Source organism: Salmo trutta, chromosome 4 (assembly GCF_901001165.1).
Source record: "Salmo trutta chromosome 4, fSalTru1.1, whole genome shotgun sequence".
In the NCBI taxonomy this organism is placed as follows: Eukaryota; Metazoa; Chordata; class Actinopteri; order Salmoniformes; family Salmonidae; genus Salmo; species Salmo trutta.
Genome location: NC_042960.1, coordinates 25764220 through 25908398, shown reverse-complemented (window position 1 = coordinate 25908398; position 144179 = coordinate 25764220). Strand labels below are relative to the sequence as shown.

The 144179-nt window shown below is 43.6% G+C and overlaps 1 protein-coding gene across 3 annotated transcripts; it reads left to right on the top strand.

Moving 5' to 3' along the window:
* The first annotated feature begins 71356 nt into the window (after window positions 1-71356).
* LOC115192158 (serine/threonine-protein kinase TAO2) lies at window positions 71357-126052 on the top strand. 3 transcript variants are annotated; one of them, XM_029750355.1, is made up of 20 exons: window positions 71357-71522; window positions 87138-87278; window positions 87420-87491; window positions 87711-87812; window positions 87893-87938; window positions 88072-88168; window positions 89770-89883; window positions 90053-90144; window positions 90612-90705; window positions 90966-91047; window positions 91145-91312; window positions 93091-93297; window positions 93706-93834; window positions 94239-94475; window positions 102065-102193; window positions 103504-103707; window positions 120301-120540; window positions 121528-121749; window positions 122113-122295; window positions 122482-126052. In XM_029750355.1, exons 2-20 carry the CDS (start codon window positions 87147-87149, stop codon window positions 123388-123390), a joined length of 3459 nt encoding a protein of 1152 aa, XP_029606215.1. In that variant the 5' UTR covers window positions 71357-71522; window positions 87138-87146; the 3' UTR covers window positions 123391-126052. The 3 variants fall into 3 exon arrangements, with proteins under 3 accessions (XP_029606215.1, XP_029606216.1, XP_029606214.1); XM_029750356.1 differs by having other exon boundaries at window positions 71357-71862; window positions 121528-121740; XM_029750354.1 differs by having other exon boundaries at window positions 71357-71862.
* Window positions 126053-144179: the final 18127 nt, after the last annotated feature.

Here is a 144179-nt window from a genome sequence, read left to right as displayed (position 1 = left end):
TTTTGACTGGTACTGTATATACAGCTAAACCTACAGGCTAGTTAGAGAAACAATTCACCCAATAGTGACTGGAACTACAGCTAATTAACATGCCAATTCACCAGTTCCATAGGCTAGTTAACAACAGCATATGAACCTGGGACAGATGAGGGGAGGTTAGGAGGTGAGGCAGGGAGGTGTTTCCTTTTCAATAGAGGTCCAGGTTACTATAGTGACAGCAGGTGAACATACACTGATGAGATGGAGCATGACATGAGGGGCACTGCATGAGAAACCTTGTGTTATCATTAGTGCTCGGTCCGTAGTGGACAAGGTGAGGAATGGTGAAGAAACACACGTGCACACACACATACACACGTACACACAGACACACCGGTAGGGCAATGTGGAATTGTGGAGAGGTAATGTTTTAATGTGATATTACATAACGAATGGGTCTCTCTCTTCTCTCTATCCCCCCCCTCTCTCGCTCCCCTGCATGGCCCCACTCTTCCCGTCCTCCTGTCTTTCATTTCACTAAAACACTTTTTTCAATTAGAGAGGAGTGAGATGAATATGACTGTGTTTCACGCCCCCTCACTCCCTCACTCCGTCTCTCCGTCTCTCTCTATCCCTCCTTCTCTCGCCCTCTCCAAGTTTCAGGCTTATCCAATGGGCGAGAGGGGAGAGTAGAGTGGAAACGAGAGAGAGTGTGAGGAGGGGGAGAGGAGAGCTAGAGGCAGAACGATTATTTGCTGAGCTGCACAAAATGGGGAGAAAAGACTGCAGACGATTAATGCACCCTGTTCTCTCTCCTCTCTCTCGCGCTCTCCTCTCTCTCGCGCTCTCACTCTTCCCCTCTCTCTCCCCCTCTCTCACCCATCTCTCTCTCCCTCTTTACTCTCCTCTCCTCTCTCTCCCCCCTCCCTCCCCCTTCTCTCTCTGTTCTCTCTACCTCTCTCGCGCTCTCACTCTTCCCCTCCCTCACCCATCTCTCTCCCTCTTCCTCTTCACTCTCCTCTCCCTCCCCTCTCCCTCCCTCCCTCCCCTCTCTCTCTCTGTTCTTCTCTCCCTCTCTCGTTCTCAGTGCAAAGCTAATGTGCCATGTAGTCGATTGAGTACATTCTGATTATACTGTATTAACCCTTACTGCGGTGACGCAATGTAATTGATTACACTGGATTAATTTAGCATGTGGCTTCATTCCTCCTTTGGTGCAGCCATTGGAGTGTGTGTGTGTGTGTGTGTGTGTGTGTGTGTGTCGCTATACAGCACCTTCACATACAAGCACAGGGTCTCTTTACGGCAAAGTCTTAATATAGTTGATACACTGCTGTTATAGTATGTAAGCAGAGCCCTATTCATATCGTCGGTGTGTTTGCAGAGTCAGTATGTGTGTGTATATTGTAGTAGGCTTTGCAGTGCCCTTGTACAACGAGGGGTGCATCTCAATAGTCTCCCTTCCTTCCTTCGTCTGCACTGATCTGTAACGAGAGGATGAAGGGAAGCACACTAGTAAAGCCTACAGGGGGACTGGATTTCACTATTCCTGCACTTACAGATCAGAGGGGATGAAGGAAAGAAGATGAAGAATGGAGACGCGCGAAGGAGATGAGAAAAGGAGACGAGAGAAGGAGAAGACGAGAGAAAACGAGAGAAGGAAGCAAATTACTTTGAGTTGCAGAAATTTGTCTAGGCATTATCCCACTATATGTGCCCTTTATTGAAAAGTGATATACTACAGAGAGTATGGAGTGATATTAGTCTGGATGGAGCGAGGGATTCAGAGGAGGGAGTTAATAACACACGTGGAGGGTTAACACACCACTACGTGGATCTGTATCCGCACACACACACACACACTCACTCACGCACGCACGCACGCACACACAGTCGTAGAGCTGCACTGCGAGCGGGGACCGGGTCCATGCTGGAAAAGTGAATGATCTTTTGCTGCAGTGAAAACAAGAATGAGGCTCCCTCTCTCTCTCGCTCTCTCTCTCTCACTATATCCCTCTCTCCACTCTCTCTCTTTCTGAATGGCCCTGTCAATCTACTGCCGTCACATTTTGTCCTTTACCTACTCAAAGTAATCCATCCACTTCAGCTCTGCTCTCTTCTCTCCTACTCTTCTTCCCCTCTCCCTCTTTCTCTCCTCCTTCCTTCCCTCCCCTGGCTCACTCGTGTTCCGCATAAAATAATCGGATTTCGCCGGGCGAATCAGAACCTGTCCTCTTAACCGTCCTCTGCTTTCCTTCCTTCCCTCGCTTTCTCTTTTTACCGTTCCTTTATGTTCCTGCCCTTCCCATGCTCTCTCTCTCGCTCTCTCTCATCCTCCCTCCCTCTCTATCGTTTCATTTCTATTTCCGCTATCTCAGTAAAGGTACTGCACTCAACAAATGTACTACCTCCATCCCTCTCTCTTTCACATAGCCCTATCTCTCCTTTCCTCCTCTCCCCTCTGTATGTCCTTCTCCTCTATCCCTGCCTCTCTCTCTCTCTCTCTCTCTCTGTTCTTTTGGCTATTCACTTCCGCAGGACCATTACTTTGCTGCTGGTGCTATTTGAAACCCCCCTCCTCTCCTCTCTCCATCTCTGAGTTGAAAGCACCCCCTCCCTGAAAGGAAGGAGGGAACCACAGTCAGAGAGAGAGAGAGAGACAGACAGAGGGAGAAAGAGGGGAGCGGGGCTACAAACCTCCAATTAGTCAATTAAAATGGTATAGGACAGACATGTTTTGTATTGGGGAAGGGGTTTTCATATCTGCCATAATAAAATAAAAAAATAGGAATTTGAAGGAAACATGATATGGAGAGATTGATTTTTAAAAAACGATGGCATTTCATTTGCTGTATAAAACACGTCACCAATGGTCAGCACACAGAATCTCTGAATAAATAACTGCATAGTAGGATTATTGGAGTGGGAGAAGAGGATTGAAATGTGACCTGAATTGTCCTATAGCCCTGCACGGGAATGCTGTAGCTGCCGTGGTTGTCTGTTTCATCACAATGGACAGCGGGCATACCGCGCGTCAGTGAAAACACGTGACACCTTCGGCTATTTCCGGACAGGGCCGAAGAAAAAAAGTAGCGCGAGTAAAGGAATCCCGAGGGCGAGATTTGCATTGATTTCTGTTTCTGCTGGGACGTTACTGAAATGACGGAGTACATTCCAGATAATATACCATGCCTTTAATGTGTCTGTTTTGAAATGTCTCCAAAAACTAGTAGGCTATTAATACAAACACATTTAAATACGAAAAAGGTCAAACCTAATAGCTAATTACTACATCAGAAAGCGTTTATCAATGTAAACACTAATGTTATGGATCATGGGTCTCCGACAAGTGGATCGCGAGCTACCAGTTGTTTGCAGCCCACCTATGAGTAGCTCACCAAACAATTCTGAAAGTACATGGAATTTTCACGTTACACTGCAAGAGCTCAGCTACTATTTAATCAACGCAACATTGACATTATCCCACTCTGGTTAGCCACTATTAGCTTAAAAAGCCAAACCTAACACAATATCTGACTATTAATTTCCAGCAATATTGCCCATCTGTCTGTGTGGTGCGCACGTTGGTCTATCACTCCGTGTGTGGACAGTTGACGTGATAACCATCTTGTGGGTTGACAGACATACTTTCCCCAAAACCTTCTCAATTAAATATTAACACCAAAGTATGCTTACCTGGCAGAAGTATATCATGAGTGAGTATATCATTTGTATCAATTATTATTTGCAAACTTTGCCATGAAATGAGCAGCAGCATTACAAAACCATCAGTAGACCGGCACATTAGACAACGCATTCCTCACTCTCTAGATGTGCAATTAAAGGGCCAGATGCGCAATTAAATGATAATTACACTCCAAAATCTAAATGCGTTAGTTTTCTTCCAGACCCCCCTAAAAAGGTATTCTGATGTGATTTAACCATTGACATTGACTCAGAACATCACATTTTGTTGTTTCTCTATGAACAATTGTAATTTTGAGAGTGAAAAACAAATCTAAAACCAGGAAAAATACAACTGAGAAAACATAATTTGGAAAAATATAAAACATAATTTTGAGGAAAAAAACAGATTTTACAGCGCCCCCTTAGAGTTGTTTATTAACTATTATTTTACCAGGTATAGTGACAGAAAACAGTGCAGTGCACTACTTTCTTTTGTACACTAAAAACCCGGGGAAGATTTGCAGGGGAGAGGAGAAGAGAAGAATGTGCCTATTTGAAAGCTAGGGAAAAAAATGTGTAGCTCGAGACATGTTTCATTCAAGTAGCTCTCATGCTGGAAAAGATTGGAGACCCCTGTTATACAGTGCATTCCGAAAATATTCAGACGCCTTGACTTTTTCCACATTTTTATACATTACAACCTTATTCTAAAAATGTGTAAATTACTTTTTCCTCATCAATCTACACATAATACCACATAATGACAAACCAAACAGTTTTTTATAAATTTTGACAAATATATATATTAAAAAAATGGAAAAAAGTATTCAGACCCTTTACTCAGTACTTTGTTGAAGTACCTTTGGCAGCGATTACAACCTAGAGTCTTGTTGGGTATGACGATACAAGCTTGGCACGCCTGTATTTGGGGAGTTTTTCCCATTCTTCTCTGCAAGTCATCTCTAGCTCAGTCAGGTTGGATGGGTAGCTTTGCTACCCAGCTATTTTCAGGTCTCTCCAGAGATGTTCGATCGGGTTCAAGTCCGGGCTCTGGCTGGGCCACTCAAGGACATTCAGAGACTTGTCCCGAAGTCACTCCTACATTGTCTTGGCTGTGTGCTTAGGGTCGTTGTCCTGTTGGAAGGTGAACCTTCACCCCAGTCTGAGGTCCTGAGTGCTCTGGAGCAGGTTTTCATCAAGGGTCTCTACCATAAAAGTCTGATTGGTGGAGTGTTGCAGAGATGGTTGGTCTTCTGGAAGGTTCTCCCATCTCCACAGCGGAACTCTAGAGCTCTGTCAGAGTGACCATCGGGTTCTTGGTCACATCCCTGACCAAGGCCCTTCTCCCCCGATTGCTCAGTTTGGCCGGGCGGCCAGCTCTAATAAGAATCTTGGTGGTTCCCAATTTCTTCCATTTAAGAATGATGGAAGCCACTGTGTTCTTTGGGGCCCTTCAATGCTGCAGACACAATCCTGTCTCGGATTCCTTTGACCTCAAGGCTTGGTTTTTGCTCTGACATGCACTTTCACCTGAGGGACCTTATATAGACGTGTGTGCCTTTCCAAATCATGTCCAATCAATTGAATTTACCACAGGTGGACTCCAATCAAGTTGTAGAAACATCTCAAGGATGATCAATGGAAACAGGACGCACCTGAGCTCCATTTCGAGTCTCATACCAAAGGGTCTGAATTCTTATTTACATAAGGTATTTCTGTTTTTGCTTTGTCATTATGGGATATTGTGTGTAGATAATTAATTTAATTCATTTTAGAATAAGGCTGTAACGTAACAAAATGTGGAAAAAGTAAAGTGGTCTGAATACTTTCCGAATGCACTGTAAATGATATCAACAAATTAATAAACTCAACAAATAAGCTTGACCAAATACTTCATCATAGCCTTGTCACCATTGTGTTTGAAAAGGAAACTCCAGTATGCTGGGATTCTTCTATGTTCCACATTCTAGTAGATCATACAAACCAATGCTGCCGTCAACAGACTCTTCTCAGAGTTCACCAACATGCAGTTCACCATATTACCAACTATGTTACCAACATATATACCATTTTCTCTCTTGAAACAAATCCATAATCTATAAACCCTCATCATGTTGCCATAATTATTGAAATTATAACATGTTAATAATAAAGGGGCAATCTGCAGTTCGAAAAAGAACAACATGCCAATGTTTCGGTAAACAGCCAAAGGATGGTTTTAACCATGTTTTGAGGCTATACAGTGGTTTTTGTTACAATTACAATTTACAAACAAAGGAGTAAAACATGCTAATATTTTGGGTTCTGATGGACTAGGACAGTTGAACTAAGCTGATGAGGAATTTATAAGTTATATTCTTCAAGAATCAATGGGTATCGAATTAATTCAAAAATATGGATGTAGCACCTGTAGATTGCCCCTTTAAATAGATTAAAAAACACAATGTTGTGGTCAATAGACCCTTCTCAGAGCATACCATATTACAGCAATCAAACATGTCGCCATAACAACTTAAATCATAACATGTTCATATCAACGTGAATATTGAGATTATGATCATATCAAGAGGCAAATATGTCATTAACTAATAGTAGATGTGGGACATGGTTTCAGCACCACGGACAGCATCCATCTTCAAATTTTCAAATTACAAAAAGGTTATAGGTCTGCATCACAACCATTCAGATACCTATGGTAGTATACTCATTCACACACACACACGCGCACGCGCACGCGCCGACACAATATTAATTAAGTTAACATGCTGAGTAAGGACGTGCATAGGCCTGCACTGTATGAGAGTGATAGAGGGGAGCAGGGAGGGATCACACACACACACACACACACACACACACACACACACACACACACACACACACACACACACACACACACACACACACACACACACACACACACACACAGTAGCCCACATTCGGGAGAGGTTAATACAATGACTGAACAAACAACCCAGAGACTAGGATCAGTACTGCCACTACTCCAAGAGAGAGGGGTGGTGGAAGGAGGGAGGAGGTGGAGGGATGAAGAGAGTGTGGAAGGGAAAGAGAGTGTGAGCAAGAAGAGAGAGATTAGTAGAGGAATAAATGATTGTGAAGTAAAAAGCGAGGGATGGAGGGAGAGAGAGAGAGAGAGATAGGGGAAGTAGAGAGAGGGAAAGAGAGGAAGGAGAGAGAGAGAGAGATAGAAAGGGACAGAGAAAGGGAAGGAGGGAGGCTTGCTGACTGAACAAAAAAAAGGCTTCTACTGGAAAACAGGAAAACCCTTGCTGTGTGTGTGAGTGTGTAAGATGGTGGGATGCGACAACATCAGAATAGAGCCAGAGTTAGAAGCGAGCCAAGATAAATGAGAGTATAAGAAGCAAGCGAAAAAAGGGAGAACAGAGGGAGAGGGGCGGGATGGTGTGATTGTAGTAGAGGGAGGAGAGAGAGAAAAGTAGACTGGTTCTGAGAGGGGGGGATTACCAGAGAGAAAGAGAGAGTGAGGGAAGGAAAGGGAAGAGAGAGAATGTGTGTGAGACAGTAAAATAAGAGGTGAATACAGCAAAGATAGAGAGAAAGAAATAAGAAAGAGAGGAGAGGAGGAGGAGGATTCAAAGGGGAAGTACGCAGATATGGGATGCCACATATACATATGAGTACCTCTGGGGAGACACAGTGAACACAGTGAATAGAGAGAGAGAGCTGGAGGGAGAGAGCGATCTACCCAACTGTCTCAGTATGTGGCTGGCTTTAATGCACTGTAGTGTATCTGCATCTCTCTCTCTATACAGTGCAGTGCCTCTCTCCTTATCGCTGCCTGCATCTCCCCCAATGTGGTACACAGGAGACATCTAGAGGACACACTGGGGTATTGCGGACTGACAAAATGCTGCAGTCTCCCCCTCCCTTTCTCCCCCCATCTCGTTCTCTTTCTCTCCCTCTCTCTTGGTGCAGTATGCTGCTGGTTTACGATATCCATCTGTCTCTGGCTTTCACTCTACTATATTCCCCTATTTTTAACTGACATATTGGGAAGCTTTTAAATCTCTCTCTCTCTCTCTCTCTCTCTCTCCTTAAAATATAAGGTTGTCATTGTTCTTTGATGACCTGTTAACCTGTACTGTATGAAGAGTTCTACTATGTACCCTACCTCATGTGTGTGTGTGTGTGTGTGTGTGTGTGTGTGTGTGTGTGTGTGTGTGTGTGTGTGTGTGTGTGTGTGTGTGTGTGTGTGTGTGTGTGTGTGTGTGTGTGTGTGTGTGTGTGTGTGTGTCAGCAGGCCCAGTTATAATGAATGAACAGCCGAGACCAGTGGGAGATCGGGAGGGGTGGGGGAGAGAGGAAAGGGTGGAGGGAGACAGGTAGGGAGGAATAATAAACAGAGGGAGAGAATAGAGAGCGAGACGAATAGAGACACACACACAAACGAGCACTACAGGAGCTCACACCGGCTCCTCAACAGTAGGCATGAATCACCTTAAGACTAGGGGTACTGCTGTGGTGGAGAAAAAAGACTCTCTCACACACACAGCACTTCACACAGCAAATTGGCCAGTGTTGATTTTTCAGTGTGACATTTCTAGTGTTGATTCAGAAGTTAAATTCACTCTTTAATAGTGAATTGAACACTCATGTGTTGTGGTGTAAAAGATGTGGTGTAAAATAACCCCCAGTGTTGGTGTTAATAACCAGAATTATTGTTTTACACTTTGAAGAGTAAAACAGTCCCATCCAAACCACAACCATCATTATCATTATATATTCCAGCATGCTATACTGGAAGCAGATCTTTAATGATTGTTTTTAATATCTGTGTTTTTGCGTGTACAGTGATTGATTGATACATTGATCTTATGCCACACAAAGATAGATAACATTTATTAGTTAGGTAGTCTTCTTATCAATTTTCCTAACCCTGACTGTCATTCTGAATGCAGGTTGCGGGTGAATAAAAATGGCAACTGTTGAATATCCTAACCCATGCTGGATTCCAATAGGAATTACACATTACACATGACTTGCAGGCCAGGAGACAAAGGGCTGGGAGACATGGGTTTGATCCTAGACACATGAAAAGTGGAATGTATATTTGGGATGTATATGGAGCATACGGGGCAACAGAAGACGAACAGCAGAGGGGCTAATGATCTTGGAGATGGGGAAAGGGCTGATAAACTGAGGGGGAGAGTTTGCGGTACTCCACCCGGAGGGGCAGATACCGGACAAACATCTGGGCCGAGGGTATGCCGACATCTTCCTCTTGCTCAGGGAAGAACGGGGGCTGATAACCCAGGGAACACTCAAAAGGCAAGAGACCCATGGAAGAGCAAGGAAGGGTGTTGCGGGCATATTCGACCCACGCTAGTTGCTGGCTCCAGGTGGTGGGGTTGGCGGAGACCTGGCAGCAAAGAGTCGTCTCCGGGTCTTGGTTGGCTCGCTCCAACTGGCCGTTGGACTGGGGGTGGAACCCGGAAGACAGGCTGGCTGATGACCCAATGAGTGTGCAGAACGCCTTCCAGAACCGGGATGAGAACTGAGGACCCTGGTCGGAGACCATGTCCACTGGAAGTCCATGGATCCAGAAGACGTGCTGCATCATGAGCTGAGCCGTGTCTTTGGCAGAGGGTAGCTTGGGGAGAGGAATGAAGTGGGCGGCTTTGCAAAACAGGTGCACTACTGTCAGGATGGTGGTGTTGCCATCTGACGGGGGAAGACCCATGACAAAGTCTAGGGATATGTGAGACCAGGGACTGTGAGGAAGGTTGAAGGAGACCAGCCGGAGTTTGCTGGGGAGTGTTGTTCTGCGCACAGGTCGTGCATGCAGCAACGAACATGGAGACATCAGGAATCATGGTAGGCCACCAAAAGCATTGTCGCACACAGGCCAGGTCCGATGGGAGCCCGGTTGGCAGGCAAGCTTGGAGGAGTGGGCCCACTCCAGGACCGAGGAGTGGACAGTGTCAGAAACAAACATCCGGTTATCTGGGCCCTGGCTGGGAACGCTGCGCCTCACGAATCTGCTTCCCTATTCCCCAGTTGAGTGCCGTCGCCAGGCACAAGGTGGGAAGGATGATCTCGGGTTCCGGGGATGTAGCTGCGGGGCTATAGCGGCGTGACACCGCACCTGGCTTGACATTCTTGGATCCCGGTCGGTATGAGAGGGAGAAGTTGAACCAGTTGAAGCAGGGCCCACCTAGCTTTCCTGTAATTGAGACGCTTGGTGGTGCAGAGATATTCCAGGTTCTTGTGGTCTGTCCACACAATGAACAGATGTTCTGCCCCCTCCAGCCAATGCCTCCACTCCTCCAACGTCATCTTCACCGTGAGAAGCTCACGATTCCCCACATCATAGTTCCTCTCCGTGGCATTGAGGCGATGGGAGAAGAAGCCGCAGTGATGTAACTTGAGGTCCAGGGCAGAACGCTGGGATAGGACAGCCCCTAATCTGACATCTGAAGCATCGGCCTCCACCACAAACTGGTGGGATGGGTCAAGATGAATCAAGATGGGAGCTGTGGTGAAACGGTGTTTGAGATCCCGGAATGCCCAGTCAGCAGCTGAGGACCACGTGAACAGAACCTTGGAAGAGGTGAGTGCAGACAGGGGGTAAGCCAGGGTGCTGTAACCCCAGATAAAGCGACGATAAAAGTTGGTGATCCCAGGAAACGTTGCAAGTGTACTCTGGACGTAGGCTGGGGCCATTCCGCCACTGCTCTTACCTTCTCGGGATCCATCTGTACACTCCCTGCAGCGATTATGTAACCCAGGAAGGGGATGGTGGATTAATAGGATTCGCAGTTCTCTGCTTTCACAAAAAGTTGGTTCTCCAGGAGAAGTTGAAGAACCTGTCGGATGTGGAGCACGTGTTCTTGGGCGGAGCAGGAGAAAACGAGAACGTCATCGAGGTAGATGAAGACAAACTGGTTCAACATGTCACGGAGAACATCATTCACCAGAGCCTGGAACACCGCAGGGGCGTTGGTATGGCCAAATGGCATGATGAGCTACTCATAGTGACTGTTGGCCGTGTTGAAGACAGTCTTCCACTCGTCCCCTTCCCATATCCGCACCAGGTGGTAGGCGTTCCGTAGTTCCAGCTTGGAGAACACAGTGGGCACCTGGAGCTTCTCGAAGGCCGAGGAGGTGAGTGGTAGCGGGTAGCGTTTCTTCACCTTGATGTCGATGAGGCCCTGGTAGTCGATGCACAGGCGCAGGGTTATGTCCTTTTTCTCCACAAAGAAGAACCCTGTGCCAGCGGGGGAGGCAGAGGAATGGATGAACCCTGCAGCGACGGAGTCCTTCTATGTAGGTCTCCATAGCCTTGGTCTCTGGACCCAGCAGAGAGTACAGTCATCCCCGGGGCGGTGTGGTGCCTGGGAGAAAGTTGATCCCGCAGTCATAGGGTCGGTGCGGCAGAAGCGAAGTGGCCTGGGCCTTACTGAACACCTCCTGGAGGTCCGGGTACTCCGCGGAAATGGCGGAGAGGTCCGGTGGCAACTTCCGAGCAGTCAGGAAGACGTCCCGGGGCAGGCTGCGCTGACTTCAGGCAATGAGCGTGGCAGAACGGGCTCCAGCTCATGATGGTACCAGCAGACCAATCAATAAGGGGATTGTGTTGCTGGAGCCAAGAGAATCCCAATACCACGGGAACCTGAGGAGACTTAATAAGCAGGAATTGGATTGTCTCGCTGTGGTTCCCTGACACACGTAGGTTGATGTGGGTGGTATTGTGGGTGACCCAGCCTATAGAGCGCCCGTCCAGTGCTCTAATGTCCATGGGAATGGAGAGGGGCTGAGTGGGGATGCCCAGCTCAGATGCCAGGGTAGCGTCCATAAAGCTTTCATCGTCCATAAAGCTTTCATCGGCCCCAGAGTCGATGAGTACCCGGAGAGACTTGGACTGGTTCCCCCACAAGATGGCATGAAAAGGGGTGTGAGTAAGGGGAGAGTTAAAGTTCTCCTTATGGCCCACCAGAGTACTTGCCCCTACGGGTGAGCCTGGTCTTTTCGTGGACAGGTGGACACGAATTGACCAGTACACCGCACTACAGGCAACTCTTCGGGTGAAGCCTGTATAGCCGTTCGGCAGGTAACAGCCTAGCTCTGCCTAGTTGCATCGGCTCGGGAAGAGGTGAATCGGCAGACTTTGGAGACACTCTGTGGAACTCGGGTAGCCTCGGGTTCTCATGGCAACGAAGCCATCGGGGACTTCCGGGATGTCTCGGAGGCGAGGTGGAAGCCTTGGGTAGGCGAGTGGAATCGAACCACCTCTCCTTCCTTCGCTCCCGTAGACACCCATCGATCCGAATGGTCAAGGCGATGAGTGAGTCGAGGTCCATCGGTAGTTCCTGGGCTGCAATCTCGTCCTTGACTTCCTCCAATACTCCGTGCAGGAACATGTCGAACAGAGCTTCCAGGTTCCAGGCACTCTCAGCTGCCAGCGTGCGGAAATCCACTGCATATTCTGCCACACTGCGGGAGTCTTGTCGAAGCTGGAGTAACTTCCGGGCAGCCTATCTCCCGGACAATGGAGCATCGAAAACTTTCTTCACCTCCACCACAAAGGAGGGCTGCAGCTTGATGATGAGGGAACACTGAGCGAGAAATGCCCGATAGGTGCCCGACTCTCCATCGAAGCATTCCGGGGGAGGTAAGCGGGGTTCCCGGGAAACTGGGGTGGCTGGGGAGGCGGCGCTGCTAACAGCCAGGTTACTGAGGGGCTGGGAAGTTACCGTCGTGGTAGGCTGCCTAACAGACAACCCACGGATTTGCTCCAGCAATGTGTTCAACGCTTGGTCATGGTGTTCGGACAAGGTCTGGAACCCTTCAAGAAGACCCCGAAGCAACTCCTTGTGCCTTCCAATGGTGGCTCCTTGAGAGAAGATGGCGTTGAAGAGCTGGTCCGAGTCTGCTGGGTCAGTCATGGCCAGTTCGTACTATTATGTTTCAAGAGAAAACCCAGATGCAGACAGTGTCGAAGTAACAAACATTTATTACTAGAACAGGGGGCAGGCAAAATAACAGGTAAAGGGCAGGCAGAGGTCAGTAACCCAGATCAGAATCCAAACGGTACAGAATGGCAGGCAGTGTCGGGGTCAGGGCAGGCAGAGTGTAAGGAAGTCTGTGTGTAGCTAGTGTATAGGAGTCAGGCGCAGGACAGCAGATATGAGTAAATAACTGTATTTTACTCAACATATAATAAATGCAATACAAAAACAGAGCCCACAATAACGGACCTTCCTACATAAAAACAATCACTCACCAACAAACATGGGGGAACAGAGGGTTAAATAATGAACAGGTAATTGGGGGATTGAAACCAGGTGTGTAAGACAAAGACAAAACAAATGGAAAATGAAAAGTGGATCGTTGATGGCTAGAAGGCCGTTGACGTAGACCACCGAACGTCGCCCGAACAAGGAGAGGGACTGACTTCAGCGGAAGTCGTGACACAGAGGTCAATAATCCAGGGTGGTGTGACAAGGTACAGAATGTCAGGCAGGCTCGGGGTCAGGGCAGGCGGAAGGGTCAAAACCAGGAAAAAAGGAACTAGAAAAGACAGGACCAATGGGGAAAATGCTGGAAGGTTTGACGAACAAAACGAACTGCCAACAGACAAACAGAGAACACAGGTATAAATACACTAGGGATAATGAGGAAGATGGGCGACACCTGAGGGGGGTGGAGACAAGCACAAAGACAGGTGAAACAGATCAGGGTGTGACAAAAACTAGGCCAACAAAGTAAACCCTTATGATATACACTGACAATGCAAAACATGATATACACTGAGTATGTTCTTTTCATGACATAGACTGACCAGGTGAATCCAGGTGAAAGCTATGATCCCTTATTGATGTCGCTTGTTAAATCCACATCAATCAGTGTAGATGAAGGGGAGGAGACACGTTAAGAAAATGTCATTTTAAGACTTGAGACAGTTGAGATGTGGATTGTGTATGTGTGCCAGTCAGAGCAAGACAAAATATGGGCAAGACAAAATATACTGCTCAAAAAAATAAAGGGAACACTTAAACAACACAATGTAACTCCAAGTCAATCACACTTCTGTGAAATCAAACTGTCCACTTAGGAAGCAACACTGATTGAAAATAAATTTCACATGCTGTTGTGCAAATGGAATAGACAATAGGTGGAAATTATAGGCAATAAGCAAGACACCCCCAATAAAGGAGTGGTTCTGCAGGTGGAGACCACAGACCACTTCTCAGTTCCTATGCTTCCTGGCTGATGTTTTGGTCACTTTTGAATGCTGGCGGTGCTTTCACTCTAGTGGTAGCATGAGACGGAGTCTACAACCCACACAAGTGGCTCAGGTAGTGAAGCTCATCCAGGATGGCACATCAATGCGAGCTGTGGCAAGAAGGTTTGCTGTGTCTGTCAGCGTTGTGTCCAGAGCATGGAGGCGCTACCAGGAGACAGGCCAGTACATCAGGAGACGTGGAGGAGGCCGTAGGAGGGCAACAACCCAGCAGCAGGACCGCTACCTCCGGCTTTGTGCAAGGAGGAGCACTGCCAGAGCCCTGCAAAATGACCTCCAGCAGGCCACAAATGTGCATGTGTCTGCTCAAACGGTCAGAAACAGACTCCATGAGGGTGGTATGAGGGCCCAACGTCCACAGGTGGGGGTTGTGCTTACAGCCCAACACCGTGCAGGACGTTTGGCATTTGCCAGAGAACACCAAGATTGGCAAATTCGCCACTGGTGCCCTGTGCTCTTCACAGATGAAAGCAGGTTCACACTGAGCACATGTGACAGACGTGACAGAGTCTGGAGACGCCGTGGAGAACGTTCTGCTGCCTGCAACATCCTCCAGCATGACCGGTTTGGCGGTGGGTCAGTCATGGTGTGGGGTGGCATTTCTTTGGGGGGCCGCACAGCCCTCCATGTGCTCGCCAGAGGTAGCCTGACTGCCATTAGGTACCGAGATGAGATCCTCAGACCCCTTGTGAGACCATATGCTGGTGCGGTTGGCCCTGGGTTCCTCCTAATGCAAGACAATGCTAGACCTCATGTGGCTGGAGTGTGTCAGCAGTTCCTGCAAGAGGAAGGCATTGATGCTATGGACTGGCCCGCCCGTTCCCCAGACCTGAATCCAATTGAGCACATCTGGGACATCAAGTCTCGCTCCATCCACCAACGCCACGTTGCACCACAGACTGTCCAGGAGTTGGTGGATGCTTTAGTCCAGGTCTGGGAGGAGATTCCTCAGGAGACCATCCGCCACCTCATCAGGAGCATGCCCTGGCGTTGTAGGGAGGTCATACAGGCACGTGGAGGCCACACACACTACTGAGCCTCATTTTGACTTGTTTTAAGGACATTACATCAAAGTTGGATCAGCCTGTAGTGTGGTTTTCCACTTTAATTTTGAGTGTAACTCCAAATCCAGACCTCCATGGGTTGATAAATTGGATTTCCATTGATTATTTTTGTGTGATTTTGTTGTCAGCACATTCAACTATGTAAAGAAAAAAGTATTTAATAAGATAAGATTATTTCTTTCATTCAGATCTAGGATGTGTTGTTTAAGTGTTCCCTTTATTTTTTTGAGCAGTGTATTTAAGTGCCTTTGAACAAGATATGGTAGTAAGTGCTTTTTTGACATAAAGGCAATCTATAGTTGCTACATCCATTTTTGGACCTATACATTATATATATATATATATATATATATATATGTGTGTACATACAGTTCAGTCAAAAGTTTGCACACACCTACTCATTCAAGGGGTTTTCTTTATTTTTTACTATTTTCTACATTATAGAATAATAGTGAAGACATCAAAACTATGAAATAACATACGGAATCATGTAGTAACCAAAAAAGTGTTAAAATCAATTTTTATGCGATTTTTCTCGTAAAAACGCGATAATATTCCGACCAGGAAACCATGTTTTAGATCAAAGAAGAAAAAATAAAAACATGGTGTCGCCTCGTGCACGCGCCTCAGTCTCATTGTTCTCTAATCAACCATTATCCAAATGCGCTACTGTTTTTCAGCCAGGGCCTGCAAAGACATCATTCAGCGTTTTGCCGCCTTCTGAGAGCCTATGGGAGCCGTAGGAAGTGTCACGTTACAGCAAAGATCCTCAGATTTCAATAAAGAGAGTGTAGAAGCCCAAGAAATGGTCAGACAGGCCACTTCCTGTAAGGAATCTTCTCAGGTTTTTGCCTGCCATATGAGTTCTGTTATACTCACAGACACCATTCAAACAGTTTTAGAAGCTTTAGGGTGTTTTCTATTCAAAGCCAATAATTATATGCATATTCTAGTTTCTGGGCAGTAGTAATAACCAGATTAAATCGGGTACGTTTTTTATCTGGCCGTGCAAATACTGCCCCCTACCCTAGAGAGGTTAAACAAATCAAAATATATTTTATATTTGAGATTCTTCAAAGTAGCCACCCTTTACATTGATGACAGCTTTGCAAACTCTTGGTATTCTCTCAAACAACTTCACCTGGAATGCTTTTCCAACAGAGTTCCCACATATGCTGAACACTTATTGGCTGATTGTCCTTCACTCTGCGGTCCAACTCATCCCAAACCATCTCATTTGGGTTGAGGTCGGGTGATTGTGGAGGCCAGGTCATCTGATGCAGCACTCCATCACTCTCCTTCTTGGTTAAATAGCCCTTAAACAGACTGGAGGTGTGTGGGTCATTGTCCTGTTGAAAAACAAATGATACTCCCACAAAGCGCAAACCAGATGGGATGGCATATAGCTGCAGAATGCTGTAGTAGCCATGCTGGTTACGTGCGCCTTGAATTCGAAATAAATCACCAACAGTGTCACCAGCAAAGCACCCCCACACCATAACACCTCCTCCTCTGTGCTTCACGGTGGGAACCACACATGCAGCGATCATCCGTTCACCTACTCTGCGTTTCACAAAGAAACCAAAAATCTCAAGTTTGGACTCATCAGACCAAAGGACAGATTTCTACCAGTCTAAAGTTAATTTCTCGTGTTTCTTGGCCCAAGCAAGTCTCTTCTTATTATTGGTGTTCTTTAGTAGTTATGCTCAGGTAAAACAATTTAGATAATCTATACTTCCATATTTCCAAGTCTTATTCTTGAAGATCAAGGGGTATAATATTTATTGGAATGCCTAGAATTCTGATAGACTTTGGTTTTTAATGTAAAGATATAATTTAATCGTATTATTATATGTAGTAGAAAGTGATGGGTTAGAAGAAGCCTACATAACCAACCCATAAAGTGAAATGTAACATCCATATATGGCCAGCTATATAAACTTTAACATTGATTTATCCTTCAATAGATGTCGTTCAATTGGTAACATAAATTTTTGTCTCTTTGAATGCCTCTTAAGGGTAACTGATTACTTTACTGAGTTTGGGTAATCCAAAAGTTACGTTACTGATTACAACTTTGGAGAGGTAACTAGTGACTGTAACGGATTACATTTAGAATGTAACCTACCCAACCCTGCGTATCATGAATGGTCCACCACCCAAAGGACATCCAACCAACTTGACCCAACTGTGGGAAACATTGGAGTCAACATGGGCCAGCATCCCTGTGGAATGCTTTCGACACCTTGTAGAGTCCATGCCCCGACAAATGAAGGCTGTTCTGATGGCAAAGTGGGGGATGCAACTCAATATTAGGAAGGTGTTCCTAATGTTTGGGATACTCAGTGTATGTATTGTATTGTCATAGAGTTCAAGTACTCACTTGGTAAAAGCCACAGGCCTTTAAAAGGAAAGAATTCAATAACAATGTCTCTGTCACTAACAAATAGTCGTAGGTGGTAACTCTACCATTTACTCGAAAAGAAAATGCACCCTGGCAAATATGCAAATGAGCCTTTAGACCATACAGTGTTAAAACAACACCAAAAAATACTTTACTTTAACACTACAGCTGGGTGATGTCGTGGCAGGTGGCAGCCACAGCTTGTCCCATGAATTAATCACAAAAATGGAGGATTAGCTGATAACTACGAAACAAACATTCTGGATAATATAAAGAATCTGGAACTATTTATTGATTAGTATTTTGATATGCTCGAAAAAGATATGGATACATCGAAGCAAACAAGAGAAGACCTTTCCTCGAGTTCTGCGAGCGAAACTGAAGGGAAGCCGCCATCTAAAATTCCAAATTTAACATGGGAGGGGGACGTTTTTATAACTATGTCTCCAGAAGATTGAAAATTTCTTAACAGCATGAGCGAGCAGTTAAATTGTTTTTATCTATTGCCTGGGCTACTGGGGGATGTTGAGGCCTTAAAAACAGGAATGGATTACAGTAATAAAATGATGGAAGAAATACGAGCAGAAAAAAATATATTGATAATACTGTGGACTCCCTATAAGACACTACAGAGAGGCTATGTGTCACGACTTCCGCCGAAGTCGGTCCCTCTCCTTGTTCGGGCGGCGTTCGGCGGTCGACGTCACCGGCTTTCTTTTCATTTTCCATTTGTTCTGTCTTGGTCTTATCACACCTGGCTTCACTCACCAACCACTTGTTTATTATTTAACCCTCTGTTCCCCATGTTGTATTTGTGAGTGATTGTTATTTGTTAAGTGGATTATTGTCAGGGGTTGCACTTTTGTTTTAGACCGTGTTTTTGACACTTGTATGTGTTATATGCTGTCATTTGGTAACCGTTATTAAAGTGCGCCTGTTTATTATACTGCGCTCTCCTGCACTTGACTTCGCCTCCCATATACACGCATTACACTACAGTATGATAATAAAACAATGAAAGTCGAACTGCTTGATCTAAAGTGCAGAAGTATGAAAAATAATATTGTTATAATGAGAATAAAGGAGGATGGAAATGATCAGTCAACGGAGGAAAATGTTAAGGTGTTCATGAAACGTAATCTCACAATAACGGACGAACAGGTGAAAACAACTGATTTTCAAAGGGCAGATGGAAGGCTCCGTCCGATCGTAGCTATGCTAACACATTACAAAATGAAAATTGCCTTGTTACAACAGGGTAGGGAATTGAAGAACACCCCATTCTCTATTAATGAACAATTTCCTCATGAAATAGTGGAGTGACGATGTGCCCTGTGCCCCACTTCCAAAAGTCTCATAGCAAAGAAGCAGAATGTTCATCTAGTGGTCAATAAATTATATGTAAACAACCAAATGTTCAATGACTCAAAGATTACAACGTGGCTGTGAGTGATAGCTACCTCCTGTTGAAGTAGTCTCCAATACATATTTGCACCGCATTACAAGGTACAAATATGGATTAATTTGTTTTTTAGCATGAACAACTTTTTTTTTTTCATGCTGTATGGAACCGTGGACTATGTGGACCTAAAAAAAGGTTTGACTTATGGTAATGCAGAATGGGTATGCTGAACTTATTATTTTTCTATTTAGGAAATATATGGATTATATGGACGTGTATCAGGTTTTGATTTAGGGGAAGGCGAAGATGGGTAAGGTTGACCTTTCTTCTTTATGATTTGTATTTATTTAACTTGAAGATTGTACATTAGAAATACCAAGGTTGTTTTTTTATGTTTGATTTCATATGGCCTAATTGTAGAGGTTGGGTATATTATAACTTAAAAGCTATATAGTTCGGCCCTTGTTCGCCGATATGAATCGGAACAATTAGCTTTTAAGATACAACTTCATGAATATTAATAGATTTATTATAGGGGTAGGATAAAGGATTAAATAATAAAAACCTGACTGGGTTCTCTATTGGAATAGGCCTGTACGATCCTAAAATAATTGGTGTTATTACACTATTACATTTAGAAAATAAATCTCAATACAAAAAATGTAAAGGATGATTATTGTTCCGATACACACCGGCCAATTGATTAGGTATTGTCAACAGGGTTGTTGTCTCTATTAGTGTGTGGTGGGCTGGGTAAAACTGGGATAAACTGATTAAAGTTAATGGTAGAACTAACACAATAACTGGCTTATGGAAGCACTTCTCTAAGTGAGAGAGAGGTATATTACAGTTGAAGTCGGAAGTTTACATACACTTAAGTTGGAGTCATTAAAACTCGTTTTTCAACCACTACTCAAATTTCTTGTTAACAAACTATAGTTTTGTTAAGTCGGTTAGGACATCTAATTTGTGCATGACACAAGTCATTTTTCCAACAATTGTTTACAGACAGATTATTTCACATATAATTCACTGTATCACAATTCCAGTGGGTCAGAAGTTTACATACACTAAGTTGACTGTGACTATAAACAGCTTGGAAAACTTCAGAAAATGATGTCATGGCTTTAGAAGCTTCTGATATGCAAATTGACATTGTTTGAGTCAATTGGAGGTGTACCTGTGGATGTATTTCAAGGCCTACCTTCAAACTCAGTGCCTCTTTGCTTGACATCATGGGAAACTCAAAAGAAATCAGCCAAGATCTCAGAAAAAAAATTGTAGACCTCCACAAGTCTGGTTCATCCTTGGGAGCAATTTCCAAATGCCTGAAAGTACCACGTTCATCTGTACAAACAGTATGCAAGCACAGTGAGGGAAAAAAGTATTTGATCCCCTGCTGATTTTGTATGTTTGCCCACTGACAAAGAAATGATCAGTCTATAATTTTAATGGTAGGTTTATTTGAACAGTGAGAGACAGAATAACAACAAAGAAAATCCAGAAAAACGCATGTCAAAAATGTTATAAATTGATTTGCATTTAAGTTAAACAATTTAATGGCAATGCTACCAAATACTAATTGAATGTATGTAAACTTCTGACCCACTGGGAATGTGATGAAAGAAATAAAAGCCTAAATAAATCATTCTCTCCGCTATTATTCTTGCATTTCACATTCTTAAAATGAAGTGGTGATCCTAACTGAACTAAGACAGGGATTTTTTACTACGATTAAATGTTAGGAATTGTGAAAAACCAAGTTTAAATGTATTTGGCTAAGGTGTATGTAAACTTCCGACTTCAACTGTACCTGCACTGTTACTGTCACGATCGTCGTAAGAACATTCAGACCAAAGCGAAGCGTGAAATCGGTTTGACATTTTATTTGAAGTGAACCGCACAAAAAACAAGAAAGAACAAACGAAACGTGACGTTCTGGAGTGCTCACAGGCAACTACACAAAAACAAAACAAGATCCCACAATACACAGTGGGGAAATGGCTGCCTAAATATGATCCCCATCAGAGACAACGATAAACAGCTGCCTCTGACTGGGAACCATACCAGGCCAACATAGAAATAGATCAACCTAGATTACCCACCCTAGTCACACCCCGACCTAACCAACATAGAGAATAAAAGGCTCTCTATGGTTAGGGCGTGACAGTTACTTCCTCTATTTCCTTTATTAGTCTAATCTCTTCTGACCTAAACTGCTTTTTTTTCATTATGAGTATTGTATTGAATGGCCTCTAAAAGTACACTTGAAAATGTCCCATACAATAGAGGGATCTGCTGTACCTATGTTATGCAAAAAAAGTCAATTCTGAATTATTTTGTCTTTGTTAAGAACAAATTGTCTACCAATAGGCTTTGATTAAATTTCCAATATCCCCGACTATGTGGAAATTCTGTAAGAGTTATATGGAGGCCAATTAGATGGTAGTCCGATCGCATTCACTCTCCTTCTTTTTCATTCTCATTCATTCTCATTCTTTTTGCACCAAAGTACGTTCATCTCTAGGAGACAGAATGCGTCTCCTTCCTGAGCGGTATGATGGCTGCGTGGTCCCGTGGTGTTTATACTTGCGTGCTATTGTTTGTACAGATGAACGTGGTACCTTCAGGCATTTGGAAATTGCTGCCTAGTGTCAGTGGTGGCTTCGGTGCGAGTCATAGCCCCCGCCCAGACCCCGGATCCGGCCATGGCGCCGGGCTGAACGCCGTGCCTGGACTGGGCATCGGTGCAGAGGAAGGCTCCGGCCTTGGAGCGGTACTGGATGCCATGCCTGGATTGGGCACCGGCGTAGAGGAAGCCTCCGGCAATGGAGCTGGGTTGGCCGCCGTGCCTGGACTGGGCACCGGCGCAGAAGAAGGCTCCGGCCTTGGAGCGAGACTGGACGCCGTGCCTGGACTGGGCCCCGGCGCAGAGGAAGGCTCCTGCCATGGAGCAGGACTGGACACTGTGCCTGGACTCTCCGGACCGTTGACCGTCACTGGAAGCTCCGGGCCGTTGACCATCACTGGAAGCTCCGGGCCGTTGACCGTCACTGGAGGCTCCGGGCCATTGACCGTCGCTGGAGGCTCCGGGCCGTTGACCGTCGCTGGAAGCTCCGGACTGTGAACCGTCGCTGGAAGCTCCGGACTGTGAACCGTCGCTGGAAGCTCCGGACTGTGAACCGTCGCTGGAAGCTCCGGACTGTGAACCGTCTGGGCATCGGCGCAGAGGGATAACTGAGCGTTGGATTGTTCACCCACTAATCGGGAACGTGAGCTGGGTTTAGACCGTCGTGAGACAGGTTAGTTTTACCCGTCGCTGGAAGCTCCGGACTGTGAACCGTCGCTGGAAGCTCTGGACTGTAAACCGTCGCTGGAGGTTCCGGGCTGTAGAGGCGCACTGGAGGCCTAGTGCGTGGAGCCAGCACAGGACGTACTGGGCTGGGGAGGCGCACTGGAGGCCTGGTGCGTGGAGCCGGCACCGGACTGGTGACACGCATTTCAGGGCGAGTGCGGGGAGCTGGCACAAGACATACCGGACTGGGGAGGCGCACTGGAGGCCTGGTGTGTGGAGCCGGCACAGGTGGCACCGGACTGTTGACACGCACTTCAGGAATGGTGCGGGGAGCTGGCACAGGACTCATCAGACTGCTGACAGGCTCTTCAGGTCGAACGCCATGTAGAACACACCTACATAACATTTCTCTCCTCTCTCTCTCCCAACTTCTCCATCGCCTCCATGACGGTCTCTGGCTCTTCAGGGCGAGTGCGAGGAGCTGGCACAGATGGCACCGGACTGGTGTCACGCTCTTCAGCACGCCTGCGCTGCAGCATACTCCTAGCCAAAACCTCTCTCCGGTATCCCTCATTGAACTCCTCCAGAGACTCCCATTCGGGCTCTGGCACTCTCCGCTGCTCAGCCGTCCGCCCCATGTGCCCCCCCCAAACAATCTTGGGGTTTCTGTGGCCTCGGTCCCCGGCATCATCGCTGTCCTTCCTGCGTCCTCTGCGACTCCCGCCAAGGAAGGGTCTTGTGTCCTCCCATGATCTCCTCCCATGTCCAAAACTCCTTTAACTCATGAACACGCTGCTTGGTCCTTGTGTGGTGGGATATTCTGTCACGCTCGTAGAAAAGGTCGGACCAAGGCGCAGTGTGACTGGAGTTCCACATCTTTATTTTAGTGAAACTTAAACAAAACAAGAAACAAACAACAACCGTGAAGTACCGTAGTGCTAAATGCACTCACTCACAACAATATCCCACAAAACACAGGTGGGAAACAGGCTACCTAAATATGATCCCCAATTAGAGGCAACAATTACCAGCTGCCTCTAATTGGGAACAATACAACTCACCAACAAAGAAATACAATGACTAGAACACCCCCCTAGTCACGCTCTGACCTAAACACTATAGAGAACCAAGGGCCCGCTATGGTCAGGGTGTGACAATCTCAAACGATATAAATGAACTTACCACAATTCATTTCAATAGAAAGTTAGCAGAAATAGATAAGATTCTGCAACCATGAAGAGGTAAATACTTGTATATTTATGGAAAAATCACGTTGATTAACTCTTTGGTCCTATCACAGTTTACTTACTTACTGCCTACTCCAGATGACTTGTTTCTTAAATATGAGAATAAAAAAATATTTTATTTTATTTGGAATGCTAAGGCAGACAAAATTAAACGTGCCTATTTATATAATGAATATGAGTTTGGGGGGGATAAAATTATTAAATATTAAAGATTTAAACCTCTCACTAAAAGCTTCACTCATACATAAATTATACTTAAACCCAAAATGGTTCTCCAGTAGATATTAAGAAAGGTTCATCCTTCATACAGATTACAGCTTCTCCTTTCCGACTAATTGAAAATAAAATTTTGTTTAAAATATCGCCCTTTCTTAAACAAGCCATACAAAGCTGGTTACAATTTCAGTTCTATCCTCCAGAAAAGATAGAACAAATATTGCAACATGTTATGGTTAAACTCAAATATACTGATTAATAAAATAACATTATTTATGGAAAAAATGAGTATTATATTTGTTAATGATATTATGAATAGAAACGGAGTTATGTCACATATGCATTTATGGAAAATATATGGGAATATCTGCTCAATCCAAACTTACAACCAACTGATTGCAGCATTACCACAAAAATGGAGGAGGCAGGTAGAAAAGGGAGAAGGTAGGGAACTTGTTTGCCTGCCATATATTAAAGATATAAATTGCCTGAAAGGAACTGGCATAAATAGAAAAATATACCAGTTTCATTTGAGGACAAAAATGTTGAATGCTGCATCATACAAGTTGCAAAATAAATGGGAAGAGATTTTCGATGTACCAATTCCATGGCACATGGTTTTGGTACAAAAAACTACACTTGACTCAACACTTAGAGTTTTTCAATTGAAATTATTATATAAAATTCTTGCCACCAACAGAATGCTATATGTATGGGACATACAACAATCTCAGCTCTGTAGATTTTGCTGCGAGGAAACAGAATCAATACATAATTTGTTCTGGTATTGCTCCGATTTAGCTTGTTTCTAGTCACAGGTTCAGGAATGGTTAAAAAATCACAACATGCACTTAAAATTAACCTCACACATAGCAATGTTGGACTATTTGGAAAGCCATAGTCAGTCAATAAATAATATAATAATACTCATAGGAAACATTTTCATCTTTAGCTCACAATCTGTGGATACTCTACAATTAGAAAGGTTAAAGAAATTATGTAAAACATCACAGCACAATTGAAAAATATATGGCACATGGAAACCAAACGAGGGTGGTCTATGGTGGGACGGGTTGAGAGTGGCTGAGGGTTGGGATTAAAGAGTTTCTGTTTGGTAAAGTATTATTGTTATGTGACAGCTTTATATAAAATTACCATGTATGTCAAATGTGTATGCAAAAGGTGCATGAAAATGTGTATGCAAAATGCAAAATGCATATGTAAAATGTATATTTAAAATGTATGTATATGCAAAAAAAAGCTAAAAAGCTGACCTCTGGGGGGGGGGGCGAGGGAGGGGTTAATAATTCTTACTCTGAGATAGTGTAACAGTGTCAGCACTAATGGAAGTGAGTCCGGTTCACTCTAAATCAAGTGTTTTGTTTTTCCCTGTAGGTGTTGTATATTACTGTACAGTAGAGCTATGCAAACACCACAATCAAGTCCATTTGGATATGGAATTCCGATTAAATGTGTCCATCGTGTCCACATTGTGTCAGGATACCCTTTTCCCACGCTATATTCAAGTGCCAGTATGTGTTCTGGCAAAATATGATAATAACACAACAACAACTTGATTATTGTAGCTACAGTGAGGGAAAAAAAGTATTTGATCCCCTGCTGATTTGTACGTTTGCCCACTGACAAAGAAATGATCAGTCTATAATTTTAATGGTAGGTTTATTTGAACAGTGAGAGACAGAATAACAACAAAAAAATCCAGAAAAACGCATGTCAAAAATGTTATAAATTGATTTGCATTTTAATGAGGGAAATAAGTATTTGACCCCCTCTCAATCAGAAAGATTTCTGGCTCCCAGGTGTCTTTTATACAAGTAACGAGCTGAGATTAAGAGCACACTCTTAAAGGGAATGCTCCTAATCTCATTTTGTTACCTGTATAAAAGACACCAGTCCACAGAAGCAATCAATCAATCAGATTCCAAACTCTCCACCATGGCCAAGACCAAAGAGCTCTCCAAGGATGTCAGGGACAAGATTGTAGACCTACACAAGGCTGGAATGGGCTACAATACCATCGCCAAGCAGCTTGGTGAGAAGATGACAACAGTTGGTGCGATTATTCGCAAATGGAAGAAACACAGAAGAACTGTCAATCTCCCTCGGCCTGGGGCTCCATGCAAAATCTCACCTCGTGGAGTTGCAATGATAATGAGAACGGTCAGGAATCAGCCTAGAACTACACGGGAGGATCTTGTCAATGATCTCAAGGCAGCTGGGACCATAGCCACCAAGAAAACAATTGGTAACACACTATGCCGTGAAGGACTGAAATCCTGCAGCACCCGCAAGGTCCCCCTGCTCAAGAAAGCACATATACATGCCCGTCTGAAGTTTGCCAATGAACATCTGAATGATTCAGAGGACAACTGGGTGAAAGTGTTGTGGTCAGATGAGACCAAAATGGAGCTCTTTGGCATCAACTCAACTCGCTGTGTTTGGAGGAGGAGGAATGCTGCCTATGACCCCAAGAACACCATCCCCACCGTCAAACATGGAGGTGGGAACATTATGCTTTGGGGGTGTTTTTCTGCTAAGGGGACAGGACAACTTCACCGCATCAAAGGGACGATGGACGGGGCCATGTACCCTCAAATCTTGGGTGAGAACCTCCTTCCCTCAGCCAGGGCATTGAAAATGGGTCGTGGATGGGTATTCCAACATGACAATGAACCAAAACACACCGCCAAGGCATCAAAGGAGTGGCTCAAGAAGAACATATTAAGGTCCTGGAGTGGCCTAGCCAGTCTCCAGACCTTAATCCCATAGAAAATCTGTGGAGGGAGCTGAAGGTTCGAGTTGCCAAACGTCAGCCTCGAAACCTTAATGACTTGGAGAAGATCTGCAAAGAGGAGTGGGACAAAATCCCACCTGAGATGTGTGCAAACCTGGTGGCCAACTACAAGAAACGTCTGACCTCTGTGATTGCCAACAAGGGTTTGCCACCAAGTACTAAGTCATGTTTTGTAGAGGGGTCAAATACTTATTTCCCTCATTAAAATGCAAATCAATTTATACAATTTTTGACATGCGTTTTTCAGGATTTTCTTTGTTGTTATTCTGTCTCTCACTGTTCAAATAAACCTACCATTAAAATTATAGACTGATAATTTCTTTGTCAGTGGGCAAATGTACAAAATCAGCAGGGGAGCAAATACTTTTTCCCTCACTGTAGCTTGTAGCTAACTAGCAAGCTAAAGGGATTTCTAACGGTTAGCATAACTCCAGCAAAACAAACATTTTTCAAAATGCTAGCTTGCTGGCTAGTATTTATGAGACCACCAAATACTTCCTCACACGCTAGGAATGTATTTCCTACAACGTTATAATTAAAAGTTGCCTCTCACTCCCAAAGCACATGTTTTCTGAAGACTTGTGGGTGGAGTGCTGATGACGCCGCTCACTGTATGCACTTTTGGTAGCATAATTACTTCCAGACTGAGGAGCAATCCGCACACAATGCGTCCCTAGCCAGCCCCTGAAGTGGTCAGCCAGATCTGAACTCAATCAGACCACAATGCAACTTTTGTGCATCTAGACCTGTCTTTTAAATGCGATCATTGTATTCAGGTTTCAGAAGTCGCATGTAAGTGTCAAGTGTGGACATGCCCTTACAAGTGTAGACAGATCTGGACAGTGAACCCATTTAAGAAATAATTTTCCTGTCCTCTAAAATAATTGACAGGTGTGCAGCCTTATGGCATGAAGAATTTAAATAAATATTATTTTGAAAGAATATAAAGAATATAAGGGAGTGACCAGGAAATGGTCACAAAATGTGGACACAGTGGACGGATAAGAGATACATTTTAATACCATGTGTAGACATGCGTCTGAAAATGTGGGGAAAATACGAAAGTGGACAAGATCTGGACACAGGATCAGGCACCAGGTTAGCGCTAGGTATAAATGAGGCTAGAGAGAGAGAGAGGCAGAGACACCTAGAAAGTGAGAGATAGAGAATGAAAGATGAAAAGAGAAAATAATCTAGAACTGTCTCAAACCCAGAGAACAAAGGTGAGAAAATCAAATGAACATACCCTAGGAGAAGAAAAATAGAAAGATTCAAAGAACGAGAGAGGTGAAGCGATTCCTGACAGAAACGATTCCATCCCGTCTATTCCCATATCTAGAGCTAACAATATCCTTAAGATAGCTTTAACCCCTCTCCTCCTCCCCCTTCTTTCCTCTCGTCACTCATCTCTCGTTAAAAGCTAATTAATAAAACTGCCCTTCGCGGTTAATTACCTCCTCTTTATAGGCCCACGTAAAGCACTCAGGGAGTCCAGCGAGAAAGAGAGAAGGAGTAATGGGAGAGAAGAAGGGATATAATTGTGTTAAGACAAATCACATATGAACTTGATGGAACCTATTCTTATCCCACGGAGTCGGGGAAGGAGGAGGAGAGAGTATAGTGTGTGTGTGTGTGTGTGTATGTGTGTGTGTGTGTGTGTGTGTGTGTGTGTGTGTCTTTTTTTCTATGTATTTTTTAAACATTTATTTAATTAGGCAAGTCAGTTAAGAACAAATTCTTATTTACAATGACGGCCTACCCCGGCCAAACCCGGACGATGCTGGGCCAATTGTGCGCCGCCCTAAGGGACTTCCAATCCCGGCCCGGGTGTGATACAGCCTGGATTCAAACCAGGGACTGTAGTGACACCTCTTGCACTGAGATGTAGTTCCTTAGACCGCTGCGCCACTCGGGAGCCCCAGTCTGAGGTGAAAGGTAGGGCCTTGTAGCCTTGTGGCTAGTCATAACCAGACCTATATATTTATACTGTGTATAATGCATATCTATACATATCTACTTTAAATCTACACTCAACGGACAGTTAATTAGGTACAGCACCCGGTTCACAAAAATGGATCACTTCTACAGACAGTGAGTCACTTGGCCATGACTTGCTATGTAAAGCAGGCAGACAGGCATCGAGGCATTCAGTTACTGTTTGATTGAACGTTAGAATGGGCAACAATAGTGACCTAAGCGGCCAGTATCTCAGAAGCGGCCTCCCTCCTCGGCTTTTCATGCAAGACCTTGTCTAGAGTTTACAGAGAATGGTGTGACAAACAAAAAACATCCATTCAGCAGGAGTCCTGTAGGCGAAAACAGCTTGTTGATGAGAGCGGTAGAAGGAGAATAGTTAATAGCCGGGCCAAAAACAGACAAATAATGGCGCAGTACAACAGTGGTGTGCAGAACAACATCTCGGAACACACAACTCGTCGATCCTTGTCATGGATGGGCTATTACAGCAGACGACCACACCGGGTTCCACTCCTATCAGATAAAAACAAGAAGTGGCTCCAGTGGGCACACAATCACCAACACTGGACAATTGAGGAGTGATAAAACATCGCCTAGAACATGACAACGAGTTCAGTTTACTTGAGTGGCCTGCGCAGTACCCAAACCTCAACCCAATAGATCATCTTTGGGATGAGATGAAACGGGCTGTTCGCAGCATGAATGTACATCCGTCCAATCTGCAGCAACTGCGTGATGCCATCGCATCAGCATGGATGAACATCCCTGTGCAACGCTTCCAACACCTTGTAGAATTACCCGAATAATTCAAGCTGTTCTGGAGGCAAAGGGGGGTCCGACTCGGTACTAGATGGGTGTACCTAATAAACTGACCAGTGAGTGTAGATCTGGACATATGTACTGTACCTACTGTATATCTACACTATATATACAAAAGTATGTGGACACCCCTTCTAATTAGTGGATTCGGCTATTTCAGCCACACCCGTTGCTGACAGGTGTATAACCTCAAGCACACAGACATGCAATCTCCATAGATGAACACTGGCATTAGAATCACCTTACTGAAGAGCTCAGTGACTTTCAACGTGACACCATCATAGGATGCCACCTTTCCAACAAGTCAGTTTGTCAAATTTCTGCCGTGGGCAGAAGCTGCCCAGGTCAACTGTAAGTGCTGTTATTGTGAAGTGGAAACGTCTAGGAGCAACAGTCGCTCAGCCGCGAAGTGGTAGGCCACTCAAGCTCACAGAATGAGACCACTGAGTGCTGAAGCATGTAACATGTAAAAACCATCTGTCCTCGGTTGCAACATTCACTACCCAGTTCCAAACTGCCTCTGGAAGCAACGTCAGCACAACAACTGTTTGGGAGCTTCATGAAATGGGTTTCCATGGCTGAGCAGCCGCACACAAGCCTACGATCAACATGAGCAATGCCAAACATCAGCTGGAGTGGTGTAAAGCTCGCCGCCATTCATCTCGCTGCCATTCGAAACGCATTCTCTGGAGTGATGAGTCACGTTTCACCATCTGGAGGTCCGACGGACAAATCTGGGTTTGGCGGATGCCAGGACACAGTACCTGCCCGAATACATAGTGCCAACTGTAAAGTTTGGTGGAGCAGGAATAATGGTCTAGGGCTGTTGTTATGACTGTCCACGAGAATCCAAATAGGTCAGATCAGGTTTGCAATGAATAACTTCAATCAGACCCCCTCTCACTCGTAGAGGGGGAAGGAAAGAACTTGTGGGGATTAACAAATCACGTCCTGTTGAAAATCAAGGGAGAAGATTCATGCCAGTGCTCTCAAAATTCACCCAAGGAATGTGCTTTGTTTAACAGACCTTTTTCCAGCTAAAACTCTAACACTTTCAAAAGTGAATACTGGAACAATATTTCGAACATAGAATGTGGGGAATGGTCAGAGGCGATCTATAAACTAGTAATATCATTTTCTTTGTTATTTTGTGATGTCACTAAAAATGTAAAGGAAATACTGTAAGTTGGAATGTACACATGCTACATAGCTGAAGTTTCCATACTATGGGTTGTGCATGTAATATGATAAATTATAAGTGTTTTTGTTAAGAGAGGGATGTGATTTGAGAAGCTATAAGAGATCATTTTGTTTTTTTAATGTATTATTTCTTACATTATAACCCCAGGAAATCTTAAGTTTTATCACATACAGCTGGGAGGAACTATTGGATATAAGAGCAACGTCAACTTACCAACATTACAACCAGGAATACGACTTTCCTGAAGCGGATCCTCTGTTTTGTCCACCACCCAGGACAATAGATCGGATCCCAGCAGGCAACCCAAAACAACGGCGCCGCAGGAGGGGCAGAAGAAGCGGTCTTCTGGTCAGGCTCCGTAAACGGGCACATTGCGCACCGCTCCCGAGTTTACTACTCGCCAACGTCCAGTCTCTTGACAACAAGGTAGACGAAATCCGAGCAAGGGTTGCCTTCCAGAGAGACATCAGAGATTGTAGCATTCTTTGTTTCATGGAAACGTGGCTCACTCGAGACACGCTATCGGAGTCGGTACAGCCACCTTGTTTCTTCACGCATCGCGCCGACAGAAACAAACATCTCTCTGGTAAGAAGAAGGGTGGGGGGGTATGCCTTATGATTAACGAGACGTGGTGTGATCATAACAACATACAGGAACTCAAGTCCTTTTGCTCACCTGACCTAGAATTCCTTACAATCAAATGTCGACCGCTGTCACGTCCTGACCTTAGGTCAGGGTGTGACTCGAGTGGGAATATCTATGTTTTTTTGTATTTCTATGTTGGCCTGATATGGTTCCCAATCAGAGGTAGCTGTCATTTGTTATCTCTGATTGGGGATCATATTTAGGCAGCCTTTTCCCACTGGGTTTTTGTGGGATCTTGTTTTTTGGTTAGTTGCCTGTGAGCACGCCATTTTCTTCATTTTTCGTTTGTGCTTTATTGTTTTGTTTGGTGAGTTTCATTTATTAAAAGATGTGGAACTCCACGCACGCTGCGCCTTGGTCTCCTTCTTACGACGGACGTGACAACCGCATTATCTACCAAGATAATTCTCTTCGATTATAACCACAGCCGTATATATCCCCCCCAAGCAGACACATTGATGGCCCTGAATGAACTTCATTGGACTCTATGTAAACTGGAAACCACATATCCTAAGGCTGCATTCATTGTAGCTGGGGATTTTAACAAGGCTAATCTGAAAACAAGACTCCCTAAACTTTATCATTATATCGAATGCGCTACCCGGGCGGAAAAAATCCTGGACCATTGTTACTCAAACATCCGCGACGCATATAAAGCCCTGCCCCACACTCCTTTTGGAAAATCTGACCACGACTCCATTTTGTTGCTCCCAGCCTATAGACAGAAACTAAAACAGGAAACGCACGTGCTTAGGTCTGTTCAACGCTGGTCCGACCAATCTGATTCCACGCTTCAAGATTGCTTTGATCACGTGGACTGGGATATGTTCCGCATAGCGTCGGACAATGACATTGATGAATACGCTGATTCGCTGGGCGAGTTTATTAGCAAGTGCATTGGTGATGTTGTACCCACAGCAACTATTAAAACCTTCCCCAACCAGAAACCGTGGATTGATGGCAGCATTCGTGCAAAACTGAAGGCACGAACCACTGCTTTTAATCAGGGCAAGGCGACCGGAAACATGACCGAATACAAAGTGTAGCTATTCCCTCCGCAAGGCAATCAAACAAGCTAAGCGTCAGTATAGAGACAAAGTAGAGTCGCAATTCAATGGTTCAGACACGAGAGGTATGTGGAAGGGTCTACAGTCAATCACAGACTACAAAAAGAAAACTAGCCCCGTCACGGACCACGATGTCCTGCTCCCAGACAAACTAAACAACTTCTTTGCTCGCTTTGAGGACAATACAGTGTCAACGACACGGCTCGCTACCAAAACATGCGGGCTCCCCTTCACCACAGCATTTAAACGTGTTAACCCTCGCAAGGCTGCCGGTCCATCGACTACAGCTCAGCATTTAACACCATAGTACCCTCCAAACTTGACATTAAGCTCGAGACCCTGGGTCTCGACCCCGCCCTGTGCAACTGGGTCCTGGACTTCCTGATGGGCCGCCCCCAGGTGGTGAGGGTAGGAAACAACATCTCCACCCCGCTGATCCTCAACACTGGGGCCCCACAAGGGTGCGTTCTCAGCCCTCTCCTGTACTCCCTGTTCACCCATGACTGCGTGGCCATGCACGCCTCCAACTCAATCATCAAGTTTACAGATGACGCTACAGTGGTAGGCTTGATTACCAACAACGATGAGACGGCCTACTGGGAGGAGGTGAAGGCCCTCGGAGTGTGGTGTCAGGAAAATAACCTCACACTCAATGTCAACAAAACAAAGGAGATGATCATGGACTTCAGGAAACAGCAGAGGGAGCACACCCCTAGCCACATCAACGGGACAGTAGTGGAGAACGTGGAAAGTTTTAAGTTCCTCGGCCTACACATCACGGACAAACTGAAATGGTCCACCCACACAGACAGCGTGGTGAAGAAGGCACAACAGCGCCTCTTCAACCTCAGGAGGCTTAAGAAATTCGACTTGTCACCAAAAACCCTCACAAACCTTTACAGATGCACAATCGAGAGCATCCTGTCGGGCTGTATCACCGCCTGGTACGACAACTGCTCCGCCCACAACTGTAAGGCTCACCAGAGGGTTGTGAGGTTTGCACAACGCATCACCGGGGGCAAACTACCTGCTCTCCAGAACACCTACACCACCCAATGTCACAGGAAGGCCAAAAAGATCATCAAGGACAACAACCACCCGAGCCACTGCCTGTTCACCCCGCTATCATCCAGAAGGCGAGGTCAGTACAGGTGCATCAAAGCTGGGACCGAGAGACTGATAAACTTCTATATCAAGGCCATCAGACTGTTAAACAGCCATCACTAACATTGAGTGGCTGCTGCCAACATACTGACTCATTACTAGCCACTTTAATAATTAAAACTTGGATGTAATAAATGTATCAATAGTCACTTTAATATGCCACTTTATATAATGTTTACATACATCACTACTCATCTCATATGTATATACTGTACTCTATACCATCTAATGCATCTTGCCTATGCCGTTCGGCCATCGCTCATCTATATATATTTTTATGTACATATTCTTATTCATTCCTTTACACTTGTGTGTATAAGGTAGTTGTTGTGAAATTGTTAGATTACTTGTTAGATATTACTGGATGGTCGGAACTAGAAGCACCAGCATTTCGCTACACTCGCATTAACATCTGCTGACCGTGTGTAAGTGACAAATAAAATTTGATTTGATTTGAAAGTCGAAGTCAGAGGTCAAGCCTTCTCTGGTCTCTCCTCCACCCGTTACGGGGTCTGAAATGTCGAAGCCTCCTACCATTAGCTCTGACAAATTGAAATTGACTCCATCACCCGCAGTATTAGACTTAAAAAGAATCATCCAGCGATCATACACTGTTTACCAGGGGGCAGGGCTACCGACGTTAAGGCTAATCTGAAGATGGTGCTGGCTAAGGCTAAAACTGGCGAGTGTAGAGAGTATAGGGATATTTTTTATCCACGTCAGCACCAAAGGTGTTAGGTTGAAACAGTCAGAGGTCCCCAAGCACAACATAGCCTCAGCGTGTAAATCAGCTAGAAAGATGTGTCGGCATTGAGTAATTGTCTCTGGTTGAAAACTGTTTTCTGCCCCTCCCAAAATATATAATTTGTAGATAATTGGCCCTCTTTCTGGGACTCACCCACAAACAGGACCAAGCCTGGCCTGCTGAGGAGTGACGGACTCTCATCTTATCTATGAGCATGGACAGGGCTCTAACTCCTCTAGCTCCACAATGAGAGGGTGCAGGCCAGGCAGCAGGCTGTTAGCCATCCTGGCAGCTTAGTTGAGTCTGCAACTAGCACAGTCAGTGTAGTCAGCTCAGCTATCCCCATTGAGACTGGAAGGTAAACCAATTGGTTAACCACCTAATTGAGGAACTTAATTTAACCTGGCGTAATACCCTAGATGCAGTCACACCCCTAAAAACAAAAAACATTTGTCATAAGAAACTAGCTCCCTGGTATACAAAATATACCCAAGCCCTGAAGCAAGCATCCAGAAAATTGGAAAGTAAATGGCTTGGAAAGACAGTACCGTGCAGTATCGAAGAGCCCTCACTGCTGCTCGATCATCATATTTTTCCAACTTAATTGAGGAGAATAAGAACAATCCAAATTGTATTTTTGATACTGTCGCAAAGCTAACAAAAAAGCAGCATTCCCCCAAGAGAGGATGGCTTTCACTTCAGCAGTGATAAATTCATGAACTTCTTTGATGAAAAGATCATGATCATTAGAAAGCAAATTACGGACTCCTCTTTAAATATGCGTCTTTCTCCAAAGCTCAGTTGTTCTGAGTCTGCACAACTCTACCAGGACCTAGGATCAAGGGACACACTCAAGTTTTTTAATACTATATCTCTTGACACATTGATGAAAATAGTCATGGCCTCTTAACCTTCAAGCTGCATACTGGACCCTATTCCAACTAAATTACTGAAAGAGCTGCTTCCTGTGCTTGGCCCTCTTATTTTGAACATAATAAACAGCTCGTTATCCACTGGATGTGTACCAAACTCTCTAAAAGTGGCAGTAATAAAGCATCTCTTGAAAAAGCCAAACCTTGACCCAGAAAATATAAAAAACTATCAGCCTATATCGAATCTTCCATTCCTCTCAAAAATGCTTGAAAAAGATGTTGCGCAGCTACTCACTGCCTTCCTGAAGACAAACAATGTATAAGAAATGCTTCAGTCTGGTTTTAGACCCCATCGTAGCACTGAGACTGCACTCGTGAAGGTGGTAAATGACCTTTAATGGTGTTAGACCAAGGCTCTGCATCTGTACTCGTGCTCCTAGACCTCAGTGCTGCTTTTGATACCGTCGATCACTACATTATTTTGGAGAGATTAGAAACCCAAATTGGTCTACACGGACAAGCTCTGGCCTGGTTTAGATCTTATCTGTCGGAAAGATATCAGTTTGTCTCTGTGGATGGTTTGTCTTCTGACAAATCAACTGTAAATTTCGGTGTTCCTCAAGGTTCCGTTTTAGGACCACTATTGTTTTCACTCTATGTTTCACCTCTTGGGGATGTCATTTGGAAACATCATGGTAACTTTCCCTGCTATGTGGACAATACACAGCTGTACATTTCGATGGAACATTGTGAAGCCACAAAATTGCCCTCCCTGGAAGCATCTGTTTCAGACATAAGGAAGTGGATGGCAGAATTTGTTTAACTTTTCAACTCGGACAAAACAGAGATGCTAGATCTAGATCTAGGTCCCAAGAAACAAAGATATCTTCTGTTAGATCTGACAATTAATCTTGATGGTTGTACAGTTGTCTCAAATACAACTGTGAAGGACCTCAACGTTACTCTGGACCCTGATCCGTCTTTTGACGAACATATCAAGACTGTTTCAAGGACAGCTTTTTTCCATCTACGTAACATTGAAAAATCAGAAGCTTTTTGTTCAAAAATGATGCAGAAAAATGAATCCATGCTTTTGTCACCTCTAGATTAGACTACAGTAATGATCTACTTTCCGGCTACCCGGATAAGGAACTAAATAAACTTCAGTTAGTGCTAAATACGGCTGCTAGAATCTTGACTAGAACCAAATAATTTGATCATATTACTCCAGTGCTGGCTTCCTGTTAAGGCAAAGGCTGATTTAAAGGTTTTACTGCTAACCTACAAAGCATTACATGGGCTTGCTCCTATTTATCTTTCCGATTTGGTCCTGCCGTAAAAACCTACACGTATGCTACGGTCACAAGACGCAGGCCTCCTTATTGTCCCTAGAATTTCTAAGCAAACAGCTGGAGGCAGGGCTTTCTCCTATAGAGCTCCATTTTTATGGAATGGTCTGCCTATCCATATGAGAGATGCAGACTCGGTCTCGACCTTTAAGTCTTTATTGAAGACTCATCTCTTCAGTAGGTCCTATGATTGAGTGTAATCTGGCCCAGGGGTGTGAAGGTAAATGGAATGGCACTGGAGCGACGAACCGCCCTTGCGGTCTCTGCCTGGCCAGTTCCCCTCTCTCCACTGGGATTCTCTGACCCTATTACGGGGGCTGAGTCACTGGCTTACTGGTGCTCTTCCATGCTGTCCCTAGGAGGGGTGCGTCACTTGAGTGGGTTGAGTCACTGACGTGATCTTCCTGTCCGGGTTTGGGGCCGCCTGTAACGAGTGTCGTGTGTGGAGGACCAAGACGCAACAGGGAAGTGTATACTCATCTTCTCTTTTTAATATATAAGAAGGAGAAACAAAATAAACACGTATCCAATTAACAGAAACGACACTAACAGTTCTGTCAGGTGACAAACACAAAACAGAATACAACTACCCACAATCCACAATACAAACACACCCCTAATTATAGGACCTTCAATCAGAGGCAACGATAGACAGCTGCCTCCAACTGAAGGCCCCAACACCAATTAACTAAACATAGAAATACAAATGACTAGACAGAACATATAAATAAACTAACATAGAACAATAACCAAAACCCTGGACTAATAAATCAAATACCCCTCTCTACATGGACACATACACACAACCACCCTGAACCACATAAAACAAATACCCCCTGCCATGTCCTGACCAAACTAAACACTAACAAATCACACCTTTACAGGTCAGAACGTGACACCGCCCTTAGGTTCATGCCGTGGGGGAGATCTTCGTGGGCTGTACTAGGCCTTGTCTCAGGGTAGTAAGTTGGTGGTTTGAAGATATCCTTCTAGTGGTGTGGGGTCTGTGCTTTGGCAAAGTGGGTGGGGTTATATCCTGCCTGGTTGGCCCTGTCCGGGGGTATAGTTGGACGGGACCACAGTGTCTCCCAACCCCTCCATTCGCAGCCTCCAGTATTTATTTGCATTGTTTAGAGCATTTAGGGGGTGCTCATGTCTCATGCCCCCCCACCCCACCCCACTCCCGCGGCAAAGCGGTCAATGGACCAAAACAATGGAAATGATGGAAAGATGCCGTGGGGGAAAGATCCCGAATCTCCTCATTGCCCCCCAGCAAAATTAGCCTACATTTACGCTGTTGTTTTAAATGTGTATTTTACATGTCTATTTCACATAGCCCTGAAAAGGGACAGCTTCTAAATGTTATGCAGTGAAAACAGCCAAATATAGCCAAATCAGCCTTTATTAAGGACATTGTGAGCCTGTTATAATACATTAATCATGACGGATTTGACGAATATCCATTTTGTTAGTTCAGATTTGTGCAATGTGTGCCAATCCGGCATCTTTCTTCTATCCCCCATGGTAGGCGTTCCAGAGGAGAGCGGTTTATACAGCTATATAGCTATGCTACTGTTGCCAAAATGTTACTGTAGGGTGTCAGCAAATATAATTCTCAGTTTAGCCTATTCATCTATGGCAAAGATACTTATATGTTTCCCCTTTCAGCTGTGTCTGGTGTTAGCTAGTTACTGGCTAGCTAGGTCTTCAGTGAGAGCATATGTATTCACCCCGTTTGCTATGAAGACCCTAAATAAGATCTGGTGCAACCAATTACCTTCAGAAGTCACATAATTAGTTAAATAAAGTCCACCTGTGTGCAATCTAAGTGTCACATGATCTGTCACATGATCTCAGTATATATACACCTGTTCTGAAAGGCCCCAGAGTCTGCAACACCACTAAGCAAGGGGCACCACCAAGCAAACGGCACCATGAAGACCAAGGAGCACTCCAAACAGGTCAGGGACAAAGTTGTGGCGAAGTACAGATCAGGGTTGGGTTATCAAAAAATATCAGAAACTTTGAACATCCCTTTGAGCACCATTAAATCCATTATTAAAAAATGTAAAGAATATGGCACCACAACAAACCTGCCAAGAGAGGGCCGCCCACCAAAACTCACAGACCAGGCAAGGAAGGCATTAATCAGAGAGGCAACAAAGAGACCAAAGATAACCCAGAAGGAGCTGCAAAGCTCCATAGTGGAGATTGGAGTATCTGTCCATAGGACCACTTTAAGCTGTACACTCCACAGAGCTGGGCTTTACGGAAGAGTGGCCAGAAAAAAGCCCTTGCTTAAAGAAAAAAATAAGCAAACACATTTGGTGTTCGCCAAAATGCATGTGGGAGACTCACCAAACATATGGAAGAAGGTACTCTGGTCAGATGAGACTAAAATTGAGCTTTATGGCCATCAAGGAAAACGCTATGTCTGGAGCAAACCCAACACCTCTCATCACCCCAAGAACACCATCCCCACAGTGAAGCATGGTGGTGGCAGCATCATGCTGTGGGGATGTTTTTCATCGGCAGGGACTGGGAAACTGGTCAGAATTGAAGGAATGATGGATGGCACTAAATACAGGGAAATTCTTGAGGGAAACCTGTTTCAGTCTTCCAGAGATTTGAGACTGGGACGGAGGTTCACCTTCCAGCAGGACAATGACCCTAAGCATACTGCTAAAGCAACACTCAAGTGGTTTAAGGGGAAACATGTAAATGTCTTGGAATGGCCTAGTCAAAGCCCAGAACTCAATCCAATTGAGAATCTGTGGTATGTCTTAAAGATTGCTGTACACTAGCGGAACCCATCCAACTTGAAGGAGCTGGAGCAGTTTTGCCTTGAAGAATGGGCATAAATCCCAGTGGCTAGATGTGCCTAGCTTATAGAGACATACCCCAAGAGACTTGCAGCTGTAATTACTGCAAAAGGTGGCTCTACAAAGTATTGACTTTGGGGGGGTGAATAGTAATGCACGCTCAAGTCTTCAGTTTTTTTGTCTTATTTCTTGTTTGTTTCACAATAAAACATATTTTGCATCTTCAAAGTGGTAGGCATGTTGTGTAAATGAAATGATACAAACCCCCCAAAAATCAATATTAATTCCAGGTTGTAAGGCAACAAAATAGGAAAAATACCAAGGGGGAGGAATACTTTCGCAAGCCACTGTATATCATTGATGCAGTTTCAATGTTTGAGTTGCTTTGTGTATCACCAAATTTGCTAGAGACGATTTTACTGTGACACTGATCACTGCATTGAAGTTGCTTGACAAGAGCTGTCAGTCAAGGCAAACTAATGAATATAATAAGCTCCCCGCCCACTCAGCCTGCCTTTTCAAACTTCCTGGTAGTTAGCCATAAGAGAAATGTACTTTTCAGAATGGCTGTTCAGGACCTTTAAAAGTTTCAAAAGAATCAGAGTTCAACCTTGACATGTGATATCAACACAAGAGAACAGATAGATCGGAATTACATTTAGTCTCACGGGTGGCCAAAAATATCTGAATGCCAGCATTTTTTGAGTGTAGGGCAAATAACACTTGCATCAATAAATCAGTCGCCAGTTTCCCCACAGTCAAATTAAATCATCCCACAAACCTCTTAATTTTAAAATGTATTAGCCAATGATAGATGGAGGCCTGGTCTTATACATTGTAGAAGAAAATATAATGACTCTTCTTTCCTATAAAGAATTTAATGGGCATCTCCATGAGAAAATTCATTCATTCATTTGTCCATTCATTCATTATTTCCTCCATTTATTATTTATTAATTCATTCACTCATTCATTGCTTAATTAATAATTTACTAATCCGTTATTCATTCATATTTGATTATGTGTCTCTTCCCCCGCAGATGTGGCAAACCTGGTCGATGATTCACCTGGTGTCTTCAGTTTGGAGTGGCAGAGCATCGTTTCATCTTTAAATACAGTGACATGGATCATGCAGTCAGTGACTCTAAGGCAATCAAGGTTGTGAAATGGTTATGGAACTCATTCTCATGCACCTATTAAATCCCCCAACTAAGGATCGCTGCATTGGTGTCAGAGCTACCCAGAGACCATTTGGATGTATACAGTTATTGAAGAAAGGTATTAGTGTAGCATCCTTAGTGCAATATCAGATTCTTTATAAGTCAATAAAAAATGTGGAGGGACTACTAGCATCGCGTATGGGAAACCCCAAATTACTGAGGGGAGCCATGATGGCACCTGTCGGAAGACAATGGTCCGGAGTGGGAAAATCCAATAAAAGTTGAGTAATTTATTGATATTAATAAATTAATATGATACCAAGTGGGAAATCATGGGAACATGATTGAATTATATTTTATAGAGCTGCCAAAAACCTTTAATTAATGCACAGCCTGATATTCAAATACACATTTCATATTCAGATAAATGATTGGATCTGGGCAAGTCACATGCAACACAAATACAGGTAGCTACTGTATATTAGTGTAACTATTAAATACGTTTTTATTTTTATGGTCTGTGTCTTGATTGACACTTAGGCCTATGTGCACTGCAGATAAATTATGTTCTGTCAGCTTAGTCTGTAAATCTCTGACTTGCTTATCTGAATGACCTCTCTCTTTCTTTCTCTCTCTTTGCTACCTCTCTCTCTGAATGTGATGTTTCTTACTTCTATGTATTAACCTCCTCATTTGCCACAACATGCCAGATGGAAGAGAGAGAGAGTCACGTCCTGACCTTAGGTCAGGGTGTGACTCGAGTGGGAATATCTATGTTTTTTTGTATTTCTATGTTGGCCTGATATGGTTCCCAATCAGAGGTAGCTGTCATTTGTTATCTCTGATTGGGGATCATATTTAGGCAGCCTTTTCCCACTGGGTTTTTGTGGGATCTTGTTTTTTGGTTAGTTGCCTGTGAGCACGCCATTTTCTTCATTTTTCGTTTGTGCTTTATTGTTTTGTTTGGTGAGTTTCATTTATTAAAAGATGTGGAACTCCACGCACGCTGCGCCTTGGTCTCCTTCTTACGACGGACGTGACAACCGCATTATCTACCAAGATAATTCTCTTCGATTATAACCACAGCCGTATATATCCCCCCCAAGCAGACACATTGATGGCCCTGAATGAACTTCATTGGACTCTATGTAAACTGGAAACCACATATCCTAAGGCTGCATTCATTGTAGCTGGGGATTTTAACAAGGCTAATCTGAAAACAAGACTCCCTAAATTTTATCATTATATCGAATGCGCTACCCGGGCGGAAAAAATCCTGGACCATTGTTACTCAAACATCCGCGACGCATATAAAGCCCTGCCCCACACTCCTTTTGGAAAATCTGACCACGACTCCATTTTGTTGCTCCCAGCCTATAGACAGAAACTAAAACAGGAAACGCACGTGCTTAGGTCTGTTCAACGCTGGTCCGACCAATCTGATTCCACGCTTCAAGATTGCTTTGATCACGTGGACTGGGATATGTTCCGCATAGCGTCGGACAATGACATTGATGAATACGCTGATTCGCTGGGCGAGTTTATTAGCAAGTGCATTGGTGATGTTGTACCCACAGCAACTATTAAAACCTTCCCCAACCAGAAACCGTGGATTGATGGCAGCATTCGTGCAAAACTGAAGGCACGAACCACTGCTTTTAATCAGGGCAAGGCGACCGGAAACATGACCGAATACAAAGTGTAGCTATTCCCTCCGCAAGGCAATCAAACAAGCTAAGCGTCAGTATAGAGACAAAGTAGAGTCGCAATTCAATGGTTCAGACACGAGAGGTATGTGGAAGGGTCTACAGTCAATCACAGACTACAAAAAGAAAACTAGCCCCGTCACGGACCACGATGTCCTGCTCCCAGACAAACTAAACAACTTCTTTGCTCGCTTTGAGGACAATACAGTGTCAACGACACGGCTCGCTACCAAAACATGCGGGCTCCCCTTCACCACAGCATTTAAACGTGTTAACCCTCGCAAGGCTGCCGGTCCATCGACTACAGCTCAGCATTTAACACCATAGTACCCTCCAAACTTGACATTAAGCTCGAGACCCTGGGTCTCGACCCCGCCCTGTGCAACTGGGTCCTGGACTTCCTGATGGGCCGCCCCCAGGTGGTGAGGGTAGGAAACAACATCTCCACCCCGCTGATCCTCAACACTGGGGCCCCACAAGGGTGCGTTCTCAGCCCTCTCCTGTACTCCCTGTTCACCCATGACTGCGTGGCCATGCACGCCTCCAACTCAATCATCAAGTTTACAGATGACGCTACAGTGGTAGGCTTGATTACCAACAACGATGAGACGGCCTACTGGGAGGAGGTGAAGGCCCTCGGAGTGTGGTGTCAGGAAAATAACCTCACACTCAATGTCAACAAAACAAAGGAGATGATCATGGACTTCAGGAAACAGCAGAGGGAGCACACCCCTAGCCACATCAACGGGACAGTAGTGGAGAACGTGGAAAGTTTTAAGTTCCTCGGCCTACACATCACGGACAAACTGAAATGGTCCACCCACACAGACAGCGTGGTGAAGAAGGCACAACAGCGCCTCTTCAACCTCAGGAGGCTTAAGAAATTCGACTTGTCACCAAAAACCCTCACAAACCTTTACAGATGCACAATCGAGAGCATCCTGTCGGGCTGTATCACCGCCTGGTACGACAACTGCTCCGCCCACAACTGTAAGGCTCACCAGAGGGTTGTGAGGTTTGCACAACGCATCACCGGGGGCAAACTACCTGCTCTCCAGAACACCTACACCACCCAATGTCACAGGAAGGCCAAAAAGATCATCAAGGACAACAACCACCCGAGCCACTGCCTGTTCACCCCGCTATCATCCAGAAGGCGAGGTCAGTACAGGTGCATCAAAGCTGGGACCGAGAGACTGATAAACTTCTATATCAAGGCCATCAGACTGTTAAACAGCCATCACTAACATTGAGTGGCTGCTGCCAACATACTGACTCATTACTAGCCACTTTAATAATTAAAACTTGGATGTAATAAATGTATCAATAGTCACTTTAATATGCCACTTTATATAATGTTTACATACATCACTACTCATCTCATATGTATATACTGTACTCTATACCATCTAATGCATCTTGCCTATGCCGTTCGGCCATCGCTCATCTATATTTTTATGTACATATTCTTATTCATTCCTTTACACTTGTGTGTATAAGGTAGTTGTTGTGAAATTGTTAGATTACTTGTTAGATATTACTGGATGGTCGGAACTAGAAGCACCAGCATTTCGCTACACTCGCATTAACATCTGCTGACCGTGTGTAAGTGACAAATAAAATTTGATTTGATTTGAAAGTCGAAGTCAGAGGTCAAGCCTTCTCTGGTCTCTCCTCCACCCGTTACGGGGTCTGAAATGTCGAAGCCTCCTACCATTAGCTCTGACAAATTGAAATTGACTCCATCACCCGCAGTATTAGACTTAAAAAGAATCATCCAGCGATCATACACTGTTTACCAGGGGGCAGGGCTACCGACGTTAAGGCTAATCTGAAGATGGTGCTGGCTAAGGCTAAAACTGGCGAGTGTAGAGAGTATAGGGATATTTTTTATCCACGTCAGCACCAAAGGTGTTAGGTTGAAACAGTCAGAGGTCCCCAAGCACAACATAGCCTCAGCGTGTAAATCAGCTAGAAAGATGTGTCGGCATTGAGTAATTGTCTCTGGTTGAAAACTGTTTTCTGCCCCTCCCAAAATATATAATTTGTAGATAATTGGCCCTCTTTCTGGGACTCACCCACAAACAGGACCAAGCCTGGCCTGCTGAGGAGTGACGGACTCTCATCTTATCTATGAGCATGGACAGGGCTCTAACTCCTCTAGCTCCACAATGAGAGGGTGCAGGCCAGGCAGCAGGCTGTTAGCCATCCTGGCAGCTTAGTTGAGTCTGCAACTAGCACAGTCAGTGTAGTCAGCTCAGCTATCCCCATTGAGACTGGAAGGTAAACCAATTGGTTAACCACCTAATTGAGGAACTTAATTTAACCTGGCGTAATACCCTAGATGCAGTCACACCCCTAAAAACAAAAAACATTTGTCATAAGAAACTAGCTCCCTGGTATACAAAATATACCCAAGCCCTGAAGCAAGCATCCAGAAAATTGGAAAGTAAATGGCTTGGAAAGACAGTACCGTGCAGTATCGAAGAGCCCTCACTGCTGCTCGATCATCATATTTTTCCAACTTAATTGAGGAGAATAAGAACAATCCAAATTGTATTTTTGATACTGTCGCAAAGCTAACAAAAAAGCAGCATTCCCCCAAGAGAGGATGGCTTTCACTTCAGCAGTGATAAATTCATGAACTTCTTTGATGAAAAGATCATGATCATTAGAAAGCAAATTACGGACTCCTCTTTAAATATGCGTCTTTCTCCAAAGCTCAGTTGTTCTGAGTCTGCACAACTCTACCAGGACCTAGGATCAAGGGACACACTCAAGTTTTTTAATACTATATCTCTTGACACAATGATGAAAATAGTCATGGCCTCTTAACCTTCAAGCTGCATACTGGACCCTATTCCAACTAAATTACTGAAAGAGCTGCTTCCTGTGCTTGGCCCTCTTATTTTGAACATAATAAACAGCTCGTTATCCACTGGATGTGTACCAAACTCTCTAAAAGTGGCAGTAATAAAGCATCTCTTGAAAAAGCCAAACCTTGACCCAGAAAATATAAAAAACTATCAGCCTATATCGAATCTTCCATTCCTCTCAAAAATGCTTGAAAAAGATGTTGCGCAGCTACTCACTGCCTTCCTGAAGACAAACAATGTATAAGAAATGCTTCAGTCTGGTTTTAGACCCCATCGTAGCACTGAGACTGCACTCGTGAAGGTGGTAAATGACCTTTAATGGTGTTAGACCAAGGCTCTGCATCTGTACTCGTGCTCCTAGACCTCAGTGCTGCTTTTGATACCGTCGATCACTACATTATTTTGGAGAGATTAGAAACCCAAATTGGTCTACACGGACAAGCTCTGGCCTGGTTTAGATCTTATCTGTCGGAAAGATATCAGTTTGTCTCTGTGGATGGTTTGTCTTCTGACAAATCAACTGTAAATTTCGGTGTTCCTCAAGGTTCCGTTTTAGGACCACTATTGTTTTCACTCTATGTTTCACCTCTTGGGGATGTCATTTGGAAACATCATGGTAACTTTCCCTGCTATGTGGACAATACACAGCTGTACATTTCGATGGAACATTGTGAAGCCACAAAATTGCCCTCCCTGGAAGCATCTGTTTCAGACATAAGGAAGTGGATGGCAGAATTTGTTTAACTTTTCAACTCGGACAAAACAGAGATGCTAGATCTAGATCTAGGTCCCAAGAAACAAAGATATCTTCTGTTAGATCTGACAATTAATCTTGATGGTTGTACAGTTGTCTCAAATACAACTGTGAAGGACCTCAACGTTACTCTGGACCCTGATCCGTCTTTTGACGAACATATCAAGACTGTTTCAAGGACAGCTTTTTTCCATCTACGTAACATTGAAAAATCAGAAGCTTTTTGTTCAAAAATGATGCAGAAAAATGAATCCATGCTTTTGTCACCTCTAGATTAGACTACAGTAATGATCTACTTTCCGGCTACCCGGATAAGGAACTAAATAAACTTCAGTTAGTGCTAAATACGGCTGCTAGAATCTTGACTAGAACCAAATAATTTGATCATATTACTCCAGTGCTGGCTTCCTGTTAAGGCAAAGGCTGATTTAAAGGTTTTACTGCTAACCTACAAAGCATTACATGGGCTTGCTCCTATTTATCTTTCCGATTTGGTCCTGCCGTAAAAACCTACACGTATGCTACGGTCACAAGACGCAGGCCTCCTTATTGTCCCTAGAATTTCTAAGCAAACAGCTGGAGGCAGGGCTTTCTCCTATAGAGCTCCATTTTTATGGAATGGTCTGCCTATCCATATGAGAGATGCAGACTCGGTCTCGACCTTTAAGTCTTTATTGAAGACTCATCTCTTCAGTAGGTCCTATGATTGAGTGTAATCTGGCCCAGGGGTGTGAAGGTAAATGGAATGGCACTGGAGCGACGAACCGCCCTTGCGGTCTCTGCCTGGCCAGTTCCCCTCTCTCCACTGGGATTCTCTGACCCTATTACGGGGGCTGAGTCACTGGCTTACTGGTGCTCTTCCATGCTGTCCCTAGGAGGGGTGCGTCACTTGAGTGGGTTGAGTCACTGACGTGATCTTCCTGTCCGGGTTTGGGGCCGCCTGTAACGAGTGTCGTGTGTGGAGGACCAAGACGCAACAGGGAAGTGTATACTCATCTTCTCTTTTTAATATATAAGAAGGAGAAACAAAATAAACACGTATCCAATTAACAGAAACGACACTAACAGTTCTGTCAGGTGACAAACACAAAACAGAATACAACTACCCACAATCCACAATACAAACACACCCCTAATTATAGGACCTTCAATCAGAGGCAACGATAGACAGCTGCCTCCAACTGAAGGCCCCAACACCAATTAACTAAACATAGAAATACAAATGACTAGACAGAACATATAAATAAACTAACATAGAACAATAACCAAAACCCTGGACTAATAAATCAAATACCCCTCTCTACATGGACACATACACACAACCACCCTGAACCACATAAAACAAATACCCCCTGCCATGTCCTGACCAAACTAAACACTAACAAATCACACCTTTACAGGTCAGAACGTGACACCGCCCTTAGGTTCATGCCGTGGGGGAGATCTTCGTGGGCTGTACTAGGCCTTGTCTCAGGGTAGTAAGTTGGTGGTTTGAAGATATCCTTCTAGTGGTGTGGGGTCTGTGCTTTGGCAAAGTGGGTGGGGTTATATCCTGCCTGGTTGGCCCTGTCCGGGGGTATAGTTGGACGGGACCACAGTGTCTCCCAACCCCTCCATTCGCAGCCTCCAGTATTTATTTGCATTGTTTAGAGCATTTAGGGGGTGCTCATGTCTCATGCCCCCCCACCCCACCCCACTCCCGCGGCAAAGCGGTCAATGGACCAAAACAATGGAAATGATGGAAAGATGCCGTGGGGGAAAGATCCCGAATCTCCTCATTGCCCCCCAGCAAAATTAGCCTACATTTACGCTGTTGTTTTAAATGTGTATTTTACATGTCTATTTCACATAGCCCTGAAAAGGGACAGCTTCTAAATGTTATGCAGTGAAAACAGCCAAATATAGCCAAATCAGCCTTTATTAAGGACATTGTGAGCCTGTTATAATACATTAATCATGACGGATTTGACGAATATCCATTTTGTTAGTTCAGATTTGTGCAATGTGTGCCAATCCGGCATCTTTCTTCTATCCCCCATGGTAGGCGTTCCAGAGGAGAGCGGTTTATACAGCTATATAGCTATGCTACTGTTGCCAAAATGTTACTGTAGGGTGTCAGCAAATATAATTCTCAGTTTAGCCTATTCATCTATGGCAAAGATACTTATATGTTTCCCCTTTCAGCTGTGTCTGGTGTTAGCTAGTTACTGGCTAGCTAGGTCTTCAGTGAGAGCATATGTATTCACCCCGTTTGCTATGAAGACCCTAAATAAGATCTGGTGCAACCAATTACCTTCAGAAGTCACATAATTAGTTAAATAAAGTCCACCTGTGTGCAATCTAAGTGTCACATGATCTGTCACATGATCTCAGTATATATACACCTGTTCTGAAAGGCCCCAGAGTCTGCAACACCACTAAGCAAGGGGCACCACCAAGCAAACGGCACCATGAAGACCAAGGAGCACTCCAAACAGGTCAGGGACAAAGTTGTGGCGAAGTACAGATCAGGGTTGGGTTATCAAAAAATATCAGAAACTTTGAACATCCCTTTGAGCACCATTAAATCCATTATTAAAAAATGTAAAGAATATGGCACCACAACAAACCTGCCAAGAGAGGGCCGCCCACCAAAACTCACAGACCAGGCAAGGAAGGCATTAATCAGAGAGGCAACAAAGAGACCAAAGATAACCCAGAAGGAGCTGCAAAGCTCCATAGTGGAGATTGGAGTATCTGTCCATAGGACCACTTTAAGCTGTACACTCCACAGAGCTGGGCTTTACGGAAGAGTGGCCAGAAAAAAGCCCTTGCTTAAAGAAAAAAATAAGCAAACACATTTGGTGTTCGCCAAAATGCATGTGGGAGACTCACCAAACATATGGAAGAAGGTACTCTGGTCAGATGAGACTAAAATTGAGCTTTATGGCCATCAAGGAAAACGCTATGTCTGGAGCAAACCCAACACCTCTCATCACCCCAAGAACACCATCCCCACAGTGAAGCATGGTGGTGGCAGCATCATGCTGTGGGGATGTTTTTCATCGGCAGGGACTGGGAAACTGGTCAGAATTGAAGGAATGATGGATGGCACTAAATACAGGGAAATTCTTGAGGGAAACCTGTTTCAGTCTTCCAGAGATTTGAGACTGGGACGGAGGTTCACCTTCCAGCAGGACAATGACCCTAAGCATACTGCTAAAGCAACACTCAAGTGGTTTAAGGGGAAACATGTAAATGTCTTGGAATGGCCTAGTCAAAGCCCAGAACTCAATCCAATTGAGAATCTGTGGTATGTCTTAAAGATTGCTGTACACTAGCGGAACCCATCCAACTTGAAGGAGCTGGAGCAGTTTTGCCTTGAAGAATGGGCATAAATCCCAGTGGCTAGATGTGCCTAGCTTATAGAGACATACCCCAAGAGACTTGCAGCTGTAATTACTGCAAAAGGTGGCTCTACAAAGTATTGACTTTGGGGGGGTGAATAGTAATGCACGCTCAAGTCTTCAGTTTTTTTGTCTTATTTCTTGTTTGTTTCACAATAAAACATATTTTGCATCTTCAAAGTGGTAGGCATGTTGTGTAAATGAAATGATACAAACCCCCCAAAAATCAATATTAATTCCAGGTTGTAAGGCAACAAAATAGGAAAAATACCAAGGGGGAGGAATACTTTCGCAAGCCACTGTATATCATTGATGCAGTTTCAATGTTTGAGTTGCTTTGTGTATCACCAAATTTGCTAGAGACGATTTTACTGTGACACTGATCACTGCATTGAAGTTGCTTGACAAGAGCTGTCAGTCAAGGCAAACTAATGAATATAATAAGCTCCCCGCCCACTCAGCCTGCCTTTTCAAACTTCCTGGTAGTTAGCCATAAGAGAAATGTACTTTTCAGAATGGCTGTTCAGGACCTTTAAAAGTTTCAAAAGAATCAGAGTTCAACCTTGACATGTGATATCAACACAAGAGAACAGATAGATCGGAATTACATTTAGTCTCACGGGTGGCCAAAAATATCTGAATGCCAGCATTTTTTGAGTGTAGGGCAAATAACACTTGCATCAATAAATCAGTCGCCAGTTTCCCCACAGTCAAATTAAATCATCCCACAAACCTCTTAATTTTAAAATGTATTAGCCAATGATAGATGGAGGCCTGGTCTTATACATTGTAGAAGAAAATATAATGACTCTTCTTTCCTATAAAGAATTTAATGGGCATCTCCATGAGAAAATTCATTCATTCATTTGTCCATTCATTCATTATTTCCTCCATTTATTATTTATTAATTCATTCACTCATTCATTGCTTAATTAATAATTTACTAATCCGTTATTCATTCATATTTGATTATGTGTCTCTTCCCCCGCAGATGTGGCAAACCTGGTCGATGATTCACCTGGTGTCTTCAGTTTGGAGTGGCAGAGCATCGTTTCATCTTTAAATACAGTGACATGGATCATGCAGTCAGTGACTCTAAGGCAATCAAGGTTGTGAAATGGTTATGGAACTCATTCTCATGCACCTATTAAATCCCCCAACTAAGGATCGCTGCATTGGTGTCAGAGCTACCCAGAGACCATTTGGATGTATACAGTTATTGAAGAAAGGTATTAGTGTAGCATCCTTAGTGCAATATCAGATTCTTTATAAGTCAATAAAAAATGTGGAGGGACTACTAGCATCGCGTATGGGAAACCCCAAATTACTGAGGGGAGCCATGATGGCACCTGTCGGAAGACAATGGTCCGGAGTGGGAAAATCCAATAAAAGTTGAGTAATTTATTGATATTAATAAATTAATATGATACCAAGTGGGAAATCATGGGAACATGATTGAATTATATTTTATAGAGCTGCCAAAAACCTTTAATTAATGCACAGCCTGATATTCAAATACACATTTCATATTCAGATAAATGATTGGATCTGGGCAAGTCACATGCAACACAAATACAGGTAGCTACTGTATATTAGTGTAACTATTAAATACGTTTTTATTTTTATGGTCTGTGTCTTGATTGACACTTAGGCCTATGTGCACTGCAGATAAATTATGTTCTGTCAGCTTAGTCTGTAAATCTCTGACTTGCTTATCTGAATGACCTCTCTCTTTCTTTCTCTCTCTTTGCTACCTCTCTCTCTGAATGTGATGTTTCTTACTTCTATGTATTAACCTCCTCATTTGCCACAACATGCCAGATGGAAGAGAGAGAGAGAGAGAGAGAGAGAGAGAGAGAGAGAGAGAGAGAGATACACGTTCATCTAACCCTCTCTGCTCTTGTTTACTCTCCCATCTCTTCTCTTCCCTCTCTCTCTCCCTCCCTACATCTCTCTCTGTCTCTCTTCTTCCGCCTGGCATGTTGCCGGAGGGAGGAATGAGGAGGAGGAGAGTGAAAGAGTGAGAGAGGAGGTGGGTGGAAGAGAAAAAAGCAGAAAGGAGGGAGGGACTCCAGTGGATTCTGAGGGTAATTTGTGAGATGATGCCAAAATAACCTCTAACCTACTCAGCATTTATCTCTCCCTGACACACACACACACACACACACACACACACACACACACACATACAGTCAGTATTTACAGTATATTGCTTTTTTTCTCATAATTCACTCCCTGCCACTGTTCAGCCCTGATCTGTCTCTCTCTAGCTCCAGACTGAAGGTGCCCCGAAACACAAATATTGGACCAGCTTAGCCTGCTCCCATTATAACATTAACAATGAGAAACACAAATGCCCAAACTGATCTCAGCTCAGCCTTTGCAGCCTTTTTCCTACAACCCCCAGAAATATGTTGTGTCTCTTGGGACCCAGTGGTCATGCATCACTGGTGGAGATCGATACATCAATCAGTCCACTACAGTCCTCTTCAAACCCTGCATGCCTGTTTATTGGGCCTTTGATAAATAGTTACAAAAACGCTGGGACGGTTGACTCCAAAGTGGGGTCATGGTCCTTGTATAAATTAGATCGTTCTTGGTGACATCTGGCAAAAACACACATGTAGTTGTCTTTCTGAAACACACACACACACACATACCAGCACGGTCCGGCACGGTTTTAGACCAGCATGGTCCGGTTTCCCCAGTAGACCTGGTTCTCTGTCAGGTACATGTTGGGGACCTCCACGATGTCCTTGAGTAACCCTCTCTTAGCTCCTCCAGCCCCAGTCCCTGCCTCAGCTTCAGTCCCGGCTTGTCCCCAGTCTGGGATGGCAGCAGGGGAGGGCCCAGAGGGAGCAGGGTGAGGGGCGGGCATACGGAAGCTGTCCCTGTACAAGCTGTTTCCCTCCATAGGGTAAGGGCACGGAGGACCGGTGCAGCCGAGGGTGGCAGGGCATGGTGGGAGGGGCTTTGTGGCCTGGCAGGTGGTTGTGGGTGGAACTCTTGTTCAGGCTAAGGTAGGAGGGAGAGGCTTCCAGACCAGAGGAAGGGGCAATCTCTGACCTGAGGAGAGAGAGGTGAGAGGTAGGGGAGAGAGGGATAGGACGCACACACACTACCCTCTAGTGGTGAAGTAAAGGAAACACACACGTAAACTGACCTTGTGGTGAAGCCACAAACACACACACACCCACATTCACGCACCCACACACCAGAGGAGGCTGGTGGGAGGAGCCGTAGGAGGACGGGCTCATTGTAATGGCTGGAATGGAATAAATGGAACTGAGTCAACATGTGATTTCTATATGTTTGATGAGTTTGATACTGTTCCATGTATTCCATTCCAGCCATTACAATGAGGTTGTCCTCCTGTAGCTCCTCCCACCAGCCTCCACTGCCACACACACACACACACACACACACACACACACACACACACACACACACACACGCACACACACACACACACACACAGACACTCCTCTGGTGTAGGGGTACCTGCTAAAGCACCTGTAGTTTGCATGGGCTGTGCTGACACAGGGATCTGCAGTCGGGGCCTGGATCAAGCTGTCCATAAAGTGCCTGAGAGAAGATATACAGATCTGTTGGAATACAGATTGGCTACATCTTTCCACTCACACATTCAACTGGCTCCATTGTTTACTTTTGAGAGGAAGATTTATTCACAATTTCCATTTCACAAATACACTATTCAGACTTGAGAGAAGTTAACATTGTTTGACTGAAGTCCATTTTAAGTTAACTTAAATCCATGTTTATTGACTTAAACTTAAGTCCATGCTAAGTCTACTTATCTGAATGGGGCCCTATGTCAGCATGTCAGAACATGAAATATTGCCCAATATTATTGTCAGTTTGTCTGTCAGTTTGTTTGATTTACCAGCAGGGTACTGTAGTGGTCCACCAGGGGTCCCTGTGGAACAGCCTGGCCCCTGTAGCTGTCCTGCTAACATTGAATGAAAACACAGACACATATACACACTCACACCACCATGCTGAAAACAATTGCTCAATAGGGTTGAGGAAAGGAGAGTATGGGGACAGGTATAGGTTCACAAATCGGGGTTGGACCCGAAACTGATCTCGGCAAAGGCGCAAAATTCGTAGGGGGGCAGAGAAATTCCCAATTCAGGGTAACGTTAAGCAGTTAATTTCAATTACTGTTACTGTTAGATAACTGGAAGGATTTATGTACAACCCTTTAACAACCATTTTTCATCTAGCTAACGTTAGTTGGTCATCTACATGTCGCTAGCTATACATTTAGTGATACAGTTGAAGTCAGAAGTTTACATACAGTTAGGTTGGAGTCATTAAAACTCGTTTTTCAACCACTCCACAAATTTCTTGTTAACAAACTATATTTTTGGCAAGTCAGTTAGGACATCTACTGTGTGCATGACACAAGTCATTTTTCCAAAAATTGTTTACAGACAGATTATTTCACTTATAATTAACTGTATCACAATTCCAGTGGGTCAGAAGTTTACATACACTAAGTTGACTGTGTCTTTAAACAGCATGGAAAATTCCAAAAAATGACATCATGGCTTTAGAAGCTTCTGATAGGCTAATTGACACCATTTGAGTCAATTGGAGGTGTACCTCTGGATGTATTTCAAGGCCAACCTTCAAACTCAGTGCCTCTTTGCTTGACATCATGGGGAAATCAAAAGAAATCAACCAAGACCTGAGAAAAAGAATGGCAGACCTCCACAAGTCTGCCATTCTGCCAAGTCCTTGGGAGCAATTTCCAAACGCCTGAAGGTACCACGTTCATCTGTACAAACAATTGTATGCAAGTATAAACACCATGGGACCACGCAGCCGTCATACCGCTCAGGAAGGAGACGCATTCTGTTTCTTAGAGATGAACGTACTTTGGTGTGAAAAAAGCAAATCAATCCCAGAACCACAGCAAAGGACCTTGTGAAAATGCTGGAGGAAACGGGTACAAAGTATCTATATCCACAGTAAAACGAGTCCTATATCCACATAACCTGAAAGGCCGCTCAGCAAGGAAGAAGCCACTGCTCCAAAACCGCCATAGAAAAGCGAGTCTATGGTTTGCAACTGCACATGGGGACAAAGATCGTACGTTTGGAGAAATGTCCTCTGGTCTGATGAAACAAAAATAGAACTGTTTGGCCATAATGACCATCGTTATGTTTAGAGGAAAAAGGGGGACGCTTGCAAGCTGAAGAACACCATCCCAACTGTGAAGCACAGGGGTGGCAGCATCATGTTGTGGGGGTGCTTTGCTGCAGGAGGGACTGGTGCACTTCACAAAATACATGGCATCATGAGGATGGAAAATTACGTGGATATATTGAAGCAACATCTCAAGACATCAGTCAGGAAGTTAAAGCTTGGTCGCAAATGTGTCTTCCAAATGGACAATGACCCCAAGCAAACTTCCAAAGTTGTGGCAAAATGGCTTAAGGACAACAAAGTCAAGGTACTGGAGTGGCCATCACAAAGCCCTGACCTCAATCCTATAGAAAATGTGTGGGCAGAACTGAAAAAGCGTGTGTGAGCAAGGAGGCCTACAAACCTGACTCAGTTACACCAGCTCTGTCAGGAGGAATGGGCCAAAATTCACCCAACTTATTGTGGGAAGCTTGTGGAAGGCTACCCCAAACATTTGACCCAAGTTAAACAATTTAAAGGCAATGCTACAAATTTAGTGTATGTAAACTTCTGATCCACTGGGAATGTGATGAAAGAAATAAAAGCTGAAATAAATCATTCTCTGTCACGTCCTGACCAGTTAAGGGTTATTTGTTGTTGGAGTTTGGTCAGGATGTGGCAGAGGGTATTTGTTTTATATGGTTTGGGGTGGTGGTGTAGGTAGTAGGTTGTTTTATTTATGTATTCCGGGGGTTTTGGGCACTGCTCTGTGTTTATGTATTTCTAGGTTTAGTTAGTTAGTTGTGGGTATAGGTTCTAGGTTTGTTTTCTATGTAGAGTTAATTGGGATTGGACTCCCAATTGAAGGCAGGTGTGTTGAGTTGCCTTTGATTGGGAGTCCTATATTAGTAGGGTGTGTTTGTCTGTGTGTTGGTGGGTAATTGTTTGTGAGCACTGCTTGTTTAGCCTGCCACACTGTTTGGTCGTGAGTATCGTTTATTGTTTGGTTTTTCCTGTGGATGCTTTGTGTTTTTTCATTAAAAGAATGAGTATCCACATACCCGCTGCAGTTTGGTCAATTCAACACGGCACTTTTTGTGACATTCTCTCTACTATTACTCTGACATTTCACATTCTTAAAATAAAGTGGTGATCCTAACTGACCTAAGACAGGGAATATGTTTGTTGACAATACCTGGAATTGGTCTTGAGACTGCACCATGAGCTGCGCCGTCTCTTTGGCAGAGGGTAGTTTGAGGAGAGGAATGAAATGGGCGCCTTTGGAAAACCAATCCACTACCATCAGGATGACGGTGTTGCCATCAGACGGAGGAAGCCCAGTGACAAAATCCAGGGAAATATGGGACTAGGTGCGATGAGGAACGGGCAGTGGCTGAAGGAGTCCCGACGTAGCTTGCTGCAGAGTCTTATACTGGGCACACCGCATGCGGTGACGAAGGCAGGGGCGTCATGAAACATAGTGGGCCACCAGAAGCGTTGTAGGAGGAAGGCCAGGGTTCGACGGGAGACAGGATGACAGATAAGCCTGGAGGAATGAGCCCATTCCAGGACCTGGGCCCTGGCCGAATCAGGGACGATCATCCGGGTCCCCTCCAGGATCCGGCTGGGACCGTTGTGCCTTGCAGACCAGGGTCTCAATACCCCAGACTGAAGGAGGCAGATGGTTAGAGACTGAAGCCGCAAGGCATGGGGAAGGGAGGATGGTCTCAGAGTCAGAGGGTGTGGCAGCGGAATCTGGTGAATAACAAAGCCCAACGGGCCTGCCTAGAGTTAAGGCGATTGGCTGTGCGGAGATATTCTAAATTCTTATGGTCGGTCCAAATCAAAAATGGATGTTCTGCTCCTTCCAGCCAGTGCCTCCACTCCTCCAGCGCCATCTTGACCGCCAGAAGTTCCCGGTTACCTATGTCGTAGTTTCTCTCAGTGGAGTTGAGACGATGGGACAGGAAGGCACAGGGATGGAGCTTTTGGTCCTGAGCAGATCGCTGGGACAGGATGGCCCCCACGCCAATGTCAGTAGCATCGACCCCAACCACAATATGACGGGATAGATCCGGATGGACGAGGGCAGTAGTGAACTGATGCTTAAGATCCACAAAAGCCCTGTCAACAGCTTGGGACCATGTGAATGGTACCTTGGGAGAAGTGAGTGCAGAGTGGGGAGCCTCCAGGGTGCTGTAGCCCCGGATGAAGCGGCGGTAGAAATGAGCAAAACCCCAGGAAACATTGCACTCTGGACATGGGTTGGGGCCAATCCACCACCGCTCTCTTTTTTTCAGGATCCATCTGGACATTTCCTGCAGCGGTGATGTATCCCAGAAAGGAGATGAAACTCGCACTTCTCAGCTTTCACAAACAACTGGTTCTCCAGGTGGCGCTGAAGGGCTTGTCGGACATGGAGGGCATGTTCTTGGACAGACTGGGAGAAGACAAGGACGTCATCGAGGTAGACAAACACAAAATGATTCAGCATGTCACGGAGCACATAGTTGACCAGGGCCTGGAAAACAGGTTGGTGAGCCCAAACGGCATGACCAGATACTCAGTGTCCACTGGCCGTGTTGAAAGCCGTCTTCCACTCGTCCCCCTCGCGTATCTGAACAAGATGGTAGGCATTCTGAAGGTCCAACTTGGAAAAGATGGTAGCCCCCTGGAGAGGTTCGGAAGCAGAGGAGAGGAGTGGCAGGGGGTAACAATTCTTAATCGTGATGTCATTGAGCCCCCAGTAGTCGATGCATGGACGTAGGGTCTTGTCCTTCTTTTCCACAAAGAAAAACCCTGCACCGGCAGGGGATGCAGAAGGACGAATGCTCCCAGCAGCCAGAGAGTCCTCAATGTACTCCTCCATGGCCTTGGTCTCGAGGCCAGATAGGGAATATAGCGGACCTCGAGGTGGTGTGGTTCCCGGGAGGTCAGTGGCACAATCGTAGGGATGATGCGGAGGAAGAGAGGTAACACGAGCCTTGTTGAATACCTCCAGGAGATCATGGTACTCTGCGGGAACAGTAGAGAAATCCGAGGCTTTTCTTAGACCCCAAGAAGGACGTCTCGGGGGCGGCTGCGCCGCTTTAAGACAGTGGGAGTGACAGAACGGGCTCCAACCCAGGATTGAACCTGTGGTCCAGTCAATAACAGGATTGTGCTTTTGGAGCCAAGAAAATCCCAAGACAACAGGGACTTTAGGGGATTCAATGAGGATAAGCTGTATAGACTCACTGTGATTTCCAGATACCCGCAGATGGGAACTGTGCTGTGAGTGACTCTTCCAATGGAGCGGCCGTTCAGTGCCCTAGCGTCCATGGGAACGGAGAGGAGTTGAGTGGGGATGCTTAGTTCCGATACCAGGGTAGCGTCCATAAAACTAATCTGCCCCAGAGTCAATGAGCACCCGGAGAGACTTAGACTGGTTTCCCCACAGCAGGATCTCAAAAAAAGGAGTACGGGTAATGTATTCACTGCAAGTAACATTTTCAATTGACTGAAATTGACTGTTCAGTTGCCCAGTTCCTTACTGGTCCTAAACCCCTTCTCCCTAGCCATTGATCTTTTGTGTCCAATTCCAAATCAAATTTTAGGCCAGGGTTGGTATGGAATTGGACATTGGTTTGTAGTTAGTGTTTGCATATCTGGAGGTTCTAGATTTGTGAATGTAATATGGCAGAAGTCTCCCTGAGTCCATTACACAGCAGGGTTGAGTCACCACCATATTGCTACACCCATCCAAGCCCCATCAGGTCAAACACTACAAAGATAGAGTAGGGGGTTAAATGTCTTCATTAAACATTATTTAAATTCTTCTCTCGGCCTTTACCTTGACGTGGTGAGAGGGCTTCCAACTAAACCAGGCCCCTGTTATTGAACCCCTGACTGAGACTGGCTGCCTGTTGAGAACAAATGACAGGAAGAACTAGCCGCAGCACCTGATTAAGCATCTCTTGATTCTGCCTCTTTCCTCTCTCCTCATCCTTTAACTCTTTCTCTCTTCTCCCTCCAGACAAAATTCTGCCCAACAATCTGCCCACTCATCCCATCCCCTCCTCCATCTCATTACATCACCTAAAGCTACTGTTGTTGTCATTATCTACTAATAAAGTTTGCTAGCCGCATCATACTGGGCATATAATATGTGAGATACACAGATTAACTAAAAACACAAGCACTGCAAACACTCAGAGCAAAGAGAGCAGCAGTGCCTGGACTTCGCAGTCTCCCTCATCAAGTCCCCCTTCCGAGACTGCCTGTTGAGAACAAGTGACAGGCAGAACCTCCTAACCGCACAGCACCCACCTCTTTATTCCACACACCAGAATTAAGTATTTCAGTCTGATTGCCATGTGTGTACAAAAAATAATCTGTGAAAATAAATTAATGACACCACTGTACCAAAAAACTATCAAAGTTCATGTATTAAAATCTTAAATATTGGCAGGTTGGTTTTCACAGCTGTTTCATAAGGTGTTCATTATTGTAAGTTGTAAGGTATCCTTTGATGGTATTTATTTGTTCCACATTATTTGTTGTTGTGTCCTAGAACCTACAATAGATACATATATATTCAACCACAAGGGTGTACCAATGAGCTATGCCAGATAGAATGAATGTATCATCATAGAGGACTGACTACTGGATTTATATAATTTCAGTGTAGACATGGGAAGGACAGGTTCAAATTAAAAGATGACAGCCAGACAAACCAGTGTATGAATCACACGGATTTGCATATGAATGGAGTGGAAATTAGCAGACTTTGTGATCTGTAAAGTAAGTATCTTTAATGTGTCAAGCAGCCTACACGTTTTCTTTGCCATTCCCGAAACGTAGCAACGTTTAAGACATGGATTTCATGTTGTAATGTTAACAAGGTACCAAAAAGTAGTTAGAATTAATGTTTTCATTGTATTAGCTAAACAAAACTTGTTTAAACAGAGAAATTGTTGCGGAAATCAGTCTTGTTTGCATAGCGATGATGAAAAGAATGTCATTTAGGCTGTAATGATATCCAAAATTCTAATCTTTAGGTCATCACAACGTTGATATAGCAACTGACGCTAATAGTTTATCTAATTCCATTGTGACGTAAAGGGGGACACTTTGGCCGGGGGACATTATTTGGCATGACAGGCCCACGTTCTGAATTCTGTCGCTGTGCATTTCAAAAGTGCTGAGCAGATAGTTATATTGACTATGTCTGTTTTAGCTTGCTCATTAAAATGTCTCAATCGAAATTACGGATTGCCTTTAATCTGCTCATCGTTCCCTTATGCCATAGCTTGAACATCTCAATTGTCAGTGGAAACCACATTTGTGTAAGCAAGTCAGCCATATCAGCTATGTTTTTTAAAAATGCATTAAATGAGGCTGAATGAACTGTTTTGCTGCCAGACATTGACCGCTGATAGCCAGGTGTAGCAGTGGTAAGGATTCACTCCATGGTGCTGAAAAGAAAGCTCTGCTGTTGGCCCTAACAGTTTGTGGGCGGAAGTTGTCACCATTATAGTGCAAATAATGTAGTATTTAGTGTTGTGTAATGGCTTTGCTGGCATGCTTCTAAAAAATGCTTTTGGAGTTTGCCCCACCAAGATTTACATGGGTATTGTCTCTGTTTCACTGCAGTTTAAGCCTGTTGGATGAGCTAAATTGAAACTACTTGGGAAGAGCTAACTTCTACCATCATCAATGTAGCTAGCTAATGGTTTTAGAAAAGAAACAAAATACTGTATTTACTATATATATCTAAATACTTTCTACTGACTATTGAACACTTTTTGCCAAACAAGTTTGTTCCCCTGACTGTTTATTGATGAATTGGCAACTGAAAAAGTAGCAAAGAGGCTGTTTTGGTGCAATTTGGCTAATAAAGAATAGGCATGTATATGTACACATTAGTTTTTCATTAGTTAGCTAAGTTCATGTTTTTGTTGTTATTGCATTTCAGGTGGAGAGGGAGTAATATCATTAGAAAGGAGCATGCTGACAGACCAGGAAGAAAGCTGTTGTTGCACAGCAGAGGTTTTACAGTCAATGCATATGAACTGAAGTGTGTGTAAATTTCCCACTTACAGTTGAAGTTGGAAGTTTACATACACCTTAGCCAAATACATTTAAACTCAGTTTTTCACAATTCCTGACATTTAATCCTAGTAAACATTCCCTGTCTTAGGTCAGTTAGGATCACCACTTTATGTTAAGAATGTGAAATGTCAGAATAATAGTAGAGAGAATTATTTATTTCAGCTTTTATTTCTTTCATCACATTCCCAATGGGTCAGAAGTTTACATACACTAAATTAGTATTTGGTAGCATTGCCTTTAAATTGTTTAACTTGGGTCAAATGTTTGGGGTAGCCTTCCACAATCTTCCCACAATAAGTTGGGTGAATTTTGTCCCATTCCTCCTGACAGAGCTGGTGTAACTGAGTCAGGTTTCTAGGCCTCCTTGCTCGCACTTGCTTTTTCAGTTCTGCCCACACATTTTCTATAGGATTGAGGTCAGGGCTTTATGATGGCCACTCCAATATACCTTGACTTTGTTGTCCTTAAGCCATTTTGCCACAACTTTGGAAGTTTGCTTGGGGTGATTGCCCATTTGGAAGACCCATTTGCGACCAAGATTTAACTTCCTGACTGATGTCTTGAGATGTTGCTTCAATATATCCACGTAATTTTCCATCCTCATGATGCCATGTATTTTGTGAAGTGCACCAGTCCCTCCTGCAGCAAAGCACCCCCACAACATGATGCTGCCACCCCTGTGCTTCACGGTTGGAATGGTGTTCTTCGGCTTGCAAGTGACCCCCTTTTTCCTCCAAACATAACGATGGTCATTATGGCCAAACAGTTCTATTTTTGTTTCATCAGACCAGAGGACATTTCTCCAAAACATACGATCTTTGTCCCCATGTGCAGTTGCACACCGTAGTCTGGCTTTTTTATGGCAGTTTTGGAGCAGTGGCATCTTCCTTGCTGAGCGGCCTTTCAGGTTATGTCGATATAGGACTCGTTTTACTGTGGATATAGATACTTTTGTACCTGTTTCCTCCAGCATCTTCACAAGGTCCTTTGCTGTTGTTCTGGGATTGATTTGCACTTTTCGCACAAAAGTACACCCATCTCTAGGAGACAGAACGCGTCCCCTTCCTGAGCAGTATGATGGCTGCGTGGTCCCATGGTGTTTATACTTGCAGAAGCTTGTAAAGCCATGATATCATTTTCTGGAATTTTCCAAGCTGTTTAAAGGCACAGTCAACTTAGTGTATGTAAACTTCTGACCCACTGGAATTGTGATACAGTTAATAAATTGTTGGAAAAATTACTTGTGTCATGCACAAATTAGATGTCCTCACCGACTTGCCAAAACTATAGTTTGTTAACAAGAAATTTGTGGAGTGGTTGAAAAACAAGTTTTAATGACTCCAACCTAAGTGTATGTAAACTTCCGACTTCAACTGTATCATTGGCACTAACAAAAGTTTTGGATTGTTCAGCAACATGAGCAGTAAATGCTAACACGATATTGGTGATGAAAAGTATGTAACGGAGGTGACTATGTACAGTATCTACATATTAGAAGCTGCCCCCATACATTGTATTATATGCCCAGAACCTAATTCACCTGGTACAGGTTTCCCCCAGACAATTATAAGGTGCGCCACCCTTCCCAAAGCTACCTCTCTATATCCAGTTTTAACTTAATGACATTCTCTACTGTGTTACCTGCTACGCACTCATTAATGCCAGTGTGCCTGTGGAATGAGCCTATAGCTGCCATGTGACCTGACGGGAGGACGAACTACGAAATCAACAAGCCACTGTGGACCGGATTGAAGGTTGCCGGCAAGCGAGAAGGAATGGAGAGGAGGCCTTTTGGGAAATTTGTAGGGTGAACGATTCACCCTTCCCAAAGTTAAGTACCTCTCCATATTCCATTCCCAACATTTCACCTGCTAGCCCTGCCTGCCGATGTTTTCAACTGCTTTGTGTGCTACGCACTCGTTAATGCCAGTGCACGTACTGTGAACCAGAGAGGAGGCCTTTTGGGACACTGGTAGCCTACTAAGTAGCCTTCCCTTCTTTTACATTTTTTTTATTTCACCTTTATTTAACCAGGTAGGCCAGTTGAGAACAAGTTCTTATTTACAACTGCGACCTTGCCAAGATAAAGCAAAGCAGTGCGACAAAAACAACAACACAGAGTTACATATAAACAAACGTACAATCAATAACACAAAATAAAATAAAATAGAAAAATCTATGTACAGTGTGTGCAAATGTAGAAGAGTAGGGAGATAGGCAATAAATAGGCCCTAGAGGCGAAAATAATTACAATTTAGCATTAATACTGGAATGATAGATGTGCAGATGATGATGTGCAAGTAGAGATACTGGGGTGCAAAAGAGCAAGTGGGTAAGTAATAATATGGGGATGAGGTAGTCGGGTGTGCTATTTACAGATTGGTTGTGTACAGGTACAGTGATCGGGAAGCTGCTCAGACAGCTGGTGCTTAAAATTAGAAAGACTCCAGCTTCAGAGATTTTTGCAATTTGTTCCAGTCATTGGCAGCAGAAACTGGAAGGAAAGCAGCCAAAGGAAGTGTTGGCTTTGGGGTTGACCAGTGCAATATACAGTATCTCACAAAAGTGAGTACACCCCTCACATTTTTGTAAATATTTGAGTATATCTTTTCATGTGACAACACTGAAGAAATGACACTTTGCTACAATGTAAAGTAGTGAGTGTACAGCTTGTATAACAGTGTAAATTTGCCATTTTCCCTCCCCGGTGTCATGTGACTCGTTAGTGTTACAAGGTCTCATGTGTGAATGGGGAGCAGGTGTGTTAAATTTGGTGTCATCGCTCTCACACTCCCTCATACTGACTGGTCACTGGAAGTTCAACATGGCACCTCATGGCAAAGAACTCTCTGAGGATGTGAAAAAAAGAATTGTTGCTCTACATAAAGATGGCCTGGGCTATAAGAAGATTGCCAAGACCCTGAAACTGAGCTGCAGCACGGTGGCCAAGACCATACAGCGGTTTAACAGGACAGGTTCCACTCAGAACAGGCCTCGCCATGGTCGACCAAAGAAGTTGAGTGCACGTGCTCAGCGTCATATCCAGAGGTTGTCTTTGGGAAATAGACGTATGAGTGCTGCCAGCATTGCTGCAGAGGTTGAAGGGGTGGGGGGTCAGCCTGTCAGTGCTCAGACCATACGCCGCACACTGCATCAAATTGGTCTGCATGGCTGTCGTCCCAGAAGGAAGCCTCTTCTAAAGATGATGCACAAGAAAGCCCGCAAACAGTTTGCTGAAGACAAGCGGACTAAGGACATGGATTACTGGAACCATGTCCTGTGGTCTGATGAGACCAAGATTAACTTATTTGGTTCAGATGGTGTCAAGCGTGTGTGGCGGCAACCAGGTGAGGAGTACAAAGACAAGTGTGTCTTGTCTACAGTCAAGCATGGTGGTGGGAGTGTCATGGTCTGGGGTTGCATGAGTGCTGCCGGCACTGGGGAGCTACAGGTCATTGAGGGAACCATGAATGCCAACATGTACTGTGACATACTGAAGCAGAGCATGATCCCCTCCCTTCCGAGACTGGGCCGCAGGGCAGTATTCCAACATGATAACGACCCCAAACACACCTCCAAGACGACCACTGCCTTGCTAAAGAAACTGAGGGTAAAGGTGATGGACTGGCCAAGCATGTCTCCAGACCTAAACCCTATTGAGCATCTGTGGGGCATCCTCAAATGGAAGGTGGAGGAGTGCAAGGTCTCTAACATCCACCAGCTCCGTGATGTCGTCATGGAGGAGTGGAAGAGGACTCCAGTGGCAACCTGTGAAGCTCTGGTGAACTCCATGCCCAAGAGGCAGTGCTGGAAAATGATGGTGGCCACACAACATATTGACAGTTTGGGCCCAATTTGGATATTTTCACTTAGGGGTGTACTCACTTTTGTTGCCAGCGGTTTAGACATTAATGGCTGTGTGTTGTGTTATTTTGAGGGGACAGCAAATTTACACTGTTATACAAGCTGTACACTCACTACTTTACATTGTAGCAAAGTGTCATTTCTTCAGTGTTGTCACATGAAAAGATATAGTCAAATATTTACAAAAATATGAGGGGTGTACTCACTTTTGTGAGATACTGTACCTCCTGGAGCGCGTGCTACGGGTGGGTGTTGCTATGGTGACCAGTCAGCTGAGATAAGGTGGGGCTTTAGCTAGCAAAGACTTATAGATGGCCTGGAGCCAGTAGGTTTGGCGATGGATATGTAGTGAGGGCCAGCCAATGAGAGCATGCAGGTCGCAGTGGTGGGTAGTATATGGGGCTTTGGTGATAAAACGGATGGCACTGTGATAGACTACATCCAGTTTGCTGAGTAGAGTGTTGGGGGCTATTTTGTAAATGACATCGCCGAAGTCAAGGATCGGTAGGATAGTCAGTTTTACAATGGTATGTTTGGCGGCATGAGTGAAGGATGCTTTGTTGCGATATAGGAAGCCGATTCTAGATTTAATTTTGGATTGGAGATGCTTAATGTGAGTCTGGAAGGAGAGTTTACAGTCTAACCAGACACCTAGGTATTTGTAGTTGTCCACATATTTTAGGTCAGAACCGTCCAGAGTAGTGATGCTAGTCAGGCGGGAGGGTGCGGGCAGCAATCAGTTGAAGAGCATGCACTTAGTTTTAATAGCATTTAAAAGCAGTTGGAGGCCATGGAAGGTGTGTTGTATGGCGTTGAAGCTCGTTTGGAGGTGTCCAAAGAAGGGCCAGATGTATACAGAATGGTGTCATCTGCGTAGAGGTGGATCAGAGAATCACCAGCAGCAAGAGCGACATCATTGATATATACAGAGAAAAGAGTTGGCCCAAGAATTGAACCCTGTGGCACCCCCATAGAGACTGCCAGAGGTACCGGACAACAGACCTCCGATTTGACACACTGAACTCTATCTGAGAAGTAGTTGGTGAACCACGCGAGGCAGTCATTTGAGAAGCCAAGGCTATTGCGTCTGCCAATAAGAATGCGGTGATTGACAGAGTCGAAAGCCTTGGCCAGGTTGATGAAGGTCAGCTGCACAGTACTGTCTTTTATCGATGGCGGTTATGATATTGTTTAGGACCTTGAGCATGGCTGAGGTGCACCCATGACCAGCTCGGAAACCAAATTGCATAGTGGAGAAGGTATGGTGGGATTCAAAATGGTTGGTGATCTGTTTGTTCAATTTTAGAAAGGCAGGGCAGGATGGATATAGGTCTATAACAGTTTGGGTCTGGAGTGTCTCCCCTTTGAAGAGGGGGATGACCGCGGCAGCTTTCCAATCTTTGGGGATCTCAGACGATACAAAAGAGGTTGAATAGGCTAGTAATAGGGGTTGCAACAATTTCTGCAGGGGGTGCTGAGATGTTGGCCAAGGTAGGGGTAGGCAGGTGGAAAGCATGGCCAGCTGTGGAAAAATGTTTATTGAAATGATCGATTATTGTAGATTTATCGGTGGTGACAGTGTTTCCTATCCTTATGTAACAGTATAGCTTCCGTCCCTCTCCTCGCCCCAACCTGGGCTTGAACCAGGGACCCTCTGCACACATCAACAACTGACACCCCACGAAGCATCGTTACCCATCGCGCTACAAAAGCCGCGGCCCTTGCAGCGCAAGGGGAACAACTACTTAAGGTTGCAGAGTGAGTGACGTCAACGATTGAAACGCTATTATCACGCACCACCGCTAACTAGCTAGCCATTTCACATCGGTTACACTTAGTGCAGTGGGCAGCTGGGAGGAGGTGCTCCATGGACTTTACAGTGTCCAAAAACTTTTTGGAATTAGTGCTACAGGAAGCAAATTTCTGTTTGAAAAAGCTAGCCTTAGCTTTCCTAACTGACTGAGTATATTGGTTCCTGACTTCCCTGAAAAGTTGCATATCGCGGGGGCTATTCGATGCTAATGCAGAACGCCACAGGATGTTTTCGTGCTGGTCAATGGCCGTCAAGTCTGGGGTGAACCAAGGGCTATATCTGTTCTTAGTTCTACATTTTTTGAATGGAGCATGCTTATTTAAGATGGAGAGGAAAGCACTTTTGAAGAGTAACCAGGCATCCTCTACTGACGGGATGAGGTCAATATCCTTCCAGGATACCCGGGCCAGGTTGATTAGAAAGGCCTGAAGTGTTTTAGGGAGCGTTTGACAGTGATGAGGGGTGGTCGTTTGACCGCGGATCCAGTACACACGCAGGCAATGAGACAGTGATCGCTGAGATCATCGTTGAAGACAGCAGAGGTGTATTTAGAGGGCAGGTTGGTCAGGATGATATCTAAGAGGGTGCCCATGGGTACGGATTTAGGGTTGTACCTGGTAGGTTCCTTGATGATTTGTGTGAGATTGAGGGCATCTAGCTTAGATTGTAGGACGGCCGGGGTGTTAAGCATGTCCCAGTTTAGGTCACCTAACAGTACGAACTCTGAAGGTAGATGGGGGGTGATCAATTCACATATGGTGTCCAGGGCACAACTGGGGGCCGAGGGGGGTCTATAATGAGCGGAAACGGTAAGAGACTTGTTTCTGGAAAGGTGGATTTTTTAAATTAGAAGCTTGACTTGTTTGAGCACAGTACTGGATAGTATGATAGAACTCTGCAGGCTATCTCTGCAGTAGATTGCAACTCCGCCCCCTTTGGCAGTTCCATCTTTTCAGAAAATGTAGTAGTTGGGGATGGAAATTTCAGGATTTTTGGTGGCCTTCCTAAGCCAGGATTCAGACACGGGTAGGACATCCGGGTTTGCGGAGTGTGCTAAAGCAGTGAATAAAACAAACGGAGGAGGCTTCTAATGTTAACATGCATGAAACCAATGCTTTTACGGTTACAGAAGTCAACAAATGCCTGGGGAATGGGAGTGATGCTGTGGGCTGCAGGGCCTGGGTTAACCTCTACATCTCCAGAGGAAAAAAGGAGGAGTAGGATAAGAGTAAAGGCTAAAATAACTGGTCTTCTAGTGCGTTCGGAACAGAGAGTAAAAGGAGCAGGTTTCTGGGCGCGGAAGAATAGATTCAAGGCATAATGTACAGACAAGGGTATGGTAGGATGTGAGTACAGTGGAGGTAAGCCTAGGCATTGAGTGACGATGAGAGAGGTTTTGTCTCTAGAGGCACCATTTAAACCAGGTGCAGTCACCACATGTGTGGGGGGTGGAACATAAGCAGGGCATATTGAGCAGGGCTGGAGGCTCTACAGTGAAATAAGACAAAAATTACTAACCAAAACGGCAATAGACAAGGCATATTGATATTAGGGAGATATTAGGGAGAGGCATGTGTAGCCGAGTGATCATAGGGTCCAGTGAGTAGCTAGACGAGCTAACAGGCCCGGGGCCAGCAGCAGGCTAGCAGGTGGGCCTCGGGGACGAAGCAATGGGAGAGTCTGTTAAACCCCCTCGGACGATTACGTCGGCAGACCAGTCGTGATGGATTGGCGGGGCTCCGTATCGGCAGCAGAGGGTCCAGGCCAATTGGCATAAGAGGTATAGAAACCCAGGAAATTATCTGATGGAATTCTTTGACTAGAAGAGAAAAGGGCCTAGCTTGAGGCTAGCTCCAGGCTAACTGGTGTTTGCTTTGGGACAGAAACCCCCTCGGACGGTTACTTCTCGTTCCATCTGCACCAGTAAAGACTCCCAGCTGGGGCGAATTCCTTTCGATCGCACTCAACAAGTCTTGTGGATTATAGAAACTTTTTGCCTGAACACTCACCGCTCACATCTGAACAATGAGTCACTAGTGTCCCCCCACAGGCTCTTACTACAAAAACCATTGAAAACCTGAACTTTCGTGAATAGACATGATTGAACTTTATTGATACCGGATAACGTTACTTGAGCCACTATCGCCTGCCTCCATTTACGTTGGTTTAAATGAATGCAGGGCCAGACAGGTTACCAGGATTTGCACTCACAGCATGCACGGACCAACTGGCAAGTGTCTTCACTGACATGTTCAACCTCTTGCTGCCCGAGTCTGTAATACTAACATGTTTCAAGCAGACCACCATAGTCCCATGTGCTGAAGAATGCCAAGGTAACCTGCCTAAATGACTAACGCCCCGTAGTACTCTCATCTGTAGTCATGAAGTGCTTTAAAAGGATGGTCATGGCTCTCATCAACACCATCATCCCGGAAACCCTAGAACCACTCCAATTTGCATACCGCTTCAACAGATCCACACAATCTCAATTGCACTCCACACTGCCCTTTCCCACCTGGACAAGAGGAACAACTATGTGAGAATACTGTTAATTGACTACAACTCAGTGTTCAAAACCATAATGTCCACAAAGCTCATCACTTATCAAAGGACTCTGGGACTAAACACCTCCCTCTACAACTGGAAACCCAGACTTCCTGACAGACCCCCCAGGTGGTAAGGGTAGGAAACAACACATCCGCCACGCTGATCCTCAACACAGGGGCCCCTCAGGGGTGAGTGCTCAGCCCCCTCCTGTACTCCCTGTTCACTCATGACTGCACAGCCAGGCACGACTCCAACACCATCATTACATTTGCCGATGACACAACAGTGGTAGGCCTGATCACCAACAACAACGAGACAGCCTATAGGGAGTAGGTCAGAAACCTGGCCGTGTGGTGCCAGGATAATAACCTCTCCCTCAACGTGATCAAGACAAAGGAGAGGATTGTGGACTACAGGGAAAAAGAGGACTTAGCACGCCCCCATTCTCATCGACGGGGCTGCACTGGAGCAGGTTGAGAGCTTCAAGTTCCTTGGTGTCCACATCACCAACAAACGAACATGGTCCATGCACACCATGACAGTCATGAAGCGGCCACAACAAAACCTATTCCCCCTCAGGAAACTGAAAAAGATTTGGCATGGGTCCTCAGATCCTCAAAAGGTTCTACAGCTGCACCATCAAGAGCATCCTGACTGGTTGCATCACTGCCTGGTATGGCAACTGCTCGGCCTCCGACCGCAAGGCATTACAGAGGGTAGTGTGAGCGGCCCAGTATATGGGGGCAAGCTTCCTGCCATCCAGGACCTCTATACCAGGCGGTGTCAGAGGAAGGTCCTGAAAATTGTCAAAGACTCCAGCCATCCAAGTCATAGACTGTTCTCTCTGCTACCACACGGCAAGCGGTACCGGAGCACCAAGTCTAGGCCCAAGAGGCTTCTACCCCCAAGCCATGAACATCTACCGTAATTTCCGGACTATTGAGCGCACCTGAATATAAGCCGCACCCACTGAATTTAAAAATATATATTATTTTGAACATAAATAAGCCGCACATGTCTATAAGCCGCAGGTGCCTACCGGTACATTGAAACAAATTAACTTTACACAGGCTTTAACGAAACACGGCCTGTAACAAAAATAAATAGGCTTTAACGAAACACGGCTTTTAACAAAAATAAATAGGCTTGAACGAAGCATGGCTTGTAACAAAAATAAATAGGCTTTAACGAAACACGGCTTGTAACAAAAAATAAAAAATTTGCAGTAAACGGTAGCCTACCAAGAAAGTCATTGGTCACTATCTTCCTTCTCCTGTGCACTGAAACCACTGAAGTCATCTCCTTCGGTGTCGGAGTTGAATAGCCTCAGAATTGCTTCATCCGATATTGGATCGTTTTCATTGTCGCTCTCGTCACTGTTTGACCTTAACCCGTTCGGCAATTTCATTGGTCTAATGAAAGCTTCATGCTGGCAAAAAACTGAGCACGTCACAGAATGTTTTTTGGAGAAAAAAAAATTGAAAGCGGGAAAAATCCATATATTAGCCGCGTCATTGTTTAAGCCGAGAGGTTCAAAGCGTGGGAAAAAAGTTGCGGCTTATAGTCCGGAATTTACGGTAGTCAAATGGCTACCCAGACTATTCACATTGCCCCCCCATCCCTTCTCCACACCACTGCCACTCTCTGTTGTCATCAATGCATAGTCACTTTAATTTGTAAGTCGCTCTGGATAAGAGCGTCTGCTAAATGACTTAAATGTAAATGTAATTTACTCTACCTACAGGTACATACTACCTCAACTAACCGGCACCCCCCAGAATATATTGTTATTTTTGACTGTTCCTCTTTAATTACTTGTTACTTTTTTCTCTCTTATTCTTATCTGTATTTTTTGAAACTGCGCTGTCGGTTAGGGTCTCGTAAGTAAGCATTTCACTCTACACCTGTTATATTCGGTGCATGTGACTAATACAATTTGATTTGATTAGAAGCACAAGCATTTTGCCACACACATTAACATCTGCTAACCATGTATGTGACCAATAACATTTGATTTGATTTGAATGGATCCAGGCAGTGGGACAGCAGGGTTTGGGATGCATGTTCCCCGGTTTCAGATACACCAGTGGTGGCGGCTGTCTGACGGAGCGTCATTCTTCTCTGCTGAAATACAAGCAGTAGAGTGGTCATTGGGATGGGTGGAAGGAGTGGGGCCTAAAAGGGTAATTTTGTGTTCAAACTCTGCTGCTAGTCTGGTTGCACTGAGAGAAGGGAAGTCAAATGCACGGCCAGACCTGATAATATAGCTGTTGATTAATTAAGGTGGGGCAGAAAGGGTGTAAGGTAGGTTTTCTGTGGGTCCCAGCTCATGGTGACGAAGGCTGCTTTGAAGAGTGAGGAGGTAGATGTGATGGTCCCGTTAGGGGGGATGGAATGTAGGAGCATCATAAGAGGGGTTGACCCAGGAGTCAACCCCTCGTTGACCCACGACCCGAGGGGAGTAGGCAGTTTTTCTCTATCCAGAATTATGTGAGGCAGTACGTATCTTGGGAGGGAAAGGAGGAATGGGGTTCTTTTGACAAGGCTGAGGTTGGGGCATTGTGGATTGCTAGTGGGTAAAAACCCAGATGGAAAGTGTAAGGAATGTGGGATGGTGGAGACTGTGAAGCATGTTGTGTTATATTGCAGACAGTATGCTGAGGATATTTTTCGGTGAGCTGACTGAGTTGGGTGTAATGTGTAACCACATTTTTCCTTGTAGCTATTTTGGGCACAAACAACAGGCAGAGCGAAATGGCAAGTTGTTGTGGTTTCTTTAGTCCACCTGCCTGCACCTACGGGTGTATATTTCACTCTCCAGCCTGAGAAAGGCAGCAGTACGCATTACCGCGTCTAGTGCGCCGGAAACGGACACGAATAAGAATAAGCCACCCACACAGATAGAACAATGAGATTTAGTTATACAAATATTTGACAACCATGCGCCTTACTTCCGGTTTCCGCTCCCGCCCCACTCACAGCCATCTTGGTTTTTTTCTGAACAAAAAAAGGGGGTGATAGAATAACACTGACGGGGAGAAGCATATTATAAATTGTAGAGACTTGACGGAAAGACGGATGTAGTGATACAATACGATATGAAAGGAAAGGGAGCAGGTGAGGTGGAAGACCAGCCGCACCCCGTATACAGCTAACGTTAGCTAGTAGTTAGCCAGCTAAGCTAACTGGCTAGTGGCTAACCAGTTCGGGACGGATTAAGGAGCTAGTCAGTCAGACAGCTAGCTAAGCGAGATAGCTTATGCTCAGCCCTACCGATACCCAGCCTAGGACATTGAGAACAAATCAAATTCATCGTCGGATGTATGTGAGAAGGAAATCGATGACAATGCATCGTACGTCGATTTGAGACGCCCCATTGAAGAGACCACCAGTAACGTTACTAGTATTGGAGAATATATATTTTTTCGTAGCTAGAGCGGGATCATAACAAGCCGTGGTAAGTGTTGCAATTTATTGTCAACAATGATGGCTAGCTAGTTAGCCGTCCATCTTAGCGCTATTTAGCCAGTTTGCGATTCTGGCCTTGGCGTGTATTTAGCATCAGAATAGGTTACTTATCAATTGACTGAAATTAATTGACTGGCCAGCTAGCTAGCTAACCAGCTAACGTTAACTGCCGTTGCTGGCAAGGCACAGCTAACTAGGTTGCTAAACTAACGACTGTATGGTGTTTGCAGACATCCATGGATAGCTAATTAGCCAACATGCTAAACTTAAGTCAACTGACAGTGACATGCTTGTGCCCAAAACATCATGTATTGTAACGACCCTGGGTTTATAAGCGCGGATATCGACCCTGCCGCTTGAGCATGCTTTTGGGGCACAGTCGATAGCGCGCTGGACTTCGGGCTAGAAGGCCGAGGGTTCGAGACCTGCACCCAGCCTGTTTCATTACAGTACCATCCTAACTATGACATTGTCTAATATGGATAACTAGCTAGATAGTTATCTAAATGACCACACTTATTTGAGAATACACTGACTTGTACACGTGTAGTTTAACAAAGTTGAAAGTGAGTGAGACTCATTGTATATTAGAATTTATTCTTAACTAGCTTGCCTAGTTAAATAAAAATACAAATTAAATGCATGGCGAGGCAAGGCCAAGCCTAGGTCCTAGTTGAAAATACATCCCATCCTCAACCTAGGGCGAGACCCGGGTTTGAACCCCGTCTGTCACTCAAGACTCATTACATGCCATGACACCATAGAAATAAGTGAATGACACATTATGGCTTTATTGTAGCCAAGCATTCCATGACCCAATTCCTTTCTTCCAGAATTAGTTCATCTAGCTACATGGCTAGAGCAGATTTGAATGCACAGTCCCCCACGTTCATTTACCCACAGTTTAGCTACTAGCTACCTACTTTACTATGATTCACATCACGCTGTAAAAAGGGTGAATACATACTAGAACAAAATGGGGGAAAATAGGGAATGGAAATTAGTGTAACGTTGGAGAATTGGATCAATTTCAAACCAAAAATATAGGCCATGAATTCACAACAGCTCAATATCTCCCTAGTGTTTATTACTTGACAACACCTATCGGTGATATGCTCAGTGTAGCCACGGATGACATCGCAGTTAACTAGAACAAGATGTAGGTCTTCTGCGCTAACATGAGTCTCGAATTGAGCACCAATAGGCTGTTATTGTGTAACAGAGCGTAGCATATTTAATATTTTACTCTAAAGCGGTGGGTTTGGTTCACTGGATTTATATAAAGACCATACAGTCCATGTAATGTACAGACATGGCATGTCCTTTCCACACACTCTTGCACACTCACAAACACTTGTCTCACACACATTATTTTAAAGGTTTGCTTTAAAGAGAGCATCCCAAGCCCAGTGGGGGGCCTGAGGCGATGTCTTGATGCATTCACTCCAGACTGAATCACTGGAGCTGGTTACGTTAGCTCTGCTCTTTTCTCTCCAGCGGTCACACTCAAAACCAACAAAGACTTAGGCATCCTTACTTTCTTTATTCCTTGAAATAGGCTAATCACTGATCTCACATATCATGAAGGTGGAAGGCCATGCTCGCACCTATACAACCATGTGAGATCAATTATTATTTTGAAGGAAGGAGGAGGCATTTGACGAGTGTTTGAATAGGAAAATAGGGACTTGGCTGTTTAACGGGATAGTTCATCATCAAAATCTAAATTTGTCCGGTGGTTAGGCTACATGTCATGATATTCCACACCATTTGCAAATCTATTAGATATCTGCAGGTCAGATATCAATCTCGAATGAATGGAAAATATAGGTGTCAATCACTTTTTGACAGCATCCCTTTTGATTCAAACTTAACTTTCTATACATGTTTGCCTGTGGAAGATTTGGTCAGAAAGTTACTTTTTGGACCTGAATGCCAAAACATTCAGGAGATAAAGGTGCTCAAAGTTGACCCATTTTGCATACTCCACCATACCATGAGACATCCATGTCTTCATCACTGGACAAGATGAACAGTTGAGTTTTCTGTCATTTTAAAAAGCTTACAATCATGGTTGTAAAACTATTGTAATATTTGTTTAAAAAATATACAGTACCAGTCAAGTTTACACCTACTTATTCAAGGATTTTTATTTTTACTGTGTTCTACATTGTATAATAATAGTGAAGACATCAAAACTATGAAATAACACATGGAATCATGTAGTAACCAAAAAAGTGTTAAACAAATCATAATATATTTAAGATTCTTCAAAGTAGCCACCCTTTGCCTTAATGACAGCTTCATACACTCTTGGCATTTTCTCAACCAGCTTCACCTGGAATGCTTTTCCAACAGTCTTGAAGGAGTTCCCACATATACTGAGCACTTTTTGGCTGCTTTTCCTTCACTCTGCGGTCCAACTCATCCCAGACCATCTCAATTGGGTGGAGGCCGGGTGATCTGATGCAGTACTCCATCACTCTCCTTGGTCAAATTGACCCAACACACCTCCAGGCTGTGTAAGGGCTTTGTCCTGTTGAAAAACAAATGATAGTCCCACTAAGCGCAAACCAGAAGGCATGGCGTATCGCTGCAGATTTCTAAGTACATCACTGACACTGTCACCAGCAAAGCAACATCACACCACCACCTCCATGCTTCACAGTGGGAACCACACATGTGGAGATCATCTGTTCACCTACTGTGCGTCTCACAAAGACAGCGGTTGGAACCAAAAATCTCAAGTTTGGAATAGAGGTCAACCGATTACGATTTTTCAACACCGATACCAATTATTGGAGGACCAAAAAAAGCTAAATAGACTAAATAGATTTAATGTATTATATTAAGTTAAGTTATATATATTTTGTTTGTAATAATGACAATTACAACAATACTGAATGAACACTTATTTTAACTTAATATAATACATAAAATCTATTTAGTCTCATTTAAATAATGAAACATGTTCAATTTGGTTTAAATAATGCAAAAACACAGTGTTGGAGAAGAAAGTAAAAGTGTCATGTAAAAAAGCTAACTTTTAAGTTCCTTGCTCAGAACATGAGAACATATGAAAGCTGGTGGTTCAATATTCCCAGTTCTTCAATATTCCCAGTTAAGGAGTTTTAGGTTGTAGTTATTATAGGAAATATGACGCGTCGACTTTCTCTATACCATTTGTATTTTTAAATACCTTTGACTATTGGATGTTCTTATAGGCACTTTAGTATTACCAGCCTAATCTCGGGAGATGATAGGCTTGAAGTCATAAACAGCGCTGTGCTGTTTAATATTGCCTGCTAACATGAATTTCTTTTAACTAAATATGCAGGTTAAAAAAATATATACTTCTGTGTATTGATTTAAGAAAGGCATGGATGTTTATGGTTAGGTACATTTGTGCAAAGATTGTGGTTTTTTTCAGCAATGCGCTTTTGTTAATAAATCACCCGTTTGGCGAAGTTGAAGTTGGCTGTGATTCGATGATAAATGAACAGGCACCGCATTGATTATATGCAACACAGGACAAGCTAGTTAACTACACATGGTTGGTGATATTACTAGGTTAACTAGTGATTATGTGAAGATTGTTTTTTATAAGGTAAGTTTAATGCTAGCTAGAAATTTACCTTGGCTCCTTGGAGCCACAAGGTCCTTTTGACGCTGCACTCACGCAACAGGTGGTCAGCCGGCCACAGTTTTTTTCGTGGATTGCAATGTAATCGCTGTCCAAAAAGGCAGATTACCGATTTATGAAAACTTGAAATCGACCCTATTTTAAATCGGTCGACCTCTAGTTTGGACTCATCAGACCAAAGGACAGATTTCCACCGGTCTAATGTCCATTGCTCGTGTTTCTTGGCCCAAGCAAGTCTCTTCTTATTATTGGTGTCCTTTAGTAGTGGTTCTTTGCAGCAATTTGACCATGAAGACCTGATTCACGCAATCTCCTCTGAACAGTTGATTTTGAGATTCCGTTTGTCTATATTTCTGTGTTTTTCAATATGTTTCCTATGGAGGATTGACTGTATAATTTCAAATGACAGAGATTCCATTTCAAGTCAAAATTCTCTGTGAACCTCCAACCATTTTTGTTGTACCATTTTTGAAAGTTGACATTTCTTTTTTATTCCCATTTTTAGTACATTTTTCAGTCATAACATGACATCCACCTTGTATTCAAGAGCACGCTGTGTCTCAACCGATTGTGGGCACAAAAAACTCAGATGATTTAAAATAGGGTCTAAGCTACAACATGCGAATATGAAAATTTGAGTTCACAAGTTTTTAGATAATTGAAGATTTAACACAGGCGGGGGGAATGTCATTTTTATAAAATAAAAATTACGAAATTATAAAATATACCGAACAATTTAAACGCAACATACAACCATTTCAAAGATTTTACAGAGTTACAGTTCATAGAAGAACGTCAGTCTATTTAAAATAAATTAGGCCATCTATGGATTTCACGTGACATGGCTGCACCACTGCCCAGGGGGGGCCTGGAAGGGTATAGGCCCAGCCAATCAGAATGAGTTTTTCCCCACAAGGGCTTTATTACATTATCATCATTTATTACATCAGTCCAGGTTCCTGACCTCAGATGAGACTGCAGGTGAAGAAGCCGGATGTGGAGGTCCTGGGCTGGCGGGGTTACACATGGTCTGCGGTTGTGAGGCCGGTTGGACGTAGGCCTGTTACGGTTACCGTATTATCGCCTCACCGGCGGTCACGAGTCATGAAGGTAATCAAATACCACGTGACCATTCAGTCACGGTAATTAGGCTTCTACAAGCTCTGATTCTGTGGCTGGTCATTAGTAGCCTACCAAACTTGCTAACTGCCTGTAAATCAGCACTCTATCGTCCCTCTAATCACTCTGGTGTCAATGCAACTGTATTCAGAAATCTAATGAAATATTTCATGGGAGTCCATGAGCTCATGTTGCTCAACATTTCTATAGGCTATGCAATTGTGCGAGGAAAGAGTGGCCTCTCTTAAAAAGAGGATCCTATCAGCTTTCTATAGGCTAGGCATACTATATTTGTTTCTGAACTTTCCTAATATTAAGCACATTGCTTATCTTTACAACAAGAGTCTAGCCTACCTGGCTGGCATGAAAATGAACCACGGGAAAAGTGTCCTCCATTCGCTATTTAGGTGCATAGATGACGTGTGTGACAATGGGCCATTCTAATTCAAAACAAATTACACACACACACACACACACACACACACATATATACATATACACACACAGTTGAAGTCAGAAGTTTACATACCTCAGCCAAATACATTTAACCTCAGTTTTTCACAATTCCTGACATTTAATCCTAGTAAGAATTCCCTGTCTTAGGCCAGTTAGGATCACTGCTTTATTTTAAGAATTTGAAATGTCAGTCATTTTCTATAGGATTGAGGTCAGGGCTTTGTGATGGCCACTCCAATACCTTGACTTTGTTGTCGTTAAGCCATTTTGCCACAAATTTAGAAGTATGCTAGGCGTCATTGTCCATTTGGAAGACCCATTTGCGACCAAGCTTTAACCTTCTGACTGATGTCTTGAGATGTTGCTTCAATATATCCACATAATTTTCCATCCTCATGATGCCATTTATTTTGTGAAGTGCACCAGTCCCTCCTGCAGCAAAGCACCCCGACAATATGATGCTGCCACCCCCGTGCTTCACGGTTGGGATGGTGTTCTTCGGCTTGCAAGCCTCCCCCTTTTTCCTCCAAACATAACGATGGTCATTATGGCCAAACAGTTCTATTTTTGTTTCATCAGACCAGAGGACATTTCTCAAAAAAGTACGATCTTTGTCCCCATGTGCAGTTGCAAACCGTAGTCTGGCTTTTTTATGGCGGTTTTGGAGCAGTGACTTCTTCCTTGCTGAGCGGCCTTTCAGGTTATGTCAATATAGGACTCGTTTTACTGTGGATATAGATACTTTTGTACCTGTGTCTTCCAGCATCTTCACAAGGTCCTTTGCTGCTGTTCTGGGATTGATTTGCACTTTTTGCACAAAAGTACGTTCATCTCTAGGAAACAGAATGCGTCTCCTTCCTGAGCGGTATGACGGCTGCGTGGTCCCATGGTGTATGGTGTTTATACTTGTGAACTGTTGTTTGTACAGATGAATGTGGTACCTTTAGGTGTTTTGTCTGAGGTCTTGGTTGGTTTCTTTTGATTTTCCCATGATGTCAAGCAAAGAGGCACTGAGTTTGAAGGAAGGCCTTGAAATACATCCACAGATAGACCTCCAATTGACTCAAACGATGTCAATTGACTCAAATGATGTCAATTAGCCTATCGGAAGCTTCTAAAGTCTTGACATTTTCTGCAATTTTCCAAGCTTTTTAAAGGCACGGTCAACTTGGTGTATGTAACATTTTTACCCACTGGAATTGTGATAGTGAATTAATCTCTGTAAACAATTGTTGGAAAAATGACTTGTCTTATGCACAAAGTAGATGTCCTAACTGACTTGCCAAAACTATAGTTTGTGAACAAGAAATTTGTGGAGTGGTTGAAAAACAGGTTTTAATGACTCCAATCTAAGTCTATGTAAACTTCTGACTTCAACTATATATATTTATTTAATTTATTTATTATTATTTGGCATATGTAAAGACAAGATTAAATCAACAATAGGCTGATGGGTGACAATATTAGCCTATCATTTTTGAATTATATCAATGCCTTTTTTTTGTGCGACTTTTTCGAATCATAGGCCTATGTTTTGTTGAGGTTTGTGTCATAACTGTATTGGCCAATAACTTCTTTAAATTAAGAAAATGTATCTGCTTTACAAGGGGTGTAGAGCCTAACTCGCATAAGCAGCGCGTGAGTTTCAAGTTTGGGGTAGGTAATTTTCACCATAAAAATGCACCTTTTATAATAAAAGCATTACATGCATAATCTTATTTGCGGCACTTTTGATTATGGGGTTTTCCAGCTAATAGAACATTTTGTGCTTATAGCCTACTCCCGTGTGCTCATTGCTGTGCTTATAATGTGAAGAAATAAACTATTAGGCTATCAACATTTTAAGCTAAAAGTTCTGATCTGTTGCGTCAGCCACATTGCGTAAAGGTTTTTGATGCTAGTGGTTAGGGTTGCACATTTTGGGGAATATTCAGAAGTGGTAACTTTAACGGGAATATATGGGAATTAATGGAAAAATAGGCAAATTGAAATTAATACCATTTAAATTTAGATGTTTTTTGCATTGGACATATCATATGGAGACAAACACAAACCTTTTACCTTATCATAAGTAGACATATTTGCAAATGATTAAATCCTTCCAATATAATTTAAAAAAATAATTTAGCTACCGACTGAAGTTTAATTAAATTAGTTGACTCTTTACACGGGATGATTTCACTGAACAACAAAAGGGAATATTGAATGATCCCCAATGATCCATCGCATCTCCCAAAAACGTTTTCAGCATCTGTAAAATGGTAGTCTAGAAACTAAAGCTTTGGTTGTCTTCCTCTCAGGCTTCCATGTTTTCTCCCTGTACCTCCTCAATGTCCACCTCTTGAACATCAGACTGAGTCCTCATCTTCACTGTCACTTTCCAACCTTGTTGAGGATGGCTTGTTGTCAGGCCCAAAAAGCCTCAAATTTGCCCAGGTGGCCACCAATTTTTCAGCCCTTGTATTGGTCAGCCTGTTGCGTGCTTTGGTGTGTGTGTGTGTTCCCAAAAAAGGACCAGTTGCATTCTGAGGTGGCTGATGATGGTGGGATTTGGAGGGGGAAAGAGCCTCAGATCCACAAAGTCCCTTCAACCAGGTGGCTGATGAGAAGTTGGCACAACTGCCATATTGCATCTCCATCCCAAAGCCCTTGCTTGGAAGTGTACTTCGCCAGACTGCCAAGAACCTTGCCCTCATCCAGGCCAAGGTGGTGAGACACGGTAGTGATGACACCATAGGCCTTGTTGATCTCTGCACTAGACAGGATGCTCTTGCCAGCATACCTGGGGCCCAACATGTACGCTGCGGTATGTGTGGGGCTTCAGGCAGAAGTCTTCACGCCTTTTGATGTATTTCAGAACTGCAGTTTGCTCTGCTTGGAGCAACAGTGAAGTGGGCAGGGCAGTACGGATTTTTTCTCTTACATCTGCAAGCAGAGTCTGAGCATCAGACAGGATGGCATTGTCTCCCTCAATCTGTGCAATGGCTACTGCTATAGGTTTCAGGCTGCTTACCACTCTCTCCCAAAATATATAATCCAGGAGGATCCTCTTGATTTGGCTGTCCATATCGGCAGACTGTGATATGGCCATTTTCTTGGAGAGACTGTCAAACATGATGACAACACCACCCCCAACGGGTGTTGCTGGGCAGCTTCAACGTTGTGCTTTTATTCTTCTCACTTTGCTTGGTGAGGTGGATTGCTGCTATAACTTGATGACCCTTCACATACCTAACCATTTCCCTGGCTCTCTTGTAGAGTATATCCATTGTTTTCAGTGCCATGATGTCCTTGAGGAGCAGATTCAATGCATTAGCAGCACAGCCAATGGGTGTGATGTGAGGTTAGGAATCCTCCACTTTAGACCAAGCAGGCTTCATGTTCACAGCATTGTCTGTCCCCAGTGCAAATACCTTCTTTGGTCCAAGGTCATTGACTGCCTTGAGCTCATCTGCAATGTAAAGACCGGTGTGTCTGTTGTCCCTTGTGTCTGTGCTCTTGTGGAATACTGGTTGAGGGGTGGAGATGATGTAGTTATTCCTTGCCCACGAACATTTGACCACCTGTCAGAGATGATTGTAATACAGTCTGCTTTCTCTATGATTTGCTTGACCTTCACTTGAACTCTGTTGAACTCTGCACCCAGCAAATGAGTAGATAAAGCATGTCTGGTTGGAGGGGTGTATGCTGGGCGAAGAACATTCAGAAATCTCTTCCAATACACATTGCCTGTGAGCATCAGAGGGGAACCAGTTGCATACACAGTTCGAGCAAGACCATCATTTCGCTGACTACTTTCCTCCGTTGAGTCAAAAAAACTTCTGATTCCAGGAGGACCATGAGCTGTTGCTATCGATAAGGTGTCTGATTCATCATTTTCACATCGAATAAAGTAGATGGACTTTTGTCAGAGGTTGCTTGTTGTGAGCGCTGAGGGAACTTTATGCACTTGGCCAGATGATTCTGCATCTTTGTTGCATTCTTCACATATGATTTGGCACAGTATTTGCAAATGTATACAGCTTTTCCTTCTACATTAGCTGCAGTGAAATATCTCCACACATCAGATAGTGCCTGTGGCATTTTCCTGTAAAGATTAGAAAAATGAGTTAAAAACAAAATACAATTCCATGTACAGATAATTGGTTAAGCAGTTAGATTAAACAACTGCTTTGTAAGATAAATGTTTAAAATGAAACATGTATGGAAACAGTTTAATTAACACTACTCAGTTAGCAGTCTCAAGCAAGCTAAAATCCACATGGTAGCAAAAACGATCAGAAATTGTTAACTAGTTATAAATTATTTAAACACACTTTTCTGTAGGCTACTATTTACTAGTTAACAAAAAATCATGTATGTCATATAAAATATATTCACCCCACCCAGTATTGTAATCAAAACATACCAGAAAGCATGCAGTCCTTGTCTCAGACTGTAGTAGTGTGGGCTCAATAGCATCTCATTAGTGTGCAAGATCTTGAGAATCAGCTGCACATGTGATGGAAGAATGCACTGTGCATGCAGAGGGTTGCAATTCCATTGAATTGGGGATAGTTTAACCTCTCTGGCGCATGTGGGACGAACTCCCACCTACGTAACAGCCACTGAAATCCAGTGGCGTGATTTTTGAATCGTTAGAAATACTATTACTTCAATTTCTCAAACATATGACTATTTTACAGCTATTTAAAGACAAGAATCTCGTTAATCTAACCCCACTGTCCGATTTCAAAAAGGCTTTACAACGAAAGCAAAACATTAGATTATGTCAGCAGAGTGCCCAGCCAGAAATAATCAGACACCCATTTTTCAAGCTAGCATATCATGTCACATAAACCCAAACCACAGCTAAATGCAGCACTAACCTTTTATGATCTTCATCAGATGACACACCTAGGACATTGTGTTATACAATACATGCATGTCTGTTCAATCAAGTTCATATTTATATCAAAAAACAGCTTTTTACATTAGCATGTGACGTTCAGAAAAAGCATAACCCCCGCAAACTTCCGGGGAATTTACTAACAGTTTGCTAAATTACTCACGATAAACGTTCACAAAAAGCATAACAATTATTTTAAGAATTATAGATACATTACTCCTCTATGCACTCGATATGTCCGATTTTAAAATAGCTTTTCGGATGAAGCACATTTTGCAATAATCTAAGTACATAGCCCGGCATCACAGGGCTAGCTATTTAGATACCCACCCAGGTCAGCCTCCACCAAAATCACATTTCCTATAAGAAAAATGTTCTTACCTTGCTTGTTCTTCGTCAGAATACACTGCCAGGACTTCTACTTCAATAACAAATGTTGGTTTGGTCCCAAATAATCCATCGTTATATCCAAACAGCGACGTTTTGTTCGTGAGTTCTAGACACTATCAGAATGCTTCATCACGGTGTCGCGCATGGCGCATTGGCGTGACAAAAATGTCTAAATATTCCATTACCGTACTTCAAAGCATGTCAACCGCTGTTTAAAACCAATTTTTATGCCATTTATCTCGTAGATAAGTGATAATATTCCGACCGGGAATATGCATTGAGCCTAAACAGCCGAATTAAATTTCTCCTCTGGAGCGAATCGTGCACGCGCCTCATTCAAAGGTCCTCTGAGCCGCCACTTGCCAAAGCCGATAATGTGTTTCAGCCTGAGGCTCCCTCGTCAACCTTCAGTTATTTCCCGGGTTCTGAGAGCCTATCGGAGCCCTGGGAATTGTCACGTTACAGCTAAGATCCTTACTTTTCAATAAACAGATGCAAGACGCACGACTCCTTGTCAGACAGGGTACTTCCTGCTTGAAACCTTGTCAGGTTTTTGCCTGCCATAGGAGTTCTGTTATACTCACAGACACCATTCAAACAGTTTTAGAAAATTCAGAGTGTTTTCTATCCAAACCTGAACAATAATATGCATATTCTAGCTTCTGAGTTGGTGTAGGAGGCAGTTAAAAATGGGCACATATTTTTTCCAAAATTCTCAATAATGCCCCCTATCTCAAAAAGGTTAAACAAAATATGCCACAAGATCTAGAATTGCCTTGTGTATCCCTCAAAAAAGGTTCACCGTTATAAGCTAACTTTTTTGATGAATTTAAGCAACATTCCCCAAATTCCCGGGCTTAACTTCCCATGGAAAATTTCCTGGAAATCTTCCGACCCTTTACAACCCTTCTAGTGGTTATATTAATTTGAGATCTATTGCATCCCACAACTGTACAAGACTATGTTTGGAATATTTTTATTTCTTGCACAGAATAGAATAGGTCTTTTGTACTGTGGAGGATAGTAGATTGACATAGTCTAGTGCTGTTCGTTAGGCCTACTCATCTTGTTGATTGATGAAAAGTAAATGTGGACAGTTCTTCCAGTATCTTCAATATGCACCTCGGAATTAGATAAGGACGCACGCAGTTGTGTATTCGATGTGTCAGTCTTCACTTGTAGTCTATGAGAAAGACATGATCACGTGATGGAGAGCAATGTGAGTGAGAGGTTCTTCGGAGAGCGCAGCACTCATGGAGAAGGGCACAACGCAGCACTCCGGGCCAAGGGCACAATGGCCACTGCCGCCAGGAAATTTGAAGCATTATCAAGTTCTTGTCAAATTGTGAATGAGACTGAAGTGTGTGTGGGTGTATAGCCTGCACAAAAAAACAAAGCAGAGCTCATGCTTTTCAAGCGACTTTTTTCAAATCATCGTTAGTCGCATCAAGCAGCCTTACCATGTATTAAAAATCAAAACGTAGAGCAACCAAAGTTACCACATTAATAAATCTAAATTAAGCATATAGGTGTGCCTATTTCTTTGTTTAACTGACGTGTATACCTATATAACGAAGGTACATGACGTAATGACGCTACTTCTGGAGTAGCAAGCTTTAGCTTGGTACCTAGCTAGCACCAATACAACCAGCCTGAAAACAATGACCAGTAGAAACTGCAGTCATTTTCATTATTCTTAGCAATGATTTAGGAATCCTTGTGAGTAAGTATTAGCCAGGTTGCCACTTGTTGTTTGCCTATTGAAATTGTACTTCAGTTCATGAAAATGAAATAACTAGCCAGCTACTTAACCTTGTTGCCCAAAGCTAACGTTATAAGCAGCCAACTAACTTCATCTGCCTAGTGAGGCTCAACCGGACCAGGTTATGTGTTGTGAAGATTGCCACAATAAGGATTAGGCACAATAGTGGCATTTGCAGTTTGCTTTCAAAATAAAAGTATGTCATTGACAGATGCAAATGAATACAAATAGTATAATTATGCCTTTTTTGTTATTTTTTTTAAAGGCTAACCGCAAAGTCCACTATTGTGGCTAATCCTTATTGCGGCTAGCTTCACATAGATGGGTCCGACCACCATTAATCAAATAAGAACTGTCTTATAAATTATGGTTATTTCAGATGACACCTAGCTATATAGTTAGCTAGCTAACTATAACTACTGAAACAGATTGTCGTTTTGCTATGTTTTTGGGGAAGAAAATTGTTTGCATCCATGAGCTAGCTAGCTTTTTTTTATGATGGCACTGTAGGTATGCGAGACAACTTTACCAGCATCATAGCATATGAATCGTTGTGACATATGAAATATGAGTGATTGTGTAATAACTACGCAAAAAAATTATGAACGCATTAAATTATGTGACGTGCGGTCCTATTCAGGTCCTGGTTGGTCAACAAACTTATTTCACATGTGGAATTTGTTAAATAGTATATTTTTTGACACGTAAAGACCCAAACGGCGTTCCATAGAAATCCTGGTTGAGAATGAAACGACTGAACAAATGAACAATGAAACAGCACAGCAAATAAGTGAAAGAAATACGTTTTGATTCTGTTTTACTGGTATTGGGGACATACGTAAATGCCAACAAAAACACTTTTTGTCAGTGTGGTGTGTGTGTGTGACCTTTATTTAACTAGGTAAGTCAGTTAAGAACAAATTCTTATTTGCAGTGACGGCCTACCCCGGCCAAACCCAGACGACGCTGGGCCAATTGTGCGCCACCCTATGGGACTCCCAATCACGGCCGGATGTGATACAGCCTGGATTCAAACCAGGGACTGTAGTAACGCCTCTTGCACTGAGATGCAGTGCCTTATACCGCTGCGTCCATGTGTGTGTGCGTTAACTATTTAACTGCACTAGAATGCTTAAAAGGCCGTTAAAATGTTAAATATCGCTAGCGTTTTTTTGGCAAGGAAAATATTGGATATCGGTATCGGCCAAAAATGTCATATCGGTGCATCACTACTATAAAATGCCACTTTAAGCAAATCTTGAGCTAGTGTAACCCACAGCAGTTTGGCATAGCCAGATCAGGACCTAACATAAGGACAACTCTGAGTATGCTTTTCTGTTCTTCTGAAATAGACTACATTTTCTTCATATCGTTTCTTTAGACCTGTCTAAAATAAATAATTGATTTATTGTGAAGGTGTAGGCTTTATTACATGGATTTATTAGACTTTCTAAACTGTAGATGTTCCAAAGGTCTGCATCAGTGGCTTGTAGGGTATGTGTGAAAGCCAGGAGATGCTAAATGTGTTTATTAACGGTCAATTCCCCTGAGACCAACAGTTATTTGCTTGACAATCATCGGCTGACTAAATATCATGACCGCCACAGCCCTAGTTGGACGTACTGTTATTTCTCTAAAATGACGTTGGAGGCGGCTTGTGGTAGAGAAATTAATGTTAAATTCTCTGGCAACAGCTCTGTTGGACATTCCTGCAGTCACCATGCCAATTGCACACTCCCTCAAATATTGAGACATCTGTGGCATTGTGTTTGACACAACTGCACATTTTAGAGTGGCCATTTTATTCTCCCCAGCACAAGGTGCACCTGTAATGATCATGTTGTTTAATCAGCTTCATGATATGCCACACCTGTCAAGTGGATGTTCAACTATGTTTGATTGAAAAGGATCAGTCCGTGCTGATTGGTAGCAAACGCATGATTTTTATTGTAATTTCAGAATTTCCATAATATATCTGCAGTAATTGTGTAATGTTTCACAGTATTACTTACCTGTCAGTGTTGTGATTGGCTGTGATAATCGCCTAATGATTTCTCACGCCTTAGTGGCATCTGTTCTGAATTTGTGGCTGTGTTTTCTGGGTTTGAGCCTTTGACTTTCGGTGTTGGTCCACCAGCTTCAAACAGCTGTAAAAACAATATTTTCTGCTATTGGAAATATGTTTCTAGCGATTTAGATGGTACAATGATTCCCTACACTATTCATTGCTTGTTTTCTCACAGAAACTGAAATTGAGTGAGCAGTGTGTAATTTTAGCAACAAGGAAATGAGAGCGACTTCCACTATATAACACAGCCACAAAGTCAAAACAGCTTTCCCAGTTTAACAGTGGGAGAAATCAATAGGCGAATATCCCAGTGAATCACAACACTGGCATGTAAGTAATACTGTGAAACACTATCATTCCACAATCACTGCAGATAAATGATGGGCATTTTCTGAAATTACAATGCAAAAATTAAAATAAAATCGTGTAGCACCTTAAGTTATGAGTAAACCATGTCTCTGCCCTCACAGCACTTTGATTTACAGTTAGACAGAGGGACTGGTGTGTGTGTGTGTGTGTGTGTGTGTGTGTGTGTGTGTGTGCACATGCCATGCAAGCTGTAGTGAAAGTTTGTGTATCCATCGCCATGATATGTACGCTAGCACTCTCTGCCGAGGTTGAGACGAGTTATACATTTTTAACATGGATTTGTTATTAAGTGCACTTTGTGAGAACTAACCTCCCTCTCTTTCGGTTCCTCTCCCCTCTCCGCACTTGTTCTCAGCCCTTCTATCTCTATACCCTTCTTTACTCCTCTTTCTCTTTCTACCTCGTCTATTCCCCTACCCTTCTTCTCTCTCAATCCTTGTCCCTCGCATTTTCTCTTCCACTCTGTTCTGTCCTTCTCACTTTCTTTTCCCACCATATCCACCTTTCTCCTGCCCCCCCTTTTAAAAAAAAAGTTTATTCCCTCCTAATTTTCTCTTTCTGTCCACCAGGCCCTGGCTATGCCCTCGAGTGTGCGGGCGGGCAATCTAAAGGACCCGGATGTGGCTGAGCTCTTCTACAGAGATGACCCCGAGAAGCTTTTCGCTGACCTCCGAGAGATTGGCCATGGCAGTTTCGGGGCAGTCTACTTCGTAAGGGAACCTTTTATATTAGGGGGAGGGGAGAGTTTTGATTAAAAAAGTGTGTGTGTTTGCTCTCCTTATCAAAGTGTGTAACAAGGTTTTTTGAGCGTTTGTATGAATGTCTGTCCTTCTCGATGCTGTGTCCGACAGGCCCGAGATGTGCGCAACAACGAGGTGGTGGCCATCAAGAAGATGTCCTACACCGGCAAGCAGTCCAACGAGGTGAGCCAACCCGCGCGTGCGCACTTAAGTTGACGAATAGAAACGGATGTGTTCGTGCTTGGCCGGAACAAAAGCCTGCACACTCAGGACCCTTACATGGGCTTTTCAAGAATGGCTTAGAATTGTCCCTAAACAATCTACTTTTTTTTTGTCCATTTTCCATGATTCCCTGTGGCCTGATGTTTGGTATTAACCCCTGCTCTCTCTCGTTCTCCTCAGAAATGGCAGGATATTATCAAGGAGGTGAAGTTCCTCCAGAAGCTCCGTCATCCCAACACCATCGAGTACAGAGGATGCTACCTCAGAGAACACACGGCATGGGTCGGTATTAGCAGTGTGCGTGTCCCCAGTACACTATTTGAGTGTCTACTAATAATCTGTCCCCCCCCTCTCTCCCTCAGCTGGTGATGGAGTACTGTTTAGGCTCAGCCTCCGATCTTCTAGAAGGTTAGTACACCAGAGAACAACTGCAGGGATTATTTTGAGTCATGTTTAAGGGCATTGAGCATGTTTTTGAAGCTTTGTATATAACTAGACTCTCTCTCCCTCTTTCTTACTCTCTCTGTGTCTGTGTGTGTAGTTCACAAGAAGCCACTACAGGAGGTGGAAATAGCTGCTATTACCCATGGTGCACTACTGGGCTTGGCCTATCTTCACTCCCACAACATGATCCATAGGTAATATTATAAAAAATATATGCCATTTTAGCAGACACTTTTATCCAAAGCGACTTAGTCAAACAACTACTACTACCTCTTGTCCATGCTACTGTGTTGTCCATATGCTGTCACTGTGCACTGTCTTAGAGCAATTCTGGCTGTTCGATTCCAGTTCTGTTTTCAATGCTATGTCTTTCAGTCTAGTCTGTCATCATTGGTTCTACAATATCTCAGTAACGTCTCAGGGATTTTACTCAGGTGCCATTTCAATAACCATTCCATTGTTGGATAATCATTCCATTGTGGCCTTAATAGCCTGGGCTCATTTTCCCGATAGCGATGGAACTTAGGCTTACAAGTGTTTCAACTATGGATCTTTCCTACAACGGCCGAAGATGTAACGTGAGTTTTTCCAAAACACCACTACAAGTGTGTCATTGGAGCATGTGTCGTCACTAATAGGATCGAAAGAAAAGGAGCGCTGCTCTCGGGAACAGCTTTCTCCATTCAAATATTTCCTTAACGTTCAAATTATTTCACAATACTGACGCAGAGAAAGAGATTACCACCTACGGCTGCAAATATTGAGGCAGTTTACTCTAACACTTACCCAATAAAAATGCAAAAGAATCCCAGATTTGGCACATTACGCACATAATATATTGAGACGAGTTATAAACGGTAGCCTAAAAGTAGCAAAATAAAACTCAATTGATTGAACATGAAATGTATTTCGATATGATTGAAATAGGCCTATAGCTCACTGTTTATATTTTTGTGCAGTCAACTGTTTTCATTTTAACCGTATTTTTAAACCTCGCTTGTTTGTATCAATTGCAAAGACATTGGCAATGTATCTGTAGTCAACTTTGTTCTGAAGTTTTTGCAGTCACAGAGAGGCGGATAAACCATGTCATTCTGTTTTTAGCTGAGATCTGTGTTTAAAGTGATTCGGGAGGGCAAAAAAAGCATGTAATGACACAATTAGCTGTTCTACAAGTGGTCTGGGGTAGGCGTTAGATTACGAGAGTTTTCAAGTACAACGTTAATAACGATTGCTTGGCGATTTAACGATTCTCCTTTGAAGGTTCTAACGATGAACTTAACCTTAAGATGCTTTTGGGAAACCGGGCCCTGGCCTCTTCTATAACATATATGCTATATAGGGTTTGTCACTATTGCAAAAGAGGTTTCTAGCCTTAAGGGTCTTTCCTGGTTAAGGGTTAAATCAGGGGTATATATGAATTTCTTTTTTAGGGGGTGGAAATTATCATTGGTTAAGGAACCATTCCAGGCCGCTCTTGAGTGTCTACAATTGTATAGAAAGTATGCAGAAATTATAATGGACCTATATACTGTGGACTATATATACATCTTTTTTTCAAATAACTGCCCTTTTTCTGTCCCGCAAATTAATTTTGACAAACAAATCGGTCCCTTTAATATCTGTGTGGCCCTCCGTTGAATTTTGAAATCCCATTGTGGCCCTTGAGCCAAAACGTTTGCCCACCCCTGGTTTAAATTAATATGTTCAACGTCGTTATCTCTGCACTGTTAACGTTCTGTTGTGTCAACATTGTTTTTGTCACATTGTGTTAACATTGCTCCTCTCCTCTCAGGGATGTGAAGGCAGGGAACATCCTCCTGACAGAGCCTGGCCAGGTGAAGCTGGGAGACTTTGGCTCTGCCTCCATTGTTGCCCCCGCCAACTCTTTTGTAGGAACCCCCTACTGGTGAGGAGCTAGAACTGCAAACTGTGGACTATTCAATTCCTTGTGTACTGCTGGTTTTCTCCTGTGAATCTCCAAATCCTCCCCCACCCCCTGCCCTACACACAAGGGATGGTACACTCTCTTTTTAACCAGTGGCTGATTATAAAGGGATGGTTCACTCTTTTTCCAGGATGGCTCCGGAGGTGATCCTAGCGATGGACGAGGGTCAGTACGACGGCAAGGTGGACGTCTGGTCTCTGGGCATCACCTGTATAGAGCTGGGTAGGCATTGCCATGGCAAGAAACCACTTCCTAGGATCTTCATAGCAACAAACTATTCACAATCTCTGTGGTACTGTAGAGAGGGAATGCCGCCCTTGGACACCACATCAAGAAAGAGATCTAACAATGTAGTATAATATAGGAAATATGAAGGTGTCTTGGCAAATGGCTCTACAGTGAACTTTGACCCCAGGCCCTCAGTGTGACCCCTGTCTGAGTGGTCTGACCAAATCCCTAACCCCTGGGAGTTGGTAATAGTCTATGTTGTGTATTATTGTCCCGGCATTGTTACTGGGATTTTAAGACTCAGCACTAAGCTGCTTTGGCTGTTAGCTAACATGTCCTCTCTCTCCCTTCTCTCTCTATCACTTGGTCACTTTCTCTTTATCTCCCTTTCCTTCTCTCGATTGATCTCTCTTCTTTTTATACCCTTTCTCTCTCTCTGTCTCTCCCTTGTCTCCCTTTAGCGGAGAGGAAGCCTCCTCTGTTCAATATGAATGCTATGAGTGCCTTATACCACATCGCCCAGAATGAGAGCCCAATCCTAGCGTCCAATCACTGGTGAGCGTCACTCTTCCTCATGTACATTTCTCCACTCACTTATCCGTTTGTCGTTCACCTAACCTCCTCTCTTGCTTAACTCTTGAACTCCTTTTTTCTTCATCTCTCCTTTACATCACTGTCTCGTTGTCTCTTAACGCTCTTTCGCTCACTCACCAGCTCTCTCTCACTCACCAGCTCTCTCTCACCAGCTTTCTCTCACTCATCCGCTCTCTTTCTGTCTTCTCTCTGACTGAACTCTCTTCTCTCTCGTGCCGTAGGTCTGATTATTTCCGTAATTTTGTGGACTCCTGTCTACAGAAGATTCCACAAGACAGGCCTATCTCTGATGTGTTGCTGAATGTAAGAGTGCAACACACACCTTTTTCTTGTTCTTCCTCAGTTTCTCTCTCTAAATCTTTGCACCCCCCCCCCTTTCCCCTCCTTCCCCTGTCTGTAGCACCGGTTTCTGTGTCGTGAGCGTCCCCTAACGGCGGTGATGGACCTCATAGCGAGGACCAAGGACGCAGTGCGGGAGCTGGACAACCTCCAGTACAGGAAGATGAAGAAGATCCTCTTTCATGAAGCCCACAACGGACCAACCCCAGAGGGAGGCGAGGAGGAGGAGGTAAGGGCTCTCCCCCATGTTAGTAAGGCCCATAATGAACCTCCTCTGGTTGTATGGTGGGGAGGAGGAGTTATGGGACACACTTGTTAGGGCAGATCTGGGTCGATCACTTACAGTGCCTTCAGAAAGTATTCATACCACTTGACTTATTCCACATTTTGTTGTTACAACTTAAATTCAAAATATATTTTTTTATCCCCCATCTACACACAATACCCCATAATGACAAAGTGAAAACATGTTTTTATAAATGTTAGCTGATTTATTGAAAATAAAATACAGATATCTAATTTACATAAGTATTCACACCCCTTAGTTGATTCATGTTAGAATCACCTTTGGCAGCGATTACAGCTGTGAGTCTTTCTGGGTAAGTCTCTTAAGAGCTTTGCACACCTGGATTACTTATTTGCATATTAATTAAACAAATAATTCAAGCTCTGTCAAGTTGGTTGTTGATCATTACTAGACAGCCATTTTCAAGTCTTGCCATAGATTTTCAAGCCTATTTACGTCAACTAACTCGGCCACTCGGGAACATTCAGTGTCGTCTTGGTAAGCAAGTCCAGTGTATATTTGGCCTTGTTTGAAGTTATTGTCCTGCTGAAAGGTGAATTTGTCTCCCAGTGTCTGTTGGAATACAGACTGAACAAGGTGTTCCTCTAGGATTATGCCTGTGCTTAGCTCTATTCCGTTTCTTTGTATCCTAAAAACTCCCTAGTCTTTGCCAATGACAAGCATACCCATAACACGATGCAGCCAACACCATGCTTGAAAATATGAAGTGATGTTGGATTTGCCCCGAACATAACTCTGTCATGAATACAAAGTGTTATGTTTCTTTGCCACATTTTTTGCAGTTTTACTTTAGTGCCTTATTTGAAAACAGGATGTATGTTTTTGAATATTTTATTCTGTACTGGCTTCCTTCTTTTCACTCTGACATTTAGGTTAGTGTTGTGGAGTAACTACAATGTTGATCCATCCTCAGTTTTCTCCTGTCACAGCCATGTAACTAACTGTTTTAATGTCAGCATTGGCCTCATGGTGAAATCCCTGAGTGGTTTTCTTCCTCTCCGGCAACTGAGTTTGCAAAGACGCCTGTATCTTTGTAGTGACTGGGTTTATTGATACATCCAAAGTGTAATTAATAACTTCAGCATGCTCAAAGGGATATTCAATGTCTGCTTTTTTATTTTTGGCCATCTACCAATAGGTTCCCTTCTTTGCAAAGCATTGGAAAACCTCCTTGGTCTTTGTGGTTGAATCTGTGTTTGAAATTCACTGCTTGGCTGAGGGGCCTTCAGTAATTGTATGTGTGTACAGAGATGAGGTAGTCATTCAAAAATACTGTGAAACCCTGTTATCGCTCACAGTGAATTCATGCAACGTATGACTTGTTAAGCACATTTGTTCTCCTGAACTTATGTAGGCTTGCCGTAAGAGGTTGAATACTTACTGACTCAAGACATTTCATCTTTTCATATTTAATTTGTAAAAATGTCGAAACAAATCCACTTTGACACTATTGGGTATTGGGTGTAGGCCAGTGAGACAATCTCAACGTAATCCATTTTAAATGCAGGCTGTAACACAACATTTGGGAAAAGTCTAGGGGTGTGAATACTTTCTGAAGGCACTGTATCTTATGTTAACTTTCTGCCTCTGCCTGCCTGTGTCTCTCTCTCTGCATGTTTCTGACTGTCCGTATCTGCCTGCCTGTCTGTGTATAACGTCTCTCTATTTTTCCTCTCTCCTTCCCCCTCCCTCTCACCCAGGAGGTGGAGCAGTATCTGCTCCGTACGGGCACTGTGGGCAGCATGGAGAGTTCCCAGTCTGTGCCCAGTATGTCCATCTCCGCCAGCTCCCAGAGCTCCTCGGTCAACAGCCTGGCGGACGGCTCCGACGACAGCAATGAGATGGCCATGATGACCGAGGGAGAGCACACAGTCACCTCCAACTCCTCCATTATACACCGCCCTACCGTAAGTCTGAGAGAGGTGTGTGTGTGTGTGTGTGTGTGTGTGAATGGGGTTTGGATGAGGGGGGGGGTGTATGCGGTGGGGGGAGATGGCTATGATGACTGAGGGAGAGAAGTCTCCTCCATTATACACTGCTCTACTGTAAGTCTGAGAGAGGTGTGTGTGTGTGTGTGGGGGGGGTTTATGCGCTGGGGGAGATGGCTATGATGACTGAGGTAGGGAAGTCTCCTCCATTATACACCGCCCTACTGTAAGTCTGAGAGAGGTTGTGTGTGGTGTGCCTGCTAGAGGGAGAGAATGTGGTGGTGTGTGTATGTGGTAAATATGTCAGGTGTGTGCAATTGTTTGTGGCCATTAATTACACTTCCCTTTCCTGAATTCTCTTTTTCTCTCCTTGTCTCCCTCCCCCAGGGTCAGGATAATATCTATGATGACCCATACCAGCCAGAGATAGACCAGCAGCAGCCCTCGTCAGCCGCCCGCCGCAGGGCCTACTACCGCAACCGGGACCACTTCGCCACCATCCGCACGGCCTCCCTGGTGAGCACATCCCCAAACCCCTCTCTCTGACCCAACCACTAACCATTCTCTCTGACATGACTGCAAACGCTAACCCCTAAACCTCTCTTTCTCTGATACGACTGCTAACACAACCCCCTAACCCCTCTCTCATACTACTATGAACGCTTGTTTGTTTTCTTACAACTACTTTGCCTAAGCTTGATTGAGTTTGCCTGCGATCCAATGGAACAGTCCCACAACTGGAAACCCCGCCACCTCTCTCTCCAGGCAGGCTCCATCGAAAACTCAAATATGTCAGATACTATTGAAACACATTCCCTCTCTTTCTTCCACTCTCTCCTCCCCTTTCTCTCTCCTTTCCTCCCATTTCTATCTCCCCACTCTCTCTACCCCCCCCCCCCCCCCCCCCCCCATCTCTCCAGGTCACTCGTCAGATCCAGGAGCACGAGCAGGGCTCAGCGCTGAGGGAGCAGATGTCCGGCTATAAGAGGATGAGGAGGCAGCACCAGAAACAGTTGATGGGCCTGGAGAACAAGCTGAAGGCTGAGATGGATGAGCACCAGCTGAGACTAGACAAAGAGTTGGAGAACCAGAGGAACAGCTTCGGAGGAGAGGGGGACAAACTGGGCAAGAAACACCAGGCCATACTGGAGAAGGAGGTGAGGAATGACAGGACTAGATGAAAGGAGGGATGGAGAACCAGAGCTTTGGAGGAGAGGGGGTCAAACCGGGCAAAAAAATAGATGAACAGAATGTAGTATTTTTCTCCCTTCATCCCAATATTGTGGCTATATCCGGGAAGGCCCAAGTTCCAAAAGCTGGGCCTAATATAGAATATGAGAGATCATACAAAAGATTTTGCTATGAGATTTGTGAGCATGAAAAAAAGTATATTTGTTGGTCTTATGTGATTAATAAGGAGCATCCAGATGCTGCACTTGATGAGTTTATGAAATTGCTTCTTCCAATTATTCATAAACATGGACCTGTTAAGAAACTAACTGTTAGAACTGTTAAGGATCCATGGATTGAGGAGGAATTGAAAACTGTATTGGTGAAAGAGATGGAGCAAAAGTAGTGGCTAAGTCTGGCTGCACATCTGACTGGCTGACTTACTGCAAATTGAGAAATGATGTGACTAAACTCAACAACAAAAAAGAAGAAACTGTATTATGAAGCCTAGATCAATGATATAATGAATGATGGAGAGAAAAAAAACTTCGGAGTACTTTAAATGAAATTATGGGCAAAAGACAAATTCAACTCCTTCTTTTATCGAATTAAATGGCTTTTTCATCACAAAACCACTTCATGTTGCCAATTATTTTAATGAGTACTTTATTGGCAAAGTAGGAAAACTTAGACAGGAAATGCCAACCACGAACAGTGAGCCATCGTATTCATGTATAAAAAAAAATAATGAAAGAAAAGCATTGCAAGTTAGAATTTTGTAAAGTTAGTGTGACTTTAACCCCGGAGGTGCTGAGCTGTTGCACCCTCTACAACCACTGTCATTTATTATTATTTGACCCTGCTGGTCATCTATGAACATTTGAACATCTTGGCCATTTTCTGTAATAATCTCCACCCGGCATAGCCAGAAGAGGACTGGCCACCACTCATAGCCTGGTTTCTTCCTAGGTTCTGCCCTTTCTAGGGAGTTTTTCTTAGCCACCGTGCTTCTACACCTGCATTGCTTGTTGTTTGGGGTTTTAGGCTGGGTTTCTGTACAGCACTTTGACATCAGCTGATGTAAGAAGTAGAGGTCGACCGATTATGATTTTTCAATGCCGATACCGATTATTTATTTGTAGTAATGACAATTACAACAATACTGAATGAACACTTATTTTAACTTAATATAATACATCAATAAAATCAATTTAGCCACAAATAAATAATGAAACATGTTCAATTTGGTTAAAATAATGCAAAAACAAAGTGTAGGAGAAGAAAGTAAAAGTGCAATATGTGCCATGTAAGAAAGCTAACGTTTAAGTTCCTTGCTCAGAACATGAGAACATATGAAAGCTGGTGGTTCCTTTTAACACGAGTCTTCAATATTCCCAGGTAAGAAGTTTTTGGTTGTAGTTATTATAGGACTATTTCTCTCTCTACGATTTGTATTTCATATACTTTTGACTATTGGATGTTCTTATAGGCACTTTATTATTGCCAGTGTAACAGTATAGCTTCCGTCCCTCTCCTCGCTGCTATCTGGGCTCGAACCAGGAACACATCGACAACAACCACCCTCGAAGCAGCGTTACCCATGCAGAGCAAGGGGAACAACTACTCCAAGTCTCAGAGCGAGTGACGTTTGAAACGCTATTAGCGCGCACCCCGCTAACTATCTAGCCATTTCACATCGGTTACACCAGCCTAATCTTGGGAGTTGATAGGCTTGAAGTCATAAACAGCGCAATGCTTGAAGCACAGCGAAGAGCTGCTGGCAAAACGCACGAAAGTGCTGTTTGAATAAATGCTTACGAGCCTGCTGGTGCCTACTACCGCTCAGTCAGACTGCTCTATCAAATCATAGACTTAATTATAACATAATAACACACAGAAATACGAGCCTTTGGTCATTAATATGGTCGAATCCGGAAACTATCATCTCGAAAACAAAACGTTTTTTTCCTTTCAGTGAAATACGGAACCGTTCTGTATTTTATCTAACGGGTGGCATCCTTAAGTCTAAATATTCCTGTTACATTGCACAACCTTCAATGTTATGTCATAATTACGTAAAATTCTGGCAAATTAGTTCGCAACGAGCCAGGCGGCCCAAACTGTTGCATATACCCTGACTCTGCGTGCAATGAACGCAAGAGAAGTGACACAATTTCACCTGGTTAATATTGCCTGCTAACCTGGATTTCTTTTAGCTAAATATGCAGGTTTAAAAATGTGTATTGATTTTAAGAAAGGCATTGATGTTTATGGTTAGGTACAGTCGTGCAACGATTGTGCTTTTTTCGCAAATGCGCTTTTGTTAAATCATCCCCCGTAGTCAGCTGTCTTTGTTAGGAAGAAATAGTCTTCACAGTTCGCAACGAGCCAGGCGGCCCAAACTGCTGCATATACCCTGACTCTGTTGCAAGAGAAGTGACACATTTTCCCTAGTTAAAAGAAATTCATGTTAGCAGGCAATATTAACTAAATATTCAGGTTTAAAAATATATACTTGTGTATTGATTTTAAGAAAGGCATTGATGTTTATGGTTGGAGCAACGTGTACCTAAGCGATTATATGCAACGCAGGACAGGCTAGATAAACTAGTAATATCATCAACCATGTGTAGTTAGCTAGTGATTATGATTGATTGTTTTTTGTAAGATAAGTTTAATGCTAGCTAGCAACTTACCTTGGCTTCTTACTGCATTCGCGTAACAGGCAGGCTCCTCGTGGAGTGCAATGTAAAGCAGGTGTTTAGAGCGTTGGACTAGTTAACCGTAAGGTTGCAAGATTGAATCCCCGAGCTGACAAGGTAAAAATCTGTCGTTCTGCTCCTGAACAAGGCAGTTAACCCACCGTTCCTAGGCCATCATTGAAAATAAGAATGTGTTCTTAACCTCTGGGCTAGGTGGGACGTTTGCGTCCCACCCTAGTCAACAGCCAGTGGAATCGCATGGCGCGAAATACAAATACTTCAAAAATGCTATAACTTCAATTTCTCAAACATATTACTATTTTACACCATTTTAAAGACAAGACTCTCGTTAATCTAACCACATTGCCCGATTTCAAAAAGGCTTTACAGCGAAAGCAAAACATTAGATTGTCAGGAGAGTACCCTGCCAAAAATAGTCACACAGCCATTTTCAAAGCAAGCATATATGTCACAACCAAACCAAACCAAACAGCTAAATGCAGAACTAACCTTTGATCTTCATCAGATGACACTCCTAGGACATTATGTTATACAATACATGCATGTTTTGTTCAATCAAGTTCATATTTATATCAAAAACCAGCTTTTTACATTAGCATGTGATGTTCAGAACTAGCATACCCACCGAAAACTTCCAGTGAATTGACTAAATTACTCATGATAAACGTTGACAAAATACATAACAATTATTTTAAGAATTATAGATACAGAACTCCTTTATGCAATCGCTATGTCAGATTTTAAAATAGCTTTTCGGCGAAAGCACATTTTGCAATATTCTGAGTAGATATCTCGGCCATCACAGGCTAGCTAATTTGACACCCACCAAGTTTGGGGCTCACTAAACTCAGAATTACTATTAGAAAAATTGGATTACCTTTGCTGTTCTTCGTCAGAATGCACTCCCAGGACTTCTACTTCAACAACAAATGTTGTTTTGGTTCCAAATAATCCATAGTTATATCCAAATACCTCCGTTTTGTTCGTGCGTTCAGGTCACTATCCGAAGGGTAACAAGCGAGCGCATTTCGTGACAAAAAATTCTAAATATTCCATTACCGTACTTAGAAGCATGTCAAATGCTGTTTAAAATCAATTTGTATGCTATTTTTCTCATAAAATAGCGATAATATTCCAACCGGGCAACGTTGTATTCATTCAAAGACTGAAAGAAAAAAAATTGAGAAGTCTCGTGAACGCGCATCTCCAGTCTCACTGTCCCCAGGCTGACCACTTACAAACTCTGCTGCTGTACTTTGCCCATTGACAGCAGACACCCCATTCCACTTTCTGGCTGCTTTAGAGAGCCAATGGAAGCCTTAGAAAGTGTCACGTTACAGCACAGATGCTGTATTTTTGATAGAGATGCAACAGAAGGACAACAAATTGTCAGACAGGGCACTTCCTGTATGGAATCTTCTCAGGTTTTGGCCTGCCAAATGAGTTCTGTTATACTCAGACACCATTCAAACAGTTTTAGAAACTTTAGAGTGTTTTCTATCCAAATCTACTAATTATATGCATAATCTCGTTTCTGGGCAAGAGTAGTAACCAGTTTAAATCGGGTACGTTTTTTATCCGGCCGTGAAAATACTGCCCCCTAGCCCCAACAGGTTAACTGACTTGCCTAGTTAAATAAATGTGTAAAAAAAAAAAAAAAGGCCGTCCAAAAATACCGATTTCCGATTGTTATGAAAACTTGAAATCGGCCCTGATTAATCGGTCGACCTCTAGTAAGAAGGGCTTTATAAATACATTTGATTGAATGATGGGAGAGGGTGAAAGATTATCAATCAATAATGACACACCTCCTGGCATTGACAACTTAGATGGAAAGCTACTGAGGATGGTAACTGACTCTATAGCCACTCCTTATCTGTCATATCTTTAATCTGAGCCTAGACACATGTTTGTCCAGCCAGGCTGGAGGGAAGCCAAAGTAATTCCTCTACCCTTGAGTGGTAAAGCGGCCTTTACTGTTTCTAACAGCAGACCTATAAGCTTCCTGCCAGCTCTTAGCAAACTGTTGAAAAAAAAATGTTTGACCAAATACAATGCTATTTCTCTGTAAACAAATTAACAACAGACTTTCAGCACTGCACTGACACAAATTACTGATGATTGGTTGAAAGAAATTGATAAGATTGTGTGAGCTGTGCTGTTAGATTTCAGTGTAGCCCTTAATATTATTGACCATAACCTTTTGAACAAACACGTGTTATGGCTTTTCAACCTCTGCCATATCATGGATTCAGAGCTGTCTATCTAATAGAACTAAAGGGGTTTCTTTCATGGAAGCTTCACTAATGTCAAACATGTAAAATGTTGTTTACCGCAGGGCAGCTCTCTAGGCCCTCTACTCTTTTCTTTTTCTACCAATGACCTGGCATTAAACAAAGCATACGTGTCCATGTATGCTGCTGATTCAACCATATACGCATCAGCAACCATAGCTAATGAAGTCACTGAAACCCTTAACAAAGAGTTGCAGTCTGTTTTGGAATGGGTGGCCAGTAATACACCGGTCCTGAGCATCTCTAAAACCTAAGAGCATTGTATTTGGTACAAATCATTCCCTAAGTTCTAGACCTCAGCTGAATCTCGTAATGAATGGTGTGGCTGTTGAATTACTTGGTGTTACCCTAGTTTAGAATCTATCATGGTCAAAACTAGGGATGCACTGATATGACATTTTTGGATGATACTGATATCCAATATTTTCCTTGCGGCATTTTAAGCATTCTAGTACAGTTAAATAGTTGAAACACACGCACTGACCAAAAAGTTATTTTGTTGGCATTTACGCATGTCCCCTATTACCAGTAAAGCATAATCAAAACCTATTTCTTTCGCTTAATTTCTGTGCTGTTTCGGTGTTCATTTGTTCAGTCGTTTCATTCTCAACCAGGATTTCATCATACATGTCAAGCAGTGAAGTTTTTGCTCTGTCTGTCTGTGTCCTCTTCTGTCATGGGTCCTCTTCCTTGCTGCGCACTGTCACTGTGTCTGTTTCTATCTTGTCCAGCTGTGTCTAACATTTCATGTAAACCTTGTTTCTTGTCTGCATCGAAGTAGCGGTCCTTGTATCTACCAATGATGTAAATGTACCATCGAGCATGGTGGCGACACAGTAAAGAGGTTCAGAATGCCACCGACTCGCTTGTTCACAGCCTCTAGAATACTTTTGCAAGTTTTAACCCCACGGTCTGTGTCGAAGTTTTGTTGAGCAGGCATTTCAATGCCATGACAGAGGGTATCACGTCTGCTGCAGACGCAGTTGATAAGCTTATTTCTTGAGTCAGTTGTTTGAATGGAGCTAGGAGTGTGTTCATGTTCACAAATGCCATTGAAATGGCAGCAGCGCTATGAGAACCAGCACATTCTTGAGCATGCAATACGGCTTTCCTCAGTACGACATCCTCGTCGACCCACTGTGCTGTCAGACTCAGCATGCTCATGGGGCTGACATCGCTGGTCCAAATGTCAGTCGTGAAGCTAATAGCAGTGATGCCCATAGCAAGTAGCTCATGGATGTGCGTTTCAACAATACTGTGTAATTCCGGTAGGGCAACATCTGAAAAATAGCTCGACTGGGCTCGAGGTGCTCGACCAGTCGGCGAAGCCAACAGAGAACGGTTGATTATCAAGGGCAATGAATTCCATTATCTTGGCGTTAATGGATTTCGCCTTTGCATGTCTCGCTGATATTTTCTTAATTTTTCAAATGACTGTTCAACTTGAACTTATTTAGTTGTTTAAAGTGGGCGCTTAGTTTTTTTTCTGCTTTTGTTCTAAGTAGTCTCTGAACGTCTGGGGGTGATGCACTTTTTCAAATGAGTAATTAGGTTTGTTGTATTGAAAGATTTCACTTTCTCCCCTCCTGCTATTATTTCCAGAGCACAAACGTTGCATATTACCTTTTTGTTATCTTCCTTTGAAGATAGATCCACACGGCAGACATTGTGGGCTAGGTTAGGAATGCTGTGTTGCGTGTGTAGCGCTGTATTTGTTTGTGTGGCGTCATTACGTCATCTACCTACGTTATATAGGTATGCACGTCAGCTTTGACATCGGTATTGCACATCGGCGTTAAACTAGACATCGAGCCGATCTTGGCATCTTTAGCTAATATCGTCCGATTCTGATATGCTTACCGATATATCGTGCATCCCTAGTCAAAACATGTAGATTCAATGTTTGTAATGATGGGGCGCTCCCCGTAATAAAGAGATGCTCTGCTTTTTTGATAACTTATTCCAAAAAGCAAGTCCTCCAGCCTCTGGTTTAGTCTTATATTGATTATTGTCCAGTCTTGTGGTGAAGTGCTGCAAGGAAAGACCTAGTTAAGCTGCAGCTGGCTCAGAACAGAGAGGAACATCTTGCTCTTCATTGTAATCAGAGGGCTGATATAAATACTATGCATGCCAGTCTCTTGGCTAAGAGTTGAGGAGAGACTGATTACTTGTTTTTATAAGAAACGTGTTAAATTCCAAATTGTTTTCATAGGCAACTTACAGACAGCTCTGACCTTACCAGGGGTCTTTTCATTCCACAAATCCAGAACAAAATCAAGAAAGCGTACAGTATTATATAGAGCCAATTTTGCATGGAACTACGTTCCATCTCATTGCTCAAATGAACAGCAAACCTGGTTTCAGAAAATGGGTAAAGCAACGTCTCTTCCCTATTTGACCAAAATAGTTTGTGTATGTATTGATATGTAAGCTTTAAAAAAGCTGTCTGTTGTTCTGTATTATGTTTTGTGAGGACCCCAGGAAGAGTAGCTGCTGCTTTTGCAACAGTTAATGGGGATCCTAATAAAATACCAAATACCTCCCTCTCTCTCTCCCCAGACCAAGGCAGCCCTAGCTGAGGAGAAGAAGTTCCAGCAGCATATCCTGAGCCAGCAGAAGAAAGAGCTGACCAGTCTACTGGAGTCTCAGAAACGCCAATACCGTCAGCGCAAGGACCAGCTCAAGGAGGTACAACCTTATTCCAACCACATGTTCCAACCACACGACTACCTTATTACAACCATACAGGACAACCATACAGTTGCAGTCACATGGGGCTGACCCAGGAGTGACTGGTGTCACCCTCTAACCCTTCCCCATGTGTTGTTTTGATTGGCTGGTATCACATTCTAACCCAGGGTTCCCCAACTGGTGGCGCGCAGGCCAAATTTTATTTGGGCCCACTAATTTTTCTGAGCAAAATATAAAACAAATGTATTTTTTCTTGTTTCACAGACTGTAAAAACACCAGGAAATCAACTACAGGTTTTCAATTTTTTGTTTTAGAAATCTGTTCCCAAGTATTCCAACGCATAATAGAGAAACAAGTCATCATATACAAATGTAAGCAAGATTCTAAATGATGTTTTAATCAAACATTGTAACTGTTTGGGCTTCTTGCGGTTAATTTGCTGTCTACAAATTATTTGTAATTATGTTCCGGCCCCCCCGACCATCCGTTCAAGGAAAGATCGGCCTGTGGCTGAAATCTAGTTGATGATCTCTACTCTAACCCTTCCCCATGTGTTGTTTCTACTAGGAACTGAATGAGAACCAGTCGACCTCTAAGAGGGAGAAGCAAGGGTGGCTGGTGTCAGCCTTTAACTTTAACCACAAATGTTTAATCACAGTGCAGCTGGCTCATCTGCTCTTTGTCTTCACTAATGATGCAAGTGTGTTCGGTCTGTTCCCCTAGCCTATTCATTGATGGGCCCTGCTTTACTGAAGTTGATTTACTGCAAGACATTGCGAGATACAGCTTTTGATTGCCGACAGATAGGCCTAGTGCACGGTTCTGACTCCGTCTGTCTGGTGGCTGACCTGCCTATACTGTGCCCCTCCCCTCTCCCTCCGTTCCTTGCTAGCTTGCTATAGAAGATGCAGGCAGCTTGAGATAATTTGATTGACAGTTCTGATCGCCAAGTGATGGATGTTAGTTCCACTTCAAAAGCATCATTCCATTACAGGCAAGTAAAATACCTGTTCAGTGGCACCTCGAAACGATCTCCAGAGAAGGTTTTATGTCTGCATTTTAAAAAGCCTTAGACAAACAAACATGCAATAGCCGTGGCGCTTTCAAGGGAATATGACTGCGGTACATGTAACTTAATTGCCTGGCCCTAGTGTTCATACATGCGTATTAGGACCATTACTCTGCATTGTGAATTGACGTGGAATTTTGAGCCAATTGTCACGTCCCTACCGTTTTAACCCTTCCCCCTGTGTTGTAATGAGTCGATGGTGTCATCCTCTAACCCTTCCCCCTGTGTTTCTACTAGGAACTGAATGAGAACCAGTCGACCCCTAAGCGGGAGAAGCAGGAATGGCTGGTGCGTCAGAAGGAGTGTTTGCAGCAGCTGCAGGCAGAGGAAGAGGCGGGGCTGCTGAGGAGACAGAGGCAGTACTACGAGCTGCAGTGTCGCCAGTACAAGAGGAAGATGCTGCTGGCCCGACACAACCTGGAACAAGACCTGCTCCGAGAGGTATAGCAGGCCTATTGTAGTACCTATAGTATAGGTATATTACTGGGGGAGATTGACCTGCTCGGAGGTCTCGTCCACCAGCCGCCTCTCTCTCTCTCTCTGTCAAACCATCTGGTTTCACAGCGCCTCAGAACTAAACTTAAATCAAGTTGAAGTGAAGCTTATGGCAGGGGCGTCGAACAGCCGCCGGTTTTAATTGGCAGATCTCTGTCCATCACCATATAGCATATCCCTTTAGAATCTCCCCCCAACATTATCAACTTCAAGCAGAAATTATTTAAACATAGTGAGTTTGGGAAAATCTGTAAGTTCGCGTCTTAGAATCAATTGGGCTTCCCAAAACTAATATGGCTAATGTTATAAAACATTTATTTTGATAGGCAATTTTGCCATTTTCAAAGTCAATTGAAAAATGACAATTCTAATTCAACTGTTGCCTCGATTTAGAGCCACACGTCATAGTCGTGTGATTCGCTCAGAATTTGAATTGATTAGCATTAGGTTTGGGCGTTATCATATTATCATTCCATCCATCTCTCATCCCAGGATTTGCGGTATTACCGCCTTAGTACACAAGGGGGTGCCAAAAAACACAAAGCCCATTGGGTGTCTATTACTAGAATGCTAACAAAATTTGTACAAGTAATAGCACATTTCCATAGAGGCTGCTTGCTAAATATGCTAACGAGCGCAAACAAAAATAAATGAATTGCAAAGACGACAGGAAATCCAGGTCATAAAGTTATACATGAATAGGTATGAGCTACCGAATGCCATTTTTGGTGAGGTTGGACATTTACAAGTGAATATAAATTATAAACATTAGAAATAGGATGGCCATGCATCGTTTTTGCAAAAAATACCTTTTTCATTGTAAGCTCATTTACTTCTATGGCTACCACTGATGACAATTAAGCTATTTTCTGCTGAATGTGTTGCACTAATGTATTTTCTGTAAAGGAAAACTATAGTTAAATTTGAGATCTGTGTTGTGTGACAACTGCACATTTTAGTCGCCTTTTATTGTCCACAGCACAAGGTGCGCTTGTGTAATGATCACTATTTAATCAGCTTCTTGATATGCCACACCTGTCAGGTGGATAGATTATCTTGGCAAAGGAGTAACGCTCACTAACAGGGATGTAAACAAGTTTGTGCACAAAATTGTAGAGAAATAAGCGTTTTGTGCGTATGGAAAAGTTCTGGGATCTTTTATTTAATCTCATGAAACATGGGACCAACACTTTACATGTTGCGTTCATATTTTTGTTCAGTGTAGCTACAAATATAAAAATATATTGAAATAGTTCAGTTTTGACAGCCACGGGATGGTTTTTCCAATACTCTCATCAAATACCCTGATATACAGTATACCACCCAAGCCTAATTACCATGTCATTCAGTAAATCCACACCCCCTGAATTCCAAACAGTCCCACACTGTTACCAGGCTTTATGCACCAGAAATTTGAGCCTGGGGATGAGGTTAACCTCTCTGGCGCATGTGGGACGAACTCGTCCCACCTACGTAACAGCCACTGATATCCAGTGGCGCGATTTTTGAATCGTTAGAAATACTATTACTTCAATTTCTCAAACATATGACTATTTTACAGCTATTTAAAGACAAGAATCTCGTTAATCTAACCCCACTGTCCGATTTCAAAAAGGCTTTACAACGAAAGCAAAACATTAGATTATGTCAGCAGAGTGCCCAGCCAGAAATAATCAGACACCCATTTTTCAAGCTAGCATATCATGTCACATAAACCCAAACCACAGCTAAATGCAGCACTAACCTTTTATGATCTTCATCAGATGACACACCTAGGACATTGTGTTATACAATACATGCATGTCTGTTCAATCAAGTTCATATTTATATCAAAAAACAGCTTTTTACATTAGCATGTGACGTTCAGAAAAAGCATAACCCCCGCAAACTTCCGGGGAATTTACTAACAGTTTGCTAAATTACTCACGATAAACGTTCACAAAAAGCATAACAATTATTTTAAGAATTATAGATACATTACTCCTCTATGCACTCGATATGTCCGATTTTAAAATAGCTTTTCGGATGAAGCACATTTTGCAATATTCTAAGTACATAGCCCGGCATTACAGGGCTAGCTATTTAGACACACACCCAGGTCAGCCTCCACCAAAATCACATTTCCTATAAGAAAAATGTTCTTACCTTGCTTGTTCTTCGTCAGAATACACTGCCAGGACTTCTACTTCAATAACAAATGTTGGTTTGGTCCCAAATAATCCATCGTTATATCCAAACAGCGACGTTTTGTTCGTGAGTTCTAGACACTATCAGAATGCTACATCACGGTCTCGAGCATGGCGCATTGGCGTGACAAAGAATTTCTAAATATTCCATTACCGTACTTCGAAGCATGTCAACCGCTGTTAAAACCAATTTTTATGCCATTTATCTCGTAGAAAAGTGATAATACTCCGACCGGGAATATGCATTGAGCCTAAACAGCCGAATTAAATTTCTCCTCAGGAGCGAATCGTGCACGCGCCTCATTCAAAGGTCCTCTGAGCCGCCACTTGCCAAAGGCGATAATGTGTTTCAGCCTGAGGCTGCCTCGTAAACCTTCAGGTATTTCCCGGGTTCTGAGAGCCTATCGGAGCCCTGGGAATTCACGTTACAGCTAAGATCCTTACTTTTCAATAAACAGATGCAAGACGCACGACTCCTTGTCAGACAGGGTACTTCCTGCATGAAACCTTGTCAGGTTTTTGCCTGCCATAGGAGTTCTGTTATACTCACAGACACCATTCAAACAGTTTTAGAAAATTCAGAGTGTTTTCTATCCAAACCTGAACAATAATATGCATATTCTAGCTTCTGAGTTGGTGTAGGAGGCAGTTAAAAATGGGCACATATTTTTTCCAAAATTCTCAATACTGCCCCCTAGGCCAAACAGGTTAAGCTTCGCCCAATCCACCCCTACACCTTATGCCCGAGACGCTTATGTTCTATTTCCTTTGTATATATGTGTGTGTGCACATACATACATACGTCCGTCCATCCATCCATCCATCCATCCTTTGGAAAGTATTCAGACCCCTTGACTTTTTCCACATTTTGTTAGGTTACAGCCTTATTCAAAAATGTATTAAATTGTTTGTTTTTCTCAATCTACACACAATACCCCATAATGACAAAGCAAAAACTGTTTTTTAGATTTGTTTGCAAAAAACTGAAATATCATATTTACATAATTATACAGACCCTTTACTCAGTACTTTGTTGAAGAACCATTGGCAGCGATTACAGCCTTGAGTCTTCTTGGGTATGACACTACAAGCTTGGCACACCTGTATTTGGGGAGTTTCTCCCATTATCCTTTGCAGATCCCCTCGGGCTCAGTCAGGTTGTATGGGGAGAGTCGCGACACAGCTATTTTCAGGTCTCTCCAAAGATGTTCAATCGGGCTCTTGTCGAGACTTGTCCCGAAGCCACTCCTGTGTTGTTTTGGATGTGTGCTTAGGGTTGTTGTCCTGTTAGGTGAACCTTCGCACCAGGCTGAGGTCCTGAGCACTCTGGAGCAGGTGTTCATCAAGGATCTCTCTGTACTTTGCTTTGTTCATCTTTGCCTCAATCCTGACTCGTCTCCTAGTCCCTGCCGCTGAAAACAACCCCACAGCATGATGTTGCCACCACCATGCTTCACTGTAGGGATGGTGCCAGGTTTCCTCCAGACATGACGCTTGGTATTCAGGCCAAAGAGTTCAATCTTGGTTTCATCAGACCAGAGAATCTTGTTTCTCATGGTCTTGAGAGTCTTTAGGTGCCTTTTGGCAAACTCTAAGCGGGCTGTCATGTGCGTTTTTTATTGAGGAGTGGCTTCTGTCTGGGCAATCTACCATAAAGGCCTGATTGGTGGAGTGCTGCAGAGATGGTTGTCCTTCTGGAAGGTTCTCCCATCTCCACAGAGGAACACTAGGGCTCTTCCATTTTAAGAAAGATGGAGGCCGCTGTGTTTTGGGGGACTTTCAATGCTGCAGAAATGTTTTGGTATACTTCCTCAGATCTGTGCCTCGACACAATCCTGTCTCGGAGCTCTACGGACAATTCCTTTGACCTCCTGGCTTGGTTTTTGCTCTGACATGCACTGTCAATTGTGGGACCTTATATATTTGTGCCTTTCCAAATCATGTCCAGTCAATTGAATTTACCACAAGTTGTAGAAACATCTCAAGGATGATCAATGGAAACAGGATGCACCTGAGCTAAATTTCGAGTCTCATAGCAAAGGGTCTGAATATTTATGTAAATAAGGTATTTCCATTTTTTTATTTTTTTTATTTTGAAACCTGTATTCGCTTTGCCATTATGGGGTATTGTGTGTAGATTGCTGAGGAAATATTTTTATTTAATCCATTTTAGAATAAAGCTGTAACATAACAAAATGTGGAAAAAGTCAAGGGGTCTGAATACTTTCCAAAGGCAACGGTATGTAATATATTTTCAATAACTACAAATATATTTTCACCTGTTCGAAACGAGTGTACAAAATCGAAAGTAAAAGACGCAAAAACAAAACGTAATAACGGAAGCATATAAATGGCACACAGAACAGATCTACCACAAAACAGATCTACCGCTTCTAGAACTTGCTTTTAATTAGAATGACAGAACAATTTGGTCAGGCACCCAAGAAGTTACATATTGTAACTTTAAATAAAACCAGAAAGAGGCAAACTTTAGGCTGCTAGGGGTATTCAATGTCTGCTTTTTTTACCCTCTACTAATAGGTGCCCTTCTTTGCGAGGCATTGGAAAAACTGGTTGAATCTGTGTTTGAAATTCACTGCTCGACTGACGGACCTTACAGATATTTGTTTGTGTGGGGTACAGAGATGAGGTAGTCATTCAAAAATTATGTTAAACACTATTATTGCAAACAGAATGAGTGCATGTGACTTATTTTTTACCCCTGAGCTTGTTTAGGCTTGCCATAACAAAGGGGTTAAATACCAAAAGCATAATCAGTGTTCTAACCCCTCCCTTGCGGTACTTAGAGGTAACTTCATTGCTCCAGACCAGCGCAAGGGGGAGTTAGAGCACTGATTATGCTTTTGGGTCCTACTGTGTCTCTGACAGTGAATGGGCGACATAAACCTAAATAGAAATGGATAATTGTGTACGACTTCAGTATTACTTACTGAAAGTGTTGTTAGACTATGGTTTTTATTTTTGTGTGGACCGCCACACTGGGTAGCACAGAGAAACATTTTAAGGGGGCATTGCACTAATATTGGCGCTGACTAGGGAAAGGTTCCCACTGTCCTTAGTGCCAGTCTGCACGTTCAAACTAAAACAAACTAAAACAATGTAACTAATAATGGCATCTTTATGTTTTCGTTAATAAAATACCCTTCAAAATGCAGATGTTGATTTAGTTATGGATCCGTAATTAATTACTAGAGGAATATTATCACTGAGTTACAGAAATATTGTAACAAAGTTCTCTAATGAAGGTAAACAAATTGTAGTTTACTGGAAAATACTCTTTCAAACACACACGGTCACGTTGTACAGTGCCATTATGGCTAACAGGGAGCTGGACAATAGACTTGCCTAGGAGGAGGGTTGGGGGAGAATTCTATCCTCAAATTAATTTCTTAGTTAGGTTGGATTTAACACAACCGGCCATGATTGGTTGGAATTTCAGTTTAATCGACCAGAAAAGACAAAACGAGTAATACTAAAACAAAGTATTATTATTATTATTTATCACATCCGACCGTGATTGGGAGTCCCATAGGGCAGCGCACAATTGGCCCAGCGTTACTCTCACTCTAAAAACAGAAAAAAAATGTTTTGGCCTTTACAAATATTATTTTGACCTTTATTCAGATTACAATCATTCACTTTGGTTTTTTGAAAACGAAAAAACCTCATATCGTTATATATTAAGTTGATGGCACAGTCATATAGTGGCACCTACATAAAGCTGAGTGACTCACTCATTCATGGCTTTGGATCAAAAGTACCAACATTGTTTCTGTCTTTATTAAAGAAATGATTTGGTTATGCTGACCTGGACACCATGTACAGCCCATTATGGGCTATTAGCAGGACAATATACCTTTACCAACACCTCTCTGTATTTTGATACTTTGTGGATGGGGCCTCCCCAGTGGCACAGCTGTCTGTAAAATGCTAAATGCGTTGCTACAGATACCCGTGCCGGCCGCCACCGGGAGACCCATGCGACGGCTTTTGGTTTTAATTTAGAATTCTCCAATCCTCTATACAGTTGAAGTCGAAGTTTACATATACTTATGTTGGAGTCATTAAAACTCGTTTTTCAACCGCTCCACAAATTTCTTGTTAACAAACTATAGTTTTGGCAAGTCGATTAGGACATCTACTTTGTGCATGACACAAGTAATTTTTCCAACAATTGTTTACAGACAGTCAATTTTAAGTGAAATTATCACAATTCCAGTGGGTCAGAAGTTTAAATACACTAAGTTGACTGTGCCTTTTAAACATCTTGGAAAATTCCAGAAAATGATGTCATGGCTTTAGAAGATTCTGAGATTTGAGTCAATTTGAGATGTACCTGTGGATGTATTTCAAGGCCCACCTTCAAACTCAGTGCTGCTTTGCTTGACATCATGGGAAAATCAAAAGAAAATCGCCAAGACATCAGAATTTCTTTTTTAGATCTCCACAAGTCTTCTTCATCCTTGGGAGCAATTTCCAAACGCCTGAAGGTATCACGTTCATCTGTATAAACAATAGTATGTAAGTATAAACACCATGGGACCATGCAGCCGTCATACCGCTCAGGAAGGAGACGGGTTCTGTCCTCTAGAGATGAATGTACTTTGGTGCGAAAAGTGCAAATCAATCCCAGTAAAACAGCAAAGGACCTTGTGAAGATGCTGGAGGAAACGGGTACAAAAGTATCTATATCCACAGTAAAACAAGTCGTATATCAACGTAACCTGAAAGGTTGCTCAACAAGGAAGAAGCCACTGCTCCAAAACCGCCATAAAAAGCCAGACTACGGTTAGCAACTGCACATGGGGACAAAGATTGTACTTTTTGTAGAAATTTCCTCTGGTCTGATGAAACAAAAATAGAACTGTTTGGCCATAATGACCATCGTTATGTTTGGAGGAAAAAGGGGGAGGCTTGCAAGCCGAAGAGAACCTTCCCAACCGTGAAGCACGGGGGTGGCAGCAACATGTTGTGGGGGTGCTTTGCTGCAGGAGGGACTGGTGCACTTCACAAAATAAATGGTTTCATGAGGATGTAAAATTATGTGGATATATTGAAGCAACATCTCAAGACATCAGTCAGGAAGTTAAATCTTGGTCGCAAATGGGTCTTCCAAATGGACAATGACCCCAAGCATACTTCCAAATTTATGCAAAATGGCTTAAGGACAACAAAGTCAAGGTATTGGAGTGGCCATCACAAAGCCCTGACCTCAATCCTATAGAAAATTTGTGGGCAGAACTGAAAAAGCATGTGCGCGCAAGGAGGCCTACAAACCTGACTCAGTTACACCAGCTTTGTCAGGAGGAATGGGCCAAAATTCATCCAACTTATTGTGGGAGGCTTGCGGATGGCTACTCGAAACATTTGACCAAAGTTAAACAATTTTAAAAGCAATGCTTCCAAATACTAATTGAGTGTGTAAACTTCTGACCCACTAGGAATGTGATGGAAGAAATAAAAGTTGAAATAAATCATTCTCTCTACTATTATTCTGACATTTCACATTCTTAAAATTAAGTGGTGATCCTAACTGACCTAAGACAGGGAATACTTAGTTGGATTAAATGTCAGGAATTGTGAAAAACTTAGATTTTAAAGGTGTATGTGAACTTCTGACTTCAACTGTATGTAACTTTTGGCAGAGTCAGGTCATATTTTTCGACATACTGTAGGCCTACCGAAGGCAACATGAGTCTCAGTAGTGTTGAGTATTGTACTGTTAAAACAGGTGAAGGTCTTATTTATTTAAAGAGCATATTGAAGTTAGAAGAAATAGTATTTGAAGCAAAAACCTACAACTATTTTAGTTTTGCACTGCTCTGAGACAAACAAAGGGACTGGTCTTGATAAATCAATGAGATTTTTATTTTCACTGGATCTCCGTTTGGGTATTGGTTAGACTTGAATTAATAAATATGGGTGGAGAAATGTTATGCACTTTATTTAACTAGGCAAGTCAGTTAACTTCTTGGGGCTATGTGGGACGTTAGCGTGCCACCCGTGGCAAATTTGAAACCAAATAAATGTCAAAATTCAAATTTCTCAAACATACAACTAACTTACACCCTTTGAAAGATAAACATCTCCTTAATCTAACCACGTTGTCCGATTTCAAAAAGGTTTTACGGGGAAAGCATAAAGTTATGTTAGGAGAGTACATTGACAATAGCTGTGTGTAATGCATTGTCGATTCAAAGACAGGCGTCACCAAAACCATAAAATCAGCTAAAATTATGCACTAACCTTTTACAATCTCCATCAGATGACACTCCTAGGACATTGTTAGACAATGCATGCATTTTTAGTTCTATCAAGTTCATATTTATATCTAAAAACAGCGTTTTACTATGGCGTTGATGTTCAGGAAATCGTTTCCCTCCAATACCGGCAGTCAAGTCATGACAACAAAATAATTAATTAATATTAGAAAACATTGGTAAAATATTATATTGTCATTCAAAGAATTATAGATTTACATCTCTTGAACGCAATGGACTTGCCAGATTTAAAATTAACCTTACTGGGAAATCACACTTTGCAATAATCTGAGCACTGCGCCCAGAAAAATACGCATTGCGATACAGACTAACCGCCATGTTGGAGAGATCTAAAATCGAAAATACTATGTAAATAATCCATTACCTTTGATTCTCTTCATCAGATGTCACTTCCAAAGAATCCCAGGTCCATAACGAATGTAGTTTTGTTCAAAAAAGCTCATCATTTATGTCCAAAAACCTCCGTGTTGTTAGCACATGATCTAAGCCAGCCGGACTTCACTTCACGAATGGAAAAAATATATTTACGTTCGTTCAAACATGTCAAACGTTGTATCGCATAAATCATTAGGGCCTTTTTTAACCAGAACATGAATACAATTCAAGGCGGACCATTGGGTTCTTTTTTAAAACGTTTCGGAATGAGAGTACCCACCATTAACTCGCGCGCAAGGTGTCTAATGGGCCATCACCGTTCCAAGGCTCTTCTTCAGTCAGATCTCAGAGTAGAAGACTCAAAACACTTTGTAAAGGCTGGGGACATCTTGTGGAAGCAATAGGAAGTGCCAAAACATTCCTCAGCCCCTTTGTTTTTCAATGGTATAGGCTTAAAGTCAATTCAACACATCAGGTATCCACTTCCTGTCAGAATCTGTCTCAGGGTTTTGCCTGCCAAATGACTTCTGTTATACTCACAGACACCATTCAAACAGTATTATAAACTTTAGGGTGTTTTCTATCCATATATAATAAGTATATGCATATTGTAGTTACTGGGTAGGATTAGTAACCAGATTAAATCGGGTACATTTTTTTTATCCAGCCGTGAAAATACTGCCCCCTATACCCTAACAGGTTAAGAACACATTCTTATTTACAAGCCTACTCCTTCCTCCCCGTTGGGGAATTGAACCCCGGTCTCCCACGTGCCTGCACGACACAGGGATTCTTTAGCTAAATAGCCAGGTACTGTAGCCTACTCCGACCGTCACGTTGTACAGCGCCATATTTTCCGTTCCATCCTAACGTAACCCAGAGGGTTTTTCTTGAAATGGAAACACCATAATATTAATCAAATGAATTAAGCAAAATGTACTAAAATCAGTCCCATATACAATGTTCTTACAAAAACATTTGAAATTGTCTTGTACAGCCATTATTGAAGACTATAAAATCAATCAATCAAATGTATTTATAAAGCCCTAATTAAATCAGCTGATGTCACAAATTGCTGTACAGAAACCCAGCCTAAAACCCCAAACAGCAAGCAATGCAGGTGTAGAAACACGGTGGCTTGGAAAAACTCGCAAGAAAGGCCAGAACCTAGGAAGAAACCTAGAGAGGAACCAGGCTATGAGGGGTGGCCAGTCCTTATCTGGCTGTGCCGGGTGGAGATTATAACACAACATGGCCAAGATGTTCAAATGTTCATAGATGACCAGCAGGGTCAAGTAATAATAATCCCAGTGGTTGTAGAGGGTGCAACAGGTCAGCACCTCAGGAGTAAATGTCAGTTGGCTTTTCATACCCGATCATTCAGAGTATCTCTACTGCTCCTGCTGTCTCTAGAGAGTTGAAAACAGCAGGTCTGGGACCGGTAGCACGTCCGGTGAACAGGTCAGGGTACCATAGCCGCAGGCAGAACAGTTGAAACTGTAGCAGCAGCACGACCAGGTGGACTGGGGACAGCAAGAAGTCATCAGGCCAGGTAGTCCTGAGGCATGGTCCTAGGGCTCAGATCCTCCGAGAGTAAGAGAGCGAGAATTATAGATGCCCTCTGGTGGTAAAACTAGCACTAATGGTACCAGTTGCCATAGAATTCTGCGGCACCACGCAAGCTGTGCTGCAGTACGCTGCAACTTTTAAAGGATGAACCACTGTTCACAATCCATGTCTCAACTGTCTCACGGCAATTGTCATGCGTACATGCGCACACACACACACACACACACACACACACACACACTACCGTTCAAAGGTTTGGGGTCACTTAGAAATGTCCTTGTTTTTGAAAGAAAGCTAAAAAAATGGTCCATTTTTAAAATAACATCAAATTGATCAGAAATACAGTGTTAATGTTGTAAATGACTATTGTAGCTGGAAACGGCAGATTTAAAAAAAAAATGGATTATCTACATAGGCATACAGAGGCTCATTATCAGCAACCATCACTCCTGTGTTCCAATGGCACGTTGTTAGCTAATCCAAGTTTATTATTTTAAAAGGCTAGTTGATCATTAGAAAACCCTTTGCAATTATGTTAGCACAGCTGAAAACTGTTGTTCTGATTAAAGAAGCAATTAAAATGTCCCTCTTTAGACTAGTTGAGTGACTGGATTTTTCAGCTTTCGTGGGTTCGATCACAGGCTCAAAATGGCCAGAAACAAATAACTTTTGAAACTCGTCAGTCTATTCTTGTTCTGAGAAATGACTATTCCATGCAAGAAATTTACAAGAAACTGAAGATCTCGTACAACACTGTGTACAACTCCTTTCACAGAACTACGCAAACGGTCTCTAACCTGAATAGAAAGAGGAGTGGGAGGCCCCGGTGCACAACTGAGCAAGAGGACAAGTACAATCGAGTGTCTAGTTTGAGAAACCGATGCCTCACAAGTCCTCAACTGGCAGCTTAATTAAATAGTACCCGCAGAAGACCAGTCTCAACGTCAACCGTGAAGAGGCGACTCCGGGATGTTGGTCTTCTAGGCAGTTGCAAAGAAAAAGCCATATCTCAGGCTGGCCAATAAAAATAAAAGATTAAGATGGGCAAAAGAACAGACACTGGACAGAGGAACTCTGCCTAGAAGGCCAGCATCCCGGAGTCGCCTCTTCACTGTTGCTGTCGAGACTAGTGTCATTGGAACACAGGAGTGATGGTTGCTGATAATGGGCCTCTGTACGCCTATGTAGATATTTCATTCAAAATCAGCCGTTTCCAGCTACAATAGTCATTTACAGCATTAACAATGCCTACACTGTATTTCTGATCAATTTGATGTTATTTTAATGGACAAAAAAATTGAAATGTCCTTGTTTTTGAAAGAAAAGCTAAGTGACCCCAAACTTTTGAACGGTAGTGTACATGCATGCATGCATACATACATACATACATACATGCAACATACATACATTAAACAAAAAAAACGAAACGTCCTCTCACTGTCAACTTCGGTTTTTTTCTCCATCAAACTTAACATGGAAATATTTGTATGAACATAAGATTCAACAACTGAGACAAAAACTGAACAAGTTCCACAGACATGTGACTAACAGAAATTGAATAATGTGTCCCTGAGCAAAGGGGGGGATCAAATTCAAAAGTAAGTCAGTATCTGGTGTGGCCACCAGCTGCATTAACCTGTCTGGGCAAGCGTCCCACCCTAATCAACAGCCAGTGGAATCGCGTCGCGCTAAATGCAAAACCTCATAAATGCTATAACTTCAATTTCTCAAACATATGACTATTTTACACCATTTTATAGATACCCCTCTCCTGAATCGAACCACGTTGTCCGATTTCAAAAAGGCTTTACAGCAAAAGCAAAACATTAGATTATGTCAGCAGAGTACCCAGCCAGAAATAATCACACAGCCATTTTCAAAGCAACTAGCATGCATCACAAATACCCAAAACACAGCTAAATGCAGCACTAACCTTTGACAACCTTCATCAGATGACACTCCTAGGACATCATGTTACACAATGCATGCATTTTTCGTTCGATAAAGTTCATATTTGTATATAAAAACAGCATTTTACATCGGCGCATGACGTCCAGAAAATCTTTTCCCTCAAATGCTTCCGGTGAATTAGCGCTACAATTTACAAAATTACTATTCGAAAACATTGTTAAAATGTAATATTGTCATTCAAAGACTTATAGATTAACATGTCTTGAATGCCATCGCTTTGCCAGATTTAAAAATAACTTTACTGGGAAATCACACTTTGCAATAAACGACGTGGTATGCCCAGAAAAAAAGTCTAGGCTATACATGTTGGAGCCAACTTGGAACGATCAACCATCAAAAATACTATTGTAAATAATACCTTACCTTTTATCTTTATCAGAAGGCACTTCTAGAATCCCAGGTCCATAACAAATGTAGTTTTGTTCAAAAAAGTTAATTTATGTCCCAATAGTGTTAGCGCGCTCCGAAGGCTAGTGAAAATGTACCGTGTGCATCTGACTTGTCGTCAGGAATGAGCAAAAAAATATATTTAAGTTCGTTCAAACATGTCAAACGTTTTATAACATAAATCTTTAGGGGCTTTTTCAACCAGGGCTTCAATAATATTCCATTGGGACGGTTGCATTGTTTTTCAAAACGTTTCGAAAATGGAGAGTAGTCATGGGCGCCGACGTCACAATGGTAATGGCCCATCCCCTGTGACCAAGTGCCACAGCCTCTCTTTGGGTCAGTTACTACCATAGGAGACTCAAACCACTTTGTAAAGACTGGGGACATCTAGTGGAAGCCATAGGAAGTGCAAATGATTCACAAGCCCCTGTGTGTTTCAATGGCAAATGTTTGAAGTGATATCCACACATCAGATTTCAGTTTCCTGTCAGGATTTGTCTCAGGGTTTTGCCTGCCATATGAGTTCTATTATACTCACAGACACCATTAAAACAGTTTTAGAAACTTTAGAGTGTTTTCTATCCAAATCGACTAATTATATGCATATTCTAGTTACTGGCAGGAGTAGTAACCAGATTAAATCGGGTACGTTTTTTTATCCGGCCGTGCAAATACTGCCCCCTAGCCCCAACAGGTTAAACAACACAATGTAACTCCAAGTCAATCACACTTCTGTGAAATCAAACTGTCCACTTAGGAAGCAACACTGATTGACAATAAATTTCACATGCTGTTGTGCAAATGGAATAGACAACAGGTGGAAATTATAGGCAATAACCCCCAATAAAGGAGTGGTTCTGCAGGTGGAGACCACAGACCACTTCTCAGTTCCTATGCTTCCTGGCTGATGTTTTGGTCACTTTTGAATGCTGGTGGTGCTTTCACTCTAGTGGTAGCATGAGATGGAGTCTACAACCCACACAAGTGGCTCAGGTAGTGCAGCTCATCCAGGATGGCACATCAATGCGAGCTGTGGCAAGAAGGTTTGCTGTGTCTGTCAGCGTAGTGTCCAGAGCATGGAGGCGCTACCAGGAGACAGGCTAGTACATCAGGAGACGTGGAGGAGGCCGTAGGAGGGCAACAACCCAGCAGCAGGACCGCTACCTCCGCCTTTGTGCAAGGAGGAGTAGGAGGATCACTGTCAGAGCCCTGCAAAATGACCTCCAGCAGGCCACAAATGTGCATGTGTCTGCTCAAACGGTCAGAAACAGACTCCATGAGGGTGGTGTGAGGGCCCGACGTCCACAGGTGGGGGTTGTGCTTACAGCCCAACACCGTGCAGGACGTTTGGCATTTGCCAGAGAACACCAAGATTGGCAAATTCGCCACTGGCGCCCTGTGCTCTTCACAGATGAAAGCAGGTTCACACTGAGCACATGTGACAGACGTGACAGAGTCTGGAGACGCCGTGGAGAACGTTCTGCTGCCTGCAACATCCTCCAGCATGACCGGTTTGGATCAGTCATGGTGTGGGGTGGCATTTCTTTGGGGGGCCGCACAGCCCTCCATGTGCTCGCCAGAGGTAGCCTGACTGTCATTAGGTACCGAGATGAGATCCTCAGACCCCTTGTGAGACCATATGCTGGTGCGGTTGGCCCTGGGTTCCTCCTAATGCAAGACAATGCTAGACCTCATGTGGCTGGAGTGTGTCAGCAGTTCCTGCAAGAGGAAGGCATTGATGCTATGGACTGGCCCGCCCGTTCCCCAGACCTGAATCCAATTGAGCATATCTGGGACATCATGTCTCGCTCCATCCACCAACGCCACTTTGCACCACAGACTGTCCAGGAGTTGGCGGATGCTTTAGTCCAGGTCTGGGAGGAGATCCCTCAGGAGACCATCCGCCACCTCATCTGGAGCATGCCCAGACGTTGTAGGGAGGTCATACAGGCACGTGGAGGCAACACACACTACTGAGCCTCATTTTGACTTGTTTTAAGGACATTACATCAAAGTTGGATCAGCCTGTAGTGTGTTTTTCCACTCTAATTTTGAGTGTGACTCCAAATCCAGACCTCCATGGGTTGATAAATTGGATTTCCATTGATTATTTTTGTGATTTTGTTGTCAGCACATTCAACTAATGTAAAGAAAAAAGTATTTAATAAGATTATTTCTTTCATTCAGATCTAGGATGTGTTGTTTAAGTGTTCCCTTTATTTTTTTGAGCAGTGTTCATACATGCATACATGCATAACCAGTCAAGTTTGGACACCTACTCATTCCAGGATTTGTCTTTATTTTACTATTTTCTACATTGTATAATAATAGTGAAGACATCAACCTATGAAATAACACATGGAATTATGTAGTAACCAAAAAAGTATAAATATATTTGAGATTCTTCAATGTAGCCACCCTTTGGTTTGATGACAGCTTTGCACACTGTTGGCATTCTCTCAACCAGCTTCATGAGGTGGTCAACTGAAATGCATTTCAATTAACAGGTGTGCCTTGTTAAAAGTTAATTTGTGGAAATCCTTTCCTTAATGCTTTTGAGCCAATCCCTATTTGGTAAAATAACAAGTCAATTTTATGCAAGAACAGCTCAAATAAGCAAACTACAGTCCATCATTACTTTAAGACATGAAGGTCAATCAATCTGGAAAATGTCAAGAACTTTGAAAGTGCATTCAAGTGTAGTCGCAAAAAACATCAAGCGCTATGATGAAACCAGCTCTCATTAGGGCCGCCACAGGAAAGGAAGACCCAGAGTTACCTCTGCTGCAGAGGATAAGTAAATTAGTGTTACCAGCCTCAGAAATTGCAGCCCAACATCAACTGTTCAGAGGAGACTGCGTGAATCAGGCCTTCATGGTCGAATTGCTGCAAAGAAACCACTACAAGGACACCAATAAGAAAAAGAGGCTTGCTTTTGTCAAGAAACACGAGCAATGGACATTAGACCGGTGGAAATCTGTCCTTTGGTCTGATGAGTCCAAATTTTAGATATTTGGTTCCAAACGCCGTGTCTTTGTGAGACACAAAGTAGGTGAACAGATCTCCGCAATTGTGGTTCCCACCGTGAAGCATGGATAAGGAGGGTATGGTGTGGGTGGGCTTTGCTGGTGACAGTCAGTGATTTATTTTGAATTCAAGGCGCACTTAACCAGCATGGCTACCACAGCATTCTGCAGCAATTCGCCGTCCCATCTGGTTTTGGCTTAGTCCCACTATCATTTGTTTCTCAACAGGACAATGAACCAACACACCTACAGGCTGTGTAAGTCCCATCTGAACAAGGAGAGTGATGGAGTGCTGCATCAGATGACCTGGCCTCCACAATCACCCAACCTCAACCCAATTGAGATGGTTTGGGATGAGTTGGACCGCAGAGTGAAGGAAAAGCAGCCAACAAGTGCTCAACTTATGTGGGAACTCCTTCAAGATTGTTGGGAAAGCATTCCAGGTGAAGCTGGTTGAGAGAATGCCAAGTGTGCAAAACACTTTTTTGGTCACTACATGATTCCATGTGTTCATAATTTGGATGTCTTCACTATTATTCTACAATGTAGAAAATAGTAAAAATGAAGAAAATACCTTGAATGAGTAGGTGTCAAATTTTTTTTTGTGTTACACAGGCAAGCTACTTAATTGTGTTGTGATCACTTATTTGACACGTTTCCTACCTTCTCTCCATCTTTCTTCCTATACCTGTTTTTTTCTTCTTCTCTCCCCCCCTCCAGGACCTGAACAAGAAGCAGACCCAGAGGGACCTGGAGTGTGCCATGCTGCTGAGGCACCACGAGTCCACCCAGGAGCTGGAGTTTCGTCAGCTGGGAGCGGTGCAGCGTACGCGGGCCGACTTGATCCGCACGCAGCACCAGACGGAGCTCACCAACCAGATGGAGTACAACAAGAGGAGGGAGCAGGAGCTCCGGCAGAAACACACCGTGGAGGTCCGCCAGCAGCCCAAGAGCCTCAAGGTAAGGCTCTCCCTCCCTCACTTCCCCCTCCCTCCTTTCTTCCCTCACGTTCCCTCCTTTCTTCCCTCACGTTCCCTCCTTTCTTCCCTCACGTCCGCCCCACCCTCCTTTCTTCCCTCACTCCGCCCTTCTCCCTTCCCTCCGCCTTTCTCCCTTCCCTCCCTCACTCTGCCCTCTCCCTTCCCTCCTTCACTCTCCCTTTCCTCCCTCACTCTCCCTTCCCTCCCTCACTCCCCCCTCCTTTCTTCCCTCACGTCCGCCCCTCCCTCCTTTCACTCCCCCCTCTCCCTTCCCTCCCTCCCCCCTCTCCCTTCCCTCCCTCCCCCCTCTCCCCTCCCTCCCTCCCCCCTCTCCCCTCCCTCACTCCCCCCTCTCCCTTCCCTCACTCCCCCCTCTCCCCTCTCCCTCACTCCCCCCTCCCTCACTCCCCCCTCTCCTTTCTTCTCTCTCTCCCCCCTCTCCTTTCTTACATTTACATTACATTTACGTCATTTAGCAGACGCTCTTATCCAGAGCGACTTACAAATTGGTGCAATCACCTTATGATTCTTCCCTCTCTCCCCCCCTCCTTTCTTCCCTCTCTCCTCCCCCTCCTTTCTTCCCTCTCTCCCCCCCTCTCCTTTCTTCTCTCTCCCCCCTCTCCTTTCTTCCCCCTCCCCCCCCCCTCCTTTCTTCCCTCCCCCCCTCCTTTCTTCCCTCCCCCCTCCTTTCTTCCCTCCCCCCCTCCTTTCTTCCCTCCCCCTCCTTTCTTTCCTCCCCCCCTCCTTTCTTCCCTCTCTCCCCCCCCTCTCCTTTCTTCCCTCTCTCCCCCCCCTCTCCTTTCTTCCCTCTCTCCCCCCTCTCCTTTCTTCCCTCTCTCCCCCCTCTCCTTTCTTCCCTCTCTCCCCCCCTCTCCTTTCTTCCCTCTCTCCCCCCCTCTCCTTTCTTCCCTCTCTCCCCCCTCTCCTTTCTTCCCTTTCTTCCCTCACTCCTTTCACTTCTTCCCAGTCCAAGGAGCTCCAGATCAAGCGTCAGTTCCAGGACACTTGTAAGATCCAGACGCGTCAGTACAAGGCCCTGAGGAACCACCTGTTGGAGAGCACTCCCAAGGCCGACCACAAGGCGGTGCTCAAGAGGCTGAAGGAGGAGCAGACCAGGAAACTGGCCATCCTGGCCGAGCAGTACGACCACTCCATCAACGACATGCTGTCCACACAGGCTGTGAGTAAGGCAAGGACCCTACCGTGCACCTCTCCTACACCTGACAACTACGAAGACGTTATACTACAGAACAACTACACACACACACACACACGCAGAGAGACAACCCAGACAAAGACATGCACACACTGCAGATCACACCCATTACACATCAACTGCACACCTACATATTAAACGAGCTACACCAAAAATGTATACCAACAAATTTCAGTTCAACAAACACCTACTACGTCCATGCTAAGCTCTAGAACTACTAAAATTACAAATTACGACTACAAATACCACATTTTGAGTGGTAGACTTCCCAAAACTGTCCATTTAGACCAGGGTGTGCTCTACTGACGTCCAGCCCTCCCCCTCTTCCTCCTCTAGTTGCGATTGGACGAGACCCAGGAAGCAGAGTACCAGGTGCTGCGGATGCAGCTGCAGCAGGAGTTGGAGCTGCTGAACGCTTACCAGAGCAAGATCAAGATCCACACAGACTCCCAGCACGAGAGAGAGGCCAATGACCTGGAGCAAAGGGTGTCCATCCGCAGGGCCCTGCTGGAACAGAGGGTGAGAGCGAGACGGAGAGTTGGGTGGAGGGGTGTCTGAAGGGATTGTGTGTGTGTGTGGGGGGGGGGGTTGTGTGTGCGCAAGAGAATATGTACAATATACATTGACACCAAAAAGGATAGGCCACTTAAAAAATTATTGGGACACAACCAGTTTGTAGTCTTATTGCATCCCCCCCTCTCTTAGATTGAGGAAGAGATGCTGTCTCTGCAGAACGAGCGTTCAGAGCGTATCCGTACTCTACTGGAGCGCCAGGCCCGGGAGATCGAGGCTTTTGACTCGGAGAGCATGCGCCTTGGCTTCAGCAACATGGCGCTGACGGGCATCCCCGCCGAGGCCTTCAACCAGGGCTACCCCAACCCCAGCCCCTCCTCTGGCCCCGGGGGCTGGCCCTCCCGCCCTGTCCCTCGCTCCGGGAGTCACTGGAGCCACGGTGTGCAGAACTCTGTGGCTCCCCCTTCGTGGCGTAGCCAGAACAGCTGCAGTGGTGGAGGGTTCAGCCGTGCCGAGTCGATCACTTCGTCTCACGGCCTGGGGAGGGATAGTGAGATGAACATGAGTGGTAGAGGCCACTCCTCCAACTCCTCATCTTCCTCCTCGTCCTCCCACCACCATCATCACCATCACCAGCAGCCACAACAACACTACCTCCCCCAGCACCACCACCAGAGCACGCCACACTTGTACCGAGAGAGCCGCGAGCGCGAGGACCGTGAGAGGGACAGGGAGAGAGAGTGGGGAGGAGGACACCACCACCACCACCACGGAGGAGGAGTTCACCACCACCACCACCTCTCCCAACACGCCTCAGCCCAGTCCCTGGCTCTCCTGCCACCTCCCCCTCCCCCACCACCCATCTCCCTCTACTCTTCCTCCCCGCCCTCCTCCTCCTCCTCCTCGTCTTCCCAGGGAGGGGGATACGGGGGTCTGGTGGCCAGGGGCCCCAGCCTGATGGCCCTGAGGAACAGCCCCCAGCCCCTGAGGAGGACGGCCTCAGGGGGGCCTGGCGGGGCAGGGGGGGGCGAGGGGGGTCTGAGCCGGAGCACCTCGGTCACCTCACACATCTCCAACGGCTCCCACCTCTCCTACTCTTAAAGGGGAAGGGCAACGATAGGCTCCACCCCTCAGTCTTAAAGGGGCGCGGTAAGAGAACAAACCAAGCCTGCCCCTTCTGAGACTGCGTCTGAAACGACACCCTAACCCTCGTATGGGGAATAGGGTGTAGTTTGAGATATGCCATGCAGTGAGTAGTGTGTGTGTGTGGGGGGGGGGGGGGGGGGGGTGAATGTCCCTGCTCTCTATTCTGCAAGAATGTTTGTTCATGGAGGGGGTGGTGCTAACAGGTTTACCACCACAAAGGGTGGAGCCAAAGCAAGTCCACTGTTCCTATTGTTCAAGGGGATTATTTTTATTGGAAGAGGTCATCTCTCACAAATTCAGGGGAGGGGTTTAGATGAGGGAGGGGGTGGGGCTATTAACAATAAGGTCAGACTGGCCTGGCCACCAGTAGGGGTCAGTTGAGCAGACTAGCTGCTTAGAGTAGACAGACACCATAGAGTATTATGTCTGCACAGACAGACGGAAGGGATACAAGTGGGAGGAAAGGGGAGTTTTAACAGCAATAGGTTTCTCTGCTGACATCAAACTGAGAGAAATGAATGGATGTGGCGATACTGCTCTATTTGAAAGAGGGTGCTTTAAAATATAATGTAAACTATGTAAATAACGCAGAAACTAACACGTGAAGCATACTAGTTAATGATGGGTCGTATACTGTCCATTTGTGGTGAAGCAAGGAGTTGAACCTCCAGAGGCAACTACAGAAACAGTTGGGTTTTTTTGGTAATAGGATTTTCAAATTGATGACAAATGTAACACTGCCATCCGGTGGCTCGGCTGACCCAAGACAACTCTGCCACTGCCGAGCAATAATTTCCCTGTGAACATTCTGAAAGTGGGGGTGTGTACAGCGCTGAATGCTCGCTTAGTTTTTTCACGCTTGACCCATTCCTGGACACACAGCCTGGTAGGTGTGTGTAATGTACATGTGCATAAAGCAGTTATTACAGTTCAATGCATGAAAGTGATGTACAGAAAGCATTTGTATTCATACATGTTTATAGAAATGCATATAAGTATATAATACCTGTCAGAAGTTTGACAGTAAAATTGAAGATTGTTCACTGTTCAACATCTTTGTCCTACATTGTACTTAGTGTACATAAAAGCACTAACTCTGAAACGCTGGTAGAGTAATAATATTGATAATTTTGCCATGTGAATAGAAATTGGAAAATAGTTTTGAAGGAAAATAGATATGTTTGCTATTATTGTTATTATTACTACTAGAGCAGTTGTAATGTTTGTTCACACAAAGTTTTGTTTAAAGAACATTTTTTTAAATGTTTTAATTGCCAATTTTGACCACTAGGTGGGGAGTAAGAGCAATGTTACTGTTATGGAGCGCTATGGAGGGTGAAAAAATTCATTGTTTTTATTATTTTTTAAAGAGAAGAAAAAACACTACCTTTCCCCAAGCATTCCCTCTGGTCTCAGGGTCGGAGTCTACTGGGCAGTGCATTACCACAAAAGGTTGTAGTGTTATAGAACCAGTATTAAATGTGGACGGGGCCGTTCATGTTTTTAGCTGTATGTGTCAATATATTGAATTCTAGATCTACCATACAGTGTCTCCTAAAGTCAGCCTCTGTAATCCAGCACGTTTTGTGCCATATTGTACCTCTCTTCTTGTGGTTCATGTTGATACGGACCAGCCAAACTTGTTGATTGTACACTACATTACTTATCCTATACACTACTACACCCCACCAAAAATACTCTGAATTTGTTGGTTTAATTTATTTGGTCTTTAAAAATATCTAAACAGCCTAAAACAAGGAAGTGCATACATTATAAATAACTTGGAATATGAATATTACGTTGTCGTTTCTTAACTCCCGCCTTCCTTTCTGGAAGTTATTTCTGGATAGAATTGGATTGAAGCGAAGTGTCGCCACTGTTATGCTTTCACCTTCCCACTCATCAGTAGTCAAGTAAAAGAAAGAAATTAGCCATTTTAAAGTATTCTAACCGAGCCCAGAATCTCTTGTGTAGAGAATCATCTACCATTGGCTCCTAAACTCACACTGCCAACTCTGAACAGCACCAACATTACAACAAAATGGTGGGGTGGGAAACATTGGTTCTCCAGTGGTGCATTTCAATACTCTAACCTCTAAGTTACCTCGACACGTCTGGGGTCGTTTACTTCAGTTTACACGTTGTTCACGACGGAACATGCTGGATTTGTTTTCAGAGGCTGTGATTTTTAGACTAGGGCATGGAGACTGAGCTGATGGGACAGAGAATGTGTGATGCTGATGTACGCTTAGGGGTGGGTCTCAATAGTCAAAAGTAGTTCATTTTCCTTGTTTCATCCCCTTTACCGGCATATAGAAAACACAGCACAGGTGAAAGGACTTTGATGGAAATTCACTTTAACCTGTCCTTTCACATCATTGCAAACGGAGAGATGAGGGGGGGACTCGTAAGACTATTGAGATACAACTCAGTTGGTGGGGCAGGGATGAGCGAGAATCTGATAGAAAGAGGAGTGGATGTGTGTGGTGGGATATAGAACTGTTGTACAGAGAGGCCAAGTTACGTTCAGGTTCAATGCAAAGTGGAGTGGAGGTCTGCTACAGAATTTGTTGTACAGAAACACAAGTCATTTTGAAAAATAAAAAAAGGAAAAGTGGCTTATTGATGCTGTCTTCATTTGTACCTACTTGGTTGGATTGTGTGTCAGTTCAAAGGAATGCCCACAAACTACATTAGTTGGTGTAACTAACCATGAAAGATGTAAGGTAAAGACTACATTTTGTGCATCCTTTCAAAAGGAAATTCACTTGGGGAAAACCACTCCAGGGCCCTTAGGGGTGCTGATCTAGAATCAAGTCCTCCCTGTCCATGTAATCTTATTTGTTATGATCTAAGAGGTGTAACTGATCCTAGATCAGCACTCCTATAAGATATTTGAGAGTTGATAGTGGAGTTTGTTTGCAGGGATTGACATTTGTACTCATTTGTGTGCCTTTGCATGCTAGGCTAATTACACTAAACAAAAATACAAACACAACATGTAAAGTGTTGGTTTCATGAGCTGAAATATAAAACATCCCAGAAATGTTCCAGACGCACAAAAAAAAAGCTTATTTCTCTCATTTTATGCACAAATTTGTTTACATCCCTATTAGTGAGCATTTCTCCTTTGCCAAGATAATCCATCCACCTGACAGGTGTGACATGTCAAGAAGCTGATTAAACATTGATCACTACACATGTGCACCTTGTGCTGTGGACACACAACACAATGCCACAGATGTCTCAAGTTTTGAGGGAGCATGCAATTGGCATGCTGACTGGAGGAATGTCCACCAGAGCTGTTGCCAGAAAATTGAATGTTAATTTCTCTACCATAAGCTGCCTCCAACGTCGTTTTACGGAATTTGGAAGTACGTCCAACCGGCCTCAACCATGCCAGCCCAGGACCTCCACATCCGGCTTCTTCATCTGAGGGTGAGCGCTGAGGAATATTTCTGTCTATAATAAAGCACTTTTATGGGGAAAAACCTCATTCTGATTGGCTGGGCCTGAGTCCCAAGTGATGGACCTGGCTGCCAAGTGGGTGGGATTATGCCCATCCATGGCTGCACCCCTTCCCCACTCGTGAAATCCATAGATTCGGGCCTAATGAATTTATTTAAATTGACTGATTTCCTTATATGAACTGTAACTCAGTAAAATCTTTGAAATTGATGCATTTATAATTTTGTTCAGTGTATTTGTTAGCATGGCCTGCTAAATGTTTGTAGCCCACCGCTAATGATAATGCTATGGCTACACATGGGCTGTTCAGTCTGATGCCATTGTCTCACATTAGTCCTTATTGTGCAGATGGTTAATATTTTACTGGTATAATTGTATGCAACGGTGACAGTGCCTTTCCCACATGGTAGTCATATCCAGACCCAGTGCTTTATCCTGACCTTCTAGCATACCCGACATGGCTAACGCTAGCTTCAGGTTCTACCTGGGCCTGCTTACTATTCAGCCATCCATGTTCATTGATATGTGATTCAGGCACTGCAATATTATCCATGTTTAGCTTTATGGCATGTTTATCTTCATAGTGTGCAATTGAGAACATTTTTACTGTATTTAGCTTAACTTATGATGCAGTAGTGTGCAATTATGTATTGGATTAATTTCCTTGTAAGCCTTCTGTGTATAACTTTGCATGGTTAATTCTACTTCCATTTCTCTTACCTCCTAGAAACCGCACACCCTGTTTTAAAGTAACCAAAGTGAACCGGAGTGTTTAATGGTGCCTGGAGACATTTTTTTACCGAAAAACTATTCTACATTGCATTCGGAAAGTATTTAGACCTCTTGACTTTTTCCACATTTTGTTGTGTCACTGTCACATCCTTATTCTAAAATGGATTAAATAAAAATGTCCCTCATCAATCTACCCACAATACCCAGTAGCGACCCGTCATTCAGGGCAGGTGGAGCATGGGGTGTGTTTTGAACCCCACATTTTTTGTAAAAAATTATGCAGTACCAGGTAAAAGTAGTAGTAACCAAAAAAGTGTTAAACAAATCGAAATATATTTTATATTTATGCTGCCTTGATGACAGCTTTGCACACTCTTAGCATTCTCTCAACCAGCTTCACCTGGAATGCTTTTCCAACAGTCTTGAAGCAGTTCCCACATGTGCTGGGCACTCGTTGGCTGCTTTTCCTTCACTCTGCGATCCAACTCATCCCAGAGCATCTCAATTCAGTTGAAGTTGGGTGATTGTGGAAGCCAGGTCATCTGATGCAGCGCACTCCTCCTTGGTCAAATAGCCCTTACATAGCCTGGAGGTGTGTTGGGTCATTGTCCTGTTGAAAAACAAATGAGTCCCACTAAGCGCAAACCAGATGGGATGGTGTATCGCTGAAGAATGCTGTGGTAGCCATGCTGGTTAACTGTGCCTTGAATTCTAAATAAATCATTGACGTGTCACCAGCAAAGCACCATCACACCTCATCCATGCTTCATGGTGGGAACTACATATGCGGAGATAATCCGTTCACCTACTCTGCGTCTCACAAAGACACAGCGGTTGGAAGCAAAAATCTCAAATTTGGACTCATCAGACTAAAGGACAGATTTCCACTGGTCTAATGTCCATTGCTCATGTTTCTTGGCCCAAGAAAGTCTCCTTCTTATTGGTGTGCTTTAGTAGTTGTTTCTTTGCAGCAATTTGACCATGAAGGCCTGATTCACGCAGTCTCCTCTGAACAGTTGATGTTGAGATGTGTGAACTTATCCTCTGCAGCAGAGGCAACTCTGGATCTTTCAATCCTGTGGCCGTCCTCATGAGAGCCAGATTCATAATAGCACTTGATGGTTTTTGCGACTGCACTTGAAGAAACATTCAAAGTTCTTGAAATGTTCTGGATTGACTGACCATGTCTTAAAGTAACGGACTGTCATTTATTTTTGCTTATTTGAGCTGTTCTTGCCATAATATGGACTTAGCCCTATTTGGTAAAATACCATCTTCTGTATACCCCCCTACCTTGTCACAACACAACTGATTGTCTCAAACGCATTAAGAAGGAAAGAAATTTCACATATTAACTTTTAACAAGGCACACCTGTTAATTTAAATGCATTCCAGGTGACTACCTCATGAAGCTAGTTGAGAGAATGCCAACAGTGTGCAGCGCTGTCAAGGCAAAGGGTGGCTACTTTGTAGAATCTCAAATATAAAATCGATTTTAACACAATTTTGGTTAATAAATATTTGCACATTTATAAAGAAACAAAAACAGAAATACCTTATTCATACTCTTTGCTATGAGACTCAAACTGAGCTCAGGTGCATCCTGTTTCCATTGATCGTCCTTGAGATGTTTCTACAACTTGATTGGAGTCCACCTGTGGTCAATTGATTGGACATGATTTGGAAAGGCACAAATATGTAAGGTCCCACAATTGACAGTGCATGTCAGAGCAAAAAACCAAGCCATGAGGTTGAAGGAATTGTCCGTAGAGCTTCAAGACAGGATTGTTGTCGAGGCACAGATCTGGGGAAGGGTTCCAAAACATTTCTGCAGCATTGAAGGTCCCCAAGAACACACTGGCCTCCATCATTCTTAAATGGAGAAATCAATGGAGAATGCCCTTGGTCAGGGAGTTGACCAAGAACCCGATGGTCATTCTGACAGAGCTCCAGAGTTCCTCTGTGGAGATGGAAGAACCTTCCAGAAGGACAACCATCTCTGTAGCACTCCACCAATCAGGCATTTATGGTTGATTGACCAGACGGAAGCCACTCCTCAGTAAAAGGCACATGACAGCCTTCTTGGAGTTTGCCAAAAGGCACCAAAAAGACTCTGACCATAAGAAACAAGATTGAACTATTTGGCCTGAATGCCAAGTGTCACATCTGGAGGAAACCTGGCACCATCCCTACGGTGAAGAATGTTGGTGGCAGCATCATGCTGTCGAGACAGGCACTGGGAGACTAGTCAGGATCTAGGGAAAAATGAATGTAGCAAAGTCCAGAGAGGTACGTGATAACCTGCTCCAGAGTGCTCAGGACCTCAGACTGGGGGCGAAGGTTCACCTTCCAACAGGACAACGACCCTAAGCACACAGCAAAGACAACACATGGGTGGCTTCGGGACAAGTCTCTGAATGTCCTTGAGTGGCCCAGCCAGAGCCCAGACTTGAACCCAATTGAACATCTCTGGAGATACCTGAAAATAGCTGTGCAGCGACGCTCCCCATCCAACCTGACAGAGCTTGAGAGGATCTGCAGAGAAGAATGGGTGAAACTCCCCTAATACAGCTTATAGTGTCATACCCAACAAGACTCAAGGCTGTAATCTCTGCCAAAGGTGCTAAAACAAAGTGCTGAGTAAAGGGTCTGAATACTTGTAAATGTGATATTTCAATTTCTTTTACATTCTTTTGTGAAAAAAACGAAACCTGTTTTTGCTTTGTCTTTATGGGGTATTTTGTGTAAATTAATGGTGGGGGGAAAACAATTTAATCCATTTTAGAATAAAGCTGTAATGTAACAAATTGTGGAAAAAGTTGAGTGGGCTGAATACTTTCCCAATACACTGTTTTTTTCCAAGATGGCATAGCAGTCTTGTCCCGTGTAAATATTATTTCTTTGTAAATATGTGTGTATATATACACTGCTCAAAAAAATAAAGGGAACACTAAAATAACACATCCTAGATCTGAATGAATGAAATAATCTTATTAAACACTTTTTTCTTTACATAGTTGAATGTGCTGACAACAAAATCACACAAAAATAATCAATGGAAATCCAATTTATCAACCCATGGAGGTGTGGATTTGGAGTCACACTCAAAATTAAAGTGGAAAACCACACTACAGGCTGATCCAACTTTGATGTAATGTCCTTAAAACAAGTCAAAATGAGGCTCAGTAGTGTGTGTGGCGTCCACGTGCCTGTATGACCTCCCTACAACGCCTGGGCATGCTCCTGATGAGGTGGCAGATGGTCTCCTGAGGGATCTCCTCCCAGACCTGGACTAAAGCATCCGCCAACTCCTGGACAGTCTGTGGTGCAACGTGGCGTTGGTGGATGGAGCGAGACATGATGTCCCAGATGTGCTCAATTGGATTCAGGTCTGGGGAACGGGCGGGCCAGTCCATAGCATCAATGCCTTCCTCTTGCAGGAACTGCTGACACACTCCAGCCACATGAGGTCTAGCATTGTCTTGCATTAGGAGGAACCCAGGGCCAACCTAACGAGCATATGGTCTCACAAGGGGTCTGAGGATCTCATCTCGGTACCTAATGGCAGTCAGGCTACCTCTGGCGAGCACATGGAGGGCTGTGCGGCCCCCCAAATAAATGCCACCCCCACACCATGACTGACCCACCGCCAAACCGGTCATGCTGGAGGATGTTGCAGGCAGCAGAGCGTTCTCCATGGCGTCTCCAGACTCTGTCCCGTCTGTCACATGTGTTCAGTGTGAACCTGCTTAAATCTGTGAAGAGCACAGGGCGCCAGTGGCGAATTTACCAATCTTGGTGTTCTCTGGCAAATGCCAAACATCCTGCACGGTGTTGGGCTATAAGCGCAACCCCCACCTGTGGACGTCGGGCCCTCATACCACCCTCATGGAGTCTGTTTCTGACCGTTTGAGCAGACACATGCACATTTGTGGCCTGCTGGAGGTCATTTTGCAGGGCCCTGGCAGTGCTCCTCCTGCTCCTCCTTGCACAAAGGCGAAGGTAGCGGTCCTGCTGCTGGGTTGTTGCCCTCCTACGGCCTCCTCCACGTCTCCTGATGTACTGGCCTGTCTCCTGGTAGCGCCTCCATGCTCTGGACACTACGCTGACAGACACAGCAAACCTTCTTGCCACAGCTCGCATTGATGTGCCATCCTGGATGAGCTGCACTACCTGAGCCACTTGTGTAGGTTGTAGACTCCGTCTCATGCTACCACTAGAGTGAAAGCACCGCCAGCATTCAAAAGTGACCAAAACATCAGCCAGGAAGCATAGGAACTGAGAAGTGGTCTGTGGTCCCCACCTGCAGAACCACTCCTTTACTGGGGGTGTCTTGCTAATTGCCTATAATTTCCACCTGTTGTCTATTCCATTTGCACAACAGCATGTGAAATTTATTGTCAATCAGTGTTGCTTCCTAAGTGGACAGTTTGATTTCACAGAAGTGTGATTGACTTGGAGTTACATTGTGTTGTTAAAGTGTTCCCTTTATTTTTTTGAGCAGTGTATATCACTTTCCATCTACAGACTGAATATACTCTCCTGCAACCCGCCTCACCCAATGTGGTACGGATCTGCTATTTTTATACTTTAGAACCGGAACCCACATCAGAAGCTAGCCAGCTAACTAGCTACGAGCTAGTAGTCAGTTAGCCACTGCTAGCGGTCTTCACCGTTAACTCGGACACCAGCAAGCCTCAGCTCAGTCAATACCTGCCAGTCTGCACAGCGTGATATCAACCCAGAGCATATCGGACTGCTTTTTCTCTTCCACATCTCCGGATTCCTACCGCAAGCTCTGAACCTTTACACAGGATCATCGCAGCTAGCTAGCTGCAATCTGAGTGGCTACTCCTGGCTAATGTCTCCCGAAGCGAGCACTAGTTAGCCTTGAGCTAGCCTCGAGCTAGGCCCATCTCCCGGCTAGCCGAAGAGGTCCACCAGCCAATTCTTCGGCTACAATACCTCTTTTGCCAATTGGCCTGGACCCTTTACTGCCGACACAGAGACCCACCGATCCATCACGACTGGTCTGCCGACGTAATCGTCCGAGGTGGTTTCAACAGGCTCTTCCGATGCGACGTCGCCGGAGGCCCATCTGCTAGCCCTGGCCCGCTAGCTGTCTGAATCGCATTGTCTCCAGCTCGCCTAGCGTAGTAGCGACTACTGAATCGGCTCCCTGACTCATCTATTGCTCCTCATTGGACCCTATGATCACTCAGCTACACATGCCTCTCCCTAATGTCAATATGCCTTGTCTATTGCTGTTTTGGTTAGTGATTGTCTTATTTCACTGTAGAGCCCCCAACCCTGCCCAATATGCCTTAGATAGCCCTTTTGTTCCACCTGGCTTAAATGGTGCCTCTAGAGACACAACCTCGCTCATCGTCACTCAATGCCTAGGCTTACCTCCACTGTACTCACATCCTACCATACCCTTGTCTGTACATTATGCCTTGAATCTTTTCTTCCGCGCCCAAAAACCTGCTCCTTTTCTCTCTGTTCTGAATGCACTCGACGACCAGTTCTTATAGCCTTTAGCCGTACCCTTAGCCTACTCCTCCTTTGCTCCTCTGGTGATGTAGAGACTAACCCAGGCCCTGCAGCCCCCAGCACCACTCCCATTCCTCAGGCGCTCTCATTTGTTGACTTCTGTAACCGTAAAAACCTTGGTTTCATGCATGTTAACATTAGAATCCTCCTCCCTAAGTTTTTTTTATTCACTGCTTTAGCACACTCCACCAACCCAGATGTCCTAGCCTTGTCTGAATCCTGTCTTAGGAAGGCCACCAAAAATCCTGAAATTTCCACCCCCAACTACAACATTTTCCGACAAGATAGAACTGCCAAAGAGGGTGGAATTGCAGAGTTCTGTCATACTATCCAGGTCTGTGCCCAAACAATTCGAGCTTCTACTGTTAAAAATCCACCTTTCCAGAAACAAGTCTCTCACCGTTGCCGCTTGTTATAGACCCCTCTCGGCCCCCAGCTGTGCCCTGGACACCATATGTGAATTGATTGCCCCCCATCTGTCTTCAGAGTTCGTACTGTTAGGTGACCTAAACTGGGATATGCTTAACACCCCGGCCGTCCTACAATCTAAGCTAGATGCCCTCAATCTCACACAAATTATCAAGGAACCTACCAGGTACAACCCTAAATATATATCATCCTGACCAACTTGCCCTCTAAATACCTCTGCTGTCTTCAACCAGGATCTCAGCGATCACTGCCTCATTGCCTGCGTCCGTAATGGGTCTGCGGACAAAAGACCACCCCTCATCACTGTCAAACGCTCCCTAAAACACTTCAGCGAGCAGGCCTTTCTAATCGACTTGGCCCGGGTATCCTGGAAGGATTTTGACCTCATCCCGTCAGCAGAAGATGCCTGGTTGCTCTTTAAAAGTGCTTTCCTCACCGTCTTAAATAAGCATGCCCCATTCAAAAAAATTTAGAACTAAGAACAGATCTAGCCCTTGGTTCACCCCAGACTTGACTGCCCTTGACCAGCACAAAACATCCTGTGGCGTTCTGCATTAGCATCGAATAGCCCCTGCGATATGCAACTTTTCAGGGAAGTCAGGAACCAATATACAAAGTCAGTTAGGAAAGCTAAGGCTAGCTTTTTCAAACAGAAATTTACATCCTGTAGCACTAATTCCAAAAAGTTTTGGGACACTGTAAAGTCCATGGAAAATAAGAGCACCTACTCCCAGCTGCCCACTGCACTGAGGCTAGGAAACACAGTCACCACCGATAAATCTACGATAATCGAGAATTTCAATAAGCATTTATTTATGGCTGGCCATGCTTCCACCTGGCTACCCCTACCCCGACCAACAACTCTCTCTCAACTTTCCAAGAGCTGCAAAATCTGGATCCCTACAAATCAGCTGGGCTAGACAATCTGAACCCTCTCTTTCTAAAATTATCCACTGAAATTGTTGCAACCCCTATTACTAGCCTGTTCAACCTCTCTTTTCGTATCGTCTGAGATCCCCAAAGATTGGAAAGCTGCCATGGTCATCCCCCTCTTCAAAGGGGGAGACACTCTAGACTCAAACTGTTATAGACCTATATCCATCCTGCCCTGCCTTTCTAAAATATTTGAATGCCAAGTTAACAAACAGATCACCGACCATTTCGAATCTCACTGTACCTTCTCCACTATGCAATCTAGTTTCCGAGCTGGTCATGGGTGCACCTCAGCCACTTCTCAAGGTCCTAAACGATATCATAACCGCCATCAATAAAAGACAGTACTGTGCAGCTGTTTTCATCGACCTGGCCAAGGCTTTCAACTTGGTCAATCACCGCATTCTTATCGGCAGACTCAATAGCCTTGGTTTCTCAAATGACTTCTCAGATAGAGTTCCTTATGTCAAATCGGAGGGCCCGTTGTCCGGACCTCTGGCAGTCTCTATGGGGGTGCCACAGGGTTCAATTCTCAGGCCGACTCTTTTCTCTGAAATATCAATGATGTCGCTCTTGCTGCTGGTGATTCTCTGATCCACCTCTACGCAGATGACACCATTCTGAATACATCTGGCCCTTCTTTGAACACAGTGCTAACAAACCTCCAAACGAGCTTCAACGCCATACCACACTCCTTCCGTGGCCTCCAACTGCTTTTAAATGTTAGTAAAACTAAATGCATGCTCTTCAACCAATTGCTGCCCGCCCGACTAGCATCACTACTCTGGACGGTTCTGACTTAGAATATGTGGACAACTACAAATACCTAGGTGTCTGGTTAGACTGTAAACTCTCCTTCCAGACTCACATTAAGCATCTCCAATCCAAAATTATATCTAGAATTGGCTTCCTGTTTTGCAACAAAGCCTCCTTCACTCATGCCGCCAAACATACCCTCATAAAACTGACTATCCTACCGATCCTTGACTTCGGCGATGTCATTTACAAAATAGACTACATCCAGTTTGGGGGCTATCACAGTGCCATCTGTTTTGTCACCAAGCCCCATATACTACCCACCACTGCAATCTGTATGCTCTCTTTGGCTGGCCTTCGCTACGTATTCGGCGCCAAACCCACAGAGCAGGTCATCTATAAGTCTTTGCTAGGTAAAGCCCCGCCTTATCTCAGCTCACTGGTCACCATAGCAACACCCACCAGCAGGTATATTTCACTGGTCATCCCCAAAGCCAACACTTCCTTTGGCTGCCTTTCCTTCCAGTTCTCTGCTGCCAATGACTGGAACGAATTGGAAAAAAATCACTGAAGCTGGAGACTTATTTCCCTCCCTAACTTTAAGCATCAGCTGTAAGAGCAGCTTACCGATCACTGCACGTGTACACAGCCCATCTGTAAATAGCACACCCAACTACCTCATCCCCATATTGTTATTTATCTTTTTGATCTTTTGCACCCCAGTATCTCTACTTGCACATTATCATCTGCACATCTATCACTCCAGTGTTAATGCTAAATTGTAATTAATTTGCCTCTATGGCCAATTTATTGCCTTACCTTCTGACTCGTCTACATTTGCACACACTGTACATAGATTTTTTTCTATTGTGTTATTGACTGTACTTTTTATGTGCAACTCTTGTTTTTGTCGCACTGCTTTGCTTTATCTTGGCCAGGTCGCAGTTGTAAATGAGAACTTGTTCTCAACTGGCCTACCTGGTTAAATAAAGGTGAAATAAAATAAATTGTTCTAAGTCCATAACTATGCTTAAACCACATCAGGAGACCACTTTTGAGGTCTGGGAAAAATCTAATACATTTTGTGCAGGTACTATTGCTTGACTAGAGATGTTTCTGTAGCACATGATGGAGTTTACAAAATAAATGGCCACTGGATTGACACCAATAATCATGATAATCAGTACTTTGTAGCTAGTTAACATTTAATAGAGAACGTTTTTTTCTTTTCATCTACCAGAAGACTTATCATTAGCCTCGCTATATTTTTTCTGTCCCTTAATTGTTTGAAACCTGGACGTTTTACTTCATATTATGAGGCATATCTTACCTTGCTTTAAAGTAGCCTATAACCAAAATCCCACTTTAGAAACGTGGAGGCAATTATTTTTATAAAGACTTATTAATATGCCTTCTCCTGCTCTATTTGTCTTTCAACTTTATTTCATTGTCGAGCAGCCAAAGACTTTATCCTAATCATATTAACAACCCAAGAATTTGTTGCATCTTTCAATCCCCCCTATTTCTAACAAATATTTCCTTATCTGTCCATGAAACCACTTGCCTGTGCGTTGCGCATTTTAGAACTATGTTTTCCGGCAAATTGCATTTTGGAACATTCACGGGTAACACGGAACCCTAACCGGCTGCGTGCGTGCGCCATCGTGCATACATTTATTTTGTCTCCCCCACACCAAACGCGATCACGACACGCAGGTTAAAATATCAAAACAAACTCTGAACCAATTACATTAATTTGGGGACAGGTCGGAAAGTATTAAACATTTATGGCAATTTAGCTAGCTAGCTTGCACTTGCTAGCTAATTCATCCTATTTAGCTAGCTTGCTGTTGCTAGCAAATTTGTCCTGGGATATAAACATTGAGTTGTTATTTTACCTGAAATGCACAAGGTCCTCCACTCCGACAATTAATCCACACATAAAACCCAATCGTTTCTAGTCATCTCTCCTCCTCCTAGGCTTTTTCTTCTCTTGACTTTATATTGCGATCGGCAAATTTCATAAATTAGGTGCATTACCACCACTGACCTCGTTCGTCTTTCAGTCACCCACTTGGGTATAACCAATGAGGAGATGACACGTGGGCACCTGCTTCTATAAACCAATGAGCAGATGGGAGAGGCAGGACTTGCAGCGCGATCTGCGTCACAAATAGAACTGACTTCTATTTTAGCCCTTGGCTACGCAGACGCTCGTTGGCAATAATTTAATAATATAGATTTCTAAATTTATTTAGCAAAGCGGTGTAGTCAGCCTGTAAGCCTACAGCCATGTGTACATTGCTGCGCCTAAATTGTGAAGAAATGATCATTTATATACACTTGAAAATAAACATTCCGATCTGTTCCAGCCCTATTAATTGATATGGCATATACCTCCACTACAGTACCACCACTACACCACTGGGAGTGTGTTTTGGTGACAATAAAACCCCTTTGCCTTGACACCCTTTGGCTTTGTTCTTGCCGGACATCCCTGTGGTCCTTCACACATCCCTGAGTCAGCATAGTGTTTAGCAGAGGTCATCCAGATCCTTTTCAGGTTTTATAACTAGTACAGTAATTGATTTCAGGTACAGGTGTACAGGCCACTGACAGACCAGGTCATATTCTAGGCCAAGGGTATATGGCCACACATTGTAGAGATTTACAATAATTATTAAATAGCCAAGAGTGGTAATTTTCTTACTTATTTTGACTGAGAACATGGTCATTGCCAGGTGTTATTTGCAGTGCAAAGTGAGTTTGCAGTCATTTACCGTATGTACATGGATCATTCATACAGGAACAGCAAGTAGGACACTCAGGCATGCATACGATGTGCCCTCATAAGCCAAAAATAGCTTGATTTCTTTTCCCCTGTCCTTGATGATGGAGACCGAAAATAAACCCCAAATGGCACCTTATTCCCTATTTAGTGCACTACTTTTGACCAAGGTCTATAGGGCTCTGGTCAAATGTAGTGCACTACACAGGGGAATAGGGTGCCATTTGGGACGACAAGAATGACAATTGAAGGGGAGGTTCCTAGTTGTGCGTCTCATCAGAAGTCTGACGTCGCACAGTATTGTCAGAAAAAAAATCAGTCAGAAGGGTAGCTAAAACTAGAAGAGTAGAATAAGACAAATATTGCCATTTGTCGAAAATACGTTAAACTCTATCGAAAACCCTTGAAGACCACTGCAATGGCCGAGGAAAACATCTTCCTTTTCGTTCTGAATTTGTCAGTGAGTTTCGGTTGACATGGATGGTTCAAATCCAATGAAAACTGGCTAAAATGTACTAGATTACGTTAGCAAATTAGCAGCGTGTAATCAGCCTAGTCAATAGTATAATTGTGTTTGTTTGAATTTTAGCCAGTTTTGCCATCATGAATTGGGTATTATGTTCACGATACAAGTAGCTAGAGAGGTGACTAGTACTGTAGTGAGGGAGCTAGTACCAGCCACCTGTATCATCATCTAAACTATGTATGGGTAAGGGTTGTATTGTGTGCCAGACCAGGGTTGGTTAAATATTATTTGAATTAATTTCAAATACTTTATTTGAGCTTGACTGGAAAAATGGAACCAAAAATTGGAAAAGTAAATATCTCGCTCCTGTGCCACGCCAGGCAAACAAATGCTAAAACACTATTTAAAGTCTATAATTTAATCCCAAATCGGATGGGGGCCTCTACATATCCGTCCTGTCAGTGTGTTAATAACATTTAGACTACGTTTCTCAAAATGCTGCAAAGCTGAGGCTACAAAGAAAAAGGTTCACACAGTCGAGGAGATTGAATAATTCTTTGTTGATTCTGTGGAAATATGCAATGCACTAAAAATTGAATGATTGTGCCATTGACTGTGAATGAAACTATAATAGCATTCAAGCTTGATACTGGAGCACAGGTAAACCTGTTGCTGGATGACTACAAAACACTGAAAGTGAAGAGCAAAACACCCAGTGAAAATGAAGGTTAGTGGTTATACTCTGGAGAAAGTACCAGTCAAAGGAAGCTGCATAGTAACTTTACAGCATAAAGGAAAACAGTTCAAAGCACAGCTGCTGATCGTCTAAAAGAGTGTACAGCCTATTCTAGTGATCAATGCATGTGAAAAGCTCAATTTGTTGAAAAGAGTGTATGTAGTGACATCACAGACTGAAAATGACCAAGAATCACTACTGGCTGAGTATGAGGATGTGTTTGAGGGTCTTGGATGTTTACCAGGAGAACACAAAATATGTACTGATGACAAAATTACCCCAGTTGTGCATGCATGCAGAAAAGTTCAATTTGCACTGAGGAAAAAGCTCAAAGAGGAACTTGGAAGCATAGAAAATATGGACGTCATCACAAAAATGGATGAACCTAGACTGGGTAAGCTCACTAGTTATTGTGATGAAAAAGAACGGCGATCTCAGGATATGTCTAGACCTGAGAGATCTCAACAAAGCAATCAAGAGAGAGCATTTCAAGTTGCCAACCAGAGAAGAGATGATGTCGCAGTTTGCTGGAGCAAAGTGGTTCAGTAAGCTTGATGCCTCATCAGGATTCTGGCAAATGAAGCTAGATGATGCAAGCTCAAGACTATGCACATTCAATACACCTGAAGGCAGGTACAGATTTCTTCGTCTACCATATGGGATTCTCTCGGCACCAGAGGTCTACCACAAGACAATCCACATGATCTTCGAGCACATTCCAGGAGTGGAGACCATGATAGATGACATCGGCTGGGGGTCCACAAAGGAGAACACGACGCGAGAGTGAGACAAGTGCTGGATCTGACAAGGAAAGTCAACCTAAAACTAAACAAGGACAAATGTGAAATGTGCTGGATCTGACAAGTGCTGGATCTGACAAGGAAAGTCAACCTAAAACTAAACAAGGACAAATGTGAAATGTGAAAACACTTACCTTCGTGGGAGACGTACTTTCAGAGGATGGAGTCAAACCAGACCCAAGGAAAACATCAGCCATCAACAACATGGAGCGCCCGAAGAACAAGGACGACGTGAGAGGCTTCATGTGCATGATCACCTACCTTGCAAAGTTCATACCTCAACTGCCAGCACAGTCAGTTCCACTCAGATGTCTTCTGGAATAGAAACATTTATGCGAATGGTCCCATGAACAGGAGAACTGCTTCAAAAACCTAAAGAAGACAATCACAGAAGAGCCAGTGCTCAGGTTATATGATCCAGAGAAAAGCACAAGGATTTCTGCAGACGTGTCAAAGTTTGGTCTGGGAGCAGTTCTTCTGCAACAGCATGACGACACATGGCAACCCGTCGCTTATGCGTCCAGAGCCTTGACAGGTGCAGAGACAAGGTATGCACAAATAGAGAAAGAACTACTGGCGAGCACATACGCTTGCGAAAGGTTTCACCAATACGTTTACGGACGAGACTTCGAAGTAGAAACCGACCACATGATTGGTGTCAATCATGTCTAAGTCACTGAATGATTGTCCAATGAGAATCCAGAGAATGTTGATCAGACTGCAAAAGTATGATGTGAAGATGCTCTATACCCCGGGAAAGTTCATGTTCGCCGCCGACACCCTTTCTCGAGCAGTCGACAAGAGAGCTTCGACACTCAGAAAAACACATTCAGGCCTACGTCGACATGATCGTAGCATCACTTCCTGTGTCTTCTGAGAGAATGGAGCAGATCAAAAGAGACCGCAGCTGACCAAACAATGACAGAGTTGAAAGAAACAACACTGATAGGATGGCCCACACAGGAAAAACAATTGTCCAAGGAGAATACAGGATTAATGGATGTGCAGAGCAGAGCTCACCATTGTGGATGACATAGTGTTCAAAGGCAACAAGATTGTCATTCCCATGACACTACGCACAAAATGCTACAGAAAATACACGAGGACCACTTGGGTGAGGAAAAATGCAAACGACGAGCACGAGAAGTAATGTACTGGCCAGGAATGAACCAGGAAATCAGCCAGACCACTGCTTAATGTGAACTGTGTTTGACCTACAGGCCAAAGCAGCAAGCAGCGCTGCTAATGCCACATCCAGTACCCAACAGACCCTACTACAAAGTTGGAGATTACCTTTTTGACTGCAATGGCAAAAGTCACATTGTTGTTACGGACTACTACTCAAACTACCCTGAAGTAGCAACACTGCCAACTACCTCCCAGCAAAGCTGTAATCACCTACCTGAAATCAATATTTGCAAGACATGGGGTTGGGTCTGAACTGTACTCAGAAAATGGCCCGCAGTTCTCAAGTTCCGAATTTCGATCGCTCGCTAACGACTGGGGATTCTGACACAACACCTCCAGCCCCAACTACGCAAGGTCCAACGGCTTGGCAGAGAGTTCAGTCAAAAATTGTCAAAGGTCTGATGAAAAAGGCACACGATGGAAAGGAGGATTTCCTAAAAAAATCTGATCTACCGCAGCTGCAGAACGGACTTTCACCTGCACAAATGTTGATGGGGCGTCGCATCAGAACCAACCTACCCATCCACGAGGACTTGCTAACACCCAGAGGTGCTCACAAAGTCAAACTCGTGAAGGAAAAACAAAGACAAACAAAAACAGCGACACGACAAAAGTCCAAGACACTTAACTGAACTGAAACCTTGAGATCATGTACGACTCCGAGACATCACTACAGGAACCTGGATGCAGCAAGGGTGTGTGCAGAGAGAAGTTGCACCGCGATCCTATGAGATCCAAACGGAGCATGGATCACAACTGAGACGAAACAGAGTGGATCTAAGGCTTCAGCCATTCTGTCAAGGGACTGGGGATCATCAGGAGGATACTGCTGAAGCGTCAAATGCCTTAAGCAATGGAAAATTCAGTCAGAACACCCTGACTGACAACGAACGCTGTCCAACTGTTTCAGGAAGCACTTCAGCAGAACGACCAAAAAGGACTGTCAGAGCCCCTGAAAGGCTTATTGAGAATTGCTAAAAAAAAAATATATATATATATATATAAAGGGGCACCTGGACTGAATGTTTTGTTTATGTGAAAATAAATAGAGCCACAATAGAGTATTGTTGGACAGACTATATTTAGTTGGGGGAAAAAAGAATACATCAGAATATGTTTATTGCCTCTTAATAAGTGATGAGAGCAATGTAAAAAATAAAATAAAATTGGGGGAAAGAAATGTGTGTTATTGAAAATTGCGTGTTATGCAGGTTGAGTAAACAAATGTGACGTGTAGTTACATAGAAAAGTAGTTTTATTTTAAAGGAAGGAAGATGTGTTAAGCGTTAATAACATTTTGACTATGTTACCCAGCATGCTATGCGGGGGGGGGGGCAGGTGGTTGAAGAATGCCTTGCATGGCTAAACAAGGAGTTTTCTAGCTGAAGTATATGTTCATTAAAAAAAGTACTTAAACTTACGCCCCGGTTTGTCATTATACAAGGAACAAACATAAGAGTCAGGTCTAGGGCTTCTGATGTGTGGCTTCTTATGACTCACTTTGAGTTCTGATGCTGCTTTGAAGACAACTCGCAGCATTAGCAATGTCGTCATTGTCCTCCACGATGAAATCTGGGAGGGGACTTTATCGGTTCCGTGCGTACATTTTTACGTCACACGCGATATCTGACCCCACTGGCCTGATTTTGACAACTTTGGTGAATGAGGCGGCACACAATAGACATCCGGCGTTTACAAAATTGGCCAGATGGTGGCGCTATAACAAGCAATTTGAAAACGCAAACTATGAAAGGTCACGCCCTTTTGATCTAAAGTCATGAAATTCGGTACATAGGTCCCTCACAAGGAACACATTTGCCTCAGGGAGCCATAAGGTCAGTCAAGATGGATGTTCTGCCATTTGGGATTTTGTGAAAAACTCTTAAACGCTACTCCTCCGCCCCCGAATGACCAATCTGCACGAAACTTGATAGGTGGCATCTAATAACTAAGGTCTCTCTCATTTTTCCAGACTATTGACCAAATCACTTGGGTGTGGTCTGGCACATAAATATAAGCTTATAAATCGTTGAAGGATATTTGTATTGTAACAAGGTTTGGTACACGTTGAAAACACTGTCAAGACTCCACCTATGTAAGAAAAATCATATTGACCACAAGGTGGTGCTATAACAGGCACATGTTTATCTGTTTGACTCAGAGTGATACAATTTGGAAGACATTCTCAGGTATATGTCTAGCTAACCCACGCGATATCTGATATCACTGGCCCAATTTTGAAAGAACTTGGGTGAATGATGTCTTGACACAGAGATCTGCCATTTACTAAATTAAACATTGGCCCAAGGGGCCTATAGTAATCAACTTTACGTACGTTAGTCACATGGAAGAGGTGACTCCTTCGGTCAAAAACAATACTTGGAACATTTTTGAGTTGCTTGTAAATGTTTATTTAGTCGTTTTTTGGAAGTGCATAGCGGCAGTATGTGACTAGTTGCAGGCATATTTGGTAGCTTTCTGGGCAGAGAGGAGATCTTGTCATATTCATAATCTCCTCTGCCAAGATACTGGTTCAGGCTTTGGCTAGCTAACTACACTGAAAAAAAATACAAACGCAACATGTAAAGTGTTGGTCCCATGTTTCATGAGCTGAAATAAAAAATCCCAGAAGTGTTCCATACACACAAAAAGCTTATTTCTCTTAAATTTGTAACACAAATTTGTTTACATCCCTGTTAGTGAGCATTTCTCCTTTGCCAAGATAATCCATCCACCTGACAGGTGTGGCATATCAAGGTGGTTAAACAGCACGATCATTACACAGGTGCACCTTGTGCTGTGGACAATAAAAGGCCACTTTAAAATGTGCAGTTTTGTCACACACCACAATGCCACAGATGTCTCAAGTTTTGAGGGAGCGTGCAATTGGCATGC

What these genes read in the sequence shown, in the direction of transcription:
- LOC115192158 (XM_029750355.1), top strand. Translation starts at nt 87,147, where the DNA reads ATGCCCTCGAGTGTGCGGGCGGGCAATCTAAAGGACCCGGATGTGGCT. An exon ending in CCGGCAAGCAGTCCAACGAG is followed by an intron (nt 87,492 to 87,710) that starts GTGAGCCAACCC and finishes CGTTCTCCTCAG; the next exon opens with AAATGGCAGGATATTATCAA. An exon ending in AGCCTCCGATCTTCTAGAAG is followed by an intron (nt 87,939 to 88,071) that starts GTTAGTACACCA and finishes CTGTGTGTGTAG; the next exon opens with TTCACAAGAAGCCACTACAG.